We start from the raw sequence: 144,179 nt of genomic DNA, 5'->3' as shown, positions 1-144,179 counted from the left end.
CCCTTCTAGGGGGAGATGGGGGTGCTGGGCGGGGGGTGTCTGGAGAAACCGCGCGGCAGGAGGAGCCCCTTCCTTTTCTAGACGTTTATTTTGCCTCGCGATAAAGGGCACGAATCGAGGCCTCACCCACAAACATCAGCGCTCTGACTCAAACATGGTATAGTCGTTGCATCCGGGTATAAAAGCTCCCCAGTGCACAGAGAGCGTTTCCCAAGCTTTAACGTTGCCTTTTTGCCTCTTCTTTGTAGGGTAACAAATCCTCAGTGCATTCTTTACCCGGTTGAATACTGACATGTGTTTAAACACTAAGTTACAGTTGCAACTCTGCTCCTTTCAGAACCAAGCAATGAAAATTACTTGTACTGACCTGTCTGTACTGATACATAATAAAATTGCAGAATGATCAAACTCACAATGTCTAGTCCCTTTTTTAAAAACAAAGTATTCCTATAATCTGAATTTTAAGGGTGATGTAAATGCTTAGCAGTGTCTTTACTGTGTCTGATTACAACTGGTTTACTCTTGCTGATCTGTCTCCTTTGTGAGCACCAAAAGACCCCAAGAGGAGTCAAGTTTCCCTTGAGAGTGCTGCTGTTTAAAGACACAAGACATTTTTAATTTGAATGAGCAACTTCAAGTGGAGTTAACATTTTTATTGTAAGAATCTATCAATCTAGTGTTGTTCAGGCGCTGTGATGTGTGTCACAGCCCTTAAACGAGGGCAGTAAAAAGACATATTTTGCTGCTCTTGTTCACTTTTGCCATCGTGTCATAATAAATACTATGACCAATCCAGTTCTAAAGCAGCAATACTTCTGAGTATCTCAATATCAGAGGCACTAAACATTTAGCTGTGTTTTAATTGTATCACTAGAATTATTGATACATGTAATGTAGTAGTGACAGCTCTCTTTATCTTTTGAATCTTTCAGTTGCTAATTCTAAAAGATGAAACTGAGAAACTGCTAAAATCTACTGCTGCTCTAGAAGACTGTGTTTCTAGCTGCATATAGTAGATGACTTTTTTAATCTTCCAAAGATCGCTGAACGATAGTGTATGTATGGCTCTCTGAACATATGTGGAACAGAATACAATTGCTATGCTACAGGAAATATGTAAATAAGTACACATAACTAGTGTGTATGTCCAGTTGTCTTTTTTAATTGTCCTAGTTGCTATACAATTTTAATTTGTCTTGAGTCATGGTGTTATCATCTGTAATGCCACTTTTGCTCTCAAATAAATTGTGTAATGATGAACTTCTGTAATTGGGAGCTTGAGAACCCTTTCTAAGTGAGCCAAGTCTTGTCCCTATATAAAATGTTACGTTATAGATACTTTAAAAATACAGAAAGTAAAGCTGAATTTAAAAGGCAACAGCGTCTTTATTTTAAGCTGTCTATATACTGTTGCGTGCCTATAATGTAGCTCCTCTTGGTTGCTTGGCTTTCACAGGTATTCACTCCAACATGGTAATTCCAGTGTTAGTTGATTTTGTAGGTCTGAGCGTAAACTCTTATGAAATGTTATGGGGCTGTCCTCACACAGTTAATATTTCTTTCCATTTCAGTAACTGTAAATAACAGTTTTTTAGAGAACTTTTTATCCCTATAGAATAATATTCAAATAATCTTCTCGCACTCCAGAAACCTTAGACTTACTTCTACAGGAAATCAGTGTTCTAACTCTGATATCTATTCTCAATGCAGGATATCTTGATTTGAAAAAAAAAAATTTTTTTTTTTTTAAATCTCCAAATATAGCATATCTGATGGTTTTTAAAGGCGCTATGTGAAAATAGTATGCTTTCAGTGTAGATAGAAATCTGAATTATGAATTTTTGATCTAGATATCTATCACCATGCTTTTACAATACACAATATGGCAAACAGCTTGATAGTTACTCTAAAACATAAAGTAACAAGAACTATTATAGGGAAAGCATATATGCTTGTTTTTTTTTGAGACTGCCACTGAAGGAATAAAAAAAATATTACAAGACTGCCATTTCAGCTGTCAGGATAAAGCGGGAGGAACACATATTGATCAGTCATATCAGTTCTTTCTTTTAAAGAAAAGCCAGATGAAGTAGCAGTTGCAGCTTAAATAAGGAAACTACTGCTCAACAATGCAATTTTTTTTGCTGTTTTCTCTTGGAAGAATTCTGGTATTTTTCTTTATAATGTGTAGAAAGGAGAAGAAAATGAAACTTTCACTTGGTTTGCTGCTATGAATTAATGAATTCAGTTTACTTTTTTAAAGCTAATACTATTTTAATAGAAAATACAATTGCATGTAAGTGTGCCTCTACTACATGGCATTCTTCCAAGGGGTGTGGCATTCTCATTGCATTAAATGCTACTTCAGGATTCCAACTGTTTGAAATAACCCTCCACGGTAGGTAAAAAAATTACTTCTCAGCACACTGGGAAGAAATTTGCTATTAATGTGTTAAATGTTCTCGCTTGATTTGTATTTAGATCCTTCCAGAAATGGTTAAACATTTTAGCTGTATAAACCCTTAGTATTTCTTATAGTATCAATCTTAATATGTAGTGTTCAGGAGCTCTATTAATTTATGTTTTGTTTTCTGGTATAGCTACAAAGCTGGTAGAGAGTTATTTACACTTTAAAACTCAGATGAATCTGAGTTATGCGAGATGTATAATTTTAAAATTATTTATGTGTGAAATACTACTAAGGGTGAAATAAATTTAAGTCTTCATATGATCTAGAGTTTAAGCAAAATAGCATGAGTTTCTAGTTTTAGGCTTTATAGGCTTTATCTCTTACATAAATGGACTTAAGAGTTTGGGTTGTTCCATATTTTTAGTGTTATATCACTGACTTCTTCACATCAGTGTCTGCTTTTGGGTTAATGCAATATGTATGTGTAGGAGGGGGGAATGAGATGCCTTTATGGTAAACAATATCCTCCCCTGCTGTGTGATGACTTCCTTACTGGGTTTTTATACAGTAAATCTAGCTATAGATTTTTCCAGTGTTAGATATAAAATACTGAAGCCACATGATGCAAGAAACTGATCTGGTTTGAATTCATTGGTCTGGTTTCTGTTTGTTAAAAAATTATGGACTTCATAACTTTGTATCAGGGGAGTTTTAATTATTAAACCTGACTTTACTGGCTCAGGTACAGTTTTTTTTGCAGCAGCTTGATAAGAACTGGCTCTAGTTTTGACTTACATGCTTTGGCTGACAAACCAGAAGTATAATCACATACATTCAATTGACCTGGCTCAAATTCTACTAGGTAATTCGCAGTGCATCGTAGATCTGCTGCTGGTTGTGGAGCCTTCAGCTTGGTGTGGCCAGTGCGGTTTTGTGCACACACAAGTAATTTCTGAGCTGATACAGTACTGCCACACTCGTCAGCATTTATAGTTAGAAATTCCAGGGTTACACTCAGGATTCCTTTCATATACTCCTTTCTCCCTGCCCCAGTAAACTGAAAGAACTTTGTGGGGATAAAGCAGATGAGTTACCTGTAAGTATTATAGAAATAAAATGGTTTAGACTGTGTTCTTGTTACAAAACCCAGACTGTCAGTCATACCCTGGGTGTTCAATTGCATCATCTGGCTCAGGACTGAAAATAGCCCCCAAATTAGGTGTGAGAGAGGTGTGTTTGCACAAGGAAAGTGTAGTGTAACACCTGAGTAAGTAAATACTACTTTAAAGTTATTACAAATGGCTTTTCATCTCTGTTTCTCCTAACGGCCATTACAAGAAAGTATGTTCTTGACAAAGGGATGTGTAGTTGACAAACGTTATTTCTACTCTCCAGAATTTTACGTTTCAGTATTTTTTTAAAAAATTTTTCACTAATTGTTTAGAAAACATTTTTGAAAGTCATAGTTGGCAGAGCAGGTTTTTATTTCTATTTGTATGTAGTCTAAAAAGACTTTATGCATTCCCAAAACTCCCAGTTGTTTTGAGACGGACTTTATACTTGTGACAGATCTAAAAGCATGTCCTAAGCATGTCGAATTAGTTTCCCTGTTAATTTTTCCTTTTACTTTAAGGAATGGTTTCAAGGTGAATTTAAGTCAGTCTTGGGAATTAAATTATACAACAGTCTAGTGATGATCTGGAATAGTCTCTTAATTAAGTCTCTTAATCTTATATTTTAAATACTTTAATGTTTTGATTTAGAAGTTAACGTTCTTTTTCCACATTTGAACAACTGTTCTGCAGTTAGTCCTGACATGGCTCTTTTCCCAGGCTTTTTTTGTTGTGCTTTACATGAATGTATCTGCAGTTGCAATGGCTCCTGTGCAAGTGGGCTTTATACATCAGCTTTTTCAGGGCAGGTGTTGTGATGTGTTTTCTACAATTAAAAATTAATAACACCAGAAGAGAGACAATAAACTAGAAAAAACCCTGGAATACTCTTTCAAGGCTCTGTAAGGTTGTATTTTGTCTCTTGTGGCAAACTGGATGAAATTTGAAAACTGATTAATTTATCTCCCCTTAAGTAAATACACCAGCTATATAGTAAAAAATGAACGTTTAGTGCTGAAAAATTTTTTGGTGGTTCCCAGGACATTTAGGTGTTTTGAATACACATAAGACACTGGTCTCTACAAGATTAAATTAGAAAGTTTAAGAAACCACCTTAAGGAGGTAGATGAAATAATTATAACAAGGTTTAGGATGACTGCATATATCTTTTTTTAGGTTTTATATCCTTAAATACCAGCATTTAGCAGGAAATTTAGTTTGAAGCAGAGAGAAAGGGAGGAACATGAAGGTGGCAGTTTGCTGAGGATAAAGAACAGAGGTGGTAAGTGGAAGATAAGGTGAAAAATGTAGGTGTTGATGTGTGAGGTGAAGGATTAGGAGAGCTGTGGTTGCAGTCTTCTTGTAACTTGAATTTGTTTCGTATGGAGTCTGGACTGCAAAGCCAAGAGGTGGTATTTCTGTTACAATTGTCCTGTCCTACTGAGTCTCATTCTCAGTTATTTTTGTGTCTTGTGTGCTTTTCCATACTATGTTTCTATTTTTGTGGGTAATATTGCTCAGTAGTATTTGAGAACTTTTTTTTGGTGTGTGTGTGTGTTTGTTTTTGGGTTTTTTTTGTTTGTTTTATATATATGCCGTAAAGATAATTAAGACAGGTGGGGGAGGAGGGATTTATTTGTGTGGTTAAATTATGTTTAAGTTTTAGCAAAACATTACTGACTCCTTTAGATCAACCACTGTGTCTGAGAACTTGCAATTGACTTTCAAGCAAAGTCCTCCAGCAGTGCAGGAATGGCCAAGTGATTATAAATCTTTGGTGGGTTTCATTATTTTTGTGAAAGCAAGTGCTGTCCTGTTAGACTGTAGGGTATAAAAAGGTCTTAGCTGAGGCTTTACTTATTGAGGGTGTTAATATCTTTACTAGAGAAGATGATACAGTTGGTTTGTAGTAGAGATTGCTGAGGGAGGGATTGTTGGGAGTTGTAGAGGAAGCTGTGAAGAAGGTTACGAAGATGTCATTAGAGTTGATTCCTGTGCATTTCACCCTCTGTAGATTGTCTGTAACTGTAGTAGGCCAGGCAGAGCAGAGTCTTTTGGGAGTTCAGGTTCCTGAGCTGTGGGGAAAAGGCAATTTGGAGATAAAACTAATTGTCCTAAAATATTCTAAGAATGAAACCTAAACTTGAAAGTAAGCTTTCTCTTACTTTAAGTTATAATTAATATAAATTATTTTTAGACTTGGAAAGATTCACGTTTATTGGGTGGTTCACTGAGTACACCAGCAGTCTGAGAATAGTGTAAATATTTGTCACTTAATTATTTGTAGTGTGTAAGGATTTGGTTGCAAACATTCTGATGCCTATCAAGCAGTGTAAATATACGCAATTTTGAAGAAATAGTTAATGATTTTAGCAGCACCTGAGCAAGGACGAGTTTACTTCTACACCAGGGTACATATCCTTAGAATTTTAGTAACTTATTTTAATGCAGTTAATGTCGTATGCTTAAAGTACTGGAGTTACGTTTTTCATCCTGGGAGTTTAATTTCATGTTTGTAAGTTTGCAAAAGTAAAAAAACTTCAAGTGACTATAAGTCTGATAAGTTTTATTCCCTAAATTAACATAGCAAGTCAAATAGACCTAAATACAGTATTAGAAGTATTTTCCTTCCCATATCTCAGCTTTTTGTAGTAAGAATTTGGAGATGATCATGGCTTTTTTCATTTCCTGTTCTATTTCTATGTACTCTGTCCCATGTCTCTCCTATCCCTGAAATTTGTCGGCAGCCACCAATTAGCAGGAATCTGGGTAACTTTTGTGTTACATTGTATAATTGCTCACTGAGTGTCTGAAAGATACTATGAAACGCTAATTCCATTTGTACTATGCAGCGCTTAATCATAATGACTGCAGCACTTCCATGTCTGCTGTTGAATGAAAGAAAGTGGCAGGGGAAAGAACAAGAACTCCACCAGTTTCCAGTGTCTGTGCTGTGTTCCAGATTCATAAAACCGGTATTTTAGGTACATTTAAATTCATCGCTAAGTGTGTAGTCTGCATAATTATAAAAAAGACTTCCTAAAAAAACTGAGCCTTCCTTCTGTGAATGCTTCTCCATTACACAAGCCTGACTCACTTTTATTCAGTGAATGTGCTTTGCAATGGCTTCTAAATACCAGTTCTATTACAACAGAACTGTGGGGTTTTCATTCTTTTAAGTCTTGACTGAAGAAACAATTTTAAACTTTCAGCGTTCCAAATTGAGTCCTGTCTAGAAGGAATTTTGGGATCTAGAAGGAATTTTTAATCTTGTATTTCTTGATGGAAGTATTGAAGGAAGTTTTCACTCTCTTGTCTAAGACAAACCCTTTAAATTTGATCCTTGTCTGTATTTTTCAGGTAACTGAGCTGAATGAGCCTCTCTCAAATGAGGATAGAAACCTGCTGTCTGTAGCCTACAAGAATGTAGTTGGAGCTAGACGATCTTCCTGGCGCGTCATCAGCAGCATCGAGCAGAAGACTATGGCAGATGGGAATGAGAAGAAGCTGGAGAAGGTGAAAGCCTATAGGGAGAAGATAGAAAAGGAGCTTGAGACAGTCTGCAACGATGTGTTGGCTCTCCTAGATAAATACTTGATCAAGAACTGCAATGACTTCCAATATGAGAGCAAGGTCTTTTATCTGAAAATGAAGGGGGATTACTACCGCTATTTGGCAGAAGTTGCTGCTGGAGAGAAGAAGAACAGTGTTGTGGAAGCCTCAGAAGCTGCCTATAAAGAGGCTTTTGAAATCAGCAAAGAGCACATGCAGCCCACTCACCCCATTAGGCTTGGGCTGGCACTCAATTTCTCAGTGTTCTACTATGAAATCCAGAATGCTCCTGAGCAGGCCTGCCTTTTAGCCAAACAAGCCTTTGATGATGCCATAGCAGAGCTGGACACACTAAATGAGGATTCCTACAAGGACTCCACTCTCATCATGCAGCTACTTCGAGATAACCTCACTCTCTGGACGAGTGATCAGCAAGATGAAGAAGCAGGAGAGGGCAATAATTAAAAAGCTTTCCTCCAATTACTCTTTCATCCACTTCACCATCCCCATCATCACCAATATTTCCTTGCCACCGTCACACTAAATATCTAGTGCTAAGCATATCTGTATTGTACAGCTGTTCAGATCTGCTGTCCACTTTATCAAGAAGCAGTTTCAGATGAGTCTTCATGGGCATTGATGGATTGGTTGGTTTATTGGCCCTATTTATCTTAGTTGCATTTGAGCAATGCAGAAAGATGCATAGTAAATGAGCCATTTTTAGTTTGCCTGTTGATTGGAAAATACAGGAAAGAATGATGGAAAGTGATTGAAGATAATTAGATTCCAGTTATAATTTTTCCATTTGAAATGAGCTGACAGTTCTGTTGAGCAGTACACTTTGTGCATGCGAAGTAAATTAGCCACCCCAAATTTTTTTCAGCCAATGAAAACAGTTAAGCTGATGTGAAATGACAGCCCTGTTCATCAGTTTACAATAAACTGTTTGAAATGTGAGGTTTCAGTAGCAATTTATTTTTTTGCCTCTAACTTATGTGCACAGTTTCTTTTAATGCAGTGCATCTACCTGAGAGTTTTGATACTTGTAGCCTTTCGCAGTTGTTTTGAAGAATCATGAATTTATTTTTTGTAAACTCTTTGGCTGTTTTGTTGTCTGTGTATTCTGACAACACTATGTCAATATTAGCCCATGTTAAGATGGATGACTGAGATGCCAGACTTCTAAATTAAATGTTTTGGAATTAAATGGATAAAATAAAATGCTGCTTCGGGGATGTTATCTCTACGTAAGCTGTCCTGTCTTTTGTTCAGAGTGGAGACTGCGTTACCTAACACATCACTGATGGGTTAAAATTTATTGAATCAAAAGTTTCATGAGAAATTGCCTCACATTCCAAAACAAAAACCACCAGTGTGCTGAAAAGAAGAAAAACAAACAAAAAACCCTCATAAAACACAACCATTTAGAAGGTGACACCACTCACCTTGTTACAGTGGAGTTTCCAAAGGCATATGTAGTTATTTGCTTGGTAGAGCAGGTGCAATGCAAATTCTGCTCAGGAAGTGGAGAACATTACTTGTCATACCAATGTAGAGACTTTTATTTGCTTCTGTCAACTGAACTCCTATTTTTTTTTTCTTTATACTAACCACCCAATCACTTTACACATTAAAATCCCAGTAACTTTAATTTGTATTTACCTGCTTCAAACAGAAGCAGTATTTGTTCTTAAAGAATGCCTTTCTATTTTAGCTAATTTAAGACTAGTCCCCAAGCTTATTTTGTTTTTTTCTTTTTCTCCCAACAGTTAGCATATATGTATATTTATTCTGTACGTACTTCTGTAGTGGCATGTTACAGAAGCAGGAAAAGTTAGCTGTTATGTGTTGCTGTATCCAGACTGCTACTGGCACTCGAGCTAGCTCAAACATAATGTAAGTTCTCATTTATCTAAATCTATTTTTCTTTGATTTGTACAAAAAGTATTACTGGTCTGAATATCCACAGCCACTACTTCTTATACATATTACAAACAATGCACCAGTTATTTTTAAGTATCTGGGAGATTAGAATGTTTAATGGTAGATTTGTGTGTATTTTGTATTCTGTTGTCCTTTAGATAATTCTAGCTTTATTGCATCAGTAAAGTTAGCGACAATTCAAAAACTAATGCAACATCTGAAAAAGATTAAAATACAGATCCTTGATGTTGTACTGTTGTATAATCTTGAGGTGCTTGACCTCCTAAGGTAGTTTGAAGTGTATGCTTACTGTAAATTACTACTGTCTGCTAGGACCTATTCTAGAAGTCACTTTTTCTTCTTTGTTCCTGTTTCATTGAACAGGATACAAGCCCCTGTTTTTCAGTTCCCCTTTTTGCAAGTAAACCTTGCAGGAGTTTTCTGGATCTGTTTTACCTGCCCCTGTGGGGCCAAGGTAAAACTTGGCAATGAGACTGCATTTTTATCTTGAAATGCTCTGGCTGGTTAATAATGAGTATCACTGGCAGTTTCTAGGTTTATCATCTTCCTGTTTATAGAAGTACCACTATCCTTTTGTTAATTCAAAAGCTAAGGAGTCCTTTCTCATTTAGTTACTGTCTTGCGCAGGTCCTTTGTCACCAAGCTGTGAGCATTATGTAGTCTGCTAGTGGCTCAGCAGGTCTCTGACATCTCTGGACTGGGTAGTTGAGATTAGCTACTGACCTAGTGCCTAAGATCCAAAATGGGGACCAAAGGGTGCAGTTCCTGGGTGCTTTAATAATTTCTGGTAGGAAAGTTTCTAAAGTATACCAATCAGGTTGTTGTGATTATCTGTTTTGCCATTAATCTGGGTAAATTCTTGCTGGGTATCATAAAGTATGATGATTTATTTTGAAATAACTTACTGACTTGACTCTGCTGGAAGGGTGGATTCCCTTCTCCACAGCAGTATAAATTTCAGTGAATAAATCTGATGGAGCCGTAAGTTTCAACAGATCAGAAGACGCTTGCTTATTAGGAACCTGGACAGCGTTTCTGTCCTTGCTAGGAGTTCATAAACCAAGTGTTGACAGACAGGGTCACTCTAAGTTGATGACTGCTCGTCTAATGAATCTCAAGAGCTTTCTTTGCATTGCCTTGTTTCAGGCATGATAGGATGCATCCTAATCTTGACATGGTGAGGGCTGCATTGCTCAGCTAAGGGTCCACCTGAGCGTTACTCTCATTCAGAACCAATCTTTAATGTGCCTTTCACAAGCAAACTGTTGAAAGATTAAGTCACTCTGAGGGTGTTGATGTAATATCAGCACGGTATATGGGTATTCTTGCATTTTTAGCAGCCTGACAGCTGCTAACAGTAAAGCAGCATTTTACATGATACTGTATGAGCTTGAAAGCTAAGGGATAGACAGACCTGAAATCAATAGCATGTTCTTTGTAGGGACAGAGATACTTTCAGTCTATATCCTGCTCAAATATGCTCAAATCTGCTCAAATATGTTCAAATTTTATATGAATGATTTCATTCATCTCGTAGAGTACACACGCACACCCTTTTAAGCCCCACACTAGAAATAAACATGCCCATGCTATGGGAAACTAAACTTCTGAAGCTCTATGTAATAGGAGGCTTATTATACAACATAAGCAACAGCACTGAAGAATACTGACATTTTAGGCAAGCAGAAACCTTAAGAAGAGTAATGAGATTGAGATCTCCGGGGATTACACACATCAAAGAACCACAGGTACTCTGGTAAGTAACCATGTTTTTAGTGACTACTTGGTTATAACTATAGTTTTGAAAATAGTTTTTATATGTTGCTTTTCCTTTGTGTATAACTTCTGTTTATCATTTCCCATCCTAAATACTTGCACTTGTGACCTAAATCTGTAAGTTGGGTGAGCTGACTTGTAGAGCTGAATGTATTTCCAAAGGAGCACAAGGGGTACCTCCTGGCCTGATCCTGTGGCTTTTTCAGCAGCTACAGTAGGTCACTATATAGAAATCTAGAAAAAACAGCTATAGTAGTACACTTCTTGTTGAGGGAAATGAAACGACTGGTTGTTTTTTAAGTCAAATGTGAGAATGACTTAATACTTAAAGTCATAAGGGTGAAAAATGAAGTCAGTATACACTATAAAATATTCTCCGTTGGTATGGGACCAACCTGAAAACCTGCAACAAACCAGTTTGACTTTAAGGACAGAAAGAAAACAGGAACAATATTTCAGTGCTCTGGATTCTTGTTTTTTGATTCTATCCACACCATATATTTGAACAAATTTAACATAGCCACTCAAGAAAAATCAACTAAACCCAGTGCAACAACATGAAAAAACTTGTTGGATATGTTCTAGGCTAATTGAAGAAGCTCATTGAAATCAGTGGCACTTTCTGAAGAGTGTGAAGTTAATTATCCATTTAATTGATAGAGGATGTTTAGATCTTGTTCTGAACAAACCCAGATCACTTAGATCTATTTGTTTTTCCATTCTAGCATAATAAAGGCCATGAAGAAGACAATGTATTAAATATATCCCCTCTGTGGCTGTTGAGGGGGAGTGCCGATCATTAGTGTCACCCAATTGCTGCAGTAGGTCACTGTATGCTTGGGCAGAGGACAGCATAATTTTACTTTTCTGATATTTTGAAATAAAGTTCTGCGTATGTTTTTTCATTGTGGGGGTTGAATTTTTTGAAAGAAGCTGTCCTATGAGATTCCACATCTCAGTACATAGGAACGTGTTTTCTGTTGCTTGTTGATACTTTAAAAACATCAAATAGAGACTACTGAGCCTCTAAAAAGCCAAAGCTTATGCAATGCAAAAAATAGTGATGGTTTAGGTAGAAGTACCATCTAGTCATAAATATACTCAAAAAATGTTGTATATAAACTCAGTGTGTCTCCTCTTCATTACACACCGCCCTTATTGGTTGTTTTTCTTGCACTTCCTTCTGCTGTTATATTAACTAAAGCTAAGCTCATACATTCCTAATACAGAAAAATAGAATGTGACTCTTTAGTTACACATGTGAACAAGGATTAAAAATCACAATAGAAATCTGTACTTGCTATGTGTTCTGAGCTGTCACTAAACAGCTCTGAATTTTTTTAATTGATTCAGTGAATCAGATGTAATGAGTTGCTTTGTCTTTGAAACTGGCAATAGGTGGTTCTTCTGCCATACGGCTTGTGTGAAATATCTGCAAGTTTTAAGCCCTATGCATAGGGCCTGATACACAAGCTAACAGTGAAGGCTGATCAGCTAATTGTACTCTCTGCATACCTACAAAATTAAAATAATATACTGTTTAGCTGCTATGAAAAACTATGAAGAAAATTTTGTATGCAGGGGTATGTATTGACTTTTTTGTACAGATAGATTTTGTACAAATTTATTTCAAGGTAGCATAGTATAAATTAATTCCGTCAGGCAATTATGCAGAATAATAAACAGTCAGTTTTAAATTTTTGTGAATATTTAAGATTTATTTTTAGAGTAGCTTAATTAAATGCTTAAATATTTCTAGAAATATGAAAGCTGCATTCTGAAAGCGATACAATGAACATGCAACACAGTTATGATAACACGTTTTTCAGGTTGGAGGAAACAGTCTAGTACAGTATGTCTCTGCCATGAGAAGTGCAATCAAGTGAGAAAACATTTAATATCAGTGCTTTACTGGGATTAAGGTACAGTTAGGGTGGGCACATTTTAAAACTATATACTGTAAAGCACTCTGCCCCAAAGAGTTTGTAGCCTGGAGAAATGGAGATGGACTGTTTATCTCTAAATATTAAAAAATAAATGGTGTATATGTGTTTTTTAATGTGTTCTGGTTCTTCTCCCCAGTTTCTCCCCACTGGAGTTATATGCTATCAGATTTTTTTGTTACATCACAGCTAACTTGGAGCACTGAGAAGAATTTATGGGACAGTAGCTCTATGGATCAGTTGAGAAAAAGAGAGATGTGGAAGGAAAGGAAGACTGAGAGAAACAGGTAGAATTTTTAGGAACAAAATCGTAGGAAAAAGATACTGATTGTTTACTGTTCTTGTAGGGCAAAGACACTTGGGAATGGAGAATATGTGAATGAGGAAGCAATCCCTTCCTCTAAAAATGTAGAATAAGTGTGGATTCCTACCTCTTTTAAAATGTAGAATAAGTGTGGATATCAGTGCTTTTTGGCTATTGTCAGAATGATGCTTTTTGATCACTAGAATTTGGTTTCCTGCCATTGGAAACTGCAGGCAGTGAGGAGTATATGTAGCTTTGAGAGTGACTGTGTAATTTCCCATGAATTGCAGTTACAAGTGCTTTTTCCATTTGATTGTTAATTGAAAGGTTACATATGTTTATTATAACTCCTATATGCCAATTGTGATCTAATCTTACTTAATTACAAATATAGTTATATATTTATTCTATATATTCTGCATATTATATCTATTATATATATAATTCAAGTAATCATATTTATTTTTTCTGAATCTCCAGTGTTATGTGCTGTCTTATATTTTAGTCTAAATTATTTTAGCTAATGATTACAAATCAGTTTGGTCTGTCCTAACTCAAGCATTATAGCCAGAAGAATTATTTTCATTTGGTTACATATTTGTCTAGAGTGCATTATGACAAAGCACTGTATTCCAGCAGTGAATACATTTTTATGGAGGTAATCATTAAGGAATCACTTATGTGCAATTACGTACTTAAACCAGTATGAGCTATTTTCACATAATTTGATAATGTGATCGATTCCACTTTAGGATTTAATCATTAGTAGTTGAACTCTTACATCTCTGAAGAATTATCTGGTTTAACAATGTGTCTAAGGGAAGAAACAGATCAAAACACACTGGCCACATGACTTCCAGTGACCCTGTGCTGGAAACTCCATTATATTTGCAGTAATTGTATATAAAATCTATGGCATTTGGAGAGCAGCATCCTTGTTGAAAATCTGAGGAATGGCCTTTATTCAGAATCTTCTCAAGCAGAGGCTACTGAAAGAGGAGAGATCACAGTAAAGTGTTGATTTCTTTCCCAAGCATGTAAGGCACACATTGGAAGGAAGCAGGAATTGTAGGCGGTTGGCAAGAAAAGCATTTTGTTAACAGACTTTCTCACTGTTGCTATGTCCTCGGCATCACAAAAGAACATCTGACTCCTGCAGAGGGCAGAGACTAGGACATGTGTGTAGTAACACAGCAATGGAGTAACTGGTTTCCCTGCTGAGTAAAATGGAGAATGTTCTCTCTCTGCAATGAGAAACTTGTGTTTGTCCCATGTTTACTTTGTTTTAAATCACAGAAAAAAAACTACAACCAAATCCAAGGTGGTTATTTTTTTATTGAAGTACAATCCTCATACCTTCAGTGCGCTGCCTGCCCAGGGGAGTCTGAGATTTAGGGGCGTTAGGACTTTAAAGCATCCTCCGGAATAGCTGAATTTTTGGTGCATGTTGCGGAGGTGTGTTCACCATGCAGGGATGATCCAGTGTGGCTGGGGACCATCTGTAGTGGCTTCCTGTCTCCATGGCAGCCAGAGCCGCACTGGAGCAATCATCTCCGTTCCCGTCTCTGCATCCCAGCCCCGGAGAAGGGAGCAGAAGGCCTGAGTCTGCCATTGGCAGGAAAAGGCACTGCTCTCTCCAAGGGTTTGCTGCCTGGCCACCACCTTGGGTCTGTGCCTGCCTGGTGAGATTCCAGCAAGCCCTTAAAGGGCAGGAACAGCTCTTCTTCTTCACTTGTGCCCACTCAGGCTTTTTAAGGACTGCTATTTGCCCCAGCATTTCATCTTGTTTGACTTAGTGTTGGCATGTATCATTGCTCATTAAAACGATTTATCAGAAGTCAAACTGAAGAGCATTATTGATTAATCTTGTATTTTGCCACTGTCTCTTAAAAATTCCTACTTTTTTTGAAGTAATACTGCAGCCTGAAACACAGCTTCATCAATGCAGATGTTTCAGTCTCACAGCTCAGCCTGAAAAACAAACCAAACCAAACCACCAAAACCCAGAAACCAGACCAATCCTCCCCACCGCCTATTTCCCACTTGTTTCCTTCTCTAGCAGTCTTTTTCCTTCATTTTGTGCTGACCCTGGCAAGATTTCCTTCCTCCTCCACTCTCCCTGCAGAAATACACTTTGGTAACTACGCGAGGATGTAACTGGTGGGTAGGAGCTCTTGATTGTATGAGAACGCCCAGCTTAGCCTGATTTCTGTGTGAGATGTTCACAGTTCTCTGAATGTCTTTTGGATTAGGGAGGAAGAGGCTTATTATACAACAGGCCTTCAGGAAGGCCTGAAGAATGATTTTGAGGAACTGATGCTGGCCTGGCTTTCTGTCTCTCTCTCTGGTGTTTGTGTCTCTGCTCATCAACAGCGTGAGGTATTTTTTCTGCCTTTCCTCTCCTCCTCCCCTTTTCCTGTTTCTCTCCCTCAGCCACCACATCCTTCCTAGTGCTGCTTATCGCGGAGATTTTTCTTCTCTCTCAGTTCTCACTCTGCTGTGTATGATTAAGCACCTGGAACATTTCCAGCCTGATGACTGCAGAGTTTTGCAATGAAACTCCTGTGAGATTTGGTGCAGTAACGTTGCCTCTTGAAATGCACTGTTCTGGAGTCAGACTTCATGTACCCTAATGCCTGTCTGTATAGATTTTGAAAGTACTTGGCATATTAAATGCATTGTTGCTCTCAGAATAACAGCAACAATCTGCATGAAGTCTGATAGTAGATAAAGTATTTCATTATTATGAACTGTATGAAATCCTCTATCTAGAAAACCATTATATTGCTTTCTGCTGCTGATGGACACTCTGCTCCCATTGACTTTTGACATTCTGGTTTTTGTGCGTCAGCCTGAAACAAAAGTTCCATCTACTGCTCTGCTCAAATTAGGCAGGTTTCTAAACTTCATAGTATTTGAAATCTAGGTCTGAATAGACTAAGTGAGGTTCATCTTAGCTCCAACTGTAAAAAGTGAGTCACTTGGTAGAAGATGTCACAGCTACAACATTACATTGCTTAATTGCCATGTTACAATCACAATTGCTACATCTGATTCTACATTAACTCCTTTTGAAATGAATAGCAGGGTGGCGATTATTGTGCTAATTAAGCTGAATTAAGGTTTTGCTTAAGAGAGAAAATGTGGAGATGCCTTGGTGGATAGAAAAATACTGTGTGATAGATAGGCTTGGAGGCTTCCCCAAGAACAGTGTCCTAAGCTCTTACTCTGCAAGCTGCCCTCAGAAGGCACTGCTTTCTGTTACTTCATCTTTCACACAAGGCTGTGTATGCTGATGAAACACTTTGTATCAATAATGCCAGAGTTCCATTGCCAAAAAGCTTTTTTCCCTGGGGTTTTAATAGCCATTTACCATAAAGCTGGCAGTGACATTGTCCACTGGCTGAGACTATCTGGAATTAAAAGACAATTGAATTCAGAAAGGATATTTATCTTCAGCAAATTCAGACCTTTGAAGGTCTAATAGAATTGGAAGATCTAGAAAACCAGAAGGAAGAGACACTCTTTACTCTTGGAGAGTGTTTGAAGGAACTTTCAATCAATGGAAAACACATTTTCATTTATCAGTTGGACAGATTCTCGTTGTCTTATCTTCAAGAACCAAGGACAGAAAGAAGAGGTAAAGGAATCTTCTTCCCAAGCCCTGTACAGGCAAGCCAGTAACATCCTGGTTTTGGCATTGCTGTGACAGAGCCCCTGAGTAATTGGTCAGTCATAGAATGGAAATACACGCAAAAATGTAACTCGTAGTAGAAAGAGTACCTAGTATATTCTGTTTAGTGTGGTTTCACTTGGTGTCTCTATGGAGATTTCTGACACTTTCTTACGAATTGTCAAAAGTCTTTCCCCTAAATCAGCACTTAAGCCATGCCTAAGCTTCATGTGGCCATTCATGCTGTGGTTCAGCAATTCTGACCTAAATAATGTATCATTAAAGTAGATAATGGAATTAAGTTTTGTGTTTGTTTTTTGTTTGTTTGTTTGTTTTTAAACAAATAGTAGTTTAAATTTCAAAAAAAAATCCCTTTATTTCAGTCTCCTACCTGTCCTTATACTCTGTCCATCTGTTCCTTTCCCTCCCATCTATCCTCACAAGACTCATCTCTTTACCTCCATTATCTTTTATCATGCTCTTCCCTGAGTTCTCTTTTGTCCCCTCTGACCTATCTTCCCACTTAAAATACTCTCTTCCTGGCCTCATGGAGCGTCACCATGGTGACCACATGATGTCATTGCACTGGGAACAGTTGCCTAGGAAACCATATGATGTCATTGCACTGGAGACAGTTGCTGTGGTTACTGAATTGGCTGAAGGAACTGGGAAAAAAGGGTTTGTCATCTGACAAGTGCCAGGAAATGTTCCTATTGATGAGAATAAAGAAGATACTTTTATTTATATTTTTATGTTCCAGGGAGGGCTGCCTGTGGTCCCAAGAGCCCATTTCTTTTTCTGATATAATGAGCTCCATTTGGGCTACTTTCTGTTGGTCTGTGTGATCTTGCTCATGTGTTTCTACTGTTGAATGTTATCATGAACATCAAGCCACAATAAAATGGGGAAAAGCTACATTGTCCTGTGCTTCTGTGTAAGATGGGTTCCCACCTCCTATTGCTGTTTGATTTTTCCTGTTTGGTTCCTTTTGTTTCTGTGAAGAATAATGCAGTGCAGTTATTATCCCGGCAGATGTCAGAGTAACTGCGAATGTCACACACCTCAGCTTGCTTCATCTGCACCAGGCTCTGGGTCTGTCTGTAATTTGTTTTCCACTTCTTTCCTGACTTTCCCAATTTCTATTTAATCCTTGTTGAAATGTACCTGTCTTGTTTTAATAATTCTAGGAATTCCAAGCCATGTCCAATATGAAAGGTGAAGCAGAGGCTAAATAAAAAGTAGGAAGCAACTATTAAAGACCAAGAAAGGTACGCAAGAACAAGTTTGCACAGAGTGCACTGAACAAGGTGTAAGCATGTGTGTGAGGTTAATCATGATTTGGGTAAAGATGTGGGAAACGCAAATAGTGGTTAGAACTGTGTGTCTAATAAGTCTGTCTGCGATGCGCAGTTCAGTAGCTCTGGCAGTGTTGTGTATTTATATAAGCATACATGTAATTACCATATGGATAAATAAGCTTTTATGGAAATGGTTTTTCTCAACTTTCTGCAATTTGAGTGAATTATATGTCTAAGGTATATTAGACAAATTATGTATGTGTGAGAGTGGCTATTGCCGCATATCAAATAAAGGGTCTTTACTCTCATTCACCATGCAGATGATCTAGCATTCACTGGAAGCTGTAGTTACAAACTTGTCCTTAGTTAAAAATGACCCTCTGACCCTCTGTGGGGGATCATCCTCCCTCTAGCAGAAAATAATAATTTGGGTTAAAAATCTTACTATTACTGTGGAGCTGAAAACAAGAACGCTATCGCAGGAGCGATGGAGGGTGCTGGTGGCCGGCCAGATATCTGAGGACTCAGGAGTTTTGCAGTTCCTGAAATACTGATTGAAATCTGGGGCTTCCTGAGATGTTGGGAGGAGGCTGGAATGGGGCTAACATCTCTGTTTTGGCAGAAATGGGTGTGCAGAGTTGGGAAGAGAGAATGTAACTTCATCGGGTAGGGAGCCAAATTTGGAAACATAGTTATGAAGGGAAACAAGGGGATGGGGGTTGGGTTTTTTGTTCTTGGGGGTGCAGTAGTAAAAAACTTTTATGAGAGTTGAATTTTGGATTCCCTTCCTCGTACTTTAAAAATCCTATTTGTATAACTGTTTGTTTGTTCAGGGTACTGCACAAAGTAATCTCAGCCTCTGTGCGAAAGGAACTGTAATAGAAAATTGTGTTTCACATCTGTAACTAGGTAAGGCTGCAGGAAACAACAGTTGTAAAAGATCAGATGGCAACGAGACAGAACAGCTGATGGAGGTGGAAAGCGGCAGCCAGTCAGTGTTGAGGGGTTCCTAACAGTCAGGTGAGAGACGTGAGTGATCACTGCCCTGTGTGCAAACTCTTCGATTCTAACTTGCTAACACTGTTTAGTTGGTCAACATGCAATGGTGGTGTTTGCAAATCAGGCTGCTTTGTGCAATCCGAGCTAAGGGACTTGCAGTGCTGTGAAATATGGGTCAGGAATCTTGCAGCTTTCCTGGGCTCTAAAGGGCTGGAGCAATCTTACAGTTACTCATATAGGTTAATGACCACTTGTGTTACTTTTCCTGTTAACTGAGCTTCAGAATGACCCCTGAACTTGGGTTTGTTTTGTTTCAGCGCTATGCCTGGCAACTTGAGTTTATTGTATTTAAGTACATTTTAAATGTTTACATTTGCATCACATTTATTGGTAAAATATGAGAAAGGAAGCAAGAAGCTGGACTGTGTTTGTTTAACTGTCAGCGAGGTATGGGAAAAGGATGGTAGAGCTTATGTTTTTTTCTGGAATCCGCAGTCAGGTGCACAATGAATGTTCCAGCTACCTGCCTCTGATCTTTGGCCAACACCAGGTTTTTGTAAATACTTAAATAATAATTGTATGCTGTGTTATAGCAGCACTGGAGATCTCATACTGCTAAAGAGTTATAGGTTTGTTTTCCACCGTTGTCAGCCACTTGGGGTATCTACACGGTAAAATTCTGTGTGTGGCAGGGGAGGCAGCGTGCAGTGCTGCAGGACAGACAATCCTATGAGCCATGTGAGCTCAGCTTTCCCTGACTAATGCTTCCATCTGCTGGAGAACTTGGTTCTCACAGTACTCTCTCTGTACTGTACTCTGAATCCAATTAAAACCTCAATAATTTATTAATTATAAATAATTATAATAAAAATAATTCCTCTGTAATATTAAGCAGCTAACACAATGCTTTTACATGATCTATGTATTTACGTTTGAAAGACATGTAATTTTCTGCCTATCTTGAATCAGTACTCTATGTTTTATTGTGAAATGCAGCATCTAAGACAGTAATAGTATCAAGTACAGAACTTACAGACATCTTGCTAGTGGGAAATTTTGTGACTTGTGACACAAAGTAGTGTTCACAGTAAGAGACTTCAGAGTGGCTCTGACACTTTATGACCAAACAGGATGGGGACAGATACCCATTGAGACAGGATGTATTTTAGTACTGGCACTAGAAAAGCTCAGTCGGTGCTGCTCACACTGCTGCAGCACGTCAGGCTCTGCCTGTGCTCCCCACGCGTCTCTGGCAGCAGCGCTGCTGCCATCAGGACTGATTTGCCTTTTGCTGGAATGAAAGACTCTTCTACCGGTGACTGAGAAGAAACTGAACAAATAGTGGCTTCTGTTTTTCTTGTTAGCATCACCCTGATCTTTGAGCACCTTGAAGTGTCTGACCAGAGAATTTTGGAATAAACATACCTGTAGCCCAGCTAATAGTCCTTCCCAGCCTGCCTTTCTCTCTTGAATGAGTGATTCTTCTCAGTCTGTCCTGCAAATCATTGATTTGTTGAAGGGACAGCATAGAATGGTTGCTCTGTTCACTTTGGTATTTATTATTCTTGCTAGGTTTTGTAGAAGAAGTGTACAAATAAAAAAAAAACCCCAACTCGAAACTATAAAATTTACAGAGAATAATGAGGTTACTGTTATTTATGACAGTGTTGTTAAAAGTAATAATATCAGAGCACCTTTGGACTTGATAATCAAGTGGCATCACAAAGAAATAGAATGTGCCTATATTAGATATAAATTGTAAATATATATGTAAAGTAAATTATAAAGTACATATAAAATTTATGAGCTTATATGTAAGACTAGATGTACTAGTTAAAGGAATCATTTTGGAGGAATTTATACAAACTATATAAATTTTTGTATGTAGTATAATCCTGTATGAAGATAAAATACTTAGGTATATTTATTTATTTTAAATATATTTGCTCAATATATTTATTAATGTTTGCATAAATCAATGATTCTTAGTACAGTGCCCTTACAGAAAAGACAATGTCAGAGCACCTCGCCCCTGCCTACTTGCAATCTATGCAGTTCTGTGCCCTTTGGGATCATTATTACACTGAGATAAGTATCTTCAGCTGTTCACGTGAAAGCTTGACGTTCTCCCCATGTTGGCCTTCAATAACTAACTCCATAGAATACATCAACTTTTGAATTTTATGTTACTGTTAAGCTTCTTGAAATACCTGTGCTTGATAAGGTGCTGTGTCGTTTGGGTGTTTAACTTAACTATACACTAACCACGCCAAGTGCTCTTTGGTTTAAGGCTGGGACTTGAACCAATGTTCATAAACCAAAGCACAGGAATGGATTCTAGGGATTTAATGTTTTCAAAAAGACAAGGATGGTAGGAAGTACAGATGTTAGATTTGCGTTTTTTTTTCTTCTACTGTGAAGAAAAAATAGTTCAAGGCATCTTCCATTTATGATAATATGTATTTTATAAGTAAATTGACGCTGTGCGAGGGTGTTTCTCTGCTTTTTTGAAAATAAACAGCTCAGTACTTGCGGGCAGGATGCATTTTGCCCTGAGTGTTGAGAACGTGGGGAGACGAATCTGTGAATGGTAGGAACACTACAGCCTATGTCCAAAATTAATAATTTGTGTGGACAAATAACTCCTGTTTACCTTAGCAGCCATCAGAAACTACCTTTGAGTAGGATTAACTGACCTGGATGTGCAGATAAATAAATCATGTGAAGCCCAGAGGCAAAAATTACTTCATTAGCAGGAGCAAATATCTGAAGCTGTCAGTCCATTATATTATACATGCAAATAAAGGTGGAAGAAGTGCTTTTCTCCGAATGACCATGCGGGAGCACATTCCACTGCTGATGTGCGTGCTTTCATCCTGAGAGTGCTTGGGCTGCCAGTATCTTTATGGCTTACATACCATCTAGAGCCTCAGCAGACTGTAACTCGCACGTGCAAGCCTGGTCACTATGCACTTTAATTTCTTTTTGCTCCCTGTGAACTGAGATGGAGCTACTTACTGCCATCAATGGATACATGTGCTCTTGCTGCTTCAAATAGTTTTCTCAGAAAGTTATTAATTTTCATTACGAATCTACTTTGGCCTTGGTTGCCTCTTGTGTGATGTCACTGTAACTTTGGACAGTGGCAAATCCCAGGGAGATGATGTTTTCGTATGTCCTTCACCTTCTCGGATTGTAAACATATGTTATGTTGCTAGGCTGATTCAAATCAAAAGTTGGCATCAAGTTTTAGAACCAGTTTCCTGGCAGATGAAGAACACGCATACAAAGCTCTTGCACCACAATGGTACGTGACCTGATTGACAAAAACTGATGACAAATTTTTAATTGGATAAAGTTACAGACAGAAAATGTTTCAAGTTAGTTTTCCCCTGAAAAATATATTTATACAATGTTAAACACAGTATGATGCTCCTTAAATTTGGATATAATATTAGTTATTTTAAAGGAAGAAAAATGTCTGTGTGTGTACAAGAAGGAGGGAACATAGGTATTGATTTGGGCAGTTGAGTTATACGCAAATCAATTTACTTTTCAGTTCTGGAGAATGAGCATTGCAGCTGGTTATTCATGACTGCCTCGTACTTTCTGCCTTTGTATCATTGATGGAGCAGAGAGCAATTCTGTTCTGAAGCAGAAAGTTTCTATGCGTTGGCTGCTCTGTTAAACTGGGAATAATGATTTCTTTCCAATAGTTGCCACCTTGCAATGATGGCAACATTCACTGGTGAAACAGTGCCTGACGGACCAGTTTGCAAGCTTTATAGAAGTTGCCTTGTCTACACTTTTGTGATGCTCTGTTGTACAGTGGTGAAGTTGGTTTTAAGTATCATTCTATTACCTCTTGTGAAGTAGAAAGAAGATGCAATTTCATATTAATATTCTTGATGTTCAGTTATGTTCAGTTTGGTGCCATAGCAGATGGGGAGTCCTGATTACAGTGATCTAGCCTGATGTGATGGGACTGGACAAAGGAGAGAAATTAAACAGGGTTCTCTGTTTCCACACGCTTGCTATCTTCTTTTCTTCCCTGTGCCACCTGTAGTGGTTCAGTGCACACCTTATTTACTCATTTCAGTTCTGTTCAATATGATTTGTAGAGATGTCTCTCACACTAGTTGTTCCATTGTATATTTTGGTGCTTCTTGTATCCATGTGCTTGATAATCCTTTCATTGTGTTTCTTGGTTCAGATGGAACAATGGAGCACTCTTTTTCTATGTTTGGAATTGTTTCTTTCTGAAGTTTCCGATTGCTTTAGATAAGCCAAACAGAAGAAAGCCAATTGTAACAATGGGAAGAGGTGAGTTTCCCTTTCTGGAACATAAATCAGAAAACAAGAGATAAGATGTGAAGGGGAAAGAAAAGATCTGCGGTGTCCTCTCTGAGGAACATTCCAAGACTGTCGGTGAGGTGTGTTCAGCATTGTCCAGAGAACCTCTTTAACTCTCTGATGTTTTACAGCACCAAAAGTAGCTTTCAAACCGGGAAAAGGAGTTTCTTTCTATTTTGCTGAGTCTTGCCGTGTTGTGGGAGTAGATGTCTCTAGAACTGCTTCAGCGTTTCCCTCCTCATGTTGGACATTTTGGAGCACCTCTTAGCACTGAAAGTTTCATCTGGTTGTTTTCCACCACACCTGTAGAATAAGCCTGACTCATGTCACTGTGCAGCAGATCATTAGCACCCACTTCTTTCCTCCTTCTGTCCCTGACTCCACAAGCAGACTCAGTAGCACAGGAATCTGTGTAAGCTGACTTCAATCATACATAACTTCACCTCAGTTCATGAGGTCTTGTTATTGTGTGCCTGAAGCTGTCAGCGCAGGTGTAGAACGGAGAAGTGAGCTCTAACAGTGAGCTCTAACTCTGGAGAGCTCTCTTTCCTCTTCTTTCTGGTGCCGCTGTCAATGGATGTTAAAACGGGATACAGTTCTTGGTAGCCTCCCTTAACTTTGAGCACTCTGTGGATTACTCGTCCATAAATGCTTTAAGGTGCTTATGGATCACATGCTTGTATTTCTTAGTATTTACATCAGTTACTATGTGAATAACAGTCTAACAATATAAAAAGTTAATTATCTGGTACTTTGTGTTAGAGGTTTGACGTTCCACCCCCTTTTGGCTGTTGCTGGTTTTATAGTGTTATAAAGATTGGAGTTAGCCAAGATTTATATGGTGTTAATTAGATTACTTATTTCTGAGGACATGCCCAAAAAAAAAAGAAGTGACCTTTTCAACATCATTTCCCACCTTCAGTCTCTGCTGAAGATCAGTCCTGGCACAAGGTTTGTTTTCTGTTTTTTCCATCTTCATAATTGCAAGTTTATTTTTCTGGGAAGGCAGACAGTTCTTCCAAGTTTCTTTCTTTCCAAATGTGTGCCTAGTTCCACTGAGAGACATTCACACATCCCCTTGATCAAACAAACAAACCAACCCAGCATCTTCATTTGGTGTAGTGAGCAAACAATGGCTGCGGGTAAACCAAAACTTGGAGTGAACTCTGCAAGTGAGGTGAACTGTTTGTAGAATGAGGCTTTTCTGGAATGTGTAATAAAATCAGAAGACATTGGGTTGTACATTATTATAAAGTTGAATTCTCTGCCTTTTGCTTTCATTTGATTTAAGATAAAACTCACAGAAAGATATAAAGTCATTGCCTAATCAATGAATAGGTTTATCAGTATTTTGTAAACAATGTGTGCAGTGGGTGTTTCTGGTCGGTGCCTGTTAAAGAGGCAGGTGTCCACATCCTTCTGTGAGCAACAACCTTCATCTCCCGTCACCGAAACCGTCCTGGTTCAAGTCTTGCTGGGGCTGGGAAGACCCACAACCTGAGTTTACTTCTCTCTGCCGGGACTGGTACCCTGCAAAGTAGGTTCGAAGCAATCTATGGAGTAGAAAGAGAAAGCAGTGGTTGCTTTTATATTGGAGTCCAGGACTCTGCTTTGTAGAAGTAAGAGGTGACTCCCTTTTCCATTATTTCATACTGTCGCAGAATGGAATGTTGCACAGCTTTGATCTAGCAGCAATTTGGGGTTTATTACGGTACAGCACAAGTTTAATTTGTGATTTCTAATAACGCTTAGTCAACAGCTGATTATCAAAATGATTTAACACAAACCAGTGGGATTTGTTACAATTACAACGGTGACTTGATTACTGATGCAATGATGTCAAACGTCATACTTACAAAAGAGAAAGTTAAGTCACTTACATATCAAGATACACAGAGGTATATGATTAAAAGCTTATATACAAATCTATAAATGCACACATATAAATGCGCATTAATTTGTGGATATTTGAATATATTCACACACTAACCTATAGCTTTGTGCATATGTATGTGGAATAAATGTGGAGGTATACCTATAAAATTTCTCTCTCAAGTTAAGTGAATTACTCACTTCAGTGCATCAGCATTCCTCAATGGGCAATTTGTTGAAGCTGGAGAAATGTGTCTTTGCCTGTGCCTTCGTGGCGCTGATCTGTCATGAGATCTCTCTGAGGGGTGTCCCACCTCAGAGGGAGCTTCTGAGTCACGGCCCACTGCGGTCCAGGAGGGCTCCAAGGGCCTTGTGTTAGGATCACTGTTTATACGTTGCAAGATGATTGATTTTAGTCAGTAATTTTCCACTGTAACCACCCTTAGGATGAAGTAATGTTCTGGCAGCATCCAGAAGTCTCTAGGTTGTATAGTTCTGATACCGTTTTCCTCGGCTGAGTCCCAGGTAGCAGGTTTATTGAGCTGTCAAAAGTGACTGATGATCGCTACCGTTCCAGGCAGAAAGGGGTCTGTTCCTGTACGGCAGGAGCTCCAAGAATATGGAGGGTTGTGCCTTCGTTTCTTGACTCATTGAACTTGTGCCCCGGTTTTCCCCGACTTTATTGCACTTGCACAATGGGAATTGTTTTCCCCAAGTCATGCCTGACTGCCCTGGTAGCCAGGTAGCAGGGTGACCCAGGAAAGAGGGGCTGCAAACACCACAAATACACAAGAAGGCTATGGAAAATTTGAGTAGGAAATCCATAATATCCAAGATTTTTTTTTTTTTTTTTAATGAAGAGGAAAACTGAAATTTTGTATGTTACAGCCTCAAAATAATATTATGGGATAATTCAAAATTTTACCAATAACCATAATTTTCTGACAAACTCCAAGTTTTTTGTTTGTTTGATATGTTTTGCTTTCGTTTTGTTTTTTTTTTTTAATTTCAGACTTATACACAGAGGTTTTATTTTGTTGTGAAACAGAACATTAGAGGCATGGAAGAGTGGCACTTTGTCATCTGTGCTGACTTCAGACACGAGGGTTAGTTGTGCCTGTGCATATTGATCAGAGGTCTGTTCTTCCGTCAGTATGGTCTGTGCAGTTTAACACTGTTTTCTGTGGATGTGGGATATCCTTTTGTGACCTTTAGAAGATTTCACAAAGCATGTTGAAGTTCCAAAAAAGACTATAGATTATTTCCTGTAACAAGTTGTTCTGTAGAAAAATATGAAAGAAAATAAGCAGCTTTTTTTTCTTCTGTGATTTCTTCAGGATAAGCTGAATGCAGCCTTACCGGCCAAATTTAATTCCTGGAATATCATCCTCCTTTTTTTTTTTTTTTTCATTGTAGAATATTTAGGTGGATAACTAGGAAGTTAATGAAATTATACCAATGTAAAATAAGTGAGGGCAGTTCCACAACATTGTCTTTTGCTTGAATAAGGCCTGATCACTGACTCATGTGCAGTGGGAACCTTACAGATACTAAAAGCAGGAAACTGCAGTTCGAGCAATTTTACAAAGATTAAGGAAGGCTCTTGCTTATCTGCTAAATACCAGTGTGGTCCGTGCTTTGTGAAAGAGTAGATGCACTCTTCTGAATTCGTAATGTTTTAGAAACCTTGTCAGCTGCAATCTCTGGCATGGCCCTGTACACAGCTCGTATGCAAACCTTATTAAAAAGCACATGATGTTTTTGTTGCTAAGGAAACATAAGTCATTAAGCCCTCGAAGCATAATTCATAAGAAACAAATTTTAGCTATTAACATCTACTTTCTCCATTAGTGCCATGAAACCTACATGAAATAGCCTTGCAGTTTCCTGGCTAATGGAAGTGATGTGACTGGAGAATGAAAAGGTCAAATGAGAAATTACAATTCACTGAGCTCTAAGTATGGCCAGAATGCAGGTCAGGATATGTTTTCTTCTCTTGTGTTGATAATCCACTGAGCACCTGTTTATCCTACTCCTGTTCCTGTCTATTACGAATCACGTTAAAGGCGAGCCCTTGCCCAGCAAAGCAAGATCAGACCTGCATTCTCCAAGAGCTCTATTTGGAATATGAAGATAAAAATTAGGAATGGGAAAAGGGAATGGTGACTTATTTTCTATTGCTTTAAGTTTTCATCTCTTAGTCATTTTAAACTTGACTTATTTGGTTTTAGTATGTGTATTCCGTTGTAATTAACTAAATGAAATGAGGTTAATGCAAAATATGGTTATAGATAGCATATTTTATTTTTGTGTTTTGGTCAATCTCAGTTTTCTTTTAAAATCTATGATATTTTTTTCTTCCTCTTCATCTTTCTCTCCCTAGTAATTGCATTGGACACATTACTTTTTTTCATATTAATAGTGCAAAGCATATGGAAACTTCTTGTGAAGAACCCATTGCAGCTACACAGGTCAGTCTGTGCCAGACTTCCACTGTGCTTGCATTCTAGCAAATATTTCTAGCAAAAAAATTAGGGAGGGAGTGAATCCTACTTGCTTTTTCAACTGGATTAAACAGTTGCCACTGCCAAGTGTGACCCGGGGCATGGACAATCAGGACCCCAAGCCTGGCCTGTGTTATTGTTGATACATCGTGGGCACCCTTGTTCAGCTTTGGGATCAAGAAGTCAAGGGGAAGTCAAAGTCATTATGGGCTTTTTTTCTCAACTGCTCCACTGATTTTGAACTATTCTCTCTGTATTTGAGAAGAGAATTAATGTTGCTGTCTGAAAAACGTAAGTGTTGATTTTACTATAGTGGGGTAAGACTAATGAAATACTGGGATGTGTAACCTCAGGCTCCAAGTCATCCACCAACAGTTTAATGTACTAAATCAGTTGTAGTCAATTGGTGAAGTCCATTGTCAGCTTTGCTCAGACTTTATTCAGGCACCATATCTGCATCTCCAAAGACAGGTCTATGTAAGAACAGAACAAATAGTGATTACGAGCTTCCAGACTTTGCCCCCACAGCCTTAACGTAGTTTCAGTTAGCTCACATGCAGTTTCTGTTCAGATAAGTCACAATGAAATAGTGACACTGAAGTATACTCTGCTTTCTTCAGGGTTTTAACAGACTTTGCCTGAGAGCAAACTCAAGAACTTGGCAGTAGGCGAGTACCAAGAAATTAGTATATGACAACATTGACTTTTCTAGTGGCATAATCGTGAGAATGTGCATCGAACTCTGGATTGTGAGCCTGTGGCAGTATACCTGAATGCAGAGATGAGCTTGTCAAACAGCCTTGTGTAGCAACATGGTCTTTGAGGGACAAAAACGTGTCAGAGATCTCCAGATAACATAATTTGGTTTGAAATGTGCCTCCAGAACTTCAAAGTTAGATCACGTTATTCAGGGCCTCGTCCAATCAGGTTTTGGAAACCTCTGAGATGGAGACTTCTCAGTCTTTCTGGGCAACCTGTTTCAGGGCTTAATCATTTACAATGAATTCCATGTTTTCTTTTGCTGCAATTTGTGACCATTGTTTCTTGTCCTTTCACTGATGCACCTCTGTCTTCCATGTAATTGCCCTTGAGATATTTGACAATGCCAATTGAATTCTTCTCTCAAACTTTCTCTTCTTGAGGCTGAACAATCACAGTCCCTCAGCATCTCCTCACATGTTATGTGGTCCAGGCACTTACTATTTCACGGACCCTTCACTGTACTCTCCAGTTTATCAGTATCACTTTGATGCCAGAAGGCCCCAAACTGGATGCAGTGTTTGAGGTGTTGCCTCACAAGTATCAAGCAGGGTTCACTTCCATCTGCCAGCTAGCTGTGCTCTTGCTAATGCAGCTGTACACGTTTCCACCATTGACTCATGCTGAGTTTACTTTCTACCAGCATCCTCTAGCCTGTTTCGTGGACTTATGCTGTCCCAGGGGCAGAACTTGCATTTGTCTATGCTGAATTTCACAAGGTCCTTGTTGGCCCCTTCCTGTAGCTTGTTAGGGTCTCTCTGAATGGCAGTGCTGACCTCCAGTGTGTGAATTGGTCTCTTGCATTTGATGTCATCCATGAACCTGATGAAGGTGCATTCTGTCCTATTGTCAAGGTTCAGGTCATTGATGAAGATATTAAACAGTACTGAACCTGTTGTAACCAACTTTCAGTTAGACTTTGAACAATTGTTCTTTGAGCCTGATATTGCTGCCACCTTTTAAGCTCACTCACCCAGTCCACACCGCTCCAGTTCGGCTGCAATGATGCTCTGGGAGACCATGTCAAAAGCCTGCCATATTTAGAGCCCACAGAACAGGTTATTTTATTGTAGAAGGCAGTCTCAGGTTTATCAGGCAAAATTTTCCTGCAGTAAATCTGAACCAGCTGTTCCCAGTCACCTATTTTGTCCCTTGCGTACCTGGAAATAGCAGAAATTAAATCTGCAGCAACAAGTTGGTCAAAGACTTAGAAAATTCTGCCTCGGTATCCTAAGAAAGAATTACACCTCTTGCAGGTTGGGTCTGTGGTAAGGCCGGAGCACTGGCAGCTCAAGCCGCTGTGGCTCAGGCACGTGAACACAATCTCGCAGCCGTCCATACCTGACAGGGCACAGCGCAGTGTTTGTGCTTGCTGATACGGCAGGACACAAAAGGATGTCCTCAAATGTGCCGCGTCCTGATATCCATGTGTTTTCCTCTGTAAAGTAAGAAACCAGGAGATGTTATATGAAGTGCAAGTTTGTGGAGAAATTTGTTCTTTGAGACTAGCTTCTTCCAGGTTCAATGCCAGGGAAAAGACTTGGCTGCTGGGAGGACACTTGTGCTTCTTGAGTGCCTGGATACTGTGCCATTTTTGATCTACCATTCAAACACAATTTGCCAGGCTGTAGCAAAAAGCAGCCTGTCCTACAAGCTGCTCTTTTCCTTTGAAAGCTGGCAACAGCAACGTGTGCGGACTCCCTTTGCTGAGAACACGAGTTCCTGCCTGTTACAGAATATATCTAGTGAAGAAAAGGTAGAAGGGGAGGTGCAAGAGATGGAAAAGCAGCACTACTAGACCTTTTTGGGTGGGGAGCCCAGTGCTTATTTGGCAAAGCAGCAGCCAGCATTGAGCAGTGAGGAGGGAAGCCTTGGAACCTGCGACTGCCCTTGCTCTATTTTCAGGCAGTTGGGAACTTAAATCCTGCCACCGCAATTTGGGAGGTGACACCAGCCATATGGAAATGTCTTAGCCTGTTTTTACGAATGCACAAGTATTAGCAGCAGGCTTCCTCTGTGTAGTTGTAGGGAGTTAGCTTGACTGTTGTCACCTCTGACAATGAAAGTTGTCCCCTCCTATCCCCAAAATGCTGAATGAGTATGTCTTGATAGATTTTATTTAACAGTGATTTGTGCCTGAGGGTCACCTTGGTTCTGACATGGTCTGAGGCAGCCTGTGTTCAGATTCACTGAAGCATCTGATCATGATGAAAAGAGTCTTAAATGGTCAAACGAGTCTCCTTCTATTATTGCCAGTTGTTCTGGATTCTTAAGGAATCATTAACAAGTAGTAAAATAATAGCCACTCTTAATCAGCTGGGTGTTCTGTGATTGTACATGAACATATCCTCTACCCTTGTGATCTCTGAGAAGGGGATTTTTAAAGTACTGTTTCAGTCAAATGAAGTAATTTCTAATGAACGAACATGTAAAAATATCTTTTTATGTGTTTCCTAGTTTGGAGACAGCTTTCTTAGAGAAAATCCCATTATTGATATGCAGGAAATATCTTAGATTTTTTCTAAGTGGCTATATAATGTACAAATGAATGTTTCTACATATGGAAACAATTCAAACAAGTTACAAATCTACACTTCTCCACAAAATGTACATGTTTATTCACATGAATGCTATTTATTCTGTCAACTAAAGGGCCTAATTGGTGTAGTCTTTGAAATTTTTTTTTGTATAAATGTGTGATTTGCTTACTCTCTAAAGTATTCAGATCAAATTTTATCTGTGAGCACAAATGGAAACTCAAACTCTGATTGTCCCTCTGGGCTACACCCGGAGTGTCCTGGAATGCGAATCTCTCATTCTATCTGTGATCTTTGCATGATGTTCCCAAAACATTTACAATTCTTTTGCATGAGCCTAAAGGAGGATCACTGACATTTAAGGACTTAGAAGAGATTTTTGTTATTCTGGGACTAATCTCTGAGAATAGATTGTGAGTTTGTATTCCAGTGTTATGTAGTCCCTCTGGATGTGGTCTGTTTGGATGGAATGGAAGCTACATTCTTTTCTGGGGTGACTTCAGTACTCAGCCAGATCTACATAGGTAAGTCTTACAGTCCTCAACAGAGTTTCCAGTAGGCAGTGCCTCATGATACTAAACTTATTATCTGACACTTAAAAATATGTCCCGAATTTTACACACCTTCTTAAACACAGTGTACTACACTCTGCAACTGCACCTGAATCACCAGAGCTCCACACCTGAAGTATTGTGAAAGTGAAGGGTAATTTAAAGCTAGCTGCCTTCTCTTGCCATGAGCATGGATAGGGAACCTGTCATCAGTGCTTAACGTCCTTGCCCGGTTACCACCCAGTTCACATTAACAGTCTTTTCCATGTCCTGGGCTATCAAAAACTTTATTCAGTAGTGCTTATTCGGATGGATTATCACATCTGCATTTTACACACTGCATTAGTGTAGCATGCTAGTGGAGGAATAACATTGAAATTATTACTGCAAATATAAGTAATACAATAAGTATAGCTGTTGAATAAGCTGGATTTAGTTCTGACCTATTCTGTGTATCCAACACAGACCATGCTGGGCCCTGAGCTTTCTGGCAAAGCCAGAAAAGCCCAGAGGAGGCTTTTTGTTCAGCAGTATTACTTGAGAAATAAGTGAAGTTGGTATGTCTTGCTGCTAAAAGCATTACTCTTTAGGGTTTTGTTGATTTCCCACTCCTAATTGTTAGTAGTACCCTTCTCTGGCTTTAAATAAGAAAACTGGAGATGTCGAATCCTTATGGAGCAAATATGACTTTTTTTTGGTTTTTTTTAGGGGATGGAGGGGGAAGGGAAAAGCATTCCAGGAGTTTTTCTCCTGGAATCATTTTCTCTGAATAATTTGGTATATGATATTGAATGTGTATTCTAGATTTCATCTACAGATTGTGCAGTGGTTTGGAAGAATGAAAAGTATTACTGTGATGACTGTTCTTGGTAGGAACTTTAATTTTTTATCCTATCATGACAGCATTAAAGAGAGAGAGAGAGAGAGAGAGAGAGAGAGAGAGAGAGAGAGAAAGAAAGAAAGAAAGAAAGAAAGAAAGAAAGAAAGAAAGATACAATGCTGATTTTTTAGTTACATTATGCTAATCATGGGATGGCTGTTTCAGGAATGCACAGAACAGCACCAGGAGGTTTTATTCCTAAAGAACACTTCTGATGGAGAACATCCATAACTGAGCATCACTTTCATCCTCTGTGTTCCCTACATTCTGTAGCGGTTTGGGGAGTACCTGCTCATCCAGTTAGTCAGGCTTCCTGGTGTTTTGAGTTGCCAGATAACAAGAAAGATAGGGCTTTTGAAGCCAGTTTATTCCTAAATATTTTCCTTCTTGTGTCTGAGTAGTGCATTCTTAGGTGGTAATTGGCCTCTGTGTTCCCTTTAACAAAGAAGGCAAGTGTGATAACTTTGGCAAGGTAATGACTTCTTGACTGTTGCCTCTACCTCAAGCACTGTTTCAAATTAAAAGCACTCTCAGCACGATTTTCAACGTGATGTCTAGAACATCAGCAACCTCTCTTCCTGCTGGATTTAGCAGTGGCAAAATTAGGAGAGCTGGTTTGTTTTGGGAAGAGCTGTACACACTTTGAAGAGTTTCCTTACTGTAAAGAGACTATTGCATTTAATTAGTGGTTTGTCTGTCTTTCTGGTTAGGCTCCTTACATCACAATGTGAGGAAACACATTTGACGGCACCTGTGAAGACTGAGGTGGTTTTTTTTTGTTTGTTGATTTGGGATTTGTATGTGTCATCAAAGACTCATCTAATAATGTAAGCGACCAGCTTATGCCTCAGTCAAAATCCCGGAAATATCCACACCCATCGCTATGTCAGCTTTTCATCATCCAACCGCCTTCTGGTATGTCCGGGAAAGTCCTCACATAAATACACACATTACGTGTGCCGGTAAACATGTATACCACAGACTGAAATAACATTAATGTATCAATCTATTAATCTGTGAGGTCCACAAACTAAAATTCCATCTATGAATGTTCATCTTCCTACAAAATAACAATATCTATGTAGAGACTGCATCACACTGATTTAAATGATGAATGTCTATGACTAAATTAATTCTATAAATCTCTACATCTATTTTGGCAGCGCAAATGAAATTATAACATTCATGTATATTGAGGTTTCACTTTTAGTAGTCACAAAGTTTTGCTGTGGCTGATACCTTGCACAATATCAGAAGGCTTCATGAAGTATTTTAAACAGAATGTGTGTAGCTACTTGAACCTGAGTGTTAACCAGACTAGCTATAAAACTCCTGACAAGACGAGCTTTAATCAGATATGTACAGTCATTAGAACTATGATTGGAATAAAAATAATATGCTAGCAAAAACATAGATTGTGAAGCAATAAGCTAAACCAACGCTTTGAATATGAATGAGCAATAACTTTGTTACAGCTGCTGAGCTGTTTAACTTTTACTGTGCTTAGTCATGAGCCTCACGTGTCTTTTTTGATCATGGTTTAATTAATGTTTTAAGCTCTGATTTCCACAGAACATAGAAATTGAGGGATGGGCCTTTTACAAAGAAGGGCATGGTTGCCTTGGAGTTGCCACGTTGCCTTACTCTAGCAGTCGGTGCAATGTTCCTTCCCTTCACCTTGTCTTAGGAGCTCAGGTAGAGGTACGAGAATCTTGAGATCTGACAGAGTGTTGCTCCTGTGATCACAGCGTTTTATGAAGTTTTCAAGTTCTGTCCCTGTCTTGCCCTCAGTGATTATTAAAGTAAGAAAATATGTCATTAGTTTATATCATATTAGTTTCTTTTGGTTGAGCATACACAGCTCATGACCAGACTACTTGTCGTATAGATACCAGGTGAAGCTGACACTTCTCCTGGCAATAGATGCAGGCCACTGCCTTAACGCCAAAAGCTTTAATGCCAAAGTTAATGTTAAGTTGATTAAAGATTGAAACTACAGAACAAATAGTTTTTGGTTTTGAAATGTTATAGGTGGGCAGATGAGTAAGATCTCACTCCAGAAGGGATCTCCATTTCATGCCAAAATAACACTTGTGTCCTTTATTCTGGTCCAGATTGTGTCAGAAGTCTGAACAAAAGATACCTCTGCATAATGTATCTGGTAATTTATCATTATTTTTTGCTTTCAGATAATATCAGTGTGTTTTTTACACTCTTAATGTTCATTATTTCCATTTCTCATTTTTTTTCTAACTGTATCTGTGTATCTTTTTCATTGTTGGTTGCAGGTTTTTGTTTGTTAGCTTTTACTTCCCCCGATAGGGAAGTGTTTCCAGGCAAATCTTTTATCTTGACCAGGTATGCCCATGTCTTACTGTTCCTTATCAATTTATTGCTCCAATACCAAAAAAGTATTTGTTTCAAATGTGAATACTGTCACGTTCGGTCCAGATTAGTTAAAGCATATTTCCCCTGGGTTCTCTCCAATAATGTATTTGGTTCTTACTAGTTTTCCAGAAGCTTCATATTGTATTTTGTACAGTATCATTCAGATTTTTTCCTCATTTAATTTTCAAACCAAACACTGTACAAACAAGAGACTTAACTGAAGAGCCCCTGGGACCCTGTAGAGCAAACTGGTCATATCATATTAGTAGATTATCATCTTCTCCCTCCTTCACTTAGATTTCTTTAATCAAATTAACCTGTTAAATACAATAAATAATAATAACAATAATATATTTGTTGCTGCTTATTGCTGTAGGGCTGTCAAAACATATCCACAAAGGATGAAGCTATCCGTTACTCAAGAGTGATTACCTTTATTTCAAGCAAAATAGAATATGAGCAACCAGGGTTTTCATTAGGTCACCTGAAAAATTGGAGAATTATTTCAGCGGAAGGGGCATCAGCAGCTCATTTCCTGTTCATTTTTCTCCTGTATTTTATACAGCAGAGATATTATTTTCCCTAAAGCATCTCTGAAATGAGTGGCAATAATATTCATGAGAGTAGTGATCGTGATTATGCAGCCAATCTGGATAATTCCTTCTATTATTTAATTTTAGCTATAGTAGAAGCAGCAAACCAGTATGTATCAATCTCTAAAAAAGAGTTTTCTGGAAATGTTGCATTAGGGGAAAGGTAGGAAGCTCCCAAGAAGGATTAGCAAGCCTCTAACATACACAAAATATGATGGATTAGATCATGAGAGTAATAAATACATTGTGTGTTTTACAGTCTAGGAGGTAATAATCATACTTCTGTTTTAATGAGAATGCTGCTCAATTAAGAAGTTGTTTGTGGGGAACAATCTTCTGTGCTGTCAGGTGGATAAATCTAGCGACAGTCGGCTTTGGTTTGGGGGAGTTTAATCTGCTATTCAAATTTATTAGTTCCAATGGAAATGTCAAACCCGTCTCTTGCCCTTAATCCTCCCTATTAATCTCCTGATTTATAAGAAGGAATAAAATCTTAATAAAACAAAAATAGATTCAAGCTATCTTATTTGCTGTCTTAGGCTATCTGATAGGAAAAGTGCAGTCCTTGGACTGTTGTTTTTATAACATTGGCAATGCGTAGATACCGCAGGGCTGGACGTACTTAGTGATCCCAGGGAGATAATTTAATCAGTTGCTGGAGGACCGGCTGTATTTCCTTGCTTCAATTCTCTTGGTCTATTTGCATATAAACCTGTTTTGATGTTGTCTGATATTTCTACTCCATGGAGATACTGATAAGAAAATTAATCTAGAAATAGCGCTGATTTTAATTTTGTCTTTTTGGACTGTTTGTAAATATTAGTTTTGTTTATTTTGTTTTTCATGTTTCTTTATCTGACCCTCTAAGTGGATAAGAATAGAATGACCTTGCTTTCTTTCTGATATCCTTTTAGGAAGGCACCTGTTTTCCTACTGATTTTTAATTCTGTCTACATCACATCTTCTGGAGTTTGGATTTCATTTTCCTTTTAGTAATTCCTCTCCTGTGGATTCCATTTTTCAGTTTCCAATGTTTTTGTCATCCTTCTGTGGCTAATTCTCCCAATTAGACCTGAGTTTTCCACACTTAATCAAGGTTGCACAAAGAGAAATAGGACTTGTGGCATCAAACAAAAGGTGCTATGTAATCCTCCTGTCTCCTGCTCTGACTGCCATCCTCTATTATTAGGACTACCTTAGGAAAAATTTGCTGAGACCCTTTTAATTTATATTTTGTCCACTTGCAAATATGATCTCTTTTCTCACTAAGTTCATATTCTGTAGCTAGAAAAGCAGCAAAGGAGGGGAGACACTTTACTAATGTAGTATGTACCCTTCTGCAAGTAAAATAACCACACATTTTTGTCTGTTGTTGTCCTTTATTAATTGTACAGACAATGCTTTGTATAAATTAGCATTTCTGAAGGGCATCCCAAAGAGAAACCTGCTTGGAGGAATGTCAGAGAAAAGATTAGAGGAGTCCCTCAGTGGGAGGTAGTTTGCATACTGGTGCATCTTTGTTTGTAGCTTGTTTGTTTTACTATTTGTTTTATCATTTGCTGTCTTCAAGAAGAAGACTTACACACAAGATTTGAGGAGCCTGGGCTAAGTGACCCCAAGGGCTATAATTCTCACATTTTCTGTACTGCAGTCCCATTTTCTAATTACAACAGAGCAGTTGCAGCTTCTACAAAGTTCATGTACCTGCCCTGTGAGCCCTTGCAGTTTTATGGTTGGATATGCAAATCCATGACATAATTCTGTTTGGGCTCCGTCAGTAATCTGGTGTGATATTTTGAACAAGTTACTACACCATTCTGTAGCTGTTTGTGCTCTCGTCCATTGTCTGTTTTGTTTATTCAGGTATGAGCACACATATTCATGATAAGCTAAATGTCATCAGACTTGATTCAGAGGGGAGCAGTCATTATAGACACGGATCACAGTCTGTGTTATGCTACTTAGACTGTTTTTCTCATTCCCATTAAAATCTGTTACTTCAATGAGTTAACCTGGCTCACAGGAAAAAGTAGAGAGATCTCCTCAATATATCAAATTATTTGTAATTTTCTCTAGTTTTGGAGCCCTATACTTGCTTGACCAGACACTTCAGGATGACAGGAGCACCCACTCAAGCACATCAGGAGGTTTAGTGCAAAGGTAGGTTCAGCCCTTTTCAAATGTGGAAGCTTGGCTGACCTTTCAGAGAACATTTATGTGCATGCAATTCATTAAGTGATTCATTTAGTGCACCAACAATCTGCTGAGTATGATGCTTCTGGGTTTCTCTTTGGACTGCAGATATGAGGATGTGGAGATGAGATATTCAGAGCCTCAACAAAGCTGCCTCCCCTTTTTGACAATCTCAGAGAATGTTTGGTTTGGGGCCTTCAGAGAGGAAGCAGAATTAAGTTTGCTCCCACAGCATATTGAAATAGGAATTGCATGATTGTTATTTTTTAAGCACCAATTCCCTGTTACTGTTTCAAACCTTGGACTCCTGTTGGTGTGGCCATACTAGGAGCTGTGGACCGGAGGTTGGAGTGTTTCTTAGCCTCCGAGCTCTTTTTTGCAGACGTCTGGATGAGAACGTGAGATACATTATAGCAGATAAATTCCTGCCTAATGTTTTCTTTGCTTTACCTCTGTAGACTGATGCAGAAATGGAATTAGTGAAAATCAAACATTTTGTTGGTTGCAAGGACCCACAGGCATCTACGTCAATCTTTGTAAAGAAGTGCCATCTACAGCCTATCTTAGGCAAACTCTTCCCTGATAATTAAGGTTAGTAAATAAGTCTTTTACTTTCCTCTGAAATACACAGCAGGGAAGGTTGCAGCTAATGGGAATTTTGGATGCTCAGCAGCTTCCAGGGTTAATTTTTTCTCTGTTGGATTTAAAGCTAACATTTCACAGTCCTGTAGGACAAACTGAAGAATGTGTTTTGGGAGAGATGCCTAAACTATCAGAGGACAACACTGCTTTATAAGAGTATCGGTGCTCAAACAGTGGTGAGATTTTTATTTAATTCGTGTAGGTAATCACAATTTATTATAGCTTCTTAGACTTTGGTGCTTTTTATTAGCCACAATTACCAAAGGGTAGTTTACATAAGAAAAATTCGTTGCCTATGAACAGCGTGCGAGACCTCAATTTCAACTTCCGAGGAAATAACCACTGCAAGATTAGTCAAACCTGCTGAGCTTTTTATGTACTGTACTGCTCGTTCTGCTCAATGTAACTTCAGCACAACATTTTACTTCCAAAAGGCAGCCTAATCAGCTGTAAATGAATAACGTTTCCCTTGTATCAAGCAGAGAACAGGACTTTCAAATATCCTCAGAACCCAGAAATGTGCCCAACACCTGTGTGTTTTGTTCTAAATATCCTGGATTTTTCTGACCTCTTGTAGCTCAGAGGATCACAGGCATCCTTTGGGGAAGCCTCCTTGTTAGGAGCTGTGAAGATCTGTTTGTAACCTGCGTGTTCCACATCTTTGTTGCCAGTTAATTTGCAGAGCTCGATTCTGAAGTCAGACGAACAAATACAGGGAGAGCAGACCCAAGCTCTGATGAACTTTGAGCTTATTTGAACGTGAAGCTGATTAGCTACAAGAGAGAGAACCAACACCACGGTCTAAACACCCTGAAATTCAGCATGGTATAAGCTCCTGGGTCTGAGTCTTGTGGTTCACAGGCATCTTTACCTGTATCCATGTGAGATGTAAGGAGTTTCTAGTTGTCTCCTTGCCAGAAATAAGGGTAGTTTCCCCATTGAGTAATGCTGCTGAGTTAAGAGATGACACAGAGGGTGTCCCAGCTCCTGGACCCCTGGGTTTTCCCCAGGTGTCAGGTCACTCCTCCTCACAGATAATTGCTTACCATCATCATCTGAAAGGACTACATCTTCAGTGACTAGATATACAGGTACAACCACTTACAAAAAAAAAAAAGTATTCACTCAGAGAGAGGTAAATATGCGGGTTTATTGCAGCCAAGCCACTCCTTTCCATGCTCATTCCTTCTCAGACATCTGCTCGTGGATGTTAAAACCCTGAGCACCTTTGGCAGGGGGTTTGAACTCTGATATCTGCAGCACCTGTAGCAGAGGAGCAGTATTTGGGAAGGAATTGTTGTCTGAGGAAAAGCAGCAGTTTCAACTTGTGCCCCATGGGAGACAAGTGAATCTGAAGTTATATATTATATAAAACGTAGGGGATGACAGCAGTTTATCATTAACTTGAACTCTGCAAGAAGCATATAAGGAGAGAAAGAAGGTGACCAGAGAAGCAGCCAGGATGGAAACCATCATAAGGATCAACAATGCTGCGGACATCTCTGTTATTGTCCTCTATTTTTTGGTAGTCCTGGCAGTGGGACTATGGGTAGGTTGGGATTTTATTTTATACTTTTTTATTTTATTTTATTTTTTTTAACTTGATGAGCAGGTAGTTTATAGAGTCCTGGAAAAATGGCTTAGTAAATGAAAATGTATATTTGTATAAAGATCCTGCTGCTTAATTGAAATAATTAAGAAGTGCATGGTGGGGAAAATGTGGGTATTTACTGGAGAGGGGATGGTGATGTGGGGATGCATCTGTGTAGGTGGATAAATGGAAGCAGTGTGGAAGGAGCTGAGTGGTCTGGTCAGTAAAGCCCAGGCCAGCCAGGGTCCCTCGTCCAGAGCAGGCTCGATGTGCACCGCTGGGGTTCAGCACCACGGGGAGAACTGGTGGTGGGAGGTGATGCCAGAGGAAAGAGTGAGGAGAGGGAGCTGCAGGGAGAAGAATGGAGGTGCAGTCAGCGTGCAGAGAGGGAGCTCGGGGGTGTGAGAGTAAAACCGCAGCTGCGGCTGTGACAGGTCACGCTCAGCAAAGGACTGAGATGGCTCAAGATTGCAGGTGCCATTTGAGGGCAGCATTATCGTGGCTTATTTTTTTTGCCAGCAGGACCTTGACTGCAGGGTGCAATGCACTGAAACTATGTGGAAGGAACAGTTTTGGGGAGGCAAGTGATGGCAATGCCTTTCTGTTCATGGTCTAAGCACAACGGTGCTGAACGTGCTGAGGACTGCAAGGGAAAACTCAGTGCCTAATCAAAAAGAAAGCCTGGTGCTTTCACAGCTAATGGAGAAAGGCAGATACTATCCTATTGGTGTAACCTCCGTGCTAATGTGTTTGAAGATAATAGGCCAATACTGTGAGCTGTAAAGCTGTAAACAGTGGAATGTCACTACATTTGGGTTTCCTTGGGGCAAGCTCCTGGTCACCTGAACACCTGACCATTAACAGGGGCCAGGAGGCATTGCCCCTCGGTAATCCCGGCTTGCCAGAGCATCCCAGGGCTCCATTTCACAGAGCAGAGAAGTCAGCTGCAGAACAAACCTCCCTTTCTAGCAGCTGGCAATGCTTCGAAAAGCACCGAAAATTTGGGGTGCACATGAAACAGACACAACCTTTTCTTTACCTCTTCATTGTGGCAGTAGATGTCGAAAACATAGCAAAAAATTTAAAGTTCTCAGGATACCTGAACACCTTGTTGGGAGGGAGCTGGGTCTTCTCTGTAGCAATCTGGGTCTTTGCTGTAGTTCAACTTTGTTTTAAAGGTTTGTGACAAAAAAGCGCTGATCTGTGGCTTGGCAGGCAATTGTGTCCTCAGTAATTCCCAGAACCATTTCTTTGCAGCAACAATGTCCTCTTTATTGGACAAACGCTTATTCAGTTGCTGCGTGTGGTTAAATGTAATCTATTGTATTTACTTCCCTTCCTCTGCATCAGGAAAAAAACAAAAGAAAAAACCCACCACAACCTGGGTAATTTTCCCAAGTCTTCTTTCTTTATTTGCCTGTTCAAAGTCCATCGGAGGAGACAATGGGAATCCAGTATTTGGATAATTAACAAAAATTAGATGAAGCTTCCCTCTAAAGTCCATTCTTTGACAAATACAAAATGAGAGTGTGAAAAGGAAATTTTAGTTGGCTTCTTTTTTTGACCTTCAGAGAGAAGTGGGTACAACACTGATATCAAAACAAGAGAATAGGTTTTTGTAGATATCTGGTGGGATTGGATAGTATTAAGTAAAAAAGCTGAGCACTTTCTGTTAATGAACATGCAACTTATAGTCTTTTTTGATGCCTGAAATCAAACGTATTGCACCCCTGATGAAGTGTTCATATGACCTTTTATTTGAGTGATCTTTTTGTTGGTTAAATTGAATTTTATTTTAATGTTTTGCACTGTAACAAAAGGTGACACAATGACGCTTGAGTGCTTAAAGCAGACTTAGATAAAAGAATCATTGTTCTGTCATATTATTTTGTGCATGATAAGCTTGTTCTTTTTAGCACTCTGTTTATTTTTTCCACTTTAGTCTCCCCATAGATTTTATCCCTCCACTCTAGCTGTTTGTTCTCAGGCAGTGGATAGCTTGCCTATTATACTTAAAATATGATCCCATCTTTCTTTCTTTCTTTTTCTTTTCTTTTTTTCCCCAGGCTATGTACTCAACCAACCGAGGGACAGTAGGTGGATTCTTCCTGGCTGGACGGAGCATGGTTTGGTGGCCGGTGAGTGCTATATATTGTATGTGCATCCACTTCCATATGACTATATCTAGTCCTTAAATATGAAGTATCTCTACAGTACTGTTGAAACTGTGATGGTTCTGTTGTGTAAATGCACTTCAAACTGATACAGGGCAAACTGCACAACAAAACCCACCCATTAGGCAGGGAGAGGTGTCGGGGAACATGTCCGTGTTGAGCTCTGAGCTGTGTTGCTTATGTGACCAACTTGTATCAACCTGGATACATCAGTAATGTCACTGTAGACAAATACAATGTGTTGCCTTTCAGTCCACTCAGAAATTTTTAACATTTTGAATGTATTACTTTCAGTGCACTTCTCATTTTGAGGTTATCAGAGAGAGGAATTTATTTACTGAAATTTTTCCTCATGTTGCTCTATTGTTTCCACTCTTGGTAACAAGTTCTGGTCTGTACAAGGAGAAAATCCTGGAAATATTGTAAGATATTGATAAAATATAATTTAAATTTCTTTAAATATTATCTTTAGGCTCCAAAAATGTTTTTGCACTCCATTAGGACTTTGGATTCAAGATTCCATCCACATGGATTCAGTGACAGGATCAGGGAGAGTGAGAGAAAATACCTGTTTAGGGATTTTCTTAAAGCAGGCTGCAGAAATACCTCCACATCTTCAAGTCTTCTGCTTCAGGGAGCTGCTGTCTGCCTGCGGAAGGGACAGGGACTGCTTCTTCAGTGACATAAAAAGATTAAAGGCTAATGACAGTAAAAGGTTTCCTCATTTGACATAGTAGACCTAAGAAAATTCAGATTCCATTGGAAGACTGAGGAAAGAGAAACTTTTCAAATTATTTTAGGATAAATCCCATAATTCTAGGGGGAGAGAGAAAAACCCAAACAGCTTACTTTGATTAGCTGTCACTTTAATCAGCGGGCTGGTTTTAACCTTGTGCAATTCAGTGTGCCTGTCAAGGGTGAACACGAATACCCTTTTGTGCAGATGTAAATGAAGGTGGAAGACTCGAGGCAGGGAAGAGTCACCATGAAAAATGTCTGTCTTGCTGCAATGCCACTGAGAACTCCCAGTGATTCCCCTAAGAGCCCGGGGAGATTATCTGACACAGAGTTCTCTGCCATTGCAAACCCAAGAGATTCAGCAAGTGAGAAGACACAAGGGATGAGCCCCACTGCAGTGGCTGCTGCTGGGATCATCTCTCTCTCCTGCCCAAACTCTATGAGCTCAACATGGATGAACTGGCAGTGATCAGTGCAGTCTAAGATCACCCCTTCCATCCGTCCCTTTGGAATGCCAGCAGTGTCTTTCTGCACCATAAAAATAAACCCTTCTTGCTGTTCTTCCTGATATCACTCAAAATAAACAAACAGCAAGCACTCAAACCACAAACTAAATACCATGTCAGCAGCACCACCTTGGAAAGTTTGCCTTGGATAACAAGAGATTCCGAAACACCTATTCTCACAGTTTAGCAGGTAGATAGGATGTCATCACCCAGTGCAAACTGGGCTGAAATGGCCAGGAAACCAATGAAAGTATAGAAAGTTCAGTTAAAGATGTGATCTCAGTGCTGCAACAGCTAATGCTGTGTGTATTTTTTTGCTTATTCTGTGCCTTGACTTTTCTTTTGTGCCGCAAACAGATTTCTACAGAATATGTCAGAATTTTCCAGCTGGCCTGGAGGTGTCCTTTCTGTCTGAGAGGAGAAAGGTGGAAAGGTATCAGATCAGCCTACTTGTAACCATGTGGTTCCAACACCCATCGCACTTGTTGGAAGACAGAGACATATTCTGTGTGTATTTTATATCCATCTCTCTTGCCTAGTAAATTGGGAAGTGTATAAATGTAGTTTAATTTGACAATAATGCAATACATAGAATTTGCAGAGTAGTTGAGAAAGCAGAATAAAAACCTGCGCTTCTTTCTTGGGCTCTCAGAGCCCTGAAAGGGTGGCAGTAATATTGCATTGTAAGCAGCGCACTAATTTTTCTGAAGTGCCCAAGGGTGATTCCAAAACTCTCAGGTAGGGAAGATGTCCTACCATTAGGGTAAAGTCACAGGGAAGAGATGTGGGTTAAAGCATGGACAGTGTAAAGGAATAGTTCTCAAACAGGGAAATGAGAAATTTGTCCAGGGAAGAGAGGCTTGAGAAGCAGCTTCTGCGGGACCCATGGGAGGAGCGATACCTCAGGGCAAAGCTCCTGACTGGGTGCTGGTGTGAGGGCATCTCTGCAAAGGCACTGAAGGTCACAGGCAAGGTGTGCTTGGGATCGGGAAAAAGGGTTTGATACCGTGCAAACACTTTCAAACAGGAAAGTGGACATAAGGGGCATCAGGTATGTATTAGCAGGTCCTGGGAGGGACAAAAGCCATAAGCTGTAAAGTCTGCACACTGTCACTGCAGTGGTCATTGATTTGCAAAGTACGTCATATGTGATTTGGAACAGCAAACGCCAGGATGTCAGTGCATCCTTGAATTAATGAAAAGAGCAAGGTGAAACAGTTAATGAATAACATGGAAAAAACATAGCGATCATCATCTGTCTGCAGTGTGGTGATACTTTTCCTGAACAGAGTACTCTTGTTCAAACCTGGCCTCTTAAAAGATTTTAAAAGAGTTAATGTTCCACATTGGACTCAGGTTAGTTTGATCCTTTGTCCTCTTAAGAGCTTTTGTTCCTTTCAATCAACTTTCTTCACTTTTCCTCCAAGATCTGTTTTTAAAATAAATTCCCTAACACATTTACTGAGAACAGCTAACACTTCTAGAAATTGTTTCCCTGTCTCATGTCCCAGTTTCCGCCCAGCCTTCCTTAGGTCATGTATAGGTGTAGTGCAGCATTTACCGATGGCAGATTGAGCAGCTCCAGTAATCAGCGTTTTCAGTACAGAAATACCGCAGCAGTAAGTTCTTCAGCAAGACAGCTTGGGCCCAGAGCCCATCAGCCTGCTTCCCGCATCCTCAGAGCCGGCCCTGGCAGATGGAAATTTCTCTCTCCCCTCTGGCATCAGCAGCTCTCGGGTGCGAGCATATTCGGTAAATGCTCCTCTTGCTTTAACCACGCTGCAGTTTTAAGGATAATATGCATTTTTCCAGCTATGAGGATGTGTTCTACCTTTCCATGTACACATAACAATAGGAAACATTTTTAAAAATGCATCTATTTTTAGTATGTGTTGATCTCACAGTTCTGCTGTGCTATGTGTTTTCTAATTCAGAGAAGAAAATGTAGAAAGTGGTATCTGCAATCATACTGTTTTGTCCTTGCGATGGCCCTAAATATGCTGATAATTTTGCATTGTTTTGGTTTGGTTTTGTATTTTTCTTCCAATACAATTGTACGCTGCCTAAAGTTGTGAACACAGCATTGTCAGTGAATGTTACAATATGTCCTGGGGTTTCAGGCACTGAGCCAAAGCTTACTACAGCTGTCAGTTCTTAAAGTTCTTCATTAGCTGCTTTTGTTACTTGGATCTGCTTGCAGTACATTTTAAACTTTTAAAACAGGAGAGAGAACGCATTAAATAAAATCAGAGATTAATGTGGTTAATCTTTTCTGTGATTGCATTTCTAGTAACCTAGATTTGAGTTTAATTATTCATCTCCAGGGAAAGCACTGGACTGGTGCTAATGCCTGATATAAATGGTGTTTATTTCTTTATAGTCATTGCAGGGAAAACACTGTTGCCCTCACAAAAAGGTCAGAAGAAAAAGTTTCCTTCATGAACAGTGATCTGTCCAGTTTATTTGCTAATGCTTTGTTGCAACACTTATCATTCCTGTAGAACTACCTGTCATATGACAAACTGGTTACATTTCTGTAGGGTACATCTGGCTTCCAGAAATATGTAAAACAGAAAAAAATCAAGAACTGAGTGAACTTAGAGGCATAAATTTCCTGTCAGATCAACAGAACAGTTTCTCTACAAAAAGACTAGAAGGAATCAGGAGATCAAACTGAGGAAAGGAAGAAAATGAAGGTTGGAAAAGAAAGAGTAGAATCCCCTGATGAATTTTGTTTGTATGTTTCATATAAAACATGAAAAAAAACCCTCTGTTTTGTGATTATCGTGGTTTAGGCCCAACCTGCAACTAAGTACCACGCAGCCACTCCCTCACTCCTTGGGGTCTTTCAACAAGAGGAATGACAACCTCAAATGACAGCATTAAAAGCTGGTCAGCAGAGGTTCTTTTGCTTACTTTCTATGTGCTTTTCTTTAATTTTAACCCTGTTTCCTTTAATTTTTTTTCTTGTTAGCTTTCAGAGGACATTAAGAAAAAATAGAAGTGAATTAAAAAAAGTTCATTTGCCTCTTTTCATTTCAGAACTACTTCAGCTCTTATCTGCCTACAATACCGAATCAAACCTCTTATTCATGCGCAGGTTCTCACCCTGCATCCTTCAGTGTCTGACCTTGTACATTATCGTTAGGCATTTGTGCTGCCTTTAGTAGTTTCATTTGGAGCAAATGAAGCTCATAGCTTTTCTCTTCATCTTTCTGTTGTCTGAGCTATTTGATGAAGATTTAGATCTCTAGGCACGGTCTCTCTTTTGTGAATGGCTCCTGCCTGTCTCTAATCCAACAAAAACCTTTTGTTGTTTTTTTGTGTTTGTGGTGGTGGTGGTGGTGTTGTAAATCTCTCCCTGTTCACCAATTCTTACATTCTCCCCACTGTTACGTTTGTATGATCAGTGCAATATTTGGGGGTCTTAGAGATCCAGCACAAGGAATATAACTCCTTGATTTGCTATTTTTTGTGTGTTCCAGAAGCACTTTCTCAGCAGCTATTTCTCCTGTGCAGCTTTCAGAATTTAATTCAGTAATCAAACATACTTTGACTAAAAGTGAACCAAGTACAAAGTCTGTATAACTCTCACCAGCGATACATTTAGTTCCAAAGACTGTGGGACATGAAATAGGGAGCACCAGATTGACAAGTGGGTAGGTATTTATGGTGTCCTCCTTGAGTAAGGAAGATCACAGTCGTCTTCCCGAATTGTTTGCACATCATCCAAATATCAGTCAAGCTTTGCAAATATTTTAAAATGTGTATTGGTGTAATAATCTGTTTGACTGAACTGGAAGAAGATCTTTCATGCAACTTCCTATTTCTCGTATTGTAGATGTGATGGCTGGAGTCGCAGGTTTGAGGCGGAACAATAAGAGGGAGTCTTGAAAGTTGCCAAGGAAGCTGCTTGTCAATAATTCTCTTAATCACCATTTGATGATAGGCATGAGTGCAAAATGCCAAACGAACGTGATTATTTTTCAAGTTACCATGAACAGGGCCTAAGAGCCACATGTTGTTCTTTGTTTTTCCAGATTGGTGCTTCCCTGTTTGCCAGTAACATTGGCAGCGGACATTTTGTGGGAATAGCAGGAACAGCAGCAAGTGGAGGAATTGCCATCGGAGGATACGAATGGAATGTAAGCGGCGTGCATTTAAGTGAACATGTCTGTGACAATAGGATTATCTGCACAGATTAATCAAAATAACCTTGCCTAATAATTTAGGACTCTCAAAGTTTGTGCTTGGCAACACTTGTTTCCTGTACCAACCAGTAAATGCCAATGTAATCTACTGTTTAGCTCGTCTTCCTTGATCCTTGTGCAAGCCACTGAGAGCAGATGACTCTTTTCTGTTGAGTGAGGCTTTCTAGAGAGCATTTGAACCAAACAAATTGCTAGATTCTCTTCTCCATACATATCTTTTTATTACTTTTAAAGTATTTATGAAGAGCACTTTTAGGCCTCAGGATTTTGGGAAGAATTTATCAGTTTTGTAATCCATAGTATTTTTTACAGCATTTTGCTACGTAGGAATTGTTGAGGGGGCTTTGATTTCTTCACAGGCTACAAGAAATTTTCGGCATCCTTCACAACCACCTGCATTCCAAGAATCTTTTCCTTTTCATTTTCTCCTTCCTCTAATTACGTGTGTGTTTTTCCTATGGTCACAGTGTAGGGTAAAATATCCAAGCTGAATTTGAATGAACTACTTGAGGTATTGTTAACTGCAACAGCGTGGAGACCCATATGAGCTAATTCAGTCCATTTCCTTGTATTCTCAAGCTCTGTGGGTGTGGATAACAATGGTCTTGTTCTGCTTAATTCACCGTCCAGGAGGGGATTATACCATGACACAAAGGACTTAATGCCATACATAGGTCGGTACTGCCCATGCATATAATTCTGCTCAGTGAAAGCATACCACCCTGAGAGATGTGGCTTTTTTCCTTAGCAAGTAGATGGTTCCTGTAAATAGTCAAGTACATTTAATATAAATATTTAAGAAGAAGCATAAAGGCTAAGTTGAACTCAATGAGATGTGCACAGTTAATGTGTCATCTTTCTCTATTTGCTTACACTAGTCCTGCAACAAAACTTATTTCCCTTCTCTTGGTACCCAAACGAAGCAAAACAAAACACAACAAGCACTGCTTGGAATTTCATTATATTCACATCTCTAGGATCTGTATCCTTCTTCAAACATATCCATCGCTAACACTTCATCTCCTGGGAGATTCTCTGTGGAATAATATCAGTACGCAGTGTACAACCATTATTTAGGAAGAAGCAATGATGCATGTGTGTATTTGAGCAGATACAGTACACAGTTTATTACTGGTGACATAGTGGGACTGGTGGACAGATTAATAGACATGGTGGAAATGCTGCTCTTGACTGTACCGTCTGATTCTCCTCTTGAAAGAAATACTGAGTTTGACTGTTATTGCACTTGTATATCTCTATTATTCCACTGAAATGATTTCTAATTTGTGTTAGTATGACAATAGAAGCTGACCCAGTGTTTATGGTCCATCTTATGGTTGTGATCTAAGGGGAGCACTTAAAAGATACAGTTCAAAAAGCCCTCTAAGCCCTGGGGACAGAATAAATGCAGAGTGCAGCTCTGAGAGCAGGATTTTCTTCTATTTTTGTTGATTTAATATGTACAACTCTATAGCAGACAGCATTTGCTGGCCATTTAAATCAGAAAACTGTGATACGGCAATACAGTAAGATCTATAGCTCACAAAATACACATGGTAACACAAAATATATTATGAAAAGGTAATGTGGAAATACAAAATATTTTACTAAATGCACGTGGTACATCCTGTCCAGTATTTGGGATTGTTGTAAAACATATGGCCATCTCACAGAGACCCAGCACAGAAGGCAGTTAACAATCAAAATAATAATCAAAAGAAGCGCTGCACTCCCAGTAGCTAGATTTGAGATGTCACAACATACCATCGCAGCATTCCCCATTCCGAGTGGGAAAGCATCCTGCATTAGTGGCTCTGGGATCAAGATGCTAACAAATAGGTCTCAGGTAGCAGACTTTACCTTCCTTAATATTCCCTAGAAACAGCAGTCCTATGGGCTGGTTGCATTTTAACCGTCATTAAACCAGGCTCCCTGGGCCTGCTCTGAAGAGATCAGCTGTAAATCAACTGTAAATCAAAGGACAGAGCAGTTCCTCCTGCCCCCCACCCTCACAATACGCAGGTTTATGTGGTTTCAGTGCTCTCCAGCTGCTCTTGGGTGGGATAAGTGGTCTTTGGGAGTGCTGTCTAGAGAGAGAAGGCTGATTCGGCTGATCTTGTCTTGGCTGCAGGCTCTGATATTCGTGGTTGTTCTAGGATGGCTGTTTGTACCCATCTACATCAAAGCTGGGGTAAGTCAAAACAGTACATTATGCTTTTTTTTTTTTGCTGCTCATGTTTGTGGATCAGGTCTTGAATATTGCAAAGCCATTATGAATGGCACAAGATCTGAGCGTGCTAGAACTGTACTACATTAAGTCTGCATATATAAGAAAAGTGAGGATTCTCTGTTCTGAGACACGACCTGAGAAGCACATGGTACTCCCTCCTTATTCTTCTTTGATTCCTGGAGCTGCTCTTCCTTGCAACTGCATTTGGAGCTCCCCTCCCTTTGCCCTCTGCTCTTACAGTATCTGAATAGCAAAAAGCTTCCTCTAATTTGTTTTGAATCTGTTCACCGTTTTCTGAAACTTTATCTGCGCCTCTGCAGGTGGTGACAATGCCAGAGTATCTGAAGAAACGTTATGGTGGGAAACGGATTCAGATCTACCTGTCAGTCCTTTCTCTATTCCTGTATATCTTCACAAAGATCTCAGTAAGTAAAACTTTTACAGGATTTCTTCCATCCTACATTGATCTAAAGAAAAGAAACTCCCATTTACAATATTGCTCACACAATTGGTCAGTTGTTTCTAATTTGCAGTCCTTGGTTGAAATAAGGATGCTAAAGATTTTGTATATTCTGTATTCCATCTAGTGAGAGTGTGTATCCAGATCCGTTCTGCAATCCAAGGTTTTTTGCCTTCCTGGCAAGATCTCTTGATGCTTCTTGTTCTTTCTTTTCTGAGGTTTTAAAGTTTTATTTCTACTTATGCTCTCCTCTAGAACAAGTTCGAGTGTGGGGAAACTTGTATTACAGTCTGTTATCTTAGGGGTCTGTGAAACACGTGGCAGAAAAGATCACAGCCTACCAGTTTGTACCCTTTGGTCTGCTTCTGTTCTCTGAGAAATAATAGCTGCTGGTTGTTTAACCATGTAGTTTTAGAAACTGCTTAGTATTACCTTGGACACACAACATCCCACTCCAACCACCTGGTGCTCCTGCTAAGGGGAATGTTGTTCTTGGTTCCAGAAAAGAAGTGTGCTCTTGGATTTTTAAGGGACAGGAATTTTTGTTGCCAAACTTCATATTTGTATGTTTTACCATCCTGTGGTGAAACATGTCATCAGTAATATACATGATGGAAAAGAGCAGGAGGGCTATGGAGAAAAAGAGAATAATAGCAATTAGAAACTAAAGGAGTGGGGAAATGTAAAGGAGGGAAATGATAACAGCTGAGGTGAAAACAGGGAAGAAGAGAGATTCTTTTAACAGGCACGTGTTTGGTATAAAGTTTAAGGTGCTACGAAGTTAATGTTTATTGAGTAAGTGGTTGTATTGCTGTGAAGTAGTGAAGGAAACTGGTATTTTCCATATATCTTGAAACCACCAAGCCTCTGAAGAAGTCCACAGTTCAGGCATACCTCAATCTGTTGTTTTGCAGAAGTTGCCATGGCAGATTACTCTTTGCCCTCTGAATGGGAGCTGAGTGATAATAGTGCAATTTAAGCTAAAAGATTGGCCTTTTGCTCTCATTCTCACATCTTCACGATAACCAATCCTTAGAGAGGTTATAAATTAAACAGGCTGGTACTGTGGAGCTGGCCTCAGAGCTGAATTTCCATGTATTTCAAAAGGATTCGTTCATTTGCCATTGTTGTTGTGCATAACTACCGTAATCAGAAATCCCAGGTATGACACGGCGTTCTGGCAGCTCTTGCAGCTGAGAAACTCTTCCAGTCAGATGACTCAAAGTCCTATTCTGCAACACATGTTTGTAACGAGCCCATCAAGGTGTTAGGTACATTCTGAATTTACTATCCTCTATTATGCCTAAGGATGTTGTCATGGGATTTGATCCCATTTCAGTTGGAGTTTCTTGCTTCCAGGCAAGACAGGTTCTGCATTTAAGTAAGCTGCTAGTGTGGTCACGAGGCTGCAGCACTCCTTCCTGCTCTTGTGTTCCTGTCTTGTTAGGGAGCAAAGCACCAGTCAAGAGATCCATGCAGCACCAGATTACCTGGATCCTGCTCTACCAATGGCCCATTCCAGCTTCCCATCAACCCAATTATTCCAGATGTGCACAAGTTCCTCTAACCATTTATCTTGTTTCCCTTATCTGCCCAGAACAACTCTGACAGTGTCTGTCCCATGTACAAATGTGGCACAGCTTTCTGCAGTATGCAAACATCTGTGTTGTTGGCTTATGTCACTATCTTTGGCAGGGCAGGATTTTTCCAGGTCTGATTTACTTCCCGTATCTTATTCAGAATAGACAGGACAGCCAGAGGTTTCAGGTACTGTCAGAAGATGTCAGAGTGGGTTTTTCTGTACCACGCCATGCAGCACCATGCCAAATTGTCTCCAGATGAGCCAGCTCCAGAAGCAGAGAGGGAAGGGCTGTTCCATCCTGCACCCCAGCTAGCTTCTTTGTGCTGTGATGTTCATGCTACTTGGTGCTAGGGCAGGTCGCTCTTCCCAGAGGCACGTTGTATATCCAGACATACGAATGTGCTGGCAGTCCATCTCTGGCTTGGACATTTGCATTTTACTTCCTTGACTTCTGTTTTTGCAAACACTCCCTTGTGATCTTTGGGGCTCACTGAGATTTGATATAGAAGGATGGGTTTCTGCCCTGCCCTTAACAGGCAGTCACACCTATCAATTTGGCTGGCAGCAATACTCTGTGCTGCTTAGCCTTGTAGAAGAGTGGCATCTTGTTTCTGGAGTAGTTATTTTATGTGCTGCTTCCTTAACGTGTTAAATTATTATCTAACATTCTTAATTATATAAATATGGTGTGCTTTCCAATGATCAATATAGTTTATCCTGTCACATAACTCCTGGCATGATCTTTCTGGCACAGTGCCCACCTCCATGTGATGATCGGATTCCCTTTGCGCACTTCTGTGCAGGGTCATTAACATTTCTCTCTTTTCCTGCACATTTTCTGTGCATTTTTTATCGATTTCTTGCCTTGTTTTGTGGCTATTCAACCACTTGCCAGACAAGGCCATGCTGCAAAGTGTCGATCTTTGGGGTCACACGTGATCTTTGAGCCCGAAGGATTTCTGTCGCACAGGTGCCTCACATGTGGATGCTTCCCAAGCATCCAGTGCTTTGTTAGTAATGCCCAGAACAGCTTTCAGGGGCTTGCTGGCAACCAGTGTTGCTGATATTGGCCATTATGCCAAAGAAAATGGCCTAGTAAAATAAAACCTGATGGAGAGTAATTGGCTAAATTATGACAATGCAAAAGGGAATTAAGACCTGAATGCTGGAATTTCTAAATGTATTACAGCATTTTCTTTACAGTCAGTATGCATAGTTTCAGTAGTAAATGGATTGGTCTAGACTTACTGGGGGAAAGAGGCGGTAGAAGGGTAACCTCCTCTTGGAGGTGGTGCAGGGGGTAAAGAGTATGTGACCCCCATGTTCCCGTTGCAGCTGGAATCACTCAGGTGGCATGTGTTCTGCCACTTGGTCCTGCATGATCTGTGAATGGCTTTGGAGAGATAGCGTGCATGTAAAGGAAAGATTTACTCTGATCAGAGATAAGATAAGGATTAAATAGTGTCCATAAAACAGTATTAATGGAGAAACAAGGAAGCATTGGAAGGAAATAATCTAATTGGGAGGGAGGAGCAGCAAAGTGAGAAGGTAACACAGCAATTTGAAGAAGCTGATGTATTGCTCAGGGTGCTAAATAATTAACTATACATTTCTTTGTGGGGATCATTTCAGGGCCGTTACTATTTAATGCTATGTAGGCTAAATTAAAGCCAAGAACAATAAAAGAAAGATGGAGGACATAAGCCAATCGATGGTGTGAAAAGATAGGAAAAAAATCATCCCGTAGAGAGAGGGACAGAGGATATGGTCTAAGAAGCACTAGGGTTGAGATGAAAGTCCAGGTTCCCAGTTCTAAACTCAAACCTGTGTGAAATCAAATCATCTGAAGCTGCTCCAGAGGCAGTTTGGGGAGCGAGACCCCCGTTGTGATCCACACTGCTTCTGGGGGCAAGGGCGGCAGGGCGGGAGGACCTCCTGCTGCAGAGGGCTGCACTTCTTCCTCATTCTCCAGAGTGACCTCAGGCTGAGATCATTCCCTGCAGTCTTGGTTTCAGTGTCTCTGGAATGAAGAGGGTTTCTTCATCTGGCATTTCCCAGCTCGCCAAGCTGCCAAACTGCTTATTAGTATGTCTGTCCCCGCCTTACCCCAGCCTAGTGGGGGCAAAAGTGGTGCAAGAGCCTGTTGTGTGATCACAGGCTTTGTCTGTCCCTCAGCCCGACCTGTGGAACCTCCTGCTCCTCCAGCGAGCTGCCACCTGCAGTGATGCTGTGTGCAGCTTTAACCCAGGCCACGTATAATATTGCTTATCTTTGTTCCTCAGACCCTGCATATGGGCCGTTCCTGCAGCGTTTTGCAGCTTCTGAGCTTGCTGAACACCACTAGGACTTGTACTGTTAAATGAGGACAGGACTCTCTATATAGAGCCCTCGAATAGGTGGTGTGGTATAGAGAAAGGAGGCGTGCAGGTGGGATTGGAGATGAGCCCAGGAGCAAGGATAGGTACAGATGCAAACCTCCAGTGAAAGCATAATTTACAGTAATGCATTACAAGTGCACTGGGGTAGGTTACACTGATTGCAAACTTGGATAAATAATATTAATGCGAATTATCTCCGAATCAGGAACTGATTTAATGTGATTAAAATCCTGGAGCGTTACTCTGAAACCTGAACAATTCCTTTCTTACGCAAGAGCTAAAGGTCTCTTCTGTTAGCCTACTGATGCCAATTATTCTGACGGGAACTTGAAACCAGAGATAATACAAGATGTTTGCCTTCAGTCACTATTTGTCCTGAACCAGCAAGACTAGCTGTACCACATGTATGCAAACAGTAAAGAAAAAGTAAGACATTTATGGAGTAGCATCAAATGAAGGGAACCATGCTGTGTTTTGGAGGTGTCACAGAGTCCATCCCCACACATAGCAGAAAATGTAACCTCAGTTTTAAGTAATTTGTTATTAAGTTGTCCCTCAGTATGCAAGTGTGACTGTATAATATACCTTCATGAATGTAAATGTTACTTAATCTATCACTTTTTCTTTTACAGGCAGACATATTCTCTGGAGCTATATTTATACAGCTGGCCATAGGGCTGAATCTTTATGTGGCCATAGTTATCCTGCTTGCTTTTACTGCTCTTTACACCATCACAGGTGAGTTTGCAGAGCAGTCTGATAAATCAAAGAAACCAGGGGAGCCAGAAGAAAGATAAGAAGGGAGGTGGGTAAGTGGGGAGAAATGAGAACCTGAGAGGGGAGCTATTTACAATGGTCTTTGTTTGAAAGAAAGAGGTGGTGAGAAAAGTAAAAAAGAAAATTTCCACGGAGGCTTTTGCACAGCAGCTAACCTAGTTGTCTTGACTTTTCTTTGCCAATAGGTGGCCTCGCAGCTGTGATTTACACAGACACCTTACAAACGTTTATCATGGTAGTGGGATCCTTCATTCTCATGGGATTTGGTAAGTAAACTAGAATAATTAAAATGGAATGTTCAACCACAAATCCTACAGTGGCTACACAAATGGATCCTGCAGTTTGGAAACTTGTTGTCTTAAGCAGTTCATTCATATACCTATTCAGATTCAGTTCATATACCTATTAGGGAAGAAAAGAGGCATATTGCCAAGCCCTCTAGTCACTGAGACCACTCCATCTCCAAAGCACAGCTGAATGTTTAAGGTAATATATCCCAGGATAGGACTTGTATTGCTATTGAGATAAAAGAGTGGTTTGCAGTAGATGATGATACCCTTGAGAAGTTCAGAGAGTATCTTGTTTTAAGAAGATTGTAATTTTGTAGATATTCAGATGCTAAGGCATGAAATTTTCTGATTTGAAGTGAAGAGCTGTTGGTCACCTTGCGTGGTTTTTTCCTTGTTTCTAGCTGCTAGCTTGTGTTTAAAAAATCCAAACATATTAACACTTTAAGTAAAACTTGCTGTCGATTTATGGATGTCATTACATTGCCAGCTGGACAAAAAATAGTAACCAAATATTTATGAATAGGACAATGTGTGTGTCCAGAGGACCATATGCATTTTAAAACAGAAATCATGCTCTTAAACAGAATTAATAGGAAGGGATCATAAGAAAGAAATAGTCATAAGATTCCATGAATTTGTAGTGTCCTTTCCTTATTCTTCTAGTTACTGAGCACTTGGTTTTCCTCTAGCTAGGCCTTTCACTGAAATTAAATTATTCCACAATTGTTACAACAGAAATAACTCCAGACTGACCTAACCTGGTAAGGCCCTGCCTTGGGTTCTCCCTAGGTTAACAGTGTGTGGAAATAATGTATCTTCATTTCACTTCTTGGCAAGGCATGTGTAAGAGATGTTGAGACAGTGGAGCCTAAACAATGTTTGCAAGTTACACAGAAACCTAAAAGAAAGGTCTCTTTGGTAATTAGATTGTGTGAATACTTACAAAACACTGCATACTGTTTTCTGAAAATGTTGATGTATACTGGCTAGGGCTTTTTACATCCATATGAAGGAGGTTTTTCTCCTCACATTCTCTAGCTCTATTTGAGATTTCAGTATGAAATACTTTATTGCTACTTCTACTTTCTATTTTTCAGCATTTGTTGAAGTAGGAGGATATGATGCTTTCATGCGGAAGTATATGGAAGCAATTCCATCCAATGTCTCCTATGGGAACACTACAATTGATCCAAGTTGCTACTACCCTCGGCAGGATGCCTTTCACATCTTCCGAGATCCCATCACTGGAGATCTGCCGTGGCCAGGGCTCATCTTTGGTCTGAGCATCCTTGCTATGTGGTACTGGTGCACGGATCAGGTAATGTGGAAGCCACATGCCTTGGAAATGCAGAACACAAAACTCTGCAGCCCAGTGGGGTCCAGGGGTGCTCTTCCCTCGCCGTAGTTCAATGCTGGGTCACAGAAATGGCAGTTATTTCAAGACTAGTCAGTGACTTTTCAGTTTCTGGTTTCTAAACCGTAGGGTATGTGAGGAAATTGAATGTGTGTTCTTTCAATTCTTTTCATACACTGTGCACAGCAGATGCCTTTCTCATTTTTTGTTTGTGACTGTGTGTAAAAACAGAGAGGTTGTAATGTGAACATTGACTTAGGAAACCATGTGTCAAGTGATACTTGTTAGACTGGGTCTAGATCCGATTCCCCTTTCAGTAGTGCTAGTTTGTTTCCTGTTTGTGCAGTTTTCACCTTGCATGCAGTGTCTTGAGAGGATGTTCTTTATATACCAAGTTTTTCAGTCTGGAGACTCTTCCCCAACACTCCTTTCTTCTCCCTAAAACTTACTGTCCGCTTTCCCTGAGAGGTCGCACTGACGTGAGTCAAGTGTCCCCTGTGACATGTGAAGGTGCCCGGTCTCTAGCGAGTGATCTACCCACACTCTGAATGGTGAGATAGTCAGCACAACTTGTAAACAAACAAACCAACACCCCAATCTAATTGTATCTATTACTCAGGTAAATATTTTATTTCTTTTTGGCCTTTTAGTGTATCTGCGTTAACAACATCTTGTGAGAAAGTCTTACCTCTTAAACATACACTGAATAAACAATATTTTCTTTTACATATTTCAGATACATTCTTTGTTTTTTCACATAGTTTTTATTTTTCCTAGTGACAGAAATAGTAATTAGGCTCTTTCACTATCACAGAAATTAAGAAGCATTATAACTTGCCATGTCGCATTGACAGGTTATTGTCCAAAGATGTCTCTCTGGCAAGAACATGTCCCATGTGAAGGCTGGTTGTATCATGTGTGGATACCTGAAGCTCTTGCCCATGTTTATTATAGTGATGCCTGGAATGATCAGCCGAATTTTGTATACAGGTATGCAAATGTATACAGAAATGCAAATTTCTTCTTGCGGCCTATCTTTCACTGCCAATCTCTCTCGATTTCCAAAATACCTGTTACATTGTCATCTTGTCATCCAAATTGTCCAGGCACATGTATGCACAAAACCCAACAGCACTGTAAGAAGCCACAGGTCTTCCTCTTCTCCCTGGTCCCAGGTTTCTGCTAATGTTATTGCTGTCCCCTTTAGGGGAGAGAAATTCCCCAGTGTCCCTCCCCACCTGTCTGTTACAGCCACTATGGCTGAATGAGCGCAAAGTGCTGGCCAGGACTGAGACTCTGGGGGCGATCAGAGGAAGAGGCTCATCAGTCACAGACACAGCAATATTCTGGGCCACGTCCAGTCCCGAGCGCAGTGTGGGGAAAATGCTGGTCTCGCTTCTCTCTACCATCAGTGCCTTTAACAATAGGCAAAAGAGAGGTGTTCAGGTTAGAGGGAAAGGGTCTTTGTGTTTGTTTTTCTACTTGCTCTCTTTATGTTGTGCCGTTCTGGTCTGACAAATTAATGCTTAATTTCTATTTTGTTTTGGACCTGCAGCACTTTTCAGTATTCTTTTAGAGAGGAAATCCATAAGGCTGGAGGCTTACAATCACTTTGCTCCCTGCCAGGAGACCGAGGATGATAGCAAGCGTGTCAATTCAGTAATTCAACGCAGAAATAAAATTTAGAAGCTCCACTAATTTGGAAGCAATCTGTGTTAATGTGACCTTGTCTAACCCTGTCTCGTTATCCTCTCTTAGATGTGGTGGCTTGTGTTGTGCCTGAACTCTGCCAGCAGTACTGCGGCACCGCAGTTGGCTGTACAAACATTGCTTACCCAAAAATGGTAGTGGAGCTTATGCCAAATGGTAAGACACTGTATGTGTGTGTTTGTTTGTTTTAGGAAAGGCAAGGCTGCCAGACTGTAAAAACAGGTGACAGAGGGAGCTCAAGTCCCAGATATAGTTCAAAAATTCTTGCTAGAACTATGTACTATTAATCAAAGGGGAAGTCTGTATCAGTTGTAGCTGTAGGTGCAGAATAGCTACACACTGACAATGTCAGCTCTCGGGTGGCAAATACTGGCTGATGAAATGGTAATTGAGCTCCCTTTCTGTGACAATAAAAGAGAACCTGCTTTGCCATTGACTTATAGAAGAGTGTCTCTGCCAGGATTTTGGAGTCGGAGACCCACACCTGCAGTCCTGCTAAACCCACTGAGGTGGGAGGAAAAAGTATTTTATGTATGCATTTCCTATAGGACACCTCTTCAATGAGAGAATAAGGCACCACTCTGGAGAGGACAATGTATACACAGAAGATAAATGTCTGCAGAAAACGACAGGGCCAGTTCATAAGGCTAGAAAGACTGATTGTGATATTAAAGAGACCATGATTCTTCCCTGAGATCTTTACTACTTCCTCATTGTATTATACCTGTTGTATATAGTAATTCCCTACTGTGTTGACTAGATCCATACCATCTGGAAAACTAGCTTATTCTGATTTTCAAATGGTAAAAGAAAGTGTGTTTGTTTGTTTTTTTCAAACGGCTGGTTTACATATATCACAATCAAGTGAACACTTACCTGCGAACAAGAGGAGTTATTTTTATAACTGCTTGGAAAAGTCTGCTTAGTATTTTTTTCTCTCTATTTCAGCATTTAATCAGACAGCATTCACAAAAGAAGTACCTATGTTCTAAAAGTTCAGGAGTTGCCCTGTTGCTACTATAAATGGTTTTTCCAAAGCTCAGCAGATATCACTGTCCTTGCAATGCAAGAGAACGTCACGCAGGCATCAGCACACAAACACGCACACAGTCATCCTGGCTGACCTGAAAGGGTCAGACAAGCACGGTGGATGGTGCCAAGTACTATGACTCTTCCCTGAATGCTCATCCCCCCGTCACATCTCTTTGTATTTCAGGTCTGCGGGGTCTGATGTTGTCCGTCATGTTGGCCTCCCTCATGAGCTCCCTGACTTCCATTTTCAACAGTGCTAGTACTTTGTTCACTATGGACATTTACACCAAAATTCGAAAACGACCATCTGAGAAAGAGCTTATGTTGGCTGGAAGGTGAGTGCAGCAGAGTCTTCCCCAGCAGTGCGAACACAGCCAGCACTAGAGCTTTATAGACTGCAGCCTCCAACAAATGCACTAGTGCCGGGTGAAACCCAGCAGTGACAGTGACAGTGACAGTGTGCGGGCAGTGCAGCAGTGGCCTCCTGTGGCCAGACAGGCTGGCCACCGTACCCTTCCTTTTGGGAAAAAACCCGACCACCTTGCTTCCAGTTTAATTGACAGCAATGCATGAGGTAGCTAAACTAATTCTCAACACTTCCTACTGCTGTTCAAAGGGAACTATTTTGAAATCTCTTCATAGGCTTTATGCCACACCATACTACAGAATCAATGAACTAGTTCTTGTAGTTGATCTATTGATTTGTCTCTAGACATAACAAAGAAAAAGCAGTCTTCTGTGTTTTGATTGCACGTTTAGCTGTATGCTGATGGATATTTGACAGACACAATATCCAGCTTGGATGTCCTTTGTTTGTTCAGTGGTAATTGGCTATTATAATCGATTTTGCTGGTTGAAATACAAAATGGACATTTACATTATTGATTAATAGCTGTTTTTCTCTTTCTGATAGATGCTTTTAAGCAGGTGGCTAATTGAATATCTGGCTACGTTTACAGGGCATTTATGGTACTTTTAATTGGCGTCAGCATTGCCTGGGTTCCTGTGGTGCAGTCAGCTCAAAGTGGGCAGCTCTTCGATTATATTCAGTCCATTACCAGCTACCTGGGACCTCCCATTGCTGCTGTTTTCGTGCTTGGCATCTTCTGCAAGCGGGTCAATGAGCAGGTAAGTACAAATTAGGAAACAGGTATGCCACATGTTCCTTTAGGCATTGACAGAACTGGTTTTTTGTTTCAGAGTCTTTTATTAGCAACTTCTTCCTGTTTATTCTAATCCCACTATGGCCCAGGGATTCTGTGTTTTCCATACGCCAGGGCCTGAGGTTTCAGAGATGAGTTTGAAAAAATTATTTGCTAATCTGATAAATAAAGAGTCACTTCAGAATTCCTAGATAGCTCTGAAACTTAGGGTATCTATCACTTTGCCAAAAGGTGTGTCAATTTATAGAGACATATTTGAAAGTAATCTCTCAGGATGTTGGTCACCGAATTGCTTTACCAAACACACCACATTTCACCTTCCTCTTGGCCACTATGTATTTTGTTAATATTCTTTTAAACAAACATGCTGTTGTTTCATGCATTATTTTGCATCGCTTTTAGCACCTAGTCTGGGAACCACTGATTTTGATTTGTAGAGCAGTGAACAGAGAAATAGTGTACTTAGGCCTTTGGAAGTAACTGAGAAGGCACGAGGTGTGTCACGTGCTTTGATGGGACCATAGGCCAGTCATGGGAACGGGGGTCTCCGACATTCTCAAACCTCAATACTCAGGAATTCAGTTTATTTTCTATAGTACTAGTGGCAACAATACTTGCCTATTGCTCAGGTTTGCTCCAAGGATGCTGAGTTCATTGAGAAAGCCAAGAGAGAGAGAAGGTTTTTGAATATGACTTAAACTTTTCTCTCACTGTTTTCTCTTGAGACCAGTTCAGTGGTTATTTGTGTGTATCTCCAGGAAAAGGCTGGTTTACGTACAAGGGGTGTTCTGTTTCCTATCCCAATATGGCAAAACCTCTACAAATGGATTAAATCTTTGTGCCCTTTGTAGAAATCTGCCATTGACTCTAGCTGGAATTTTACCTGAGGAAGAATTCAGTTTAATCCTCAGGGGTTTGTGTACACTGCACCATTTAAATTTGGGTAAATAGAGGAGACAAGCAACAAAGCTCCTGAGAATCAGAGCCTGGCATAAGATAAACTCCAATATTGTAATTACTTATAACATTTATCACTGGTTTTTGCTCAGAATCATTCTTCTTTCTGCCAGAAACAGAATTAACTATGTTGTCCTACTCCAAAACCTTTCTGTAACTTTGACCACTGAATAATTAAAACTGTTTTGTTCTTAAACCCAGCATTCAACCTATAATATTTTACAATTGGGATTTATAAAATTGTGTTGCCATCATTAGTTTTTTGACTACACAAACTCGGAGACTGAAAGGCACCTCTGGACCAGTGCGACCCCCCTGCTTGAAGCAGGGCCAACAAGAGCAGGATGCTCAGGTCCTGTCTGCTTGCGTTTTGAATATCCCCAGGGATGGAGACTCCACAGTGTATCGAGGCCCAGTTCCAATGTTCAGTCACCTTTACAGTAAAACAACAAAAATTAAACAGAATTTCCCATATTTCAATTTGTGTGCTGACATACCTGTGTGTCTTTTATACTTTGGGCTAGAGTAATATATACCTGGCAGCAAAACATCCACCAAAAGTATTGAGAATTAGCTTCTAACTAATTACTAACAAGGTCATTAGAAGACAAACCAGACACATATTTCAGGAGGAATGACACACACTGTTCCATCATGGCAGAACTGTCAGGGATTTAGCCCTCAGAGATAAGAAGATATGAGAACAGCCCTTGGGATGTGTAGTCTGTCCTGTCTAAGGAGAGCATTGTGTGGAGACACAGGAGCTTTGAGAAATGAGCTGGACAAGGTGTCCTCCTTATTCTTTCTCTGAGCTGCTGGTCACTGCCCCTTTTGGTTGTACCGCTACACTGAGCTGTAAGTACAGTCACTGAGAGAGCCTGGGTTAAAACCCATGTGCCAAAGCCAACGTAACACATAACTACCTCAATTTTTCCTCCAGCAACTACACAGAGCTTAGAGCTTATTTCTGTACCTGAAATCACTAATTTTGATAACTTCTGTCACTTGGTCTGCAGGGTGCCTTCTGGGGCCTGATCATTGGGCTGCTGGCTGGGCTCGGTAGAATGATTTCGGAGTTTGCCTACGGAACCGGCAGCTGCGTGACCCCTTCCAACTGCCCATTCATCATCTGCGGAATTCACTACCTTTACTTTGCAATTATTCTTTTTGGGGTTTCTGCCATCGTCATGCTGGCCGTCTCCTTCATGACTAAACCCATTCCTGATATCCACGTGAGTATTATTGCAGTCATGCTCCTCAAGAAATGGAGCTCAATGAAACCACTAGTTTTAAACACTGGTACTTGGTATATCACCTTCTGACACACATCACATAGTCCTTATAAGAAAACAAAGGAAATTGTCTTCATTTATCTTTCATAAATCTTCAGTGACTCCTAATAATCTTAGACATTGACTTAACAGACGTTTGGGATGCCATGGTCCTATACCTTGTTCATGTGCTGGCCAGACAGATTTGTCTCTGTATAGTAAGGCTGTAGATTTATAAACTCATTTTGTTTCATGGCAGCTTTACCGGTTGTGCTGGTCTTTGCGGAACAGCAAAGAAGAACGTATTGATCTTGATGCAGATGAGGACAAAGCTGATGAAAAAGAGGAGGAATCAGGTAACTTGGATATCTACAGATTCTATCAATATATTTGAGTAACTCTATTTCATTCCTGAAGAAACATTAACATACTTGGTATTCAAAGACATCCTCCCTCCGAACAACAAAACCTCAAACCCCACATATGTGAATGGCCAGTAAGCTGCCTTATACCAATTTATCACACTCAGCATAAATCAGAAGTGAAGTGGATTTGGAGGGTGAAAATCTTGTTCTCTTGGTAGCTAGATGGCAGTTCTAGGACTGAAACAGTGGAGATGCTTTAGGGCAGAGGCGGTGTGCACGGGCAGAACCGCGTGTGACTCTAGCACTTGGAATAAATCAATGAGAATTCACTTGGAAATTGTGGTTGGAAGCCAGGATTGAAAGAGTAAGGATCTGGTGCAAGGCACCATGAAAGTGAACTACCAGACATCCATGTGGGCAAAACCACCTGCTCTCTTTGCTGGGTTTCTGGTTCTGCTGCCAAGTTCCTTCCACACAAATACTCAAATTCATTGGTTTGTCTTTTAGTTAAAAGTGTTGAAAGTATTGAAAAAATGGAGTTGAAGCTTTGCAGCATGGTTTGCTTCTCCAACACCAGACCAAGTCTCTAGGCTGCAAATAGCGCAAGTGTCTTCTCCAAAAGGCTCTCTTGCAACCTGTAGAAAATCAGTCTTCTTCCAAGTGAGCTGCGAAAACACAATATTATCTTGATTCTTGTACTGCCTTGTACTAAAATGTTCCCATGTAACTATGACCATAAGTCAGAACTGCTGTGTCAAATACAGAAATGCTCTCAGTCACAGAGATCTTCTAGTGCCTGTGGTGATCTGTGTTTACATCTCATGACCAGCATGTTATTCCTTCCAGTTTACGAGGAAAGTGAAGAAGAACAAGGATGCTTAAAGAAAGCATACAACTGGTTCTGTGGCTTAGAACAAAAAGCACCCAAACTCAGCAAGGAGGAAGAGGAAGCACTGAAGAGGAAACTGACTGATACAAGCGAAGTGCCGCTTTGGAGAAACGTTGTGAATATCAATGGCATCATCCTATTGACTGTGGCTGTTTTTTGCCATGCCTTCTTCGCATAAGCCTCTGATTACAGCTCTGAAATTGTACTGTATCATCAAGCAAAACCGATGACTTGTAGATTTACAGAGTTAGATACACTTCATATTTTCATTGTCAACGTTTGTAAAAAATCAGGATGATTTACTCGCTGATTTTGTGGTCATAATTTCAACAATGTAAAGATTAAGGCCACTGGGATTTCAAGAGGGAGAATTTCTGTTTAGACACTGAATCAGTCCAGGGCTAATTGAGGTTCAGAATTTCCATCCAATATTCTCTCTACTCGCAATACATTTCGTGTTTTAGGTGCGGAACAAGGCTGCATGAGCCAGATTTCATATCAGGGTTTGTGAACTAACTTTCAGGGTTGATGACTCCAGTTTGATTTTCAACCCTTCTTCTTATCATCATCCAAGTTTCTTTTCCTTTTGGCTATGACAATTTGATTACAAAAACCCCACAACAACTGAGGGACCGTATTACGAATTCAAATTAAAAAATCACTTTTGTTCCCTCCAAGCATGGGATACCTTAAGGATTTATGTATATATTGATGTATTTGATACTATATCTAACTTTCCATTATCACTTTTCCCGCCTTTTTCTCACTTTTCCTTGGGTTGTGTTCCTCAGTCATCAGTGGAACACCAACCATCTAAATTGATCACATTTTGAAATCGGGGAGAACGTGTTTTGATGATCTTAATAAGAATTCTGCTGGTGATAGACTCTCTGTTTAAGGTTAGCTTCAAAAGGTCCTCTTGTCTTTATATTTTAATATGTAACTATACTTGAATGTGAAGCTTTTTTTTTATACAAAGTACATATAATATATATACACATACAATACATTTTATATATATGCACTATATATATTATATATATTTGAAATATACGTGTGTGTATATATTTCTTACTGATCTTTTTCCATCTTGGTGTGTCAAAGTTAATCTGTACCCACAATTATTAGGGCCTCTTTATCATGGTGTTGGTGTTGATGTCCTGCCTCTTTTGATGGACTGTGCTACAAAACAATCCATGTGCATGGAGAAAAGTCCAAAGCATCAGAATGCTGGGTTTGCATTTTTCTTTCAAGTTCATTTGGGGGTTCTGTGCTGCTTTTCTGCAAAGCTATAAATCTTCTGAAGATTTCATTGAGAAACAGAGTTCATGCTGTATGACAGTAGGATTTAACAGCTCACAAAGGAGAACAGTCGCAGCTGTGGGATATCAGCTAAACCAGTCAGATTGTCTCTGCTTGGTAAGTTTGATACCAGCTGGAGATATGGGAAGAGATAGATTTAAAACTTCAAAGCAAAATGTGATAGATCTTATCATCTAACTCAGCTTCTTGGGGAATGAGGTGTACAAAGCAGACCCCTCTCAGGGGACGCTGCCCCGTCCCAGCGCGTTCCCGTGCGGTTCCGCAGCGGGACGCGCCGCACGGGCAGTGAGCGCAGCGGCAGGGGGGCGGCGCGGGCTGCGTGTGCGCCTGTGTGTGCTCAGCACGCTGCTGCCGCCTCGGCAGCCTCCAGCAGCCTCTCCCCATCTCCTGACAGTGTCTTGTCTTCATTCGGATCTGACCCCAAATGCTCCGGATTCCAGTAGAATTGCTGCTTTTCAGTGTAATCCCTGCAGGGTACCAAAAGGTTTTGCCGAGGCCAGATCAAATCAATACTATATAAATACCAGTGCAAACCGTTTGCTTACAGTTAATACAGTGATTGTTTTAAAGACCATGGAGTTAATGATATTTAGTGGACTATGAAGACTTGTGTGTATTAAAGTATTTGTATATTTTGAAGTATTTGGTGTCCACAAAATGATGGGATTTTTTATATAATATGACGGAAGACAGCGAAACTTAACTTGGTGTCTAGAGTTTGATGCTGGGTAATAGTGACAGATGACAAACAAACAAGAAAGACTTTAATGAGGATTGCCCAGATCCCTCTTTGTCATGCTTTGGTACAAAAAGAAAAATACGGTGAAATTTTACAACCATTTGGATAAAGACAAATAAGCCAAGTGATTTCCTGGCAGGCTGAGCAGCCGTTAGATGACCTCCTGCCTAATCAGGCACCATCATTGCATTTTCCTCCCCAAGATGAAAGAAATTTGAAAAACTAACTCTCAGCTTTCCGGGGCCATTCACTGCACATCCTCAGCAACCTGCTTTCTGGTCTGAAAACTGGGTGCTGTAGAGTTCAGATGTTTACATCAAGTTTGACTCCTCCTTAGAGTACGCCTCTGGTTTTGTAGAATTTCATAGAAAAATTGCCTGATTGTGGACTGCTGGCAAAACATTTTACATTTAGATTGACAGTTAAATGCTACCTTATGTTGGTAGCTATTGCATTCAAAGGCAGTTTCATATTTTTAAGGCAGAAAGTGACTTTTCTTCAGTTGTCAGGAGAACTCTGTCCATGTTACAGCTGTTGCTGTGAGACACTTTCAGACAGAACCCCAAAAGTAGCATATACTGTCCTGGGCATTCTGTTGCTTTAGAGATGGGAAGAGTCAGCACATGCTTGTTTCTCATGTTTGAAAATAGCAGAGAGACATCAGATATACCTCTGGCTAACGCCACAATACCTGGCATGTCCAGCAACACACGACTCTGCTTCAGGTGATCCTGAGACCTCCCAGCTTCTCCTGTCAGGTAAGATACAGGCTTACAGCTTGTTTAGTGGACTTTAGTAAGATATACAGAATTATTTTAAATGAACTGCACAAAATAAAATGTAAAATGCACCTAGTATGACTGTAAGCCAATTACAATAATGATATGTAAAGAACACAGGCTGAACAAACCAGATCTTCCATTGAAGAATTACTACATGATTTTCCTGAAAAAGAGTAACCACTCTTCATGTGTGTTCTCATTTTTCTGTATTACTAATAACAAATGTACACAAGTATCTCACAAATGTTAATTATTGATGATTGTATGAACACTGTTCTTAGAATTCATAACTTTGTTTTATTCCTATTTTGCTATTGGAAAAGCTCGTGCACTGAAATGTAACAGTCACTAGGGGAGGGAAGGTCTGTGTTGTAACTGGGAATACACCTGCAGTAACCATGGTCTGGTTTTGCCAAAAATGTCTGTCTGTGTTGAATTAGGACACAGCACAAGGCTGAGTCCTTCAGGTGCAAGTGATTGTTGTGATCAGAGCGCCGTCAGCAGCTGTGATTGCTAATTGGCTCAACTCCTGCCCAGATCCCTCCCTTAACTGGCAGAACAACGAATGCTTATATGAAGTAAAAGCTGGCACAAAAATGAGGAGCAAAGAGTAATGACAGATCTATGCAGCACCAGTGGTGAGTGGTGTTTGGGAGGAAAGCTCTGGATCTTGGTAGTTGTCTTTGAGGAACACCTGAACCCATTGGTTTGGAGTGTTGAGCTGGAGGGGAGTTTATAGCTGTTGTTCCTGAGGGCAGTTGGGCTGCACAGGGCTGAGAAGGGCTGTTTGCAGACTGTGGGGTCACGGCAAAGCTCTTCTGGGGGAGGCTGCTGTTGTTTTGTTGGTTGTTTTGTTTTGAATTTATTCAATGATCTCATGTCCTGGGTGCAGGTCTCTGTGTTCTGCACTGTCACTGTGTGGCAGCAAGGAAGTGAGGGAAGAGAGCAGTGATGAGAGCTTTCCTTCTGTTTAACTTGACATACAGTATCAGAGATTTAACGACAGAGGGCCATACATTACTAAGAAAGATGAGAAATGCAAAAAAAACCATCTCTCCAGTTTTCAGTTGGTGATTCATAGCAGTTCTTCAGGCCAGTGCTGGAGAACTTAAAGGCTGGAGTAAAACTGTACTCTCTCTGGTATCTGTTAGTTCTGATGAAAGGCAGTATAACCAGTACCTGAGGTTATAGCCCTCATTATTCATAAAACAGGTTGCCTTTCTGTCCCTCCTGAAGAAGACTCCGTCTTCTTGTCATCTGCCACGGGAAGCTGTGGAAAACCAGGATCCAAACCAGCGCTCGGGGCAGGAGCGGCCGCTGCGCCCACCAGCTCCTTGGCTCCTCTTAACGTATCACAGTATGTTTGGGATTGGAAGGGACCTCAGAAGATCATCCAGTGCAATCCCCCCATGGAGCAGGAACACCCAGATGAGGTTACACAGGAAGGTGTCCAGGGGGTTGGAATGTCTGCACAGAAGGAGACTCCACAACCCCCCTGGGCAGCCTGGGCCAGGCTCTGCCACCCTCACCAGGAAGAAGTTTCTTCTCAAATTCAAGTGGAACCTCTTGTGTTGCAGCTTGATCCCAGGTACCTGGAAGAGCTTCGAGCTGAGGTACGTGTGAGCTCCTCCTTACCCTCTGCGGCATTTTTATTTATGCTACTGGAAGCTAGAACTTTAAAAATGTAACTTACAGTCAAAGTATCTCAAACCAAATCATACAATGGTTTTCATTCATTCAAATTGCAAATTTTGTCTTGCTATAAATAGGTCCTGTGCTTGAACTTTTCAGTAGATTAGTTTTGTGTGTAGCCACAGAGGAGACATTCTGCTGTTCTGGTTTAATGTAATTAATTAATGTAATTAGCCAAAGGTAACTTTTCCAGATTCTTTATTTTGTCTTTAGACAAATCTCCTACTTCTATGCTGCTTTTTAAAAAATATTTTTTTAAATAGAAAATGTAGTATTGGGAAGCAAAAATATTCCCTGCTTTGGAACGTGAAGAGATACAATTAAAAGCTGCCACTTTCCAGAGCAGGATGGAATGGTTTCCACTCCTGGGCTTCCGAAAGCAAATGGGGACGGGGAAACGAGTCTGTAGTTGCAAGAACAAAGAGCTGTAATATTCTTAACCTTCTGGAAACTCTTAGAAAAAACCTCCTGTAAACCTTTGTGCATCCAGCATGAGCTCTGCCTGGCTGGGACACGGGGCTCATACAAGAAGGTTGTGTTTCCATGAATGCAGCTGTCTGGTCTTCTCCTCGTATCCCTGAGAGTTCTTAGGCAGCTGATTTGAAAAGTGGTCTGTGTAGAGTGTAACTGAATTAATTCCAGTATTGACCCAGGGCCACAGTAATTGTATCTGGGCTTTAATCATTGTTGGCTTCAAGCTAAAAAGACAAATAATTTTTCATTGATTTTAAAAATCTGCCCAGGTTGTAGTGTCATCATAGTGCACAGCACATAGCACCACAAAGAGCTGCTGTGTACACAGCATTTATTTTGAAACAATGGGTTTAATTATAGTGTATGAGAGTGCCAGATCGTGACATGTTACTTTAAGTATTTATAATGTGTATTAAGCAATCCAAAAGGATCTTTAGCATTTTTGTGACCAAGTCTTGTGGCAGCTTTATTATGGAGTGCACTTGACTGAAAGTCAGTCCCAGGGGAAGCGTTCATCAGCTCAGTTTCTTTGATCCAGCTAATTGCTTTACTGACACCCAGAGCGCTAATAAATTGCCCAGCCTCACACATTAGGGACTGTTGTCTCTCATTCCAAAGCAGGAAGTCAGCTATAGCCAGCCAGGCACTCCCATACGTCTTGTAATGGTGTATTTTCCCCGGTTCCTAGTCCTGAGCTGCATGTTGAATGGACGTTTATTGGGAGAACCGCAGAGCCAGCAGGCACGGCTGAGTCAGAAAATACATCCGAATTGAGAAAGGAGAGAACAGCCACAGAAAGCAGCAGTACTGCAGGCTGCCCGGTCAGCATCGCGTACCATCAGTGTCAGCATCTTGGTGGAGAAGGTCATGGGGAACGTGACCCAAACTGCTCAGACAGGTGACCTTTTCATTTTGTCGGAATGTTGGTGCTAGAAGAATTTTAGGATGCGTTTTTCATTTTGTGCACTGTCTTAAGGGCAACACTGTATTCAGCAGTTAAGCAATTAGTGATGAAGTCCAAATAATGCTGTGTCAAAGGATCTGCATCTGGGGTTCACTCCAACCCAATTTATAAATCAGTGTTATGGTAACTTCAGTACGTCTTGTTGTCCTTTGTTTTGGGACTTAGTGTACCTCAGAATAAAAAGAAAATCCTTAATCATAAAGATTTTTGTCTTGGATATGAAAATTCATTAAATGATTATTTTCTAAATTATAGAATCAAAGTTAGTTTAACAATGAATAAGAGCACTGAGAATTCCAGGCCTAAAAATCCAGGCTTGTGCTGTGTATTTTCTACTCAGTTCTTTCTCCCCTATAATTTCTGTTCAAGCCATGGGATTGGTTTTTGTCTTTCATCCAAATACATTTTGGGTCAACCTGGATATTTCTTTTTTCACCTTCAGTTTGTCTATTTGTGAAAACTTTTTCTAGTACTTACTCTTGACTGCTTTGGTTTCCCAACTACTATTTCAGAGCTCCAATCTCATTTCCCATTTATAGTCACTGCTTTAACAGGGAGATTCAGAAATACACTGAAACATACCCCCCAAATTATTGGACATCTTAGTAACTAAACATCGGTGGATGGTTTTGATATCTACATGGTGATTTTGTGCCTGGCTACTAAATATACGATAGGCCTACAGTAGAAGCCCCGTAAAATTTTCTTTCTTCCTTTTTTGTTAGATCTTCTAATAAACCAGGGTATGTTCTTTCCTGCCAAATGACACAAGGAAGAAACATGTCTACATTTTCTCAGGGAAAAGAGATAAACACATTGGGACATTCAGTTTGGAGTTTTACCTATCTGGCTAATGTAAATTACCTTTGAGATCTCAAAGGTCTTCCTGAAGAAGGTGAAGGCACATGCCCAGCTGTGGCTGAGAAACGCATTTTAGGAAAGAGATTCAGGAATGAGCATAGTCCTATGGGAGCCACTGTGTGTTGTGTTTTAATATACCCTGAACAAGGTATATGATCAGGCAGATGCTCAGAATGTGGCACTTCAGATCTAAGTCAGCTAAATTTCTTCTGGTGAGAGCAGTTAAGTCTGGATGGGCTTATTTCTGCATCTGAACACGCTAATTATTTTGCTAACTCGTTGAAGTGCGATACCTGAATTACCAGGGAAGGCTGTGACAGCAGTTTGGAACAGAGCTGAAATGATTGTTGTTACTGCCTTTTCCTGCAGCAGTTTTTAGGTGTAGGTAAGGCTGCCCTTCTCTGTTGTTCCCTGGTCCTTCACTGGACATCTCACACGTTATTTAGCTGCCTGGCTCTCTTTATTGAGCCGGATGCACTCTGGCACTGCTGTGTATTGTGTATGAGTGCCTGATGTGTGTAAAGTGGCAGAGCTCCTCCAAGATCCTGCCTGGAGGGAACGAGTCCAACTGACTCAATACTTTAAAATCACATCTTTATAGAAGGGGAAATTCACCCTTTGGTTAGGTTATAGAAGAGAAACATTTTAATCACTCATACTGAATAAGTTTACGGTTTGTATGAAGGTAATGCAGTTTGCAGTGTGACGGCAGGTTTTTGCAATGGAAAAGCAGCCCTGAAAAATAACCTTTTTATACAGCTGATGCAGCTTCTTTGTAGCTACAACTTGTGAAATTCTAGATATAAAAATACCATGTAGCAGCAAAACCTGAGTGAGAACAAATGGATCTTCCTGTGAAGCTGAGCCAGCTGCACTGTCACACCTTGCTTGGTCACTGAGAACGGCTGGGATCTGTCACTTGCTTTATTTCTTTGCCCAGGCCTTCTGTTGATGCCTCTTAAATTACACACCCGCAACTGCAGACAAAGAAATTTGCAATGTGTCTGTAGTGACCTGCCTTGAGTAGACAGTGAGTAAAAAGCTACTGAACTTCCCACCATGTCCATTGCCTGTGAGCTCTCAACATCTTCTTTCCTTCAGGCAATTGATGTCTTGTTGGTTCTACAAGCAGCTTCAAGTTTCTATCTTATACTTGACTGTAGGAAGTTAAAGTTGTGCTTGGTAGTTTGTTTTTTTTTGTTTGTTTGTTTATTTTTTAAAAGCTGTTGAGGTTTTTAAACCAATTAAAAAAACACCAAACACATTTTTCCAAAATAGGGAACATTTTCATTTCTCTGTTCTGCTTATCTCCTCATCTCTCTGTTTAGGCAGCTGTTAATCACAGAATACTTGAGGTTGGAAGGGACTTCTGGAGATGGTTTCATCCAGCTCCTGTTGGACTAGACTCTAACATTAGGATCAGCTTTCCTTTCCTTTCTCCAAAAGTGAGCCACAATGGCAAAACTCTTCAGTTCTGGCACAACACTTCCATTCCCGTTATATTTGTTAATTTTAGTACTCAAAGGATAGATTACAGCTGCACAAAACTACAAAATACCAAGTACTAGGACAAACACAGACGCACTTTTGTTTCATACTATGAGCAGTTGCAGGCAGGGCCAGAGCCCCGTCCTGTCGGAGGCAGCGGGTCTGGCCCCACCAAGGGCTGCCCACCCAGGTGCTCCCAGCCCAGGCCAGCGGGCCCGTCTGCACCACATTCCCTGCTGACCAGTCTTGTCAGCATCTCCGTTTCTGAGAACAATATTGAGAAGTATTTGATGATATTTTAGGCTGGTAAAGCCTCGTAATTCTCTAGGGGAAGCCCTTCTATGACATTGCATTGGTTTTTCTGTGGTGATGCTCTGAATGGTTCTAATCCAGTGTTCAACAAATATTTGCAGCAAAACTTATGTAAATTCATGTTGTTAGGTCAATTTCTCAGCATAGACAAGACTACTGGAGAGGTCAGTTATGAACCTTTCTAATATAATTAGTTATTGATTAATGTTTGATATTTTGAGATTCAAAATAAACAGGTGAGGACATGATGTGGAAAACAAAAAGGATCAGTTTCTTGTATCACAGAAGAATCTTGATAACTCAGGAAATAACTCCTAGACTTCCCAGCCTTTATTTTTGCCCATTATTCTGCTCAAGACCTGCAATATAGATGTGAAACTGGTGACAAATGACTTTTCAGGAGGAACTGATTGAGAGTAACCAAAATAGAGAGTTTTGTTTTTGAAAGTCTCATATAATCATGCAACCTTTACAGGCAGACAACAACAGGGGGCAACAGATCTCTACAAAACACCCTGTCTTCAGAAAGGTTTCCACTGGATGACGCGGATGGCGATTTGGGCAGCTCTTTTCACCGCCTCAGAGGGATCATTCAGACACTGCTGAAATGCGTCTGTGTGACCCAGGAGGGTCCTGCGGCCCTCTGGTACCTCGGCCAGCATGGTGAGGGTTTTGATTGCGCTCAGACGGGCTTTGCTGGTTTCCTCAGCAACCAACTTCAGCAGAGGTGGAATGGCTCCAGCACCTAGGGCTGAGAATCTCCCTGTAGAGAAATAAACCACCTATAAAACATGTTATTACATAAAATCAACCTGCTTCTGAATTGCTACTTCTGCTCCCTGCCCAGCTACAGCTCTGGGCGCCCCAGGGGGTACAGTGTGAAGAGGCAGGACGTGCTTTTCTTGTGAACACCAAAGCTAGCTGCCAGCTGTTTATTTTTAAGAAAAAAGATCACTCAGTGAACTTCATCTGCCTTGCACGTTATTATTTCATTTGCAACAACTAATCAAAGAACATATGAGGCACTGAATGATAGGACAGACTATTTGGTGGGGTGGGGTTAAATGCCCTTAAGATCATTCTCCACTCTTTTATTTTTAAAGACACTTCAAACACTGAGATTCACTCCTGTGTTGTCTTCAGAAGCCAGGGGGATTGTTGCAGGGGAGGACTGGAACACAACTGCTGTTATTAAGAGTCTTTTATGTCTAATTACTCATTCATCACACTGAAAATTTAGCAGTTAGTATTTTCAGTGTCATGTAAGTTACTTGGGAGAGCTACAGGCCTTATTAATATTCATTCCTCTCCCAGCTGTGAGAGAGAAACTGCCTCTAACCACAAAAGAGTTGCCAGAAAGCAGTGCTGCTCTGCTGAGGGCTGGTGATTCAGAGCAGCTTCAGGTACGTGGGTCCCTGTGGTCTGGACTGGAATGGAAACCTGTTTCCCCTCTGGAGCAGCACTGCGGAGGGAAACGGTGCAGGTGGGGCAGATACAGAATTTCTTGACCTACTTCAGGTCATTGAAATGTGAGATATACTGTCCCCCCCCAGACACTGTGGGGCAGCAAAAATAGTTGCTCAAGACAGATCTGAAGAGATGTCCTAATCTTACAGTTTGTTGAAGAGCTTTAATTAACACTATCAAAAACTGAGGACTTGGGGGGTGAGGGCAAAAGCTTTGGTACTGAGTTGCCTAGAACTGGATTTCCAGAAAGCATCCCACAGAATCGCCTCTGCCTCTCACCCTGAGGTTTCACAGTCGCAAACATCAGTGCTCCGGTTGCACTAGCTTGGACTTCAGGATCTGCATCTTCCAGCAGGCTCACCAGCACAGGAGTAACCTCTTCGCATATCGCGTTTTTTCCCTCCGGATGAGTACTGCATGGAAGAGATGGTTAAGTTGCCTTCTGGAAGTGTGTCTGCCAGCTGTGCAGCCGCCCCTGCGTGTCCCCTGCCCGGAGCCCTGCAGCGGGGTCAGCACACACAGCGCTGCTCTCTCTGCTCCTTGCAGTCACAGACTTGGACTGTTGGACAGATGGCAAGTGCCACTGCCCAGCCACAAAGGAAAGAGAGTGGATGGCTGTTTGTGCATGGTGTCTATTAAATCCGTGTGCTGATGCGATACCGGTGATATCAGATGAACCTATGTGTGTAGGCTAAACAAATTTTTTGGCTATTTTTAGGTGGTTTGGATTTTAATTTTTTTTTTTATTTAACTCTCTATGCTACGCTGGAGATTGATGGGCATGTACGAGGATGTAGGATTAAGTGTGCTGGTGGGCCTAATGACAATTTAGTTAGAACCCCATGCCCCTGATGAACCCTCTGCAGATTTTAAAATCTGCTAAATTAGGAGTTTGCAATTAAATCTTCTCCCAGGTCAACTTTCTCTCTTTCTTTCCAGCCTCTTTAATGCGCGGAATATTTCACATGGCCCGGCTACTGCAGGGAACCAGAACACAGCTGATGTCTATACTGTCTCTGGGAGTATTTCTGCTTTCTTTCTGATTCATTTTATCTATTTCTTTATCTTCCTATAAGACCTTGCTTTGTTATAGGAACAGTTAGGAAGCGTTTTGTGCCAATTGGTATGTAAACTACATGATCTACAAACCTTCTTAAACTAGACATCTGTTGAGCACTTTTATCACATTTTGTGATTGCAGGACAGTGGACTTAAGTTGCTCCTTTCATCCAGTGTTTGATAACAAATTTAATTTAAAGATTGCTTTTTCTGATCCATCACTGACGTATATAGCAGCCTGTGTCACAAAACTATTTTTGTCCTCAATCACACTGAATGTTTCCCAGGACTTTTAATTTTTTGCAAGAGAGCAGTTGTCCAAACAAATCAGAGACCTCCTCCCTACCTCCATCTTATTCTCACACAATTTCTCATGCAAGGATTTTTTCTCAGCAGTGCTGTACCACTGCCAATACTGAAGAAAAATAGGAGGAGAAGGAATGACATTTCCTCATCAGCATCTGGTTTCTTGAGTGATTTATAGCAGTTACGATTTTAAGAAGCCTTCTACTTATATACGCATTCAGGTTGGTATTGCTTTACATGTGAAATGTGACAGCTTCAATGTGTAGTAGAACACAACTGGAAACTAATGACATTGATTAACTCATGAAATGAGTATTTTCTTGGGCTTAAGTATTATAGATTTCTTTACCCGATTTCCAGCAGGACCCAAGCTGCTTTGCTTCTGATGGCCACTGATGAGTGAGTGAGCTTTTCCTTCAGGATAGTAACAGCATCATTTGCAAGAGCTTCAGAAGCCTCCACACGTAGACAGTTGGAGAGCGTATCCAGGATTAGCTCCTGGATTTCATCCGGCTCAGTCTTCAACTTGAGCACCAGAAAGGGAATCAAACCAGCATGCAGTATGTCAACAGCCCCTACGGGAGGAGACAGAAAAGGAACATGGGTGAAGTGTGAGTGCATTTACTCTTTCTACCTGCTTAATAGGATCAAAATACATATGGTAACTCATGTTAGAGATGGAAACTATTCACAAATGGATCTTAGCAATGCTTCAGCACGGCAATTGTCTGATGTTCCCAGTTTCCCCCACTATAATATTTCTCCCAAATTATTCTTGCTAAGAAAATACATCAAATACATATATATAGGTGTGTGTGTATATATATGTGTGTATAGACACACACATATATATGTCAGCTTATATCCAGCCTTTCTAACTGTTCTCAACATGAACAGATGTTAAGAGGGGCTGAGATGTCACCCTTTAGAGCTAATACTTTGATTCTCCACTATGATTTCTGTGGGGGAAGTCGAGGTTTGGAAACTGTCAGCTTCCTCACATATTTCTTTGTAGTAATTCTGTCATGGGGAAATTTAAATTCTGAGCTTTCCAGCAGTCAGTACTTGCACTATCTCCAAAAGGAAATAGCATCAAAGGTAGAAAGATCATTTGCTATGAGCAAATGTCTGATCTGTACCATTTCTTACCCAGTACTAATTGAACACTGAAAGAGCGATGCCATGGGAAAGCAGAAAGCAGAACGTACTGTCCATGAGTAACTATGTGAACACAAAATTCTCCAGCTGTCTTGTTGCTAAGACTGATTCTTTGGTTGCTAAGAGAAATGTGGCTCCTTTCAAAGTGATTCATATGTGGTTAGATAAGGAAGTTTTGTGGATAAGAGTCATCAAGGTATTTTCAAATGAATCTCTGCAGTTGGGGATGAAAGGACAAGAGGGGAAGAGATTTTAATGGCCCTTGGTAGTGCATGGGAGAAATCCCTCAACTTGACAATCAAGTGATTCTAATCTAGAGATTATTCTGTTGTACAGATTTCTGAGGTTTTGCTGACACTGAATAGCTTCTTATGTTACTGCCTTATTGGGGACAACACTGCTAATGCAAACGCAAAGAAACACCTAGGGGTGATATTTCAGCTTTTACTACCTGTGTTACCTTTGGAGGTCAGTTGTTGTAAGAATTCAAATAAATAATAAGGAAAACCAGATTCAGACAATTCACTCTTGAAGGCTACCAGCATTCTAAACCCGAGGATTTCTCCTTGTGGCAGAAAGGAAAGTGAAAAAAGAAAGCGGGAAAGGAAAGTGAAAAACTGTTCTCTTTGAAGCCGTGGCTCTGTGTATTACTAGATGAGTGCGGCTGGCATTTCATAGTAAAAAGATCCCTCAACACTACATTTATGTCCCCTGGCGGAATGAAAAGACAATTCTAAAGGATCAGCTCCTGCCCATTCATACTGTCCCAACAGAAGGATATGATAAAGGAAACGTGCGTTCTTTGGCAAAGGACTCTGTTGGAGAGGTCGCTGAGAAGGAGGCAAAGCCTGCAGAGCTGACTCCATTGCCCAGCGGTTACAGGTGTTTAGATCGTAGCTTATAGGTATAGAAGGGTTATAGGTGGGTTAGACGGCAGCCGGGACAGGGCTGGGAACACCTGGTGCCTTATGGAGTCCCAGGCTGAGGGAGCCACTAGCGCCCTGCTCCCACAGAAGCAGCTCCCAGCAGTCTCAGATGGCTGTAAATCCCAGCCAGAGCTGCTTTGGCCACACTTCCCAATGGTCTTTCGAAAGAGCCTACGAAAGACAAGATTTTTCAAATCAACTTTTAAAACTCCTCCCAAAGTTTTTCATGAAAAGAAACTATGTGGCCTGTGTGCATGAAATTGGGATACGCAGGCTGCTCACACAGTCACATGCTTCTAAATTCTAGGATGCTGTGGAAATCAGTACAAAACCAAAATTTTGGAGGTACAGTTTCAGAGGGAGATTAATGAATTGGAGGTGACAGACTTATAAACTGACATCCCCTGTAGCAAGCATTTATTCATTGCAGAGTTGCTTTACCAGGTGATCTGTGATGCTTATGAACGAAAAAGACATCTGGTGTACTTGACCTTAAAGTAATTTCATTCTTTCTAGATAAGAGAACACACTGAATGTAAATAAGAGTAGCAGAGAACTCAAGTTTAAACTCCACGCTCCTCCAGACCCTTTGTGTAGCTTTAATTCACGCTATACCAACCTTCCTTGGGATAGTGTCATACCATAAGCATTTCATCATACCATTTCACAAGCAGAGACTTGTTCTGGCACAGAGCAGTCAGCATTCTGGCTTGAGCCCAGAGAAGCCATTACTTTCTTTAATTTCATTTCCCATCTTTCTGTTACAGCTATTGCCATAGCGTTCTGTCTACCTTTCTTGTGCTGGTAGATGTACTTTTCTCTTTCCCAGACAGGTTTCCATTACTGTTATTTGCACTTGCTTTTCAAGTACTTAGTAGCCATTTTTTAGCCCATAATCTTCACCTCTGTTTTTAGTTTTCTGTAATTCCCTCTTTTCCACATCTTCCTCATTAACTTATTTCAATTCTCTTTATCACTTTATCATCATATTGCAGGCAAGTACAATCAGCATCCAATTTTCACCTCTTTGTGTCTGTGTCTTTCACTTATGCTCTAAGTTATTCAACCAGAATATTCTAGACAGGACTGCTTCCATTGGCCCTTGAGTCTGTTCCTTCCAGTTAATGTTTATTGAGTTTCTTTGACTCAGTCATCCCTCATTTGTTGTATTTGCACATCATGTCGTCTTTTGGTGCCAGTCGTACTATCGCGCTGCAGTGGCGACTGCAAAATATACAACAAAGCCCCTTTATGTCTTTCTGTTTCAATAAGCTGGTAAGATAATGTACACAGTGTCAACTAGGATAGCTTTTATTGTATTTTGTGGAGCCATTAAGTAGTAGTTATTCTATGGTTAGAAATCCATATGTAGCCAGTGGGTGCTTGTTTTGTAGGAACGCTTGGGCTATTTTCATTGCATGTTTTAAAATGCGTTTTGTTTTACTCAGCCAGGTGTCTGTACCAAGAGCTTTCTTACCTACTGGTTTTGTCAAGCTGTCCTATCTGAAATGCTCTCATGCTACGGAGGGAATCTTTCCAGACATAAATATAGAAACAAAGAGAAATTGTTTGACCTTGTCAAAAGTCTCAATGTGGCGAAGAGAAAGAGGATGGAGAGGAAAGGCCACTACCACCAACAAAAAGAGACTATCCTGACACACAGAATGAAATTTCCAGGTGGGAATTCATCATGGTTCTCCCAGGGGAACCAAAGGGTGAGTGGTTGAGGAGGGAAAAGGGCATAGGGAGGAGACAAAGTCAGTGGAAAGTTGTTGGAGAGTTACTTGTAAATTCGAGCAGTCTCAGATCCTTGCATCTTACTGAGCAAGCCAAGGAGGGGAAGGTAAGCTGGTGTTTCTAGCAGTCGTGTACTGAAAAATATGATGGTATCTGCAGGATCTTGACTTTACATTAAAACACCACCCTCTTGGAGGTGATTTATCTATTGCAGAGAGTGTTCTAGATGCCCTGGGCGTGGTGAAGTGGTAGGGAAAAAATGTTTTCAAAATGCAAATAGTTACATTTGCAGCTGCATAGTTAACATCACTATTGATCTGTTTTTCTGAGAACTTGTAATCTTCCCTTGGGCTGCCTTTTATCTGAGCACTCATCTCTTCCTTCTCATAACCCTCTGGCCACTCTCATCCTCCCTTTCCTGACTCTTTTATCAAAAGGCCCAAAGAGGAGTTGCCATTTATTCTGTTCTCTCAGTATGGCTGCAGGGCATGTAAACAAATTCAATTTGGTCGAAGACAAAGGAGGAATTTATAGTATATAACAGTGGTGTTTTGTGTGGTTTGGTTTTTTGTTTGTTTTTTTTTTTCAATTACATAAATCAATTAAATCACATTACAAACCCTCTTCTTAGAAACATCATTTTTCAACTCAGAGCTATTAAAATGTTTGTTTTAGTATGAAGCATGTGCCTCATGCATGGCTACAAAGTGACATACAGTGTAGGTATAACATAATAAAATAATCTGTAAACACAGGTTCTATACGATGTGAATGTTTTGTTAACACCTCTGATGTCTCTTTGGGATGTTCAAACAACTATTTGATAGGCTTAGTAGCAGCATTTCTGCTTCGGAAGGGGCGCGCAAGGCAAGGCAGAGCAGCGCCAGCGGGAGGACGGCGCTGGGGGCACACCCTGCATGTGGCAGCTCGCTGACCGGCAACAGCCAAACCATCCCAGCCGAATTTCTAGACCTAGCAGCTCTCCCGCTAGCACTGCAATAATTTAGCACCATTTCAGGAGGGGCAAAGTGTTTACTAAAGTAGTGAGTGCTAGCATATATTATATGCATTTAAAATGCAGTGCTTGTATAATGTTTCCTTTCTGAATGGCAAGATGACCACAGACAATCCTGCCCCAGCAGACCTTCCTTAATAAGTCCTTGTTCATCACTGGAAATGGAGAAAAAACAATCGTTAGACTCCCTGAGAAGATTTCTGAGTCACCAGTCACAAGAGCATAGTTTGAGAACCCTGTAGCAGCTAATTTAACATTAAGATTTGGCATTTTGAATCTCAATGCTTCCAGCGTTAAGGCTGTGTCAGGGCATAGATTAAATACAATCCCACTATAAAACTGGGCTGCAATTTCTGTCTGGTAAGTGTGGAGCAGGAGGCAGAGCATGGTAAAGGAAAGAGAACTCACCTGCCTATACCCTTCTAACTGAAGAGGAAAATTCTGTTGACATCTTTGAAAGTCTGAATATTTTCCTCCTCTTTGCAACAATAATTCTCTTGCAATGACAATTTAACAGGAGTAAACAGTAGTGTCCCAAAGGATGCCTGTGCCTACAGCCAAAGAGTATCTCTTACCTGAAAGGGGGAAAGTCCCTGTTTAAATGAACTCCAGGATATTTGAGAACCGAGGAAAACACTGTCAATATTGGTATCGGACTGGAAATAGTAAACAGTTCTATTTCGAACCATTTCACATCTGTGCATTGGCTAAATGCATTTATCTTATGCCAGCCCTAGGTATTTACCAGCTATAAAACCACAACCTCAATAGTAGCGTCTGTTATATCCTCACTAAAAATTCAATAGCTGTAAACTTCATAAAAGCATTATGGGATCTGCTTTTGAAACTGCTGAGAATTTTTCCAATACCAAGGATTTCAGGATGTTGTCTGAATGAAAAAGAAAATAGAAATTAAGGTTATAAAAATATTAAAAAGTCAGCAGTGCACTGGAGAAGCGCAGAACGGGGCTGCCTCTGGGGATCCTGTGCAAATCCAACACGTGTCTAACAGGGAACAGGAATGATTGGGCGGATAAACAAGAGGTTCCTAATCCTCAGTAAAGAAGGAAAGAGATTCCTGCATGTCCTGGTTTTGTTTTTAGGATCTTTGCTTTAGCATGTGTGAAATCATGAAATCAAAGCACCACTGAAAATAATTAACACAGAAGCTACAACTAATACATCCATATTAACTTGTCTGTTACAGTTCGGAAACCCAAGAAACACTAACTTTTTAAAAAAATGTAATTTCGGTACTAATTAAGACTCTCCGCAACTTTCTGCAACCATCTAAATCATTTATGCCCTATGAAAAGAGCAGAAAAGAACTTAAAAATTCTTGTCCACAGAATGTCTTTTATCACAGCATCTCTGAAAACCCTGAGGATGACAACAGTTGCCGATCTGAAAAATAAATTCTGGATTCTCATTTTGTACGAGAATTATCTAGAGGGTAAGATCAATAATTGACCAAGACAAGCACTCTGCTGCTGACTGGTGTCAGTTTCAGATCCTTCGGTGTAAAATCACCAAAATCACTATAGTGAAAATAATGCAATATGCTCTCTGTTGTTGTAGTGTATAATCCATTGCTGGTCATTCACATGGTGTCAGAAGGCAGTCTCCAAAATGAAAGCAACTTTTGCTTCTTTTAATAAAACTACATTCATACATTCTGATATACAAGAAAGCAAACAGTCAAAACGAAGGTGAAATAGAAGTAGTAAAGTTAACACTGACATACAATGTTTTTTCCTAGCTCTAATTGTCAGTCTGCTTGCTCATTAAAGTGTAAGTGTTGATATCTTTTGCAGTGTTTCTATTTTGCCCTTCAGAACTCTACCCGCCTTCACCTTCCATATAATTAATCTTCTTTAAGTTTTCTAAATTTTAACTTACATGCAGATACACTCATGATCATCCTACATATCTAAGCGTGTGAATGCACGTGCATACATATAGCATGCATTCAATTGATCTTGCATGCAATACTGGTCACATAAATCAGGAAATTTCTTGGCTCTTATTTCTCTGACAAAGTGCCTTTCCTCTATTCAGAGAAGGTTTTTTTAAAAATCATAAAAATTAAAGACTGAAAATAATGCAGGGGTGATTTTTTTTTCCTTATTCTTTTGGATGAATACAGAAATGTCATCCTGAAATTTATTAATTTCCTCCACAGGGAAATCTTTACCAAAATGCACGAAGGAAGGAAAACAATCTGACATATGTGCTACTTGTGCCCAAGTCCTCGGACCAGTTACTGCAGACAAGACTAAAGTGTTGAGAGAACTACTCCCCAAAGGCTGAGCCTCAGCCACCGCCGTGCTGCCCCACTTCAGCTTTTCCAGGTAAATATTGTTGGTTTTATCTGCTGGTTGGTAAAGTAGATGTGTAGCTCTAAGATGACACTAAAAGGCATCAGTGCAGCCCTTAATCATAAGAGCCTCTGCAGACATTCTGCTTCCACAAGTACCTGGTGTGAAATACAGCATTCACAAAAAAGGGTGAATTTAGCGTGCAGAACACGGGGAATATGTTCAGAAGAGAACTTGGACTGGCACATTTGCAAACACCAACCTAAATGTTGGATTTTATACTTTATAATAAACATGCACCTCAAGAGTGCGGAAAGTGTTAAGAATGACTGTAGCAAGTTTCAGTTACAGGGAAATTGATACTGTAATGTGAACATGACATCAGTTTGACAAATGTTCATTAGATTGTTACTTACATTGTAGTATATTTTAAAGATTCTCACAGAGAAAGAGGTTTGCTCTGTCACAGAGGGTGGCTGTTAAATGTGTGAGGGACAGCTCGTTTCCTACACAGATGGTTGTGTGGCTGGACAGGGTGGGAAGGAAAGAGGCTGCAAGTTGTTGAAAGTAATTCAGTGGGACGAGGGCAGCTGTGCGAGAGCAGAGAGCTCCTGAGGAGTCGTGGGGTGAATCCCAGCACTGTGGTGTCTGAAAACGCCTGGCTTTTGGAGAGATACTCTTCAGGGCACTGTGGCAATGTTTTACACTAATAAAACTGACTTACATGCCTTTAATGTCAGAGAAATGCGCAATTGCAAGTTTTCAGAACTTCTGTTGAGAGAATAGATTTTTTTAAAAAATATTTTCCTCTTTTGGGCAGAAAGCCAAAAAAGATAAAGCAACAGGAATGCAGTTCAAGAAATATTTTTGTTAAATATCTTAGCTTTCTATATCTGGAAGTTACAATCTGTGCAACTGGAATTCTGTATTGCAAAACAGCATTACGTAGCAAAATGACTGTGATAACATTTTGGTTATCTTTAACATTCACCTTTTGCAATTAGTGAATTTAGAGAGCAGCATAGCAGAAAAGGTCCTGGTGGACAGCAGGGTGACCATGAGCCAGCACTGGGCCCTTGTGGCCAGAAAGGCCAATGGTATCCTGGGGTTGATTAGAAGGGGGGTGGTCAGTAGGTCAGAGAGGTTCTCCTGCCCCCTGGTGAGGCCACACCTGGAATATTGTGTCCAGTTCTGGGCCCCTCAGTTCCAGAAGGACAGGGGACTGCTGGAGAGAGTCCAGCGCAGGGCAACAAAGATGCTGAAGGGAGTGGAGCATCTCCCGTGTGAGGAAAGGCTGAGGGAGCTGGGGCTCTTTAGCTTGGAGAAGAGGAGACTGAGGGGTGACCTTATTAATGTTTACAGATATATATAAAGGGTGAGTGTCAGGAGGACGGAGCCAGGCTCTTCTCGGTGACAACCAATGGTAGGACAAGGGGTAATGGGTTCAAACTGGAACACTAGAGGTTCCACTTAAATTTGAGAAGAAACTCCTTCTCAGTGAGGGTGGCAGACACTGGCCCAGGCTGCCCAGGGAGGTTGTGGAGTCTCCTACTCTGGAGACATTCAAACATGCCTGGACACCTTCCTGTGTAACCTCATCTGGGTGTTCCTGCTCTGCCGGGGGGATTGCACTGGATGAGCTTTCGAGGTGCCTTCCAACCGCTGACATTCTGGGATTCTGTAAATTAACCTCACGTGTGCTCAGAAGTAAAAGAACAGTCATTTTTTCAGTTTTGTTCCTTAGGAGAAATATATAATTAAAATAGTGAAAATATTATTTGAACTTCTATAGTATAACTGAATCACAATCAGAAACAGAGGTATATGAAAGTTCTCTGAATAGATTTGATTATACTAGTGTCAAACAATAAATAAAAATGAGAGGCTTAAAGGAAGAAAATGTCTAGAATGCGTGTCAGATACTGAGGAATTTTATCCTGAAAATTAAACTTGCTGTGAATATATGAATCATTGCACAGACCAAAAATTGAACCAGCTGAAAGACTGCAAATAGTGGTCGAAGACAACAAGAGGAGGTTAAATGGAACATTAATTCAGTCTCATTGTATTAGTGCTTCTTTTTACATTTTCTTCATTGTTAGAATGGGAGAGTTTTGGTGTTTGTGTTTGGTTGGTGGGGTTTTTTGGTGTTTTTGGTTTTCTCTATCTTAAAAAATGACCTGGTAGAAAATTCCAAAGAAGAAACTGGAGAAATGGAAGTGTTGACAAATCCACTGCTTACGTTTGCTGCTGTAGCAGCTGGCAAAGCTGCAGTAAGTCCCTTTGATGCTACGGTTCCCAGTGCTTATGCTGGTGCCAAGACAAGCGCAACTGAAAGCCCAGAGCTGATAAAACCTCTAGGAAAAGGAGAATACAGTACTACAGGTGGGTGAAATCCTTTTGGCTCCAGAAGGTCTGCTTTGGCAATCCTGTTTGAAATGCGAGCAGAAGCAGCACATCCGGATTAGGGCTGCGTGCCGTGACTGGGGCTGAGGGAAGCGCACTTGCCACTCACACCTCCTGCTTTGCACATCCCATGTTTTCCATGGGAAATCATGTTCTTGAGGAGCACTACTTTATACTACTCAATGAAAAATGCATTCTGTTCTGAATGAGGTTCTAGAATAGCGCTTTCCAGCTTTTTTTTTTGGCTATAATTTATTTCCAGCAGTGAAAAATTCCTAAATCTTAATTGAACGCAAGGCTGCCAAGGTTTGGGGCTGCTTTCAGGATGATTTGTGTTTTTGAAGTGCCTGCCCAGTAAATGTTGTTCTTGGGTTGAGAGCCCTATTCCTCCAGCGAGCTGTAAATCCCAGAAGCTGGCTGAAAGGCGTCTATCACAAACAGGCACGTTTTAACAGTATACGCCTTTTCTGCCTAGAGACGCTTTCCTGAACGAGGCTCTCTAAGGGAATGAATGACGGCGTTCTTGCAAAAAAGGCTTTTTTCATCATTTATTTGAAGAACAACTAGTGCAGTAGGACCCAAGCCACAACAACAGTGAAATGAACCTGTTACTTAACCTGGCCCAAAATATTAGGTCTAGCTTCTGTAAGCATGCCAGATTAAGCAGAGGCACTTGAACACTGCAGCTAATGTGCTTATCCTTAAGAACATTTTATCCAGAGTATTCAAAACTGTTAAACAGAAACAGAGAATCATATTTGCAACAACTCCAACAGATACCAGAAACTATTTCATCAGCTGATAGAAATTACCTCAGTTTTAATACGCTTTTAAAAGTAACATTGTTGTAAGTAAGTTTGAAAACTACATTAACTGAAAGATTTGATAAAGTGTTTATCAGTTTAATCAGTTCATTTGTTAGGTAAAGTTAGCGTAATGTGCTTTGCCTGTTTCATTGATTCCATTACCAAGTTAGTAAGAAAGTGCTTCAGATGGCTAAATGTAGGTTTCTAATGTCATTTTAGTATCTTGAGGTATCACTTGGGACTATCAGGTATGGCTTAAGACCTGCAGGACACTTGGACATTTCTAAGGAGCAGACGGATACCCTTGAAAGCTGAAAATGGTCCTGGAGACTTATGTCTGGAGGCTGAATTGCTTCCTAAGTCACGGCTGGTTGTTATTTCAATTATTCTTGCACAGGACATTGACAGAGCAAAAACTTTTTAAAAAGAGGAGTAGTAAATCACAAAAACCAGCAGCCACATTTATGCATTTTCTATTAATTTACCACTAATGTAGTCATAGACCAAACAGCCTTTTGTACATTTTTTCACTCCTCTGTTGAAAAATGCTTCACAAAAGAGGATAATGATCACTTACAACTGGCTAAAGCTACTTTGTACTTCATAAATGACCACCAGTTGGTAGATGGATGTATGTGATATCTTTATTGTTTATGTCTTATAGATACAAAATTAGCCACAGGACTGGCATGGCATAGGTGTACAGTTCTCTAAGTTACTCAGACCAGACAGCAGTATTCCAAATTTTTACAGAACTGCTCTGGCTCCTGAAGTCTCCATAGTAAAGCTCCCTGAATGTCCCCAGCTCTTCTTCCAAAGCTTCCCAGAATTACCTTTTGTGTTCTCAAATTTTCAGTCTTTTATTTATAAACTACCAATGTCTTATTCCTGTTAATCAGACATGACAAGGTAATAAAATAGTAGTGCCTGCTGAAATTGTAGCTATATCTCTTGGTTCCAACATGAAGCAGAATTATCACATGTATAGGAGACAAGGAAATTTGAAATCAGATTTTAACATTTTTTTCTAAGTATATATTAAAAATATATATAATTCTTTAGAGGCCCCAATTTGATACTTCTTCAGGTGGCAAGAACATCAACGACAAAATCAAAAATATTTGCAATCAATACATTTCTTCCTTTTGTTTGTTTGTTATTGCAAAAGTTAAACAAAACCTGCCTACCTGTATCCTCAGGTGGGACAGACCTACTTTCAACTCACTGCTTCCATGAATATTTAATCATTCTTACAAAGTGGAAAACCTTCAAACAGGAAGACTGCAGGAGGGAAGAGGGTATCCCAGGAGTAACCAGTCATCTGTTGCTCAGACCACTTTATTAGGACATCTGAAGCTGGTACTTTTTGTTTTAAAAGCTTTGATTTCCGAAAAATCCTGACCCTGTTTAATTGCATCTCCTTGGGTGTAATTCCCAAAGAATCTATGTATTTTTAACTCAGGTGATTCTGGCAGTTGTTCACACTTCACATATCTTTTGTTGTAGACTTTACTAAATGATCCTCACTTTATTTTTGGGTTAAAGTTTGAAAGTTTGAGGGGGTCTGGTTTTGTTTTGTTTTCCCCATTCCTTTGTCCTTAATAGTGAAGAATGAGGAAACAATACTTAAATTCTCCTTTTTGTTTTTTTGAACGTGTCATGGTTTAGCTCCAGCCAGCAACAAAGCACGAGGCAGCTGCTTGCTCACTGTGCCTGGTGGGATGGGGGAGAGAACTGGAAGAGAGTAAAAGTGGGAAAACTCATGGGTTGAGATAAAGACAGTTTCATAAGTAAAGCAAAAGCTGCACACACAAACAAAGTAAAGCAAAGAATTCATTCACTGCTTCCCATAATAATGCAGCCTTGAAAGATGGGCCCTTTACAAAGAACTACATTCCTTCATCTTTCTTCATGGTACCTGTAACTTTCTTCCCATGGAGACTCTGAAGGAGTTGTGGTCCGTGTATCCATCAGAAAGTACAGGATAAATGGGGGTGCTGTGCAAATGAACCGCCCAAGAGGAGCAGAGTGTGTTCCAGGGCTCTCGGCACTCCTCCAAGCAGCTCTCACCAGCTGCTGCATTTAATCCTTGTTTTTCTAAACTTGGCTTCAGTGGCACCTGCTGACTCAGCAGCTGAGCCAGTGGCCGTGAGCTGCAAAGACAGAGGTATGTAATAAAACCGTAAAGGAATAGATGCAAGGTACTTGACATTTTTAGGGTTTGGTTTCTTTTTTAAAATTTTTGTCTGTTGAAAGCTAGAGGAGTCCTTTGCTTCAGCTGAGTGGGGTATCAGCTGTAACTCATCATCTGGATCCACACTCTCGAATGTTTCCCATGATTTGACCTCATAGGAAGAATAAACAGTTGATATTAAGTGAAACCCCCAGTTACTTGAAGGATGTGAGAAGATAAAAGGGTGGCATCCTGGTAGAAAGTGAATTTCCATGCTAAATGATAAAGCCAAAGGAGGTCAGGCTGATAACATCTGCTGGAAGGTGCATTCATGATTTTTTTTTCCCCACAGTCTCACAGTCACTGGTACAGAGCAACAGTATGCCAGATAGTTATAAATATCAGATCCCAGTCATCTGTACTTGATGCTATTTTAAACTCTTCCATGTGAGGAAAAAATGGTTAAAAATAAAAATACAGCCTTTTTCTTCTTCTCTAAATGTTCTCTTCAGTTCTTCATGCTCAAAGAGAATCACAGACCCATCTATAAATATCTAACCCAGATCTACAATTGCTTGTTACAAAGAGGGTGTTTGGTAGAAAATTGAATGAAATACAAAATGTCTTTTATTATATTTTTATTATAGACCAGATGTGGCCTCTCAATTTACCCTCTATCATTTGGAGATGTACATTCACCAAGAACATTGCATGTGTGCATATAAATATTTTGATGTTGTCATGTTATCATAAAGGGTAATTGATTAGAAAAATCCCTATGGGATTTTCCACTTAAGAGTATGTTTCTGTTTCAGCACTATTGTCTTCAAACTAAACATGTATGGATGTGTCTATTTTGATTGATCCCAAACAGAAAGCACAGGCAAGGATTTGGCTTCTGGTCAATGAACAGTCCTGGCAAGTTGAGTGAAACGTGTGCAGTTAAGGGTTCCAGTAAGCTGCATATTAGATGTTCCATCTCAACAGGCAAATGCTACTCTCTTCAAACTGAAACCTGTTCTGATATGGGAAAAAATAGCACAACCTGCCTGACACGGAAGAGGGAGCAGGAATCCAGTCAGACTGTCATGGTTCTCTCAAGTTACTGTTTCCTGCTTCCAGGCAAAAAAAGGTAACGGAAACTATTCACTTTCCAGATGTATTTGTGTGTTTTCAGTCTACCCATATACAAAGAACAACATTTAGAGTACTGAGCTCAATAACTATGTTTTTATATGTCATTTGCCTTTTGCATTTAATCACCTGTATGTGCTATTTTGAGACATGTATTTCTCTTTAAATTCCTGTGGGAGCTTAGCTACATGAAGTGCAATCAATGCATGGTGAAAGGCCCTAATTGAGACTTTCTGGGTGCAGGACAGGGTGAGACTGAAGAAAACTTAGACATATCTGCTGATTTATTTCTCAGGTGAGTTGAGTTTTAACTCTGCCATTAATCAACAGCAAGCTCCTGTACCGTGGTGTTGAAATAACACCACTTAAACTTCTCAGAGAAAGACCTGTTCCGTTACTCACGCCCTGCATGCTTGTAACTCTTTCACTGACAAAATTTGATCTACAGTTAGGGGCCTCCCTCAAAACTGCAAGAAAGAAAGTGGTTTGTTGTATCAATTGAAAATACCTAAAAGTGATGGAATGCAAACGATGATCTTCCTACACAGGATGATGGTAGTTGATGCCGTTATTTCTGCCAAAGTTGGTTAATGTGTGGAAGATGCTGCTTCTCACATATAAAGTACTATATTGAAGATACATGTAATGTGACAGTTTCTATAGTAACTACTTGTTCTTTATGGAATAGCAGATTAAACTTGTACACCTCATTATTGTTCTTTTATCTTATTATCTAGGCTACTCAGTTACCACAGTTACAGTTTTTTATTCTATTCCCTTGCCAACATATCAGAGATTTATGCAATTGCAATTAAAAAGTACATTTGAAAAACAAAACAGTATTAGAATTTTAAAACTGAGCACTATCTGATCATATAAATGCACCAAAAACCATGTGCATATATATTGAAAGCTAAAATTCAAAAATAAAACTGTAGAGATGATATATTTTAATCAAAGCAGGGCAAATTTATGATTTCAATATTATAATTTTGCTGGGAGAACAATGCAAGTTATGTACATCACATTTCTTTTTTAAATGCTAGGAGTTTACCAGAACAACTGTTCCAGTCTAGATGTGCTGGCAAACTCTTCTAGGGTGAACAAGACCTAAGATTCGTTACTTATAGGAAAATTCCCATCACACCATATACTGATTCAGGGCTTTTATTTCTGTACAGGAAAAAATATGTTGCTACACTGTGGTTTTAGACTAAAACATTTCATTATTATAATTCATCTGTACTATAGTTCTGCTAATAATATCAGTACTGGAATTGATATTATTTACAGGAATGAGATGCTTTCTGCACTGTATTATGTTGGTCTTATTGTGGGAAAGAGTGCATTCCATTTGTGTCTGAAAGTCTCTATTGCTGTCTCAAGCAAAAGTGTATCATTAACAAATTATGTTTACAAAATTAGCAGTGCAGGGAGAAATCACAGCTATTCGATCAGGGCTTCATATTCAGCAACGCAACTAGTATGGTAGTATGAGCAAAAGGAAAAAGACACTAGAAAAAAAGTAAAATATAAATAGGGTAAATCCATTAATGACATAAAAATAAAATTATACCCATTACTTTTAAAAAGCTGCACCAAATTACCCAGACACAAATGCAACAGACAGGAAAAGAGAGAGGCAGAAAGGGAAAAGCAGAAGAAAATACATGCACAGTAGTGACAGCAATTGAATGGTGATGGAAAAAGTAGAATGGAAACAGTAAATTCCATGTAACTAAAGAAACTGTTTTCTCTCCCTTTACCCTTGATTGCATCATTCTAACATGTATGTGACTTGTCTCTCAGCTTGATCGGTCCCCTAAAATATGCATTGCGAAATTAATCATAAAAATCATAATCCTGACAGAGCCATGAACTGCACTGCTGCAGAGAACATGGAACCGCTCAGTCGGTCCACGAAGATAAATGCATTTGTGCAGAGAGGCAAAGCCCATAGCGCAGGGAAGTGGAACACGTATGAACACGCGTGTTATGTAACGCGGGAGTGCAGCACCGCCAACGAGACGAGGAAAAAAGCCCCAAACCCACCCGGCAACGCTCAGCTCCGTATGCGCCGCGGAGCCGCCGGCAGCCGGGCCGGGGGGGCTGCGGGGCCCGGCCGCCCCCGGGGAGGAGCCGCCCCCCGGGCAGGAGCCGCCGCCGGCCCCGGAGCCGCCCGCCCGCCCGCCGCCGCCGCCCCGCCCGCGGTGCCCCCGCCGTTGGCTTGGAAACGGGCTGGCAGCCTCCGCCTCCTCCTCCGGAGCCAGCCCCGCTCCCCCTGCCCGGCTCCCGGCCACACCGCGGAGCACCTCCCTGGCTCCCGCGGGGCCGCCGGGCAAAGGTTTCCGTCACCGCCTCGTAAAAAAGCTGCCTTTGACAAATTTTATTTCCTAGGGAGAAAATGAGCAAGGGCAGGGTTTTTCTCCTGCCGAGGCTGTGGGGCTAGTGTCTGCAGTCGCCGTGTGCCTGCTCGCTGCAAATCATAGATGCTGATGTGAAGAAGGGCCAAAGCGGAGAGGAGAAGCGTCAGTGGATGCGAGCGGTTGCACCGTGGACTGAGGAGGTGGAGGCTGCCTGCCTGGTGCTGAAGGGGTGAGTGAAACATCCTGCATTTCTTTCTCTCTTAAATCAGTTTAGCCTGTGCTTCCAAAATAAAAATTGACTTCTTAAGCAGGAAAAAACAGATGTCATTTTGGAACAACAAGATATTATTTTGGTGGTTGAAAGAAAAGATGAGTGTCACTGTGAGGTAGAAATATTTTGCTGTGTATAGAGAAAAAATAGTAAGGGGAGACAGGCTGCTGATACAGTGAAAATGACCTTCTCAGGGGATACTGGCCTTCTATCAGCTGCTGCTTCAGCTTGGTCCCTTTTTTACAAAATTAAGTAATCTTCCTTTCTTTGCCTGGATTGTAACCCATTAATACCCAATACCAGCCTCATTAAGGTCCATTTCGTTCTCTTAACGATTCAGAAAGATAATCCATTAGATTCCGCCTGTTGGGTGAAGAACCTCCACGCTACGTAGCACCTCCTCCCAGGGAAATGCAGACTGCCTAACGTTCCATCAGAAAAGGCTCTTAGCTGCTGAATTTCAGCAAAAAATCCTCCCTCAACAGTCACATCTGCTCATTCGAAGGATGGGTAGCTCTGCGGAGCTGGGATGCTCTACCTCTTCGTGTGTGCTCATGCATGTGAAGGAACGGGGAGGTTTTGTTGTATCAGTCTGCACCTGTGGACGGCTTCTATCTGCAGTTGTGAACCACAAGTTTTTTGGTATCTTTGCATTTGGATCTCGGGTGAGTGATTCATATGCAAAACCCCCAGCCCATCGATGTTAGCTGAGAGAGCTACAGACAAATGTATGTCAATTTAATTTCTGCTGATAGTACTGATCTGGTTTTGGCTGTTTCACTGTAGAAGCTGTTTAATGTGTGTTCTTGCAGTATTTATTCTGGAGGCTACTGACTGGGGCTATCTCAACATTTTCCTGTGCAACATTTGAGAGAAATTCACTTGTTTTCCCTTCAGCTTTTCTTTATAGCCATTTACTCATACTCTTGGACGCACAATTTGATTTTTATTTGGCTCCATATTTCGCGCCATTGTGGGTCACACCCTTTTGGTGGCTGTCAAAATTTCATCTACAGAGGTTACAACAGCAGATCAGGTAGAAAAACACAGAGCTGTGAACATCTACTTGTGGATCATGAAGGAGTAAAGATGAGTATGTATTTTGTACTTCCTTAGGGGGGATTGTGACTTTATGGATATAGACATTTGAAGTCTGAGCTGATGGCTTAGGTGCTGTTATAGGCAGAAATAGTGGGTTTTCTTCAACAGGGCACTTATTTGCTAGCTGAAGAGATACAGCTCTGCAGGACAGAGAGCTTTTTGCCATTAACTTGGCTGTCTCCATCAAATCCTTTGGTTGGAAGCTATCATGCAAAAAGCACCGATCCCTGCCCTTGGATAGAGGACGTTATTGCAGGATAGTGCTATATATATAGAAGAATGAAGTTCCAGTCTTCAAGAAGCCAGTGACAGGTGCAATTGAAAGAAAACATCTTGGTTATATGGCACATTTAGCAGAAAATCTCTTTATATCACCCGTTACCCAAGCACTGACTTGCATTTTCAAAGAAGAATCGCACTTCTGTGTGCATATGCAGGCTTATCAGGAATGAAAAGCAGATTAATTCTGCATAAGGCCCTGGAGATTTTATTCTGCCGATAGACCTTAGAGACCTGAATAAACTGCATGCTACGTGTAGAATGCTACACCTCCCTCTGAGGATGATGTACCTGTCACTTCATTGACCACTGGTGAACAGAGTTAAATGATTCTTCTGGAGGTATTACCTGGAATTTAGTGAGCTTTCCATACAGCTCAGTGTTTCAGCTACAGGCCTTGGCTTTGAATTTAACTATGCTAATCTAAAACTAACCAGCCAGGTAGTCCTGAAGGACTGAAGTGAAAGTCTGCTGGGTGTCTCAGTTCAGATTACACGTTGATGGAATGAGGTACGTTAACATTAAGAAACCTAGAGAGAAGTTGGCCCTTCTTAAGGAATCTACCTGCTGAGCAGTGGGGAAGGGGATAAGTAGAGGGATAACAGAAAATTCAGTAGAGAATAAAAGCTTAAATCCTTAAATGGTGAAGTCAGCTCTTCCTCTCCAGCTTAAGCAGATAAGGATTTTGACAGCAGATAGTGTCTTGGTTGGTGCGCAGTGATGAGGTAATAAAAGCGAATGGTCTTTTTCTCTCTCCCCTCCATTAATTAAAGAAAAATACTCCCAATTCCTTTGGGATAAATCACAGTAATTACACGTATTTCAGAAGAGATTCTCCAGATCTGTGTAACTGAAAACGAGAGTTGAATCTGACTGTTTCTGGTTAAAGTTTTGGGCCTGCTTTCACAGGACTCATGGGAAGTTTTGCCACTAATTTCAGTGGGCGAGAGCCCAGGCTCAATACAAGCACGTGTAGTTTCACTGATCGGGTTCTTCCATGCCCTCTAGGAACAACAATGTTGACCAGTTTTACAGCTGATTTCAGCGAGGTCACGGTCATAGTCTCAATGACAAATTCAGTAACTCTCTACTTGCATCATAAACTCTAATTTTTAAATTATCAATTATTTTAATAATATTCTTTTTACTGTTAAAATCGTGGTGGTGTTCCTACAGATGCTGTGAAGGTTGACATTGCCCACCTTTGGCAGTAACAGCTTACTACACAAGCAATTAACTATTTTATTTTATCTAAGAGAACTTCTAAACCAGAGCCCTTCACAATCAAGATATTGTCATACTTAAATAAAATGGTATTATTTATACTTGGTGATAAAAATTGTCCCATTTTTATTACAAAAGGTTAAGTTTTGTTCCTTGTGATCCTCAAAATATCCAGAATAAATCCACATCCATTAATAGTTAAAACAGATTCTCTTCAGTCTACTTGATGGGAGAATTTGACTTACACTTTGTATGTTATATTCAAAGTTCACATTTTTATTAAACTTTTCAGAATCCAAGAGGGGTGACTGAGACGTCCAAATTTCAACTACAATATTGACAAAAGAATAACCACAAAAGGGAAAAACTAGACTGATTCAAAACAACTAATATTGATTCTCCATGTCCCTGGCAATTTAAGGTATGTGAAGTACACAACATGCCTTCATTTCTGTGTTAGCTAGACTTCAAACATTTGCTACTATTAAATACATTTACAATCACAGCTAACAAAACATATGGCAAAATTTCAGAAGGCAACAGTTTCCATGTGGTTTTTTTTTCTGTAGCTGCACCTGTGGTGCAGCAGGAACTCAGCTCCCCCCAGAATAACATTTTATTTAGTACTGGACATCCAATGTATCATTAGAGAACATGGTTTTACCTACCAAATCCTATTTTTCCTCTGCCCTTGTTTTCTCTTTAAGCCCCTAATACCAGAGGGCTGGTTCTCCTCTGGATTGCTAAGTCATCACATCAAAAGGACAAGTGTGATAACATTTCCAGACAGTTCTATGTTACAGAAAAAGCCTGTGAAATTAGCAGTGAACACGTTGGCCAATAGAAAAAGATAAAGAGGCAAATTTGTAAAACTGAATTCAAATTCTAAGTATGCATTTTGCCCATGTACACAAACGATAATGACCAGGAAGAGAATAATTGTTAACAACTTGTTAACCTGATATTTTTATAGTAGATTTATTAAATAGTAATTCCCTGGACTTGAAAGTTGGGAGGAATAATTCTCATCGCTTTTAGATACTTATAACACAGACATGTGCAGATGGAGTAGTTGTTAAGGCTTCCCTTACAGCTGATGGAGAGAGAAAGAGATTCCTACAATGCAATTAATCAGACCAGCTTTTGAGCACTGTCCTGGGCTGAGCTGAACCGTCCTCTGGGTTCCCCTGTTTCCCTGCACTGCCTGCGATGGGAGCGCTGGCTCACACGCTCAGGGATAGCCAGCTACATGCGCATGATAAATCTGGACTCTTACTGTCTATATGGTAATATTTAACTAATCTTAACTAGTTAATTATGAAGATATTTTCATGGTTCACCATAAATATTTGTAAGTAATAATACAGTTGCTACTCCCTACTTACTGACCTTTTATAATAACTAGGCTAGCACACTGGTTTCTTCCTCTGAATTTATCTGAACAATGCTATTGTATTGTGGAGGAAAGACTTCACTGAAACAGCACAAGTAATCCAAATCTCTTATCTGTTTTTTCCTAATAATCTTGGCAGTATTCTAGCATACAATTCCAGTGTGTTCCTACCCTTATTTTGTGTGTCTGCTTTCTATATTTTCAAACCTTATCAAGACAATGTGGGATAACTACCTTTATTTTCACAAACCACACAAATGCAAATACAATTAGACAGCATATCAAGTGTTGATGCACAAATACATTTGACACCATTGTGTTGTGAAAGGAAAAATCACGATTCAACTGAAATGTTACCAATTCTAATGAAAGCGTCATGGCATAGTAACAAAACCACAGCTGGATGTTTAGCTCTGAGGGGGATGGCTGTTTAGATGGGGTATGCACCTGTTATTATATTTCTTCCTTTAAAGGAGAAATATATGTGTGATTCGAAAGGATACTTTTTATCTAAGGGACAATCCTTTTGAAAATAATACAATCTGAGTTATTAGGTTGGGGGTTTTGTAAATAAAAAGTTTCTTCTCTGGATATTTACCAGCACAAGTCATATAATCCAAGTATTTGGAATGTATTAACAGAATATTATTTCATTTGGATAGATAATATCCATTTATACATATATATGAATTAGAGTGGGGTTTTTTTCAGTTGGGATATCTTATGAGGAAAGGAAGTCTGGGATATTAGCTGGTGACCTTCTCTAGTGTTTACGCTATGGAAGAGGATTCAAACTAATACCACATAAATATTTTTTCTATATCATTTAAAGCACTAAAATCCACCAGTAAATTAATGCATATGATGCTAATCAAATCCATTCTAAACTAAAATATACCAGAATAAACACTGTTGCACTGGAGCACTTTTCTGTACTGCCATCAAGTAAACAGTGTCCCACAAAATACCTTTGTTGCAAGTGGTCCTGGCAGGAAGATTTCCTCTCAAGAGCCTTTCTGTGCCTGGCCTTCTAAATTTGGCAGAGTCAGGGTGCTATAAGAGAAGCCATTTTGTAGCAGGCAGATATTTGTGTATTCTTACAATTGCTAAGAATCTATTGAGCTTTCATTTCGTATTGCTCAGTAATGGTAGAATCGCACCTTAATCAGTCATTCCAGAGACATGTTTTTAACCTCTTCTTCAATCCATTTATGTCTACAAACATAAACTTACCTTAATTTGTAAATCATTGACATTTATGTTGGTATTTCAATTTCTAAGGCTAGCCTGCTTCAAATTCGAACAATTGTTTTATTATCAGATTGTTTCTGTTCCCTGACTAGATGTGCATAAGTCCTCTGATTATGTTTCCTGCTGTGAATGTTCCCAAAAGCAAATCTGAACTTTGCCTCGTGACTGCGATTACACAGGTGTGTCAAGTTTGCTTTTTGCAAGTGCGCTCACAAAAAGAAATAGAATACTGAAGACTTCATGTAATTTTTTTAAGTTACAGGAATAAATTATTACCTACTAATTTCCACAATGTATTAATTGAAGGGATTAGCAATTGTTTTTTTAAATGTAGCAAGATTTTAGGCTGATGTGCACATCAGTGCATACTATTATATCAGTACAATATTATTTGATTTCACAGGTCAAGGAAATACATAGTGGTCTAAACAAATTAAAGTGTCAGGTACCAACATCAACAAGAGGTAGGCATCTGTGACTTCTAACACTAAGTTACAATTCTCCATTTTCCCCAAGAGGACTGATTGTACCCTGGAGTAACGGTGCAATTCTATGTAACAGAAGTTAAAACACTGGTAAAGTAATAACCTACCACATAGACAAAGAACTACATTATTGGTTCTGCTACGGTTCCATTCTCTGCCAGTGCAAGCGGGTTGTAAACTAAAATTAAATGTTTGCAGAGGATATTAACCAGGGCTGTGACGAGAGAAGCCTCTCTCCTCGTTGTGTTGTTGGCCTAGCAACTCTGCCCTTTTTCCCCCGCTTCTGCCATCAAGGAAACCAAGAACAGCCACTGATACTGTGGCCTCTTGGGATCACACCTGGCAACTATTCTAATCCATGCTGAGATCTGGGCAGCTCCAACCTGGCTCTACAATGAAGGCTGGATCACAAAAAACCCCCGTTTCTCCCTATTCAGATCTTAAAAGTCAGATCCCCTACTCAGATCAAGACTGTGAGTGTCTGAGTTTCTCTGTTTGTTTGACTAATTAATGTTGCTTTGCTAGTTGTGTCATCTGGTACTGGAAAGCAATGAACACCACGTAGAAAATACTACAATTTCATAATGTGGAAATCATGCAGGCATGATAATTTCTGTAAGAATTGATCCAAAAGAAAGGGGTGATGCCTGTTATAGCAAAAGTATGCTTTAAAGGGGAAGATGGGCACACAGTCTGCGGACCTAATTGACAAATGATGGGAGAACTCAGTGAGCAGGACAAGCACCTTCCTACTTACCTCTCTGAGTAGTTCTACTAATAATATTATCTTACTTTGAGAGAATTTCAGCCAAGTGAAATTCAAGTGAGTACAAAGACAGTAAGGTACTTTGTGCATATCCTATCAGAAAAGGCAAGAATTCTTGTTCTTTTCCAATAATGAGAAAGCACAGGTCATTGTCTGTGAAAACCACCAGTGTTCCCATTCCATACCCAGCCTGTGAATCTGAACTAAAGAGTTTATTAGGCTAGAGATCCCTCCCTACATTATTCTGAATGGGATCACCCAAATGAGCTGACTGGAGACAAGTGATAAGCTTGGCTGTTGGTGTGAAGAAAGGCTAAATTTGATTAAAATCCTGAAAGAATGGAGAAACTCCTGCTGATAGTACAACCTGTTATTCCTCACTGAAAATAAGTTAGTAGTCAAAGAACTGAGACACTTCCCTTCTTGCTGTAAGATTGTTATTGAATAACATTGTCTGTTGATCACAACTAATTAAAATGGCATTAATAGTGTACCAGCTTATACGGGCAGCAAAATATTACAGAATAACACTAGGCAAATATCTTAATTATTTCAGAAAGTAAGTTTTAAAATAAAATTTGATCTTGCTTTGTCTACATTTGCATTTAGTTTCTACATGTCAGAGTAAATTATATAGAGAATGTGCACAGTCCCCAGCAATTAACCTGGTTTCATATACTTTATGGTGAAACGGGAAAATATTAGTAGAGAGAATTTTGAATGAATTGTTGTCTTGACAAAATACAGTATTTAGGTATCTTTGTACAGTATCTTGTTCTTATTGTTGCATTTCTCCAAATATAGGTAGTCTGTGCTTTATCAAAGCTTATCTATATTACCGTAATTTGGATTTTGGATACTTTTTATTTTCACGATTTATCTATCAAGAATTTTTCATAGAACTAATCAAAAGCTTACATAAACAAGTCGATTCAAGAAATTAATAAAGTGCTTGGAAACATTTTTTTTAAAGGGGGCCAGATGGAATGCTGTCAATCTATGCAGCACTGTTACTATTCAGCTGTGAGATATGATGTGCAAATGGAATTTTTCTTAGACATGTTGATATTATCTGGCTGTACCTACATTGTGAAGATTTATATTTGATGGAGTTACATGAAGACCATATCAATCCCATTGTTTACTTGGTGTCTGCATGTGTTTTGTCAGACTCATCAATGATAGATTCCATATTTTCTAAGATGTACTTTAAAAGGGCATCTGTTTTTCAGAGTTATCTAGTTATAAAATCCATATGAAATACTATTTTTCGCTACAAATAATTTCTTCAGCTCATGTTAGGATTGGCCAGAGGGAAGTGGAGATCAACAGAATATAAACAGTAGAGGTCAAGATTAAAATATTCCAGAAAATAATGCAGGTGTGCAAAATTCCTAGGATTTGGCTCTTTCTTTTAACTTTCACAAAAGCCTGGAGTGATGTCACCCTTACGGATGAGCTCCCTCCTGCAACCAACAAAAAAGATGGGAAGGGTCAGTTAAAATTATGTTTGTACAGGGCACCCATTTACACTGCTGAATGGCAGACCTAAGGATCTTCAATAGAAACCAAAATTGCACCTCATTCTTAAGAACTGGGAAAAATAAGCTCTCAGAATAGTCAAGGAGGTGCAATCAGTATTTTGATGGCAATCTACTGGCTTGTTCTGCTATTGCTGTGCCATTCCTGTGTCTTTAAAAGAACAAAACTCCTTAAAGCTTTTACTGGATGTTTCCCTAATGGATGGAGTCTTCATTGGGCAGAGATGACACAGTTTGCTTTATTCCTCCTCAAGTGTTTAGTGCAAAATATACCTTGGGAGGAGGAGACTGGTAGTAAGTATGTCAGTGGCATTGTATGTTAATGGTATTGCTGCCAGCTGGAAGAAACTGAAACAAAATTTGAATTGCTTTAAGGTGGCTTGGGCTGAAAGCTTAGTCAGCTGTGAGCTCTTTAGCTATTGCTTTCATCTGTGCTTTTGGGAGGGGTGGGAAGACATCTCATCAGGGATTTTCCTAGAGCTGAGAGGTAAGACATTTTATATTCCTTGTTGTCTGGAATGTCTGTAGTTTTTTGGGGGTTGATATTAGATAGTGAGTTATTTTCTTAATGCTAAGATACATCCTGTGGGGATTTTTTGATCCTTGCAGCAATAAAGATGCAAAAGCTGTTTAAAAGTCATAGATGGCATTAGGAGGTAGTACCCTTGTCACCTTTTCTTAGTTATGATACTGACTCCAATACCTCAATTTAAAAGTCTTGAGGTATGCTGTCAATGAACCAAAACATAACAAAACCTACACTTTTAAGTATAATTATCCTGGAAGAAGAAATGGTGTGATAACAGTAGTATTGTGAGATCACTGAAAATGCAGAATCTCTCACCTCACCCCTACTACCTGAGTAATCTGAGCAGTCTCAGAGGTGTCCTCAAACTCTTTTTAATAAAGTTTTCATGATAAACCATTCTGCTATGCCCTGTGGATATTTGCCCTCACTGGGTAAATCTGCTTTGGGAGTTCAGGGCGAATTTGGAAGCTGGTATCTGTCCAGCTCTAACAGGTTTTGTGCTGTTTCGACCGAATATGCCTTGGTGAGAAATTGGTGCATGACCTTTCTGCTGAGGTGTGGATGCATTCTGAGTAACCTCCAGCCGTATATATTATTTCTTATTCCAGATCTGTGCCTGTTTCTCATAATTGTTTTTACAACAGTATCGACAGTAGATTTTTAGTGAGCAAAAAGAAATAAAATGATAAGTTGTCAGCTTTTTTTTCTGCACATCTCATGTGTGTGAAATGCAGAATGCTAACTAGAATAGTCAGGAATCTGGGGCTTTTTATCAGTGGTAAAATTTCAGCTTTACATCTTAATAGTAGGATACAGTGTTACCATAAGTAAATTTTTCTGGTAATACTAGAAATAAGAAATGAATAGCTAAGGATCCATTGCTGAATAATGAATAAACTAAAGGCTCGATTAGCACCTTTCAGCTTTAAGATAATTTTAGTGCCACCACTATTTGAGTCAAGAAGGGATGTCACTGACTGTAGAAAGAACAAAAGAGCAACCATTTCAAATGCTGCTGTTAAAGCTGTACTGTGTGGTTATAGTCATACATTTGTCTGGTTTGTGAAAACTCACTTAAGCTCTTAGGTCTACTTGATGCAGAAAACCCTGCAAAATTAATTTTTATTACTATTAACAGTAGCAGTAGATCATATATGTAGTATCATAAATCAAGCTATCTGTTCTCAATATTTGATTCAAGAGCCTGCTTCAAATAGAACAGGGAAACTTTTCAGACCTCAACACATGAGAAGCTGTACAATAAGAGAGACAGATTATTTGCAGATAAAATTTAAGGTCTAAAAGAACTTGTAAAAATGTTGTCACAGGTTTTAGTAAAAATACAGAAATTGTGGTTGCATGGCTAAGGAGTTTGCAGGACTACAGGGGAAAAAAAATGTAAGGGAGAAAAAATCTGAATGCTTAAAATATCTTATATACAACAAAAATTTGAATAGGAGTAGCAATTACACTCCTCTTTTGCTCTCCACATGCACATGAGTACTAGCAGCGTTCATAGAATGGGTTGGGTTGGAAGGGACCTTTAAAGGCCATCTAGTCCAACCCCTCCACAGTGAGCAGGGACACTTTTGACTAGATCAGGGTGTTAATAGAAAACCAAAATAATCATTACAGAATCACTGAATGTCAGGGATTGGAAGGGACCTCGAAAGATCATCCAGTCCAATCCCCCACTGGAGCAGGAACACCCAGATGAGGTGTCCAGGCGGGTTTGAATGTCTCCAGAGTAGGAGACTCCACAACCTCCCTGGGCAGCCTGGGCCAGGCTCTGGCACCCTCACTGAGAAGAAGTTTCTTCTCAAATTTAAGTGGAACTTTTTGTGTTCCAGTTTGAACCCATTACCCCTTGTCCTACCATTGGTTGTCACCGAGAAGAGCCTGGCTCCATCCTCCTGACACTCACCCTTTATATATATCTGTAAACATTAATGAGGTCACCCCTCAGTCTCCTCTTCTCCAAGGTAAAGTGCCCCAGCTCCCTCAGCCTTTCCTCACACGGGAGATGCTCCACTCCCTTCAGCATCTTTGTTGCCCTGCTCTGGACTCTCTCCTGCAGTTCCTTGTCCTTCTGGAACTGAGGGGCCCAGAACTGGACACAATATTCCAGGTGTGGTCTCACCAGGGCAGAGTAGAGGGGCAGGAGAACCTCTCTGACCTACTGACCACCCCCTTCTAATACACCCCAGGTACCATTGGCCTTCCTGGCCACAAGGGCCCAGTGCTGGCTCATGCTCATCCTGCTGTCCACCAGGACCCCCAGGTGCCTTTCGTACGTTAGTATGTATTACAAAACTTGGAGCTACACCTGTTAATACTAATAGTACAGTTACCAGCTCACAGCTGAAAAAATATCCAATCACTTTCTTTCTTGATGTTGTGGTTCATCTCTAGTAACAGAAATAAATCCATCTATCATTTATATGTTTCAGATTGGGGCAAAATAACTATTTACCAACATGCGCGAGGCTGAAAAATAACAACTTTGCACAGCCAAATCTAAGTGATGGCACTCCTGTGTTATTGTAAATACTCAGATTAAAAATCCATGCAAGCTTCCTCAAAAAATGGACTTAAATTTCCCAGCTGATTTTGTTACCTATGCACTTTAAAAAATAATTAATATTAACCAATATACAATACTGTTTGGGTCTTGTTATAGACAAAAAGATATTCTTAGAAGGCTATGAAAGCAATCTGTGATACTGACAAATCATCGTGACTACTTTGTCATAGTATGACTCAAAATCTGTGTGGTCAAATTTGGCTTCCCTTCTTATAAGTTTGGCTAGAGCTATGAACAAACATACACACACAATGAATACCGCCAGAAGCCAGGCTTGGAACATGGGTATGTAGGGAAGAAATTAATCTTAAAACACAATTATACTGATCATGCTTTGGTATCTAGTAATACAGTAGTAATGAGATCATATAAAAATGGGGAGCTGAAAGACCATTCAATTTCATGTCTATTCTTAACAAAAGTTTTCATCTGTCGATATTCATCTACAAAAGTATGAATCATGCACTAAATACTGAATTTTCATCAGTAAAACTGGCTACATTGCCGGCCTTTAGGTATTCTGCTTGCAATGTTTTTAAATACATTATGTTTATTTTAATTCTGTTCACAACTGGATACAGGCTCATCATAAAACCCACTGAAGTCAAGTAAAGACTTCCCTTTATGGTAAGGAGATCACAACCATAGCACTTTACAGGTTTTGGGGTTTTTCTTATTTTTCCCTTAAACAATGACAGTGGTATTTATTCTGCTGAGGAAGTCCTATGAATATACTCACCCCTAAGTGTTGTTTATCACAGGCTGCCGTTTCACTGTAACTACTTAAGCAGAGCTTCTCTAGCTCATATTGCAACGTCATCTAGTGCCAAGTAGAAATATTATTGATCTCAGTAGAAAAAACAAGGTTGAACAAAAGGAAAAGCCTCACATTATTTAAGAAACTTAAACTCTCCAAAGCATGAGTGGTGAAAAACACGCAGGTAATATTGCTAGAGATGCTTGCACTGCTGCTCTAACTGCTTTCTCTGGAAAAATTAGGCCTTCAGTCTCCCCAGGTAGTTAAACCTGCATCTTCTCTTACTTCATCCACAACCAACTTGCTTATATATTAAAAGAGACATTTTAAACATCTGATGAAAATAATTTAACCACAACAGTTTTCTCTAATGTTTGATATATGTTTAACATAAGCTTCTCCTAATCCTACTAGTTAAAGCCTGCACAAAGCCCCTTGGATTCCTCTGGCTGTTGGTGGTGGGTGTAAGTGCAGGAAGTGCAGTAGGGTGAGGAAGGTGAGCACCCCCGAACGGAGGGGCTGCGCAAAATCCCAGCAGCTGCTGAGCCTGGACAAGGATGTGAGGTTCTTAATGGGAGCAGCAATTTGTGTTTTGGTTTTTGTTTGTGTTGGTTGGTTGGTTGTTTTTTAGAGGAGGGGTGTTGGTAAAGTGAAAATGATAGCTAAAGAAGTTGATGCATCGGGATACCAAGGCCTTTTTGCTTTATTGTGAGTGAAAAAGAACTTTATGTAGGAGTTCACAGAACTTAATCTAGATAGCAGAATATTGTAAAAAATGTATTAGCTTAGCTTTTGAAACCAGGAGCTGATTAGCCGCTGGTACAATGCTGTGCTTAAATGTTTCTGGTTGTAGAGTTATGTGTTGTGAAGTAGCTCTGGTTTTTGGATTGGGCCCGAAACAATTTCATATCAAAATCAGAACATGGACAACTTCATATTAAGCTTCTAAAAAAAAAATTACAATCATTTGAATTAGAGAGTGACTGCAATATGGCTCAGCTGTCTGAGATGTACCTGCTGAAGCTCTTGCATGCAGTGCAACTGTAAGGCTGTCAAAGCTTCTGAATTTCAAAGGAGAAGCAGAATGGGCCCAGGCGTAGGCTGCAGCTGTAATCTGTGTTTGGTAGCGTACAAGTCCTCTCATGAGTCACACTCCAGAGAACACTGTGGATTCTGTTTAGCCTCTTGGGATTTTTTTTTCCCTGGGCTGCGATCTAATACTTCTTCCACGCCCCATCTCTCCTCCTGTGGACAAGCCATGTTTAGCTTGAGTTGTTAAGATGGAACCTAGGAAATTCACAGTTCTGATGTAGATACTTTCTGACATAGTTCATACGATTAATTTTATATGTGGCCCAAGGCTGGAAATTGCTCTCTACCCTACCTACCAAATTCATCCCTGATAACAGCTCTGCCTCTTAAGCTGATATTCACACTGTTTCTGCCTTTCTTTCTCTTGTATTCGGAACAGCATTTAAATCCACTTTTATGCTTTGTTTTATGGCTGATAAGTACAGCAGGTTTGTCAGATTTTCTTTGCCCTTCCCTAAATTAGACCATCATGAGAATTAATGGCTTTATTCTTTTACAGGCCTGCTTTCCTCTTCTACTCTTTTCCATTTTGACCAGCTTTATGATGCTCTTCCTGCATCATGTTGCTCTTTCCCCTCTTGCTTTCTTTGAGCTATTGTCTCTGAACTCCCTTATGTTGTTCTCTCTTTATGACTCTCCTATATTCCTTTTTTGACTTATGTTGATAGCTTGCTGCTCCTGCATATTCATTCAACCTATGTCAGTTTTTCCATTCACCAAGGTTCTTTTGATTTGTTCTCTGTGAAACATTACTCATTTTCTGTTGCTTAGTTCCCAGTTTTAACTATCACATTGCCAGTCCACTCCTCCCATGCTCTATCACAGCCTTTCTGTGAATTTGGAGTTGATTACCTCTACTGAAACCATCTCCCATATTTTGCTTTCCTCTTCCCAAAACTTTATGCTGTGTCTCTCATTGCAAAGTCTGTCTTGGCAACTGTCAGCCCCGTTGGCTTTCAGCAATGTCTTTTCTCTAGCAAAGCCATTCTGGTGGAAATCTGATGATCCACCTGACTTTTTTGACCATGCATTTATTATATATGTATATATATATTTTTCCTTCTTATTGTAATTAAATTCCATATGTGCAGACCCATCTTTACAACTTCTGAGTGAATCCTTTCCCACTGGCCTTTTTCTTTCTCTATATAGAGTTCTGCTGATTTATTCCAACGTGATATAGAAAGATGAGCACATCTGCTTTTCTCAGCTCATCATTCATCCCTCTACCACCATCTCTTCTTTCTTCTTTTCATGGATGCAGAAGTTTCTTGGTTGCCTTTCAGTTCACGTTAGACTTTACTCTCTCTCTCTCTCTCTCTCTTTACTCTCTCATTCTTTGCCTTAATTTCTGCTTCACCTCTGTTTCTTTCCCATAAAATACACAAGCAGAACTGCTGTGAATTTATTTCTGTACAGAGTCTCAAAGACACTTTCTTATTCATCGTCACAGATAAAACTTGTCTATTGTTTCCATGGTTCCCATTTACTGGAGCATTTTCTCCTTGCTTCTTGCTTGGCCTTGAGCTTCAATCTTTGAATCTTCACTGGCTCCTGCTCCCTATCACATTAAACAAATTTCTTGTCTTCAGGATATCTGCATCCAGGCTCTCAGGTTCCTACTACGGAGATTCTGATTTTTGACCTCTGATTAGCTTGTACCTGTCACAGGAGCAGTCTAAAACAAGCTTGGTTTTGCTCCCTTATATAGCCTTTTATGCACAGGAAGAGAAAGTTCCTTTTACAAGCCTGCATTGTTATCCTGTTTCAAATCCCTCTAACTTTCGTTTACTATGGTAACTACCAAAATTCCTTATGAGATATTGTGTGCAATAAAGCTGAATGTGTGATATGAAATTTGCCACTATATTCATGACCAAACTTGACGTTTACTAGCCTTTTTTAATGTAATAAACTTGTCTGCTTAAGCACTGTAAGACCTCTGAAACAGATGCCTTGTGGTATGTGAGTCTTAGCTCATGAATCACCCATGTAATAATTACAGTAATGATGATGATAAAAGCTAAACAGCTACTCCAATGAAGACATAAGCTACACTATGGTAATCACCTGAGGTGCTTACAAAGCACGGAGTGGTTACTGCGATTCGTTTGTTGCTTTATTACAAAATTTTAAAGAGTCTGATGTTTGTATGTTCCTAAAGCAGATGCTCTGTGTGTTGTTACAAAATACAGAAACCAAGGTTAGGATAGGCCACTGTGACAAAGAATGCACAAATAACAGGTAATACCTCTTGCTAAACAGAAGACTCCGAGATCATTACACTTGTTTCTACCACCTGAGGAATGAAATCTTAGAGACATAATTTAATTCCCCTTTTCTACCCTCACAAATGAATGTTCTAAGAATGTTTTATGTAAATGTGAGATGCTAAGAAACTAAAAAAACTGAGCTTTATTCTTTATTTTAACCATATAACCCTTCTTCAGTACTGAAATTGAAATAATTGTTCTTATCCATATCTGTGAAGCCCCTGCCTTGAAGTTTTTATGCTGTGCTGTATCTCAATTAACATTATTTAAAGGTTAGCTAAAACCATGATTTGATGAGATTGATTTCTGTTATGGTGACAGCTATTGGGAGGGTAAAGCAAGATCTTGCTGAAATCCCTGTCTGCTAAGGATTTTTGGCAAGACAAAAAACAAGAGTGGAAATTCTCAACAATGAAACAGTCTCTTACAAAGCAGGTACTATTAAATGTATATGCACTAATAAATACACGTTACACATTAAAATAGAAGTCGTATAAGTTCATATTTTTCAACCAGAGCAGTGTGGCCAAGTAGGAATGAGACCCACCCCATCCTGCTGTACATACATATGAGTGAATCTTGTCCCATGATGTAGGTGATGTGGGGAAAGGAAAAATAAATACTGGTAAATCTAGTGTTCAATTTCAAACACTTAATTACAGTTTGCTGTTTTGGAGTGCTGAAATATCTTTTGTTCACTAAAATTTCTGCTGTGATTCTTAGGAAAGACAGAAAGCAAAGTATTAATACCTTAGGTTGCAAGTAGTTGTGGTTCAATTTCTTTTCTCACAAAAGCTAGAGATTCAATATCTAGCTTGGATCATTCTGTCCCTCTCCTAGTAGTGTAGAATCATCATCTTCAGAATGTATTTTAATTGTTTGTCACATCTACATTGAAATGCTTGCAAGTACATGCAGGAAAAACTTCCAAAGACTTCTAGGGCAACTTTGGAAATGCAACCTAGGAGACATAGTCTTATGAAAATGTAATATAAATTATATTTTGTAGGCTCTGAAATTTTTCTTAAGCCCATCTCTGAGAGTATCTCAGTGGCATGTAGTTTAGTTTGCAAAAACACTCATTGCAGACCCTCTTGACACAAGTAAACAGAGAGCAAGAAAGGTGCCAAAGTGGGCCGAGGCCAAGCGTATGATGAGGAAGCTGTGACATCTCTGATTCTGCTGCCCACTGTGCTCAGAGCTTAGCGGGAGCAACAAGCCCTTCCTAGAAAAGAGGCAAGTTATCACCAATCAGCTCTTAGTAATGTGTTTTCCCTCTGTGAGAGGTGACTGCTTCCTGCTGTTGCCTTCTGCAGAGTTCCGACTGGTAGGCTTAACCCCTAATTTGGGAAAGAATAATTGCTCTAACAGTCACTGAAAAGCTGTCAGCACTTGCTTGGAGGGGCATTTCCTGTGCTTTTGTATGAAACATTCACCTTGTAGTCACTGTTCATTTGTACTACATCTCAAAGTTCCCTGTATTAAAAATGGAAGACGGGAGGGTTAACAACACTTAACTTGGATATAGAAAGAAGCTTACAAGGTATGTTGTGGTAGTGCATCGCTTTACTGAATAAGCAGGAAGCAGGTAGTGTGTCTAACAGTACTGTTCGCCAAGGGGAAATCAAATCTGTTACTGAATTCTGCAAAGATCAGTAACTCTCCCTTTTACAAAATAATGAAGCAAAGTTAATCATCTTCTCTTGCTTCCTAATTTAGTTATTCAAATGTTCAGTGCAAACAGAAAACATGAAAGAAAACTCAGGAGGATATCTGTGTAAGATATTTATATAAATAGAAACATTGGGAAAAGTAGTTGTGATTCTGTTTAGTTTTCTACTTCGGGAAAACCAGCCAGGAGAGGACTGCAGGAGCAGCACTGCCGTAAGCTCTTGCTGAGGGAGAAACTGGAGCACAGCTCAGTACTGTTTGTTTTCATGTAGGTTTAGATAATAAAACACAGAAGGCTGAAAGGGAGATTTGATTTACTATTGTTCATAAACCGCATTTTCTTAGGTCTGCAAGCTTCAGCTGTCCCTGCGTTTTTGCCAGGGTTTTAGATTTTTGCTTTTCTTTACATATTTTTCCGTCTGTATTTTCTGTTTGGATGATAAAAGGTTTAGAAGTCTAGAAGAGGAGGAGAAGGAGAGTGGTTTGCAGCAAGGAAGTGAAGTCTCTCATTTCATTCATTTCTTTTCTCATTGTTTGGCAGGTGGAAAGCACAGATTTACAGAGCTGAACTGGATCGGCTGAAGAAGTGGGAGAAGAGAAACAAAACAAGTGCAGCACCATTGAAAAGAGCTTCAGCTTTATCTGGCATCATCACCACAGCAACCAGAAAATACAATTAAAAGACAAGGGCTAGAGCAGAGGAGGTGAAAGTGCACCTCTTTACCTTTGGACAGAAGGCAGCAAAATAATTATGCAGGACAGAAAAGAGTATTTGATGGATCTAGCCAAACTGTGGCAGAGGGAAGTGTCCCTTCATTAACAGGAATGTGCCACTGTTTATGCACTGGAGAGGGGAGTGCCATGAGAACTACTGAAGAGACTATTTCTGTGGTTGCATATCTACATGTGTTTGCACCACGGCTGGGACTGAATTAGGTGGTACAGGCATCTTGGACCATCACGTATTGGATAGTGACTTTTTTTGTTCAAGGTGTACCTGGCACAAGAACTGAAAGACACTACAGATTTTTTTCACTGGCACAAAGAGAGCGAGACAATCTCCAGCCTTTCCCTTCTATAACTGCCTGCTATACCATGGGATGTCGGCAAAGCTCTGAGGAGAAAGAGGCAGCGCGGCGGTCCCGTAGGATTGACCGCCACCTGCGCTCTGAAAGTCAGCGACAACGAAGAGAGATTAAGCTCCTTCTCCTGGGTACCAGCAATTCTGGGAAGAGTACTATAGTAAAGCAGATGAAAATCATTCATAGCGGTGGCTTTAACCTGGAGGCCTGTAAGGAATACAAACCTTTGATTATCTATAATGCAATTGACTCCCTCACACGTATCATTCGGGCTCTAGCCACCCTTAAGATAGAATTTCACAATCCTGACAGAGCATACGATGCTGTGCAGCTTTTTGCTCTAACAGGGCCAGCTGAGAGCAAGGGCGAGATTACCCCTGAGCTGCTGGGAGTCATGAAACGGCTCTGGGCAGACCCTGGGGTGCAAGAGTGTTTTTGCCGCTCCAATGAGTATCACCTAGAGGATAATGCTGCATACTACTTAAACGACCTCGAAAGGATTGCAGCACTGGACTACATCCCTACAGTGGAAGATATTCTGCGTTCTCGGGACATGACCACAGGGATTGTAGAGAATAAGTTCACCTTCAAAGAGCTGACTTTCAAAATGGTGGATGTGGGTGGACAGAGATCTGAACGCAAAAAATGGATCCACTGTTTCGAGGGGGTTACAGCAATAATTTTCTGTGTGGAGCTGAGTGGATATGACTTGAAGCTGTATGAAGATAACCAAACAGTAAGTGTACCTTCTGCTCCTTACTCTTCTCTTCTCTTCCTTTCCCCTTTGCCAGCGTTTGGCCTTTTTTATCTCCCTCACTTCCCTCCCAAGGCAGTAATCCCTGAGTTCCCAGCCCGAAATGTGATTTCCTTCCCCTCAGGCACAATCTGTAGTAAAAAGCCAGAAGCTACAATTCCTTTCTTTAGATAGTTTTTCCTACTGGTCATATTTCTTTTTTACTATTACTTTTGGGAAATAGAAGCCAATGGAATGTGCTCTTCAGACAACAGCAGATTTGGTTTTTGTGCCTTTTTGCTAAATGTTTGTCTAGTTAAGTGTTAGACCAAATGTCACTTTTAAAAGGTAGACAGTAGTGACATTCTGGTGCAAAGGGATGGTTAATATGGATGCCATGTTTTGCAAGTCCTGGGAAATTTTTAAGCTAAACCACTAACAAGTAGCAGTTTTCTCCCCATATTTTTCCAGGATTTTGAATCAGAATTTGGGATGAAATTGATTTTAAAAAATAATAGTTCAGATGTGGTTTTTAATTAGTATGGAACTTTAAAATGTTGTTTGACTGTTTTTGTTCAAATGGCTGATTTGCCTTGTCCAATTAATAACTATTCCTGTTTAATTCCCTTTAACGTTATTAGCTTCTGATTTTCACAGCATGCAAATACAGTAACTATGGAAAAATATATGAACACTTAGGCATATGCAATTGTGTGTTTACTATCACATTCAGCTTGCCTGAGTTAAGCTTTATGGTGTTTTACTTGAACTTAGTTTTTTTGACAGACTTGTAAAATGTGATGCTCAAGAGACGGGAGTTTGTGGGTAGGAACACATAATGAGTCTGTCATCTAGAGGTTCATAAACATGCTGTATTTATGTTTGAAAACAGCTGCCTTTCAGGAAGAATTAAAATCTATACTGTAAAATCATAAGGTTAACCTTAAAATGCTTCTATTTCTCTTGTACTCTCTTGCACATCTTCAGTTGTTGTACATTGAGAAAGCTTGTTCAGCAGTGTTGGTTCCTGGAGTACTCCAGAACACCCAAATCCTTGTTCTTTTACAGCAGGTGCATTACATGAGTGTTGTTGGGGAGGAAATTGTTCCAAGAAATTTTACATGCTGTTTGAAATCTAACTGCACCTCAGTAAATCCACAGAAAGAGGACCTTTCAGCCAGGTCTAATGATCTGGTTTTGGCAGTCTTGTGTGGACGAGGATTATTGGTCAGCCTGATTAGACAGACCCCCATTTATGTGTAGTACACACAGCTCAAAGTTTCTCTACCAAGAATCTGAAGTCAAATGTAGTGTACTGCATTTGTACGTGTAAGATCCCTATCACCTTTTTGACATCCTCTAATGCTTGGATGACTGTGACACCACTGTATATGCAGCTATCCATTTCCTTTTCCCTTTTTGCCCTAAAACAATAATTTCGAGGAATCCCTGAGACTCTCATGACTGATTACCAACTAATAGAGACTTCTCTAAAATGATCAAGTGGGGGAACAGGCTGAGAGAAAGGGAACTCTGCCCACAAACAGACTGGGTGGGAAGGAGTACTGAAGCTCTACATCAGATGTCTGTCACATTGCAGGTCTCTGTTGTGAATTCTACCCTGAAAAGCTCCACTCGCCTGTCCTGTGGAAGGGGCCAATGGTCACCTTCTTCACTGTTGTTTATTTTGTACTGGACTTGTGAAATGTCGACATAGTTGCATCCCTGATTTTTTTTTTTTTTTTTTCATTAAAAATAGTTTATTGAGAGCTGCTGTACTCTTTAAAGATTCCAAATACATTGTCATGGTTTTGATAATGATTTGAATAACTGTAGTGGCTTTAATGGCTAAATGTAAAAGCCTCCCCAAAATTATGCATGTTTTCTATAACACATGCTGTTCACCAGATTCCTGGGGCAAGATGAACTCTATCAGTACCTGAAACAACTCCAGTCTGCATTTTATACAATATCACTTATCACAGAATCACAGTACAGATTAAAATATTGTCAGGTAACCTAGGGGATTCCAGAGTTGTGGTGATGGGAGCTTATTGTAATTGAGGTGGGGAAACTTCATGAGATGGAAGTGGTTCAAGAAAGAAATTACATAGCTGATACTTCTGACATATTTCCCGGAGTTTGTATTGGAAGCTGACAGCAGTCACTAAGGTAGAGTTGGAGGAAGATGTTAATATTTCCTTGCAAGCCGTATGAAAAAATCACAGACCAAAACCAAATAAATATCAGACAAAACCCATAGAGCAATATTTCTCAGAAATCTCACCCTTGGCTTTTTGTGTGCTGGTTTGTTTTTACTGCCATACCTGTCTGTTCAAGTTCCCTATTCTGCAACCAACTCCTTCCCTCCAACCCAGCATAAGACTAGAACATCACCGAAGAAAAGAGGTAAAACTATTCCCTTAATATCCTATGTATGTAGGAAAGGGATATCATTTTATACAGTCTCTTTTACTGATAAAGTGATATGAAATTATTTCAATTCATTCGTACTTTTAATTCCTTCGTCAGTATTTTTAGTTGCTAATAGAGTTTCCTTACAAAGATTCATTAGAAGGGAAGTTAAGTGATAAGTTTGAAAGGCAATTATACTTAGGTATGAACCAAGACTACTAAATAGTTTCCAAAAATATTCCCTTTGTTTTACAAGCTTGCCTTGTATGGTTGAATTCCTTTTGTGTGCATTTTCTATGATTCTTCAAGGGAAAAAGACCTTGTGGTCAAGAACATTCCCCATAGCTGACTTTTGATAAAACCTTTCACAAATACTTGAATTTTACTGCAAATGAAATATGCATTTTGACTACTAAGTCTTTTGCAAAGATTCTTCTTATTAGAAGGCAGCTAAGTGACAAGTTTGAGAAGTAATTATGCTAGGTCATGAGAAATATCAGACCAGATAAATTTATTTTAAGAAAGAAAAAGAAAAGATCATTACCTAATTTTTAGTAGCATTGTCGGGTTTGTCTAGATCTTTCTGTCGTGCTGCCATCCTCTCCATATGCTTGAGGCTATTCTACAAGTGTGGAATTCTCTCTTAACAGCTTTTTGCAAAGACAGGATATTTGCAATGATCCTTGTCAGAACTGTTTTTGTTGGTATAGCTTCCGCATATATATTAATAGTCGGTCCTGAGTAGAGCTAACTTGTGAAACCTATTCAGGGTGAGAATATTATAGTGAGACCAATGTGCAGAAGGGAGAACAAAAATACTGCCCCAAATATCAGTTGCCTGGACAATTTTTCCTTTGTGTGTTATTAAGAGACAAATTAAGTTACATTTTATATTGCCTGGAAAGAAATGAGAGAAGGGAAAGACAAAATTTTTATGGGGCTTTTGTCCTTCTGCTACACTTTATTCTGGGTAACATCACTTGCAGAGACAATCACCTGAGTTAACAATTTGTATGTCTGGCCAAACCAATATTTTGACTTGTCTGTTCAAAATGTGCAACACTTTGCTGTTTACTAAAGAGCAAGATGGTGAAAACTATAATTCTTCACTTTTTTTGATTCTCTCCACCTTGTGTTTTTGCTTCTGTCACTCTCTATGACAGTACTTTTCCTGCTTATCTAGGATTATCTGCAAATGTGATCTGGGCCTGTTTTCATTTCCACAATGTCTTACACATTTTTTTCTACCTAACATGTAATAAATATAGCTTCATCTTTCCATGCACATAGCTAATATGACTCATCTAGGCATCAGCTGCCTCTTCTTTTGACACAGTTGCAAAATTGGTTTGTACAATACCTTTGGAATGCTGTTGATTTATTACAAGATTATTATTCCTGACCAGCACTCTGAGAAGGCTGCCTTAAGTTTTTATATCCCCATCCTGATTTAATCTCTATTATACCAAATAAATTACTTGTCTTCATTTTTAGGGTCCTTAGCAGCTGATTGACCTGTTCTATCTTTTATTACATATTAAGATGTCATCTCTGGCCTTTGATAATCTGAAATTACGAAGTAATGTAATGATTTTTTTTTTCCACCTGACATGTTGCATCCTGCACTTAGGAGGAGTTTTCTGTTAATCCCTAAGTGTCTCATCATTATTTAAATTTGCCTTTAAATTAATGTGTGCTAGAGAATGTTAAATCATCTGTACTCTCTCATGTTAGTACTCCTGTCTCTCACCCTGAAAAGGAGTCTTGCGGTTTCTTTGCCAGTGTCCTCATCTGTCTGTGTGCACTCAGTTTTGTGTTTCATACCTGCTATACATCCTAATGGATAGTTTTCCATTTTCTTTCATAGTCTGTACATGCAACAGGGTTCTAGACCATTAGAAAGGTTCTTCAAAGATACAATAATAAAGTAAATAATGAAATAAGTTAAACATGAATGTATAAATGAGAATTCCTGAGGTCAGTATTTGCAACAGAATCACATGCTGCAGGAGAAACCAAGTAAAGCTTGTACACATCTGCTTTTCCTAGAAATGACACTAGTTCAATAATTTTATAAACATGAATGCTAAAAAACCAAAACAAACCGAACACTTGGTGGCTATATTATTAGAATATTTTATGTGAATTGGGCAGTATTTGTAAAAGGAGGACATTCTAGTCCCCTCACTGAAAGCTTAAAACTTAACAAATACTACTTTTTTTATAATACATGCTTGAAAGGTGGTGGGGTTTTTTAAGCTGTGAATATTTGAGAACTGAAACATACCTAATAATGTTCTCATGGGGTTGTTTGAAGGGGTCCTCAGTCTAGACCAAAGCCTTTTCAAGTACAACTTTTTTGTTGTCTTTTGCATTGAAAATGTTCTGTGGCTGCCAAACTCTAACCTCATCCCAACTTGAACCTCATTTTGCTTAAGTTAACTGAATTGGTTTCTCTTCTAATTTCGAGTCCTATCACCTTAACTACAATATAAAGTTTTGATTCTTCAAGAGAGATGACAGATGGTTTATCAAAGATTACAATGTATTCACGTTTTTGTATGTTCAGATGATGCCACAAAGTGATAAGAACTTGCTCAATCAAATAAGCCATCAAAACACAACCTCATAATATTATGAACTCATATTTCAAATGTAAGAAGGCATATGTTAGGTTTTGATATAACAAGGCACAGTAGAAAGAGCAACATTTTCACAGTTAAATACAAATAAGAGCATACAGTACTGTAACAAAATAATCCAGAATATATCATAGCATACATTTTCAGAAAGCATGTTTACTAAGACCTGCTTCACCTTGCAATTCTTGATATGCACTTAAGCCACTTGCATGATCATTCCCATTGCAGGCAATAGTGCAATTAAGCCAGATTAATACCATGACTAGTGTTAGTCGAACTTTTGTTTGTAGTGTGAGCGCTTTTGTTTATGTAAATTCAAGGTTCCTTACATTTCTTATGGTATCATCACCTTTTTTGTTTGATGTATGTGGTGTTTCTACATGGGCTTTTCAAGAGTAGGTTCTTTGGAGCAGAAGTCAAGTGCTAGGAAGACAAATCACAGTGTTGCTATTCCAGCAGTTTTTTAAACTAAAAATAATGGCATCTAATATTAAAAACTTAGGTAACTGCCATTTCTCTGGCAGTTTGACAAGGCTTTTACAGGAACTTGAATTCCTTTAAAGATACTGTTAGACATTTCAGTATCTTGTTGACTCATATAGTGCGCATACCAGAAAGAGATTTTGGAGTTGTAACAGCTCGATCTATGAAAATATCAATTTGATGTTCAATAGTGGTCAAAAAAACAAGCAACGTTAGGAAAGCACTACAGAAAGAATCAGTATCAAATGCAGAGCATGTCTGTTTTTAGGATGCTATCTAAGTTATTGTTCTCCCATTATGAGGAAAATATGTTAGAACTAGAGCAAATATGACCTAAAGTACAGAATATTTTCAATAAAAATAACACTTAATAGATGGGGACTTTTTCTCCTGGCATACAGAAAATTGATTCCTAATCATTAGCTATTGTCTCTCTAAGAACCAAGAAAATCAAATTATATTAGTTGCTAAGATGTTCTGAACAAGGTAAAGGCAGCTCAGCACTACACAATGTAGAGTGAAATTATGGAGCATTTTGCCTGAGTATGTTGTGGCACCAAAACTCTGAAAAAGTTTAGAATGAAATAGAAAAATGGATAAAGGAAAATATCTGAAGACCTATTAAATGTTAAGATAGTGCTTTCATCTTGGAAGTTCTGAGTTCAGATCTTGAGAAGCAGGGATAAAATACTAGGGAAGTATTTGTGTTTCCCCTGATCTTAATTTTCTTCCCCTCCCTAAATTATCTGTTATTAGCAAGTGTAAGACATGGGTTTTTGGGTAAGATGGATCTTTGTCTCGGATGGCTGTGGTGGTGGGTTTTTTCTTTGGGTATTTTTCTTTGTGTTTTTTTGTTTGTTTTTCTTACGAAAAGTAATGGATGAGACATGTGTGATGTGCCATGGATTTTCTTTTATCTTTTTTTTTTTCAGTTGTGTGCTGCCAAGACTGAATACTTCAGCCTGAGTCTTGGGATGTATTTTTGAGTATCAAAATGCATTTTTAAAGCTATTAATAGGCTTAGTTAAATTTTGAACCTGTCAACCAATGACAGTGTCCCCTGATTATACTTCAAAATTAGCAGACGATGAATAACTCTTCTACTTCAATTAATTCAGTTCTATAACTCCTGTCACTTCTTTTTTAGATATTTAATTCTGATACTGTCCTTTCTTTACATTATTAAATCGATTGAAAAAACTTGCTTTCAAAATAAACAGCGTAGTCACTCTCTGCGTACTTTTCCCTGCTATTTACTGATTGGTCATATTTTTCCTATTTTTACAAATAGGAACCAACCCCCAAACATTTATCATCAGTAGAAATAAAATATTGATAATGGTTTAACACAATTTAGCATAAAAATCCATGTAACGGAAGTCCCATCTTTAGAAGCAATAATCCTTCAGTCCACCAGTTCTGGGGAGAAGGCTTATGACTAAACTAATGTTACTGAATAATACAATTGTATGTCATACATATGCTACATTTATTTAGTTTTTTTTTAGAACCCCTCCAGTTTAACAGCCGTATGTTCTCCTCTTCTGCTGTTTCCCTGGCAACATGGCATGGCAGAGTGTTGTATCAGTCGACACTGAGCTCTGCTTCAGCAGTGTCCTGCCAAAGCCAGCAGTGTTTCCAGCAATCCGAGCCCTTTCACTGCAACTGTGACACAGCAAGGAGAGTTTCTTACCATTAGTATTTGCCAACATCAGTTGGAATGCCACTGGTGTAAATGTTTATGCAGCAGTGCCCTGATAATACTGCCTGGGGATGTCATTGGACTTCTCAGATATTTTTACAATGCTTTTTAGTATTAGGTATAGTTCAATAGTATGATTTCTCCTGGCAGTGATACAAAAAGGGATGATTCTAATAGCAGCTTGTATTGTGCCTTTGCTGTTCTTCATAAATAAAATAAAAGCAATAATTAGAAAGAAATAAATAAACCACCAATAACCCATCCATGGAAGAACAATCAACATGAATTGGAAATGTGAGAGGTTAATAAACGAGGTTAAAGATATGTAAAAAAAGAAATAAAAATAAAAATGAAAGGCTGACAAAACTAAATGCAATGTGGCTGTGCCTAAAATGTCCTGGAGGCAGCATTCTGCAGAGCATCTGCCTGTCATTGCTATCCAGAAATCCACACTGAGACTTGGAGCATTTTAAAAGGTTTCAAAAGGTTAATTTGTGTTGTTTAGCTAAAAAGATTGCTGAGTACCTGCTTAGTGTGTAAGTACCTGAAGGAGTAAAAAATGCTCAATACTTAGCAAAATACATGATCTAATGGAGAAGGCAACATAAGAAATAAATGGCTACAAGCTAGGTCAGTTAAATACCAACTTGAAATAGACTTTTTTTTTTTCTTCTCCAAATTTTGGGTTTTTTTTAGGAAGGAGACACAACCAGCTTTGCCGATAGAGTTTAGTCAGACAGCCATTGCCAGCTACAAATGACTAGGCTTAGGACGGAGAAAACCCAATAGATGGAAATGACCATAGTTCTGATCAATGGAAGTTAGACCAAAAGACCCAATGAATCATGACACTCCCAGTTTAATATTTACTTATACAGAGATAAAATAAAAGTCCAAATTTTAGAGCCTTTTTATTTTATAAATTAAATAATGTATTCTGGCTAAATCACAGAATCACAGAATGTTAGGGATTGGATTAGCCAATTTAGGGATTGTCTTTGTATTACATACCGTGTTCCAGTCTCCTCAAGGGTGAAGATACTATAGTGGAGTATGCCCGTGCAATGGTCTTTTAAGAACTGAAGCTTATATTTTTAATCAGAAAAACTGACCATCTAGGATATAACTGCTAGCTTATACTATTAGGATAATTCAGTAATGCTTAGGATTCAAATCTCTGCCATTAAAAAAATAACCAAAATAGTTACTCCAAATAAGAGTCATGAATAAAAGTATAGGCAAGTCAGTACATTTCCTGCTTCCAGTTAGATTTTATATGATTAAAAGAATGTTAAGGTTTTATGGCTATTTTAGAACATTAAATGTACTCAGAGTTAAAATGTATGAGAGTCTTTTTGAAAGGGTGAAATTTTAATTGCATTTTATATCAGATGCTCTATTTGCGATAAGTGAAAGGAATTGGAAGCTTTATACAGGTGAGACTTCAAAACTAAATAGTTTAGAGTTGTGAAATATGTTTTTCAGTTACAAAAGATAATTCTATAAGTACTTTTAATTTTGTATTTTTTCATCTTGTCCTAATTCTGTTTCTTTTGCCTAAGCACTGAAGTATACAGTTATGCCATAACTGCTACCAAATATTGTAACAGAATTATTAAAAGGTAAAGGAGGAGACAAAATCTTGCTGTTGTTATAGGACCCATTATACAGACTTGAGAGGTACTGAAGGCAGGAGGTAGGCAGGGGGAAGGGAGCAGCATGGCCCTGCCAGCCAACATACACAACCACTGCTGGGTGATCTCAGCAAACCACATTTACATTTTAAATAGATCCTTTCTATTGATGTAAGGTAAAGTAGGAATACAGGCTGTTTGTCCCCCAGATATTATTTTCAGAAGCATAAAGAAATCCTGTTGGTTGTGTGGGTGAAACCGAGGAGAGGTGAGATTTTTTTTTTATGTGCTTTTTGCTGACTATTTACACAATACAGTTATCACTACATTGTACAAACATAGCAGAGACCTCATTTTAATCCTATATTGCATTGGTCTGTTTCATGCATTGCTTAGAAGTAGCCTGATGTTACCATAGGCCTGGCAACAAGTCCAATTTAGAGATCCAAACCTTTTTTCCTGTGCTGCTCGCTCACATTCTCCGAACTGAGCTATTTTTTGCTGGATGAGTTCTACTGATCGCATTTACAGTGTGACCTCCCAAACAGATGTGATAGCATAACGGAGGGACGTTCCACTGTGCTGTAGGAGTAGGGTAATTCCTTTTCCAGCTTCACTGTCAAGGTCAGCTTAACAGGGAGCTATAGCCTAATGCTGCGGCGTTAGAATTTGTCACCGGTCAGCAGCCATTCTCACAGCAAACATAGACCCAAAGAACTCTTCTAGTTCCCTTGCAATACAAGACGAATTATTAGCATACTAGGAAAACAGGGATCTTGAATCAAAGCCACATATCCTTGACATGGAGCAGCTCTGATTGTAGCTACAAGACCAAGGCATTGAGAAGTTGAATGTCATGTATCTGTATTTCCACATGTTATGGTGGTAGATTTAATCTCCAAAGATATAAAATGAACTACAATATCACAGAATAAAAATTTTAGATTTTGCAATACTAGTTTATGAATGAGACATGGAAACAGAGGAGGTATGTTTGTTTCCAGGGATGTTTAGCTGTAGATTGGGTTAATACATCTCTGCATTTCTAAGAGAGAAAATGTAGTAAGTTTTAATAGCAAAATGAAATGTAGTACACAAAGGAAAAAAATAATATGGTCTTTTCTCAGTCAAGTTGAAAAATTCTATTTTATTACAATATTAGAGTTTTAAATTATATTTTCACCTTCATCCTGTTATCTTGTTTAAATAACTCTTGCTGTTTTAATCGGCAGTCAAGACCGGAGCTATTACTACCCTGAGTGTAATTATACCTTCTGTCTGCTAGTAGAGGAAGAAGAGAAACTGCCAGTTACTGAGTGTTCATGTTTCCAAACTACACAGTCACAAAATAAACTCTGTACTTCAGTATCCATTATGTACCAGCCCCTCCCCTCTCTTCAATATTGATGCAAAAAATAGGGATCTATTAAAAAAACAAAAAACAACATAAACCACCAAAAATAGACACCATAATTTTAGCAGACTTAGAACATAGACATTACTATAACTTCCTCTTGATACTATTTGCTAAATTGGCTAATCCATGGAATTCAGTGTCCAAAGTGGGTCTTTCCCATTCAGACATTAAATTCCACAAAATATCCAGTCATCCAGCCTGAGACAGGGTTTCAGCCACACAGTGATCACTGATAGTTGTAAGAAAGTGACACTTGAAGTTAGGCGGAGGTGTCCTGAGTAAAAAGGAGAGATGAAGCTTTTCTAAAATGTTACCACTGCTATTCTGCTCAAGAAGACATTTAAAACAGAAAGGCTACAGTGAGTCAAAGAAATGTCACCGTGTTCTGAGAATACAAAAGCCATTCTGTACTTAAATCATTCAATTTCTTCTTCAAAACATGAATATTTAAAATAGAAAAGTGCATTGACAAAAAATGCTGATGTGAATAAGTGAAGAGAGCACTCAAGGAAATAAAGTTTTTGAGAAGTACCCTTACATTTTACTTAAAAACCCAACTCACCAAATATACTATAAAAATCTCAGTCTTCAGAGCCTGACTGGTGGCAATGGAGCTTAGTTCTAACTAAACAAAGATTGTAAAATTGCTATCCTAAAGTGTATTTCAAATCTAGGTGCAAATAATTGCTCATCCCATGAGGTCCACTTCACTGGTGAAGTGACTGGTCTTCTCTAAGATACAAGATGAAAAAAATCAGGAGTGTGTCTTTTTTTTCCTAATGAAATATTCAGGGATGTTCTTGTACCACTGCCATCTCTGGAGACAGACTGATTATAAGCTCTCCTGCAACCATTTATCTGGAATCAAGGATCACAAGGAGTGTCAGTGCTTTTCTAGAAGCTTTTAAAGACAAGTAACATAAAATAGAACATAAAATAGACCCATATTAGAAACCTTTACTGCTGAGTCTACCATGGTACCTAGGTAAATTATGGCATGTGCCTAAGGCACACACTTCCTTCACTTCCTGAACAAGAATTTTTAAATAGCATATATGGTAAAAGGTAGTGACATAAATTATATTTTCGATGATTGGTAGTTTAAACTGTATTTTCAAAACTGCCTATGTGATGTCTTAAACACTAAAACTGAAAAAATGAATATTCTTTGAAAACTCTGTGAGGAATTCCATGCCTTATAAGACATATGATAAATGTACCATACCGATTCATCATAACACAGTAATCTTGGCTACCCTTAGCACCACTACAAATCTAGTAATTTTTATCATCTGCTACTTAGTTGTATTATCATCTTCAAAAATTCTTGCTGCTTTCTGTTGAAATGACATTTCATATACTATTCCCTGAATATTACAACAAAAGAAAATAGCTTCCCTTAATTTTTTTCTAAGTTCTTCTCACAGAATCACAGAATGTCAGGGATTGGAAGGGACCCCGAAAGCTCATCCAGTCCAATCCCCCTGCCGGAGCAGGAACACCCAGATGAGGTTACACAGGAAGGCGTCCAGGCGGGTTTTGAATGTTTCCAGAGTAGGAGACTCCACAGCCTCCCTGGGCAGCCTGGTGCAGTGTCTCTCACCCTCACTGAGAAGAAGTTTCTTCTCAAATTTAAGCAGACTCTCTTGTGTTCCAGTTTGAACCCATTACCCCTTGTCCTACTGTTGGTTGTCACCGAGAAGAGCCTGGCTCCATCCTCCTGACACTCACCCTTTATATATCTGTAAACACTAATGAGATCACCCCTCAGTCTCCTCTTCTCCAAGCTCCAGAGCCCCAGCTCCCTCAGCCTTTCCGCACATGGGAGATGCTCCACTCCCTTCAGCATCTTTGTTGCCCTGTGCTGGACTCTCTCCAGCAGTTCCCTGTCCTTCTTGAACTTCTCCTTCATTTCTCCTATCCACTGTCAAAGTAGTTACTGCTGAAGTTCCTTTTCAGTACATAAAGAAATAAACTTGTGTATGTGTGTATATACATACAAATATATATATGTAAAACCTACTAGATATAGATGCAGTTTGAATTTCAAGATACAGTTCTCAACATGTGGAATTCTGAAGTAGGTGTGCTGACGTAACTGGCATTGCATAGATTTATGTGCTAAGCTTTCTTTACAGTTACTATTGCATTCATCAAGGATTTTTAACTGCATTTGGTGATATAGGTAATTATAAAAAAAATCTCAGATTTGAGTGTCATGCAGTTATATTTGCAATACCTGCACATTTCAACAATCAGTTACACACGTGCAGTACTATAACAAGATTTGATGCCAAAAAATGTAGGTTTTTTTTTTTTCATACCTAAAAGTATAGGTGATGTCTTGGAGCATTTATCATGATTCCATTAGATACTAGAGTCAGGACTGCCGAGACATGATGATAATGACAGTCTACACCATATTTAAGAGCCCTTGCCAATAAGCAGACTGAAATCTCTTTAGTCCAGCTGTCTGTGCTCAGACTCCTGCTGTAAATCTCATCTGGCCTTGTGGCAGTGCTGGAAATCACCCAGGCGAGGCTTAAGACAGACTTTTCATGTTACCTGTGTAATGCACTGCAAGGGCACATGGGCTGAATGGCAGACTCATCCAGCCTACTGCATCCATCATCAAGAAAGGTGAGTGCATGGTTCACATTCAGATAGTAAAGACATCCTTCTGGCATGGCCCACGGTTTACTCTTTGTCCTGATGTGTAAGTGTGGGCTTGCATCTATGACAAGTAGTTAATGTGTTTAGATTTCAGAGAGGAATTAGTCCTATATTCACTAGGTAGTTCACTGCCCTTCTAGTGCATGTAGTACAACTACTAGGACAACTAGATGCACTTTTTAAATCAAAGTCTGCTTCTTTCTGTTTTTAAAGAAATGCAATTAGTTGTTTCTTGGCATTTTAAATTGGAAAATCTGAAATGCTCTTAATGTGATTTTCGTGGCTCTGCTCAAACATCAGGTTTATAAAATGATTTTCCCTATGAAGAAGACAGATTTAACTTTGGCTTTAAAGACTTTAATATATTGGCTGGTGATAGCAACCCAAGAATTTCTGTTTCAAGAAACATACCGTTTTTTACTAGAGAAGACATTTTGGTTAAAATATGTGATCATTAGGACAACATGTGCCTCTCTAGCAAGTTTCAATCATCTACTGTTCCCTTGAGAAAGATTTTACTTTTAATGATGAAATCTTACCAGCATTTTATTTTACATTGTTCTGGGAAGTCTTGTATTTCAGACAGAAATACCTGGTTTCTCTGCAGGTCAGATTTATACATCTATTCCTCCTTCTCTCCCTGTGCAGAATGCATTAAGTTATGCATATGATCATTTACATACAAGGAGTCTAGTTTTTGACTGCCTGTTTCAGCAATACAGCATCTACCATATGAACCATCTCCCTATCTCTTTTTTGGAATATTTTAATGCCAAGAATATAAGCACACTTTTCTGTCATTTCCATGGAAACCTGAAGAGGAACTTAAAACGAATGCAATGGAAAACAGAGGCTGGAGGAGAATGCATCTTGAGTTCTCACTCTGTGAGAACTGGTGACAGAAGATACAGAGAAGGCAGAGTTACGGAATGCCTTCTTTGTCTCTGTCTACTCTGCTGGAGGCTGTCCTGAGGAGCCCCATACTGCTGAGGCCCCAGAGGAAGGCAGGATAATGGAGGAGTTTGCCTCGGTAGATGAGGACTGGGTTAGGGAGCAGTAGGCAATCTGGGTTAGGCAGTAAGGCAATAAATCCATGGGTCTGGATGGGATGCACCTGCGGGTGCTGAGGGAGCTGGCTGAGGTCATTGCTGGACCACTCTCCATCATCTTTGCCAAGTCTTGGGAAACGGGAGAGGTGCCTGAGGACTGGAGGAAAGCAAATGTCACTCCAGTCTCCAAAAAGGGCAAGAAGGAGGACCCAGGCAACTATAGACCGGTCAGCCTCACCTCCATCCCTGGGAAACTGATGGAACAACTTCTCCTTGGTGCCATCTCAAGGCATATCAGGGATAAGAGGGTCATTAGGAGCAGTCAACATGGCTTCACCAAGGGGAAGTCGTGCTTGACCAACCTCATTGACTTTTATGAGGATATAACAAGATGGATGGATGATGGCAGAGCGGTGGATGTGATCTACCTTGACTTGAGTAAGGCATTTGACACAGTCTCCCACAGCATCCTCATTAATGTTTACAGATATATAAAGGGTGAGTGTCACGAGGATGGAGCCAGGCTCTTCTCGGTGACAACCAATGATAGGACAAGGGGTAGTGGGTTCAAACTGGAACACGAAAGGTTCCACTTAAATTTGAGAAGAAACTTCTTCTCAGTAAGGGTGACAGAGCACTGGAACAGGCTGCCCAGGGAGGTTGTGAAGTCTCCTACTCTGGAGACATTCAAACCCGCCTGGACACCTTCCTGTGTAACCTCATCTGGGTGTTCCTGCTCCAGTGGGGGGATTGGACTGGATACTTGGTATACTTGGACATATACAGAATCCTGTAGTTTTGGAAAAAAAAATATTCAGACAACATAAAATTAACATATATAATGGATGATAAAATTTGGGAATGGATGTACAAATGGACAGCCTTAGCTTCTAGCACTGCAAATTCTAGGATTAGTGTAAAGTGCCAGCAGAACTTTCCCCAATGTAGGAGAGAAGGACTTTTAGAATATTACAGTAGGATCAGTTCAGAAGTAGCTAAAGCCAAGATTCTTCATGAGATGTCGATACAGACACACACAAAAATTACTAAGGAGTCTTATTGTATCAGTTTAGAGGTGAGAAAGCTGGGGAGAAAATACACTAATTCTGCCCTTCTGCAAATCATATAATGTATGCTGAATTTTTCTTGAAAAGTTATCCATTTGCAAGGGAAAAATATTTTCACCCATTATTACAAAAGAAAAATTATAAAACCCTGATAATTTAAAAAAGATCTCCTTAATATTTGGCACAGCCCTTGTCCCACATATAGGGTTATTTTTATTTTCCGAATTCATTTGCAAGTTTGAATTTATTTGAACTGTGCAAATTCCTGTGCTGATATGAATGATAAAGACCATCATTAGGAAGATCTGATTAGCCTCTAATGGTACAGAATTATATAAGCACTGTTTCCCATCTGGAATGTACAAGTCTAAGGAAGAAACAACTGAAAGAGTGAGAAGGTTGAGGGTAAGCTGAGATTGTGAAGCGGTGTGGGTGGAGGATGAGGTGGAGCCGGGTTTAAGCAATCTGGTGAAATCAAATAATCAAGAGTTAGTAAACGGGAGAATATTGTTGGTGTAACGTTATTTTGAACATCTTGTTCCTGTATATTTTGATTGAGGCTTTCTAGTGATTATTGTTTTTTCCATGGATTTTCTGCCTCATTCAATGAATATCACTTTTTTTTACGATTAATGAGGGCTTATGCGATAAATAAGACTGTCAACTGTAGGAACACTGCCATCATCTGAGACAGAGGGAGGAAAATAAGAAATGAATAGAACATAGGATTATAGGAAAACAGAGGAAGTTCATAGGGCTAAAGCAGCTAACTGCTACTCTGAATAACTATAGATCTTGGCATAGATCCACATACCTTTTTGGTTTCAAACCAGTGTCTTAAATGAAAACTTTCATAGGTAATCCCCCATTCTTCCTTTCTCAAAGGGACCAAATTTGAAATCCTGTGATTTGATTTGTAGTAGGTCTGATTACTCAGAGCTACAACAGATATCAATGACAGCTTGAAAAACCTATTAAACTTCGTTAAATAAATAAATACATGTGCTGAAAAATTAGGTTTTAGAAAATTAGGTTGGGTGTCTAGAATTACCAGGTTCCTTTTAGCTATAATTTCTCATTGTATAGATTGTATCATTCCCTATTTATAAATTCCTTTTAACGGTACCTCTTGATCTGACAACATGCTGTGAAAACAAATGTAGCCAATGAAATATTCAGATACAATAATTATAAGCTTGAGAAGAAACTAGTAATTTCCTTTGAGCAGCTCATAAATAGTAAGGGTGTAGTAAAGCATGAGTCTATAAATTGAGTTGTGACAATAAAGAAAAATATTGACTGGAACATTACATTGTCCACCTTGCAATATGAATGAGAGAGGTTTCGATGAAGAAAAAATGTGTTCGTGTAACATGAGATTTATGTGAGTAACACTGTATCGGCAATTATGATTTCAGCATTTGACACTTGGTCATTTAAGTTTGCAATCCTTTTGTGTTACATTCCAGAGTAAGTTCCTGTAAATAGGTCTTTACTGAAATTGTAATTATTTTTAGAAATACCGTAAGAAGTACCAGTGATATATGCCGCATATAATTGATTTTGTTTCATTTTCTCTACATGGCATATTATATATTTCTGTATATTTCTATTTTGTGGTGGTCACTAGTTCCTGGGAGGTTCATTTCATACTTTGATAAATAATCTCACAACACTGAAGATGAATCTGGACCTTGATTAGTGTTTACTGTTCAGTCAGTGTTAAAAGCAGAAAATACTGCAGATTTTTCCAACTGGGATTGAAAGATGGGGGGCTGAGCAATTCTAATTCTACTGTTACCAATGATCCTTCATCTCGCCTATATTTACTAGCTTTCATAAATATCCAGATAGTCCCGTTTTAAAGCTGGACTTGATTGTGTTGAAATGAAAACCTACTTACTTGAGAAGTCCTCTTTTATTTATATCATAGGTTATAAGGCTGGGCTCTTTTCATTGATGTTTTGGGTTTTAAGTGTTTTTAATCCAGAGAAAGGACATCCACAGGCACTGGATTTTGTAATCTCTCCCCACCGTTATTCTGTTACACAGAATTATTAAGCTTCCTAGTGCATTCTGGTGGCATATTAGTGGCAAAAAGCAATGCAGTTCTTTAATGAAAAAAAGATATTCTATGTATGCAGTATATTATTTCACTTCAATTAAGGCAAATATTGTCTGGGTGACATGAACCAATACTGACACTGTTATCACCTTTCCCCGTCCCCACCATGTGTTAAAAAAATGTGCATTTCAAAGAAGGTGCAATGAAAAGCATTGTTTCTTTACACATAATCTACCAGCCAGAGCTTGGTTCATGCGTAAACTATACAAAAGGTAGGTTAGCCAAGAATCTGCAACAGCCAATAAATGTTTTTCTTTTCACTTGCATATTCTCATGTAGATCAAATGCAGATTTCTGCAGCATTTTAATAGCTTAGGGGCTACTCTAAGGTCCCAGGAACTTGAAAGAACAGAAAAAAATAACAAATGGGTATTCCATAAAGACAACAACTCCGTTCTTTGAACTTTTCATTCTGCCTCACCAACAGAATAGTGACGATGTAGTATAACTCTTTCCATTAAAAGGATAGCCCTTATGCTTGACTTTGCCTTGAGATCTGCTCAGAACTGCATGCATAAAATTGACTTCTCATTTATGGATTCAACCATAAATATGTTTTTACAGTTCAGGGAATTATAGAAGTGTAGCCTGGATGTGATCTCTGAAGGTCACTTATCCTATCGTCACAGCTGAAGCTGGACTATTGCCAACAGTAAATCAGGCCAGCTATAGCTTTATCTAGTCGAGTGATGAAAACCTCAATGGAGGGAGATTTCACAACATTTCTAGGCAAATTGTTTCAGTGCTATGTTAGTCTTCTAGTGAAAATTTTTTTCTTGACATCTAATCTGAACCTCCCAGGCTGCAATTAGTATTCATTGCCACTTGCTCTTTCACCTAATACTGCTTGGAAGAGTTTAGCTTCATCATCTTTGTAACTATGCTTCAAGTAATTGTAGGCTGTGATTGGATCACCCTTTAGCCTCCTCATTGCCAGCCCAAACAAGCCCAGTTCCCTCAGCCTCTCCTTGTAGGTCACTGCAGCATTAAGTTACTTATTGCCTAGACACAGAAGGCTGATATTAAGCTTAAAGATCTCAAATGAGGACAGTTGGACCACTGGACAGTCTTGGACGACTTCATGTGTAAAACTATGCAACATTTTGTCTATGATGAATACATACTTGAAATGCTCCTTTTGCCCTCGACCTAAGCAAATAATCTAAAGGCCTGAAAGAAAAACAAAAAAAACCATCCCACTTGAAAACAATGAGTAAGTGTCACCATTTGCTGCAGGGTGACAATTGAAATTGATCGAAGTATGTTACCAGGAATAAAAATTCTGGCCTCTACTCATCCTGCTGTCCACCAGGACCCCCAGGTCCCTTTCCCCTACGCTGCTCTCTAATAGGTCATTCCCCAACTTATACTGGAACCTGGGGTGGTTCCTACCCAGATGCAAGACTCTACACTTGCCCTTGTTATATTTCATTAAATTTTTCCCTGCCCAACTCTCCAGCCTGTCCAGGTCTCTGGATGGCAGCACAGCCTTCTGCCGTGTCAGCCACAGCTCCCAGCTTCATGTCATCAGCAAACTTGCTGATAGTACACGCTATTCCCTCATCCAAATCATTGATTAATATATTGAATAATATAGGCCCCAGTACTGACCCCTGAGGCACTGCACTAGATACAGGCCTCCAACTCGACTCTGCCCCATTGACTGTGACTCTCTGGCACCTGCTGGAGCCGCCAGCTCCGCACACCCAGCTCCACTGCTGCTGGAGTGACACCAACTCCACATCAAGCACTTCAGATTGGTTTTGTATATTTTGTATATATATTCTCTATTTATTAGTAGCATTAGTAAAACCCCTTAAAACTCTCCAACTTGAAGTCTAAGTCTCTCTTCCTTTCCCCTTATCTTTCTTATCATCTTTCCGATCTAAAGGAAGGGGTGGCGGGAGGTAAAGGGAGAGCGTCTGCCACAGTTTATTGCCACCTTGCTTTAAACTGTAACACATCACTGTTTACAGTTTAAACAAGATAAATTGCATTTGGCTTAGTTAAAAGTTTTCACAGTCCTCAGATGCCTACCAGTTTTAAAATAGTGATGAAAGAGAAATAATGATTGAAAGATAAAGTTCTTAAGTATATGGCAAAATTGGCAGTTAATTCCCCTACTCATGATAGTCTCTCTCTTAATAATTTTTCATTTTTAAGTTCTAAGCTCTCACAACTGCAACCAGAAGATTTAATGTGAAAGCTGTGAGGTGACACTACATTCCAATTAGGTTCCATTTACCAAATTATTTTTCTAGTTACTTGCTATCTTGATAACAGGGTCTTCCCTTTTGAAAACTTAGTCATTCCGGAACTTGCTGGTGCTAAGCCCACCTCCGCTGTCCCAGAGGATGACCGGGGATGTTCGTGTGTTTGCAAATTATTGGACGAAGAGAAGCAGCCATCTGTTCCTTTGCATGTTCTTTCCCTTAAGCAAGCAATTCCTTGTTCCCATGCTCAGAGAAGAATTTGCAATTAGCCCCCAACAAGGCCATCTGGATAAGGCATTGGCATTATCTTGCTTATACCTCAGCTTGTGTATAATTATGAAATTACAGCAGCACATTTCTTCTAACCACCTGGCTAGCTACACCCTTAGGATTCCTAAACTGGAAGAGATACTGCAGGGAAGAAGAATGCCTTTTCCTACCTTTACTTTTCCTCCACATTAACAGAAAATTTTTATAACTCCTTTGGGAGTTGTACAATAATTTATTCAACTTTTTTATTATTATAAGCCATAACGCTCTCAAGTGTACTTCCCCTATAATATGTACAGTAGTTTTACAACATTGAATTAGGCCCAAAGTACTGTTACTTCTATTAAAAGCCAAAATCATCCTCTCACCTCCACTGTCCAGAATTCTTCATAGTCAATCAACAATAAAAATACCCAGACTCTAGACTATTTTCATCCCCTCTAAGCACAAGCCACACAAACAGAACACATACATATTTGCAAATAATCTTGTAAACAACATATACGGTTTTCTTGATATCCCAAATCCATTCTGTTGTCTTACTCTGGACCACTGAGGTGACTGTTGATGTATGCAAGAGGTTTTTGGAAACCTAAACCACTGCATATGCAGAGGAGTGTAATACCTGCAGAATAATCTCTACAGGAAATGCAGCTAATAGTGTTCAAAACAGTAAATTCATTACAGGTTAACATTAGAAGAAACCAAAGGAATCAATTATTGCAGAAGAATAGGTGGGAATGTTAGAAATTACTGAAGTGTCATAGCGGTTACAGAATCACTATCTAAAGTAAGCAAACATTCAAAGTACTGTACCTGTTGTTTCTTGAATATTTTCTATTCAAAACATTACATTTGTTTACACCTACTTATAGGTGTAAATGGATCAATAAACTCAGCCTTCCCAGAGTGCTTGGTACCATGGACAGCTCCAGCTGCCTCATGGCTGTCACAGCAGCAACACGAGGATGTTCAAGATGACCGTTGATTTCTAACAGACCTGTCTGTTGTTAGTTTATAGCAGCACTGGATTGTTATTTACAAATATATAACTGTGGTGGTCATCCTAAATTGTTCATAAATGCCATTTGTCTACTCAGGGCAGCAGGAAGGAAGAGGTTAAAACAGATGCGGCTAAACTCAGCTTTCACCTATAAATATATAAGTTGTCCCATCAGAGCAAACTGTGTTTTTTTTGTATTCTTTCAAGCTTACCACTAGACAGTGGGGAGAAGTAAGGCAAGGAAAATTTCTGAGTACGTATGGTGTGCTAAACTACACATCTAATGATGCAATGTTACAATTGTGCTGTAGTAGTTCAGTCTTTTTAGAAAAACTTTAACAGCAGAATGTTTCTGTAGTGTGAATTCCTTAGAAATTAGTCAACCCTTCTGTTTAAAAAAATGGCTTATATTGCTAGCCTAAGTTTGAAAAGAAGCATGTTTTCCCACATTATACCTATTGTTTCTAAATCTTCAGTTTTAGACTTTCCTCCATAATTGCCAAATATTTAAAAAAATAAAGGATAGAGGTAGTCTGTGGTGAAATGTATTGTATCAAAATAAGTGAATTAAGATCCCTGAAATTTCATGTTCAGGTAAGATGGGCAGCTACCAAATACAACAAAAATTGTTTCTAAAAGCAGACTTTGCTCATTGACAGACATAATAATGTATTTTGCGTGCTTTCCACAATTATGCTGAAACACTATTGTTGACCCTGTTATTTCTTCTCCTACAGAGTCGAATGGCAGAAAGTTTGCGTCTCTTTGATTCCATCTGCAACAACAATTGGTTTATCAACACTTCCCTCATCCTTTTTTTGAATAAGAAAGATCTGCTGGCAGAAAAAATCCGACGCATCCCCCTAACAGTCTGCTTTCCTGAATACAAAGGTCAAAACACTTATGAGGAGGCAGCAGTCTACATCCAACGCCAGTTTGAGGACTTGAATCGCAACAAGGAGACCAAGGAGATCTACTCACACTTCACCTGCGCCACTGACACCAGTAACATCCAATTTGTCTTTGATGCAGTGACAGATGTCATAATTCAGAACAATCTCAAATATATTGGCCTCTGTTAAGAATCCTTGGGCTTAATCTGTTTTCCTGAGTGATAAAAAAGGGGCTAACCACTTCCACTTCTAGTGGAAAAATAGGAGCAATGCTTAGTAGCCCAAGGAGAGAAAAGGGGAAATCTGATGTATGTACACAGTTCCTCTTATGCCCCCTTAACATCATTTTTCACAAATACATGTTCTAGAGAGTGAAAACCTCCTCTCCAAAAAACACATAACACCTCCTGACCCTGTGAAGGAACCCCAACAACTCAAAAACCCCAAACAAAAACAAAAAAAGAGATTGAGGCCTAACTCTGTGGAGATGTTTTCACCACAGTCACTGCACTTTTATTCCATTTGTTTCATTCCATTTCCTACAGTGGGAGTGTTATCATGTTCTATGTAAGAAATAATTCTTCATCCAGTTGTCCTAAAATTTTACTGACATGAAGATACAAAGCTGTTGAGTGACAGATGAACTCATGTCCAGGCTGTGGAGCAGAATGGTTGTGTTGTGGAGAAATGATAGTTCAAACCAGAAGCTACAGAACAGGAGAGCTTAAGCAAAGTACTACTTAAAGTTGTAGAGAATGGGCATGCACCCACAATACTGGTACACACAACCACATAGTATATATACATACATCATGTATGCACATGCACATGACTCACAGCATATACTATGTAAACACTTCTGCTTTACTTTACTGTTTATCATGGACACCTTGCCTGTTAGAGGAATTGTTGGTGCACAACTGTTCTGTGATTTTCAAACTGACTAGCAGCTCTTTCTGCTCTTTAAGGCTTCAAATATGCAGCAAAACTACATTAAATGAATCTATGAATAGGCCAAATTAAGGTCAGTGTTTCTTTTACTGGTAAGGAGTTTTATACATCGAAACAGTCGTCTTTTACATCTTTTTTTTGCCAAATCTTGTGGTGTTTCACAAAAAAAAACCCAAACTATATTTAAGAAGTAGGTTAGTGTTCCTTTTTTAATACAGATTTAAAACTCACAAGGCAATTTTTAAAATTATTGTTGTAGTGTCTGGATTGCTGAATGTGAAAGTTGCCAACGGACAATTCTGTTCCACTGCTCCAAATACATTCTGGGAATTGTAATATTGTAACAGATTTCCTAAGAAGCAGGAGCCATGGAGATTGTGTAGTATATAGCCTCCAGAGTATTTTTTTTGTTGGTTTTTAAATTATTTTAAAAATGTGATGTATTATTAGAAGGTTAAAGATGAGCGATAAGAACAATAACTAAATGTCTTGATATTTCAATTTAATAATTTAAATTATTTACAGTTTAGTGAGGTTAAGGAAACTGAAGAGATGCATTCTTCAGCTCCAGGTTTCATCTCATAAAGAAACACTACTGGATGGAGTAACATTCCGGCAAAAGTTTGAATACATAAGAAGCTCTGTGGGACTATACTGGAAAATCTCAAATGGATCATATAGACCTAAGTCTTTGGTCAGTTGATTCTTTCCCCTGCCATAGAAAAGACTTCTTAAAGACTTCAGTGTAAAGTTGGCGTGTAAATATATGTTTGATAATTGTAAAGCACATACATACACAGAGACACAGACACACATGCACACTGGGAAATAACCACCTACTTTTGTTCCCCCTATGTTCTATGATTAGTGCAAGAAATCTCAGCCAAGGGCTCTAAGAAATTTAAAACAAAATGATTAATAACATCAACATTTAAAATGTCCACTTAAAATAAATAATTCAAATTATACTGAACGTGTCTGTAGTGTGTTCATTAATCAGTGTTATGACAGTTACTTAATTTGGATAATGTTTGTGAAGTTTTCTTTCCTTTAAGACAGACTGCTGAGTTTTGTTTATTTGCTCCAGACCTTCCTCCTCAGTTTATTCACCAACGTTCAGCAATTTCAATCTTAAGTAATTGCGTTTGAGCAACTCAGTAAGATTTAAGAGATGTGCTCCATTTAATATCTTCACAAATTCTGAATGCATGTTATTTTTATATTTTCTGAAGCTATGAATAGTAGGAATTTTAGGAAAGAAGTTATAGATCAAGATCTATAGGAACTACCAAGAAATAAACTTCCATGGTATCTGCAAGATACAAAATGGAGAAAAATCTGTCTAATTTTGAATTAGGTATTTTATCCCTGTACTGAAGACAAGGGCCCCTTTAAGTATTCCCTATAAACTGTTACACCCGAAGGCTAGAGGCAAAGAGCCAATGATGCTGCACCTTGAAGGTATAAAAGGTTTGTCATGCCACACCAGGAGTATTTAGGTCTTACAAGTAATGGGAAAATACTATTGCCTGCTCGTGATGTTTGCAGTCAAGCGGCTTGACTTGGCTTTACTAAAAGATATGTATGATAATTGCTAGTGCAGGATCCTCTATACTTCATTTATCATCAAAGTGCTATCATTTACTTTAGAAAGTGCACAATATTTCTAGTCTAAATTGCTTTCTATAGTATAATATCCTATTATTAGCCAGCTAAATTGTGAAAAAGTTATAAAATCAGTCAGGGCTTCCTTTTCCAGCAAATGGACTATTAGATGGCATGCCTCCTTCATCCCTAGTTTTTGTAGTACTGCGGCCATTTCGGACTAGTGAAAGAATTGACAAGAAGATACTGGCATTCATTGGAGCATAGCTGCAAGGTAAGTAGTCAATTATGAGGAGGGTAAGAGACATTTTGCATTAAAAAATAAATCTTTATTCAACTAAGAAGGTCCTTCCAATGTAAGTATTATGGGCAACCTACAACAGAAGTGGAGAATCTGGGATATTTTAACAAAGGCCTAAGGGTATTTCTAAGGAAAAGGAGTCAGTAACTTTTCTCATTGAGTGACTGCTATCTTGGGAAGGAGAAAAGAAACTGAAGCACTGCCCTGTGTTCCTACTTAAGAAAAGCATAGGCATGGGGAGAAATAAAGCAGTAAATAATTAAGTTTAAATAATCAATTCACATAATCATGTTCTCTGAATAGCACTTCCTTGCGATTAACTCCCTAATCATTTAATTCCTATGATGTTTTTGATCCTAGTACTCTGAGTAAATCATGGTTACTCTGTTTTCTATCTGAAGAATTCAAGATTTTAAAATAAATTCTGTTTTACACAGAAGTAAAAAAATTATATTTTCTGATTGTATAAGAAAACTGAGGAACAGGGAAGTTAAAACTAAAAAGTCCAGGCCAAAATAGGTGCTGAAATTAAATCTCTTGACTCCTAGTAGTCCACCTGGATAAATAATGCAATTAAATTTGCATCTATTTTCTCAGGTTTATCAGTGATGCAGCTCACTGCCACTTGAAAGAACTGCATTAATACAGCTGGGATTTCACTTCACCTGGGCAACAACGACATTCACAGCAGAGGTGTTCCATCTGCTGCGGTAAGAATGCCATCTGTCCTTCTATCATTTGCAGTCCATACAGCAAAACCGGTTTTGAAGGGATAAAAGTATTCCTAAACAGTCATTATCCACCCATCCAACTGGTTATGATTTTCCAAGGGTGCAATAGTGGAGACACTGAGGGTAAATAAAGTAGGACAAACATTGTTTCTTGGACTCTTCCCAAATAGAGGTTCTGTCAAGCTTAAAAATCCATTGCCTCATCCAATCCACCTCAATCTTTGTCTAAAAGGATTAAGTATTCATAAAAACCAGGATAGGTAACAGGTAAGAATTATTAAACTTTTTCAGTATTAATCATACTTTAATGAGAGAGTTTGTTTTTTTTTCTAGAACTACTTTTGCAGTTGTTATCGCCCAGGTCATTTATCATTGCATAACATCCTTTCACTAACATTGTCAAGTATTGTGTGTGTCAACTAACTATTTTCACAAAGAGTGAAAGTTTTGCTATTAATTTTTCCAATATTCTCAGTTTTCTGCTGCTGACTCTTCTCCCTCTTCTGTTCTCTACTGAACACATCTATCTATCTATCCCACCTTTCACTTGTTAATGATCCCACTCCTCCTGGTGAATACTGGTATACATCCTTAAATTTAGGAATCAAAAATAGTCTGCAAGTGGATTTGTTTAAAATAACCACATTTTCCTAAATTACTCCCATTTGGAGAACGACCAGGTGGCCTGGCATAGAGCTAACTGGAGTCACTGATGACTTCAAGTGAACAAAACCAACTACACTGCATTCCAAATACATGTACAGCCATATGTTCCTTTTGTTTCATATGGCACGTATTGCCTTATTGGCCCTGTAAATTACCTCTGCTGTAGAAAACATCAGAATTCTAGCTGGGGAATGGTTTTTTAGTTACTGACTTCCTCCAGCTGATATGGGTACATCCTATCGCATTATCTGGATGTGAGGTGTAGAAGTAAATGCAGAGAGGAAGGCAGACATCTGTATAAGTCTGGTTTACAGTAAAAAAATTCTGCTCAAGGAGTTATCACCCAAGCCTTAAATACAGGCTTGTACATTTATGTATGTACTTTATATTTTTATCTAAAGAAAAAGAATATATGGCTCAGAACAACACTTTTTTCCAAGGGTAATAACTCAGAGAGAGATACATTCATGCACAGAAAAAAAATATTCAAAACAGACATAAATATCAGGCTTCTAATAAATAAATGAAGTAACTCTCCTTACTTATATTTAAAAGGAAATTGCAATGAAGGCGCTGATGCATAGAATTTACCAAATAACTAGTTTTGCAATTCTTTAAATGACCTCTTTTCATACTACTAATTACCCTTTTTTGCTTTTTGAAGGCAAAACTCCAGAACCATTCCTTGAAACAAGTCTCAGTGTTCAAGATAACCATATTTTCTGTTCACTTCAGAGCTTCTGTGAATCCTTTGCCTTCAATCAAAGACAAGGTTTTGAGGAGATACACTGCTGCAGCTGGCTCTTAGTTCTTGCTGAGTTCTCAGCTCAGCAGTAGTTGGATAATCTTTGTACTCCAGAAGGCAGTTTAATTTATCCTTGTATAGTATAATTTCACATTTCCTGATTATCACCAAACTGGGTTTATAGTTGTGACAATTCCAATCAGTGGCTCCTGACCTAAAATGATACAGTCAGATGCCTGCAGGGACAGACGGAACAATGGGAGTAGAACCGAGTGGCAGTATGGTGCGCCACTACATGTCCTCAGCTTTGGGCAATGTATTTTGATTTATGTGGAATTCATAACAAGCAGTGGTTTATGTTTTGGCACCACCAAGTGCTAACATTGTTTACTACTACAGTAAGTCTCTAAATGACGGTTGTAATAAGATGTTCTCCTTATAACCCTTAGGTTTAATTCCTGCTTTTTAGAAAGTGTCTAACTGCAAACACTGAAAAAACCTCACCCTCGTTTCCTCTCAGGGCCACATGGATAGGGTTGTTTGTTTGGTTTTTTCTCCCCACCCCCTAGAACTTTTATTCATCCTCCAGTGAATGTTTCTGCTTACACAGCTAAACTTTCAGCCTACTTAGCAAATGCTCTGGGTTTTGGGAGACAGAACCTAAAAGCAGGCTGTAGTTTACATCTGTAAGTTTCAAATTCACATCTAAAATGGTAAGTGCAGCAGCCATCAAACTCTGAAGCAGTTCCCCTGTTTAAACTGAAACCTTTTCAGTTAAGTTGTGCATCTTGCAAACATCTGAAAATTCCATCAGCAAAAGGAAACAAGTGGTAAGCTCCCACATTAGCCTGCTAGAGATCTAACCACGTCTGAAGAGTAGAGTTAATAACACAGTTCAATACAACAGCGCCTGAACAGCAAGTCTTATCACTGAATGAGGCTGTTGCAAAAGGGCTAAGAAGAAAGCCTTAGCCAGTAGGGATGAATGGTTAATGATTAACAGTGAACTGCAGAAATTTAGCAACACTTATATATTCTGTTTTCTTCTCCCATGTTTCTATTATGATCCACATATTTACAGGATGGCATCTATTTGTCTACACAGGTAAGGGATGGAATTCTTTAAAGGCAGCCACAGAATCACAGAATCACACAATGTTAGGGATCGGAAGGGACCTCGAAAGATCATCCAGTCCAATCCCCCTGCCGGAGCAGGAACACTTCTTCCCTTCAGCCAGGTTGCAGTCTACCTCACTACCCAGTCATCCAGACTGTGCTCCCTCAGTTTAGCTATAAGGATGCTGTGGGAGACCGTGTCAAATGCCTTACTCAAGTCAAGGTAGATCACATCCACCGCTCTGCCATCATCCATCCATCTTGTTATGTCCTCATAAAAGTCAATGAGGTTGGTCAAGCACGACTTTCCCTTGGTGAAGCCATGTTGACTGCTCCTAATGACCCTCTTATCCCTGATATGCCTTGAGATGGCACCAAGGAGAAGTCGTTCCATCAGTTTCGCAGGGATGGAGGTGAGGCTGACCGGTCTATAGTTACCCGGGTCCTCCTTCTTGCCCTTTTTGAAGACTGGAGTGACATTTGCTTTCCTCCAGTCCTCAGGCACCTCTCCTGTTTCCCAAGACTTGGCAAAGATGATGGAGAGTGGTCCAGCAATGACCTAGACAGGTTAAAATTTACCTAGGCCAAGTTCCAGTCTCATTTGATTTTAAAAATCTGTAAAACAGCTAGTGAAATTAAATTGACAGAAAATCTGATTTTCTGTAGTGATGTGCACAAAGTTGTTTTGCCCACCGTATTAATATCCTTCATATGAATTCAGTTATTTAGGACTTTAAAAAGGTTGCATACATGTAAAAATACATCTTTATATTTTTAGAATTCATGTATGCTCACTCCACAAGGCTTTAAGCATTCATTTAATTTTTTTAAACACCAGTAATGTAATAGAATTCCTCAGACAAGATATCTTCCCACGAATTTAAATAGTATTGCTTTTTAATTGATAACTTCTATCTACTAAATTTTTAATTTTAAAATTATAATTTTCGTCAACTGGAAGAGTAAAGGTTAAGACTTATGTTCAGATTAGAGAACTATTGAAATTATTATAATTGAATCTGGAAATAAAAGTAACAAATCAGCATAAGTTCCCTTAGTGCATAAAAGATTTAGAAAACTATACATACACATAAATATAAAGACAGCACGTACAGGGTACAATGACCTATTCTTCTTGCATGTCAAGGACAAATTCTCATCTTGGATTCCTCTATTTCGACTGAAACATTTAAAAGCTACATGCCTGACTCTGATTTAATCAACCCAGCTTCTGTTTATCTCACTGGAGATAAATGGACATCACCAGAGCAGAACTCATCCTAATCTAAACACCTATGATACGTCACACTTTTTGCCCCTGGAGATACTGATTTTTCTCCTGCTATAAAGAGAGGGTAGGATGACTAGCAAAATTTGACATCTGAAGTTAGGTATAATTTATCACATTTTTAACTTCATATCTAACCAAGTCCATTCAACTATTCTACCTAAGGGTAAATAATATTTGCCTAAGATATCAGAAAAAGCAAACTATTTCATTCTTCCTTCCATCACCCTCAGGGTTTTTTTGTTTGTTTGTTTTTTGGTGTTTTGTTTTCCTGTTTTTTGTTTTTGTTTTTTAAATTCACCACCTAAAAGTAATGTCAAAATGTACATTTAAGAAACACTGCCTATGAGCCTCAAGCCAAAGACATATTAATAGGCAATCTGTGGAATATACAGTGAAATGGATGGTGCCCTTACCTGCTCATTTGTCTCCTCATACACCGTGCTTGTAAGCAGCAGTGAAGGCATAAGGCAAATTTCATGAGATTTGTACCTCCTAACACTAGAAAAACTTCCTACAAACCCTGTGTACTGTGAAATTAGTGCATCATGATGAACAGCTGATCATCATTTTGAACAGAAGAGGACAAAGTGAAATTCAGATGCAAGATTCTGAAATACAAATTTAAGTGTGGAGTCCACACAACCTGTATATTGAACAGGTAGCTTTAATTTACATAAGACCTAAGAAAATTAACAGATCTAGCAGGATCAGCCACCCCAGCATATAGAGAGGACAGGACTTTTCACACAAGGCATTTCACTTGTTATTGATGCAAAGCATTTTCTGTATCTTGGTTAAGTATTCTCACTATTATTACACAATTCGAAAATTTTTAGAAGTGCAAAAACAGCCCTAGGAAACATAGTTGTCTCCACCAGTAAAAAAAGATGACAGTCATACCTTTTAAAGTTTTCTGATAGAACCCAAAGAAAAAATTCTCATGGGAAAACAAACAAAAAATCAGAAAAAATAGTGGTTTTAAATATGATTTTCAAGGAAAATAGAATAAATTTGGGGGATATTACTTAGGGATCAGGTAGGTTCATCTGCCTGCTATTGCCCTTAAATACTGAAAGAATTCCTACCTTCAGGTAATTTGGCCATCATTTCAAAAGTCTGATGTGTGTTTTTCCGACAGATATCTACTGGATCATCCAAGAGCTCAGCGAGGGCAGAAATTACTCCATTTTGTATCAACCCTTGCCTACAAACAACATTGGAGGACGGATTTAATTAAGCATAATATAGCTCAAATAAATCTGCAACATGCTTAATCTTAACTAAATACTTTTATTTACATTGTACCTATCTTGCCAAAACTTAGAAATTCTGTTCTTATTTCTCTCTGAAATGTCTTTATTGCTTCCAATACCATTCAGTATACTCTGGAATTAGACCTACCTGCCAACACTATGCATAGCCATTATATAAAGGACTTCTGTTGTTTTTTGTCGGACGGTACTATCATGATGTTGCAGCAAAGTCTTCAAATTATCCAAGAATCCTGTGAGACACAACAGTTCATTTTAACATTTCTTACCTTCGGCATCAATTTAAAATAGGAATAGTCATTTTTATCTCACAATTTGAAGTGCAAACAATCAGAATTTTCATCTTGTGATGTGACAGTGAAATTCTCATTGTTGTATCTCAAGTAGGGAAGAAACTTTGAAGTTTCAAGGCCTACTGCCAAAAAAGCCATGCTACAAACAGCCTGCTGACTTCTGTACTAAATAAAATCTAATCTTGCAAATATTTATGAGGTGACAGCCATAGTCAGTGGAGCCATTGATGTTTTTAGAAAAGCATACGTTTGCAGGATTGATGCCTGCAATTTTTAAACTTTCTTTAGGTGTAGTGTGGGCTAAGTAAACGCACACAGTGTTGCTTTTCACACATAGAAATAAAATGGGTGAACCATTAATGATTATGTGTATACACACATAGCACTGACTAAAAACAAACAAACAATATCTCATTGCTTTAACAGTTACTGTTAATCAAACAATAACTTGATAAGTTTTGAACATGATCATTGGTATCTCTTATGAGGAAAAAATACGAAGGAAGTAAATGGAAAAAAAGGCAGTGGCAAACTTGAGGATTTCTTCAGTGTCACATAACGACCTATATAGATACAAAACAGACTGCTACAAATTGTGAATATAAACTTGAATGTTTTTTTTTTTAATTAGCCTATGTAAGGAATTTAGTAAAATTCAGAATAAACAAAAGAAAAAAAAAAGATTCTGCATTACTTTTGTATTTAGGTGTTGATAAGCCATTGATAAATCTTAAAGGGAGGATAGTCTTAAAGTAACTGTAATGTATATGACATTATTATATTCTACACCTTTTTAAGGTAATATGAGTAGACATTAAAAACAAACAAACAAAAAGCTTAATGGACATTTTGTTTCTTCAAAGACATTGCAAGGAAAAAAATAATGCAAAAAAGTGGGATTTTTTTGTCCCTGATTGTGTCAAACCCTATGGCAGCAGATCACTTACCTAATTCTACCGCCTGGTAGACTTTTTCTGGGTCATGGACCAGATCACAGAGCGCCATCAATGCCCGCTGCTGAGTCAGCAGCTCAGGGGACTGCAACTCCTCATTCAGTTTAGGAAGGCCCCTCCTCCCAAACGCAATGGGAGCTTTTGTGGGATCGATATTAGGGGGGAGGTTGGCCGAGATACGAGCATGTGCCATCCCAAATTCTCCTGGGAAGGATTCTTCCTATTCCTAAAAATACTCCAAAATGACTGTACCTGGTCACTGGACAGTTAATGTACCAAAAAGACAACTACTGACTTTAACCAGTGCTCTGTGTCCCAGATGAGCTCTTTTAGCACACGCTCATTGTTAGAAAGCTGTGAAAGAAGAGGCTGGAATGGCTTGTGGTCATCAGCATTAATGTCTGCTCACCAGCTGAGTTGTCTTTTCTGGTTTATTTCTCCACTGAACACCAGGGAAAAAAAGAAAAAAAGGCAAAAAAAAAAAAAAAAAGAGAGCTTAAAATTGCAAGGGAGGGAATGTTTTTCAAAGAGTTAAAGGAAACACAAACAAAATGCCATATTTCAAAAAAGCATTTTTTGAGAAAGAAGTCTAGTTTAAATGCGCCCTCAGAATCCACTGAGGTTTGAAAGAATCGGTGATGCTGACCTCCCACCTCTCTCAGTGAAGAAAACGGCTCAGCTGGCAGAAGCATACAATAAAAAGATAAAAAACTTCTCAACAACAACAAAAAACAGCCTCAAAGTTAAAACAACTGCATTTATCTCTTCAGGACAACATAAATAGACTAGATAACCAAATGCGCCCCGTCCCACCAGTCGTCTCGGCCCGTCCCCGCTTCGCGTGCGCTGGTTGCCACAGCATCCGGCTCTTTGCGTACACACCGCTCCGCGAATAGCAACTACGCAGCCTAGAACACTGAGTCTGGTCTTGCGTCAACAGCGTAAGTAACGCGTTTGACGGTGAGTGTTGTGATCGAGTAGCGTCAACGGCGTAGTTGGAGAATTGGAGTCGGGGCCGCTGCTAGCGCAGGGCTCGTAGGGCGGCGCGCGGTTGGGCTGAGGCGCGGACGGTCAGGGAGGGGGCGTGTGGGGAAATGGGGGCCCGGGCGCTGCGGGGTTGCAGTGTAGGGGCTGTTTTACCTCCCTTCACTGCTCTCTCCTCACCTTCTGTTTTTAAAGTAATTTCACTTGAACAAAAGTGAAAAAAAATCTAATTGAACAAAATGGTGCTCGAGTTAATGGCAGAGATACAGCAGGTGGGGTGCCTTGAGGCTTGAAGGAAGCTGAGTAGCTGTGGACTAGGTTTTCTTTCCTAGTTTTCTCTGCAAGGTTGCTATAAGCAGCTAGGTTGTGCAGCAGGGGTTTCCATTATCATTAAGAAGTTTCACGTAACTGCATTCAAGACTTAGTCATCTTTTTCAGCATGATTCTACTAAAACACAGTGTTTCGAGGATGGTACCTGGCGAACGTATCATTGCAGTGTTGCTGCCACAATTTAAGGGCGCTCTGGATTGTCAGATGTCATCTGGCATCAGGAAAAAAAAAAAACAACTCTGAACAGCTTGTGCTATAAAAGATTCTCTCTGCAAAGAGAGAAGTCTTTGTGATGTTTTTCATTATATTTGAGTAACAATTACAATAATCAAAGTTCTTAAACTGGAATTACAAAGGCAAAGTCACTCAGGTCAGCCAGATTAAAATAAAACACAGGGATATAGTTTGGTTTGTTGATCTTCAAAATCCATAAAAGAAAAATTACTAGTTTAAAAGGTATTTTCCGGAAAGGATTAATTTTCCTGCAACATTTTAAAACATTATTTAAATTACAAGTTACTTTCCTGAATTAGATTAGACTTCCAGTAACTATATATTTGTAAAGTGTCACCCAATTTCAATAGGAAGAATGTGAACTTTTCCCGACATAGAAAGAGCAGGACATGATCAGAGACTTCTCTCGTCCTTCATTGTTAACGAGTTGTTTTGTCTTGTCCTTCACCATAGGTTGGAATACTGATTTTTTTCATTAGTGGTTGTGACGTTAACATATTTTATGTACAGCTTCTGAATGCCTTCCTCAAATCCTTTGTCCGTCCACAGAATCTGCTGGTGATACTGTTCCTGCAACATTGATGCAAGGAGGGTTGTGATGCCATGGAGACACTATATTCCT

General features: G+C 39.4%; 4 protein-coding genes across 9 annotated transcripts in view; 3 read left to right on the top strand and 1 right to left on the bottom strand.

The window, feature by feature from the left end:
* YWHAH (tyrosine 3-monooxygenase/tryptophan 5-monooxygenase activation protein eta) overlaps positions 1-8,320 on the top strand; it is a 9,339-nt gene extending 1,019 nt beyond the window's left edge. The window contains exon 2 of the mRNA XM_082065932.1: positions 6,883-8,320. Coding sequence (XP_081922058.1) covers positions 6,883-7,539 — 657 coding nt within the window. The 3' untranslated portion in view covers positions 7,540-8,320. The remainder of the gene's footprint in view (positions 1-6,882) is intronic.
* Positions 8,321-9,995: 1,675 nt separating this feature from the next.
* Positions 9,996-64,271, top strand: SLC5A1 (solute carrier family 5 member 1). 6 transcript variants are annotated; one of them, XM_082065926.1, is made up of 18 exons: positions 15,409-15,420; positions 17,902-17,982; positions 18,922-19,032; positions 38,100-38,232; positions 41,941-42,012; positions 47,333-47,437; positions 49,635-49,694; positions 50,054-50,158; positions 54,786-54,891; positions 55,116-55,196; positions 56,318-56,538; positions 57,429-57,564; positions 58,333-58,440; positions 59,501-59,651; positions 60,276-60,444; positions 62,453-62,668; positions 62,967-63,063; positions 63,919-64,271. In XM_082065926.1, the coding sequence occupies exons 5-18, from the start codon at positions 41,944-41,946 to the stop codon at positions 64,137-64,139; spliced, it is 1,845 nt and encodes a 614-aa protein (XP_081922052.1). In that variant the 5' UTR covers positions 15,409-15,420; positions 17,902-17,982; positions 18,922-19,032; positions 38,100-38,232; positions 41,941-41,943; the 3' UTR covers positions 64,140-64,271. The 6 variants fall into 6 exon arrangements, with proteins under 6 accessions (XP_081922053.1, XP_081922052.1, XP_081922055.1 ...); XM_082065927.1 differs by lacking the exons at positions 15,409-15,420; positions 17,902-17,982; positions 18,922-19,032 and adding an exon at positions 9,996-10,774; XM_082065929.1 differs by lacking the exons at positions 47,333-47,437; positions 49,635-49,694.
* An 8,846-nt stretch (positions 64,272-73,117) lies between these two features.
* On the bottom strand, positions 73,118-142,201 carry RSPH14 (radial spoke head 14 homolog; the record flags this gene model as incomplete). The annotated part of the gene is made up of 6 exons (XM_082066331.1): positions 73,118-73,359; positions 74,343-74,476; positions 75,778-76,003; positions 140,577-140,695; positions 140,893-140,995; positions 142,003-142,201. 6 exons carry the CDS (start codon positions 142,199-142,201, stop codon positions 73,118-73,120), a joined length of 1,023 nt encoding a protein of 340 aa, XP_081922457.1.
* Positions 91,659-132,670, top strand: GNAZ (G protein subunit alpha z). The gene is made up of 3 exons (XM_082066330.1): positions 91,659-91,696; positions 109,226-110,502; positions 131,930-132,670. Exons 2-3 carry the CDS (start codon positions 109,780-109,782, stop codon positions 132,272-132,274), a joined length of 1,068 nt encoding a protein of 355 aa, XP_081922456.1. The 5' UTR covers positions 91,659-91,696; positions 109,226-109,779; the 3' UTR covers positions 132,275-132,670.
* Positions 142,202-144,179: the final 1,978 nt, after the last annotated feature.

This window comes from Streptopelia decaocto, assembly GCF_964273445.1.
Source record: "Streptopelia decaocto genome assembly, chromosome: 15".
Taxonomy (NCBI): domain Eukaryota; kingdom Metazoa; phylum Chordata; class Aves; order Columbiformes; family Columbidae; genus Streptopelia; species Streptopelia decaocto.
Note: the sequence above shows the minus strand (reverse complement) of the source record. Positions and strands in the feature narration are given on the sequence as shown.

Bases quoted from the DNA above. Each gene is read 5' to 3' on its own strand.
- SLC5A1 (XM_082065927.1), top strand. From the start codon at position 41,944: ATGTACTCAACCAACCGAGGGACAGTAGGTGGATTCTTCCTGGCTGGA. The intron at 54,892-55,115 runs GTGAGTTTGCAG...CTTTGCCAATAG, and splicing joins TGCTCTTTACACCATCACAG to GTGGCCTCGCAGCTGTGATT. The intron at 62,669-62,966 runs GTGAGTATTATT...GTTTCATGGCAG, and splicing joins AACCCATTCCTGATATCCAC to CTTTACCGGTTGTGCTGGTC.
- GNAZ (XM_082066330.1), top strand. From the start codon at position 109,780: ATGGGATGTCGGCAAAGCTCTGAGGAGAAAGAGGCAGCGCGGCGGTCC. The intron at 110,503-131,929 runs GTAAGTGTACCT...CTTCTCCTACAG, and splicing joins TGTATGAAGATAACCAAACA to AGTCGAATGGCAGAAAGTTT.